This window comes from Nelumbo nucifera, chromosome 8 (genome assembly GCF_055504915.1).
Source record: "Nelumbo nucifera cultivar China Antique chromosome 8, China Antique-T2T, whole genome shotgun sequence".
NCBI classification, from domain to species: Eukaryota; Viridiplantae; Streptophyta; class Magnoliopsida; order Proteales; family Nelumbonaceae; genus Nelumbo; species Nelumbo nucifera.
In genome coordinates this window covers 43,421,202-43,565,380 of record NC_142656.1, presented here as the reverse complement: position 1 = coordinate 43,565,380, position 144,179 = coordinate 43,421,202, and the positions used below count along the sequence as shown (strand labels likewise).

Here is a 144,179-nt window from a genome sequence, read left to right as displayed (position 1 = left end):
TTTGTGGAGAGATATTCACCTCCCCAATTTGATCGAATGGCATTGATTTGTCTCCCCAACTGTTTCTCGACTTCTTGTTTGAACTCCTTGAACTTTGCAAAGGATTCGAACTTATGTCTCATTAGGTACACGTAACCATATTGAGAGTAATCATCAGTGAAAATTATAAAATTATAGTGTTGATTGCGTGTCCTAACATTCATGGGACCACATACATTTGTATGTATCAGGTCAAGTGTGCATGTAGATTTTTCAGGCTCTCTTGCAAATGGCTATTTTGTCATCTTACCCTAAAGGCAAGGTTTACAAGTTGGAAGGTCTTTATAGTTAGAAAATCAAAAGGACCATCATATACCAATCTTGTGATACATTCTATGTTGATATGGCTAAGTCTATAATGCCACAGACACGTGGGACTAACCGCTTCACGTGTTCTTTTCATGGGGATAGTTTTTGATGTAGTTTCTATTATGTTTGTTTCTAGTGAAGGACAGAGGACATAGAGACCATTCTCAAGTTCCCCGTGAGTAAGGAATTTATTATTTAATTTAATAGTAATCGTATCACTAAATAGAATAGAGTAACCATCCTATGTTTTGAAACAGAAATCAAATTTCTTCTTAGTGAGGATATATAAAGAAAATCTTTAAGTCTCACAATGAGTTCTCTGAAAACTAAATCTACAATTCCTATGGTTGTAGCGGCAATAGTTGCAGAAGTCCCAAGTAAAGGATCACCTCGTCATCACTCAACCTTTTGCTGTCTTTGAACCCCTACAATGTGCTACATGGATGAGTATAAGCCCCATAGTCAATACACCAAGATGCAGAAGTGACCAACATATTGGTCTCTATGACAAGAGATTTGAAATTACTTTCTTTATTCTTGGATTCCAGATATTGAGGATAGTTCCTCTTTCATTGTCTGGTCTATTTGCAAAAGTGACATGCATCCGATGTTTTGTCTTTCTTCTGCTTTTTTAGCTTGCTTGCTTTTCTTTTGATGCCTCTTCTTGCCCTTCCTTTTTCTTGTGTCAAATTTTCCACCTTTAATAAGCATAGCTATCAACTTGTCCTTCTTAATCCGTTCTTCGGCCCTCTACAACATATTGCTAAGTTCCTGAAGGCTAACCTTTAGCTTGTTTATGTTGTAATTCATAACAAACTTACTGAAGGAGGGAGGCAGAAAGTTTAGGATGGCATTAGTTTTTATGTCTTCATTGAGATGAGATCAAAGAGCCTCCAGTTTGTTAATATACCCCATCATTTTCATGGTGTGGTCATGGTCCTGTTGACTCTCGGTCATCTGTGTGGTCATCGACAACTTGAGGACCTTTTTGGGGGCAGAATGATTCTACTCTTCATACATTGTCTTCAGACTATCCAGAATGTCTTTTGAGACTTTGATCTTATTGAATTGTCTATAGATTTGGTTGTCTAAAGATGCTACGGTGTAACACTAGGCAGGAGAATTCTTCTCCTCCCATTCCTGATATTCCCTCTTGCGAGCTTCGGAAACCCTGTCACCCGAACGTTCCGGAGCAAGGTTCTTAGCAACCTTGTCCAATTTCTCAGACGTCAGAACCAAATTAAGGTTATAATACCATTCAACATAGTTGCATCTGTTAAGTTTATTATCATCCAACAATTTGGTGAATTTTCCATTCGCCATTTCTAATAAAACGCAATAGATATTAGTCCTTGACCTAAAAAGATTCTTGTTATCTTACATAGAACGGTCTTTTATCTATGTTCCATCTCCATTTATTCACCTCTAAGATTTCCCTTCGATCTCAGTGACGGAAATACTATGCATGTCTCTGGAAATGTGGGAAATCACATAGGTGCATGGAACCAACTACTTCAACTACAAAATGCCACCACTTTATTAGAAGGATCATATCCACCCATCTAATGAGCTTTCCCTTTGGCCTCTATCAGACAAGGTTCATTGCCATTTTAGGTTAAACCTTTTTGTCTAGTAAGTGCTGACCCGTCATATCATGGACCCTAAGGTACCATGAACGAGTCTTCCATTTTAGGATAGGCCCCTCCCACATCGGTCTATGACACCCTTATCATCTCATTAAGCAATCCAATCAACTGGACCAGCAAATGGATAACCCAATTTTATGGTGCATCTCCACCGACCAATTCAGCTTGCCTTCATGCTAATGATGGAAGGCCTTTAGAATTCATAATATGATATTCCCTATCACTTGCACTTGAAGGGATGGGAGATTCATCATATGCATAGCCGAACCCTGTAGGAAGGTTGGGTGAAATTTCAAAAATTTCTTTACTCCTACCTGGGAATCCTATTCCCAATTTAGAAAACTGCATTTTCAAGGTTCGTTCTTGTAACCAATCTAGACCAAATCTGAAACCAAATTAAGGGAGGGATATACCTAATATGGAATCCATGCAAGAATGCTCCTCCCAACGTAGGTGTTCACGCTCAAAGAGAGTACCAAATCCTCCCTCCACTGAACATGACATAACTTAGGGTGAGGCAGGATCAACAAGTAGTTCTTCATCAAGAACTAGAGATTCTTCAGCAAGAATCGAAAAGGACAGTGAGCACAACTTCTACACTGTTTCTTCTAGCAAGAAACAATATCAAGATCCAATCTTGATCCAATACAAGAACTGGAGATCGAATAGGGTGGGGCGGCAAGTGCAGGAATAAATAGAGTAGAAGGCAAGAGCAGTCTAATTGTGTTGTCTTCTCTCTGTATTCAGGGAATGTGTCTTTTGAGGTTTGGCCTGCTCTTTTATTTTTATCCTTAAAGAGACAACTTCCTAATCCCATTAGGAGTTTCCTAATCCAAATCTTTTATTTGGATCTTGACTCTTTAAGTGATAAGGATAATCCCTTATCTTATCTGCAGATAAAGATCAACCTTCCTAATCAAATTAGGAGTTCCCTTGATCCAAATCGTTATTTGGATCTAGACTCTTTAAGTGGATAAAAATAATCCCCTATCTTATCTGCTGATCCAAATCCCAGATCCGCCCCTATTTAATTAATCTAATTAACCCAGTTTGAAATGGGCTTTTAGGCCCATTAAGCTTTCAGGCTGACTTCCACTTTAATACTGGCTAGCTTGGCTCTCTTTGTATGGCGTGAGACCCTATCATTGATCTACACATCAGCCACATGGGTTCAGCCTAGCCTCTATTAAGGCTTGGCTGAATTCACTACTGAACACAATGAATCCCTGAGTCCATCACTATGTTCTCATAATGGGCCCAACATTTACACTAAATGGTTCTTGGGTCCAGCCATTTTATGAAGGCCCAAGGACTGTGGGCAGATGCAAGATTAGCCCATCAGGTATAACCCACAATAGTCTTACACTTAACCTCTCAACCCATAATGATCAAATACTACCCGACAAGAGAGGACCTCTCCCTTAGCTGCAAGGTACAGTGCTGCATTCTCTACTAATATGGATCCCAGGAATTAAAACCTTTTGCAAACATGTTGAAACCATAATATATATATGTATATCTCTATATAAATATATTTTGCAAAACAAATTTCAACAGTTGAAATCGAGTGTCAGCAGTTTAGGTTTACATTAGAGAGAGTGCATCCCTGATCATTCACTTTGTTCGACAAAGGGGCTGATCTTGTCACAATGATCACCCACTCAGATGAATTCATGGACTATCCCAACATACCTAGGTTTTGACCCCCTCTAAGGATCTCACTGATTGGCATATTAAAGATAAACCAATCTGAAACCTAGTGCAGTATCATAATCGAGTGTAGGGGTTAGGTGTAACATTTCAGTTTTGCCCATCTATCTCCAAGGTCCAGGGAAATACTGGAATTTTGGTTCGGTACAGGGTTTCAAGAAAACCCACACTATATGTACCTCAGGTCAACCTTGGTAGCTGAGACAAACCACCCCAACCAACTTTGCGATACATCAGTGTCAACCTTGGCAGGATTAATCTCCCCAGATCTATCCAATGGATGTGAAGATTCTAAACTAACACGAGTCTCATATGTGTCCAATTTAAGGGTATTAAATAGAAACACACCATAATAGCATGAATCAAATATGTACTTTATTCATTTACAATAAATATCATAGAGTAAATCATACTAATTGGAGGTAAGGGCATACGCTGTCTAACAACACTTATATTAATCTAGAGGGAACAAGTAAAACAATCCCTAGGTCTGATTTAGGTCATACCAAAGTGGCTCTCACTGTCTTTCATAAAGTCATATTCAAATGGGCCCAAAACGAGCTAGGGTTTCACAGCATTCCTCTTAGGGTGGAATCTGATCAGGGGGCCAATTGAGAAGGGAGATCATCCAATGATCTATGGACATCATGGCAATGTTGTGCATTTAGTCAAGGTGATCGTAGAGTGCCACATACGAATCACATTCAGCACATCACAAGCATTCATATAAACGCAAATTGATACAGTCAAACAGAAGCTTGTAAAACCCTAACTAATTTATGTTAACACACAATCAGCCCACTAAGAATCATGAATTATCAAATAATATCATCTAGGTATATGGGCTAAACTGCAAAAAGTAGTTCGGCCCATATAGCAGTTTTGTTGAAATTGGGCTATGATAACTCTACATTTTGATGCCTTAAGGGCATCATTTCAGGGGTATTTTCGGCCTTAGAGAAATCAAATTGTGTCATTTTCCCAGTTAATTTCAATGTTGTGACCTTTGAGGGTCTCTGTGCAAATTCTGTCCAAAACTAGGAAGGTTTCATAGCTGAATTGTGGTTTTTGGGAAGCTGGAGTGAAGTCCAGCTGAGAGAGGGGGTGTTTTTGTGAAAAACTGAGAACAGGAGGGCATCTCCTATCTGCTAAACCTAGTTTGGCACCCCTCCTACTGTATTAACATGCTCCCCTCTCCTTAGCAAACTCTAGGGCGCCTTTTAACCCATTCTTTTCATCCTTAGCAAACCCTAGCCACCCCCAGTTGTTTAATCTCCACCCTTCACTCCTAGTCTCCACCACTCATTCTAGGGCACTCTTTTTGTAGGTTTTAAACCTTAGGGCACCACCTAAATGCTAATGCTCACCATTCAACTCCTAACCATTAGATCTCAGTCCTCCGTTCCATCTTCTATCTCAGCCATCCACTCTAGGACGCCACCCACCTCTTTTAATCTCCACCTTTCAACCCTAGGCACCTCAATCTCCTCCATTCATTTTTGGGCACCCAAATCTCTGCCCTTCATAATATTGGGTGCCCTCTCCTTTTCTTCTCAGACCTAGGATCACCCCAGAACCATCCTAACCCTCCATTAGAAACCCTAGAGTGCCCATATCTTTGCTAAAACCCAGCTGCCGCCCCCCTCTTTCTCTCTAATCGCAATTGTATCCACCCTTCTCTATAAAAATGACCCAAAGGCTCCTAAGAAAGGGCTGGATTTTGCCCCAGGTAAGACGGAAAGCTGATCTTGAGAAGTTCAAGGGTAGAGGAAGAGGAGGACACCTAGGCAAGAGGAGGGGTTCCTACTTGCAGTTTGCCAACACCACTACTGCCACATTTGGATTCAGATTCCAACCATTAGTCTTAGATTTAATTTCTGTTCTTTCAATTCTAGTTTCGTTATTTCCTTTTTGCAATTTACTTTCATTATGTTTGATCTTTGTTTTCTTTTCTGCAGATCTAGAATTCGGCAGGTAAGACGAAAGGCCTTGCTCGAGAAGTTTAAGGAAGGAGAGATCCGAAGATTGCTACCTCTGATCGGATTACAGATTTTTTTCATTTCGTTTCCTCCATTTTTTTATTTTTGTATTTATTTGTTTTTTGCACTTTTAATTTCTACAATGATCGAATTCTATCTTTTTTAGTTTAATTAATTAATTTTTATATTTCTGCACTTCCCTCTTGTGTTCTCTTGTCCGAATTAGAGTAAGTATTAATTTTTCCCTCGCTTCCTTGTGGATACAATTCGTTCTCACATTTTACTACGTTTGAAATTGTTTGAAAATCGGAAAAATTTTATAAATGTTTAAACTAGTGTTCCGAAGTGTTTAACGACACACTTCCAAACACACCAAGTTTTTGGCGCCGTTGACAGGGAAGCACGGAGAAAATTTTTTATTTGCTTTATTCAAATTTGTTTCATTATTTCTTATTTTCATTTTATTACATGATTCATTATCTCATTTTAATTCTTACTTCTCTTTGATTTTGCAGGACGAAATAGCGAAAGGTGGGGTACCGGAGCATTATGGGACTGTGAGAGAGAAGAGAAGAGAAGATTAACTGGATCGCGTTGCAAGTGTAGTCGTCCCATTTTATTTTTGATTTTTTATTTATATTTTTGAACACTTTTTTTGGTAGAATAGTGATTTTTGAATTTTTAATTAACTTTTTCTAGATCCGATTTATTTTTTTAGTATTATTTCTCTTCCGTTTTGTTTCTAGATCTATTTTTTCTTTCTTTATTTTAATTTCTTATTTGAATTTCTATCATATTAGATTTGTGTTTTTTTCTTTTATTTCAAATAAAAAAACAGAAAAAAATTTTGTTTATTTTGTTTTATTTTATTTATTGCCGCATAATTTTCTTTTGTTTTTTTTTATTTTCGCTTTCATTTTTTGAATAGCAATTTTCTGTTTGTTATAATTATTTGTTGCCTTATTTAATTTCCATTTTTAGTTATTTAATTAAATAATTAATTGTTAACTAGGAAATTGTCCAAATTTTTTAATTTGAATTTAAATTCCAAATCTGAATTTAAATTTAAATTTTAATTCAAATCTGAATTTGAATTTAAATTTGAATTTAAATTTAAAATTTTGAGTTTCAAAAAGAAATAATAAATAATAAATAAAAAATAAAAAACAAAAAAAAAATTAAAAAAAACAAATTAATTAATATTTTAAAAGTTTTGCATTTGCATTCCAACATTTAGGGTTTCATCTTCTAGAGCATGCATCATATAGCTTTATTTAATTGTTGTAATTTTCTTGTTGTGAATGTGTTAGGTTTTCTTTCTTTTTACTATTGTAATTCCTTCTTTTGTTTAGCTTATTTTATTCTTTTATGTTATATTGCTGAATCACATATTAGAAATAATTTTTCATGCCTTGTAATTAGTTGCATTCATTTTGTTTGATTGTTTTTGTTTCGTTAATCCATTTAAGGACACCCAACTTAAATAAGACAAGGTGGGGATTTCATCACCCTTCCTTGGCCCAAAAATCACCACCCTTCACGTGTAGTTTACCCTAAACCCTAATTTAAAATTTGGATAGCAAGATCCTTTAGGGAAGCCTCACACTTGGTTCAAAGGTGTGCTGAATTTTAGGAATGCTTGTAATTACTTTCCATAACTGGCGGTTGGTATCTAAAGAAAGAGGTTAAACAGCTGTGCCAAAGCGGGTTTTATGGTTACTTAATTAGGTCCTTGCGAGAGCAAGGGGAGTCTCCCACATCCCCACCTCTTACTTGGCTAACCAAAGGAAGTGGTGTAATTCCAAGTGAACCTAAAAGGATTCACACTGGTTGAACCACTAGTTTAGGAAACCCTAGGTTGTGTGGTTGATTTGCTTGCATATAAAAAAAAAAGAAAAAAAATTAAAAATTGAAATTTGAATTTAAATTTCAATATCTGAATTTGAATTTAAAATTTTAAAAATTTAAATTTCAAATTTAAAAAATAAATAAAAATAAAAAAATAAAAATTCGAATTTGAGTTTAAATTTCATAATTTAAATTTCAAAATCTCACTTTGAAATTAAAATAGAAAATTTAAATTTCAAATTTCATCAAGAAGAAAAAGGGACACTTCTGAGTTGTATGTCAGAAAGGAGATGAGAAATTGTAGAACCCATACCTGAAATAGAGAGATACCTCCATCACCAACAACGCGACCAAATGGCTGGAATCAATGATGTCGAACCTAGAAAGTTGAAGGAATACTTTACTGCAACCCAATATAACCCTTCATCCCGCATATAGTTATCAGATACCCAGGCCTTATAGTATGAAATTAAGTCAAGTACAATCCAGATGCTCCCCTCTTTCTATGGGAACCAGAGTGAGGACCCATACAAGAACATAGACAAGTTCCTGGAAATTTGTTCCATTGTAAGGATCCAGAATTTCAATGATGATGCCCCTAGATTGACTCTTTTCCCCTTATCCTTGAAAGATAAGGCCAAACACTGGTTAGGGACTATAGGGAGACCCATTAGAACTTAGGCAGAAATGCAACAAGAGTTCCTTAGAAAGTTCTACCCTTTAGTACGAACCAATACCATGAGAAAAGCCATCATTGGATTCACCCAAACACTGGGTGAACAACTTCATGAAGCTTGGGAGAGAATGAAGGAGTTAATGAGAAAATGCCCACACCATGGTCTGTCCCAGTGGCAAATTGTCCAAGCCTTCTATGATGGTTTGATGGATCAATACAAGCAAAAGGTAGATGCATCCTGTGTGGGGGAATTTATGAGCAAAAGTGAGGATGAATTGTATGCTCTTTTCGAGACCCTGAGTGATAATTCCATTAACAATGCATCCTTGTATTCCTATAAATGGTTGGTGGGACCCTTAAAGAGGGCAGGGCTCTATGAGGTCAGGAATAATATAGAGCTTGAGGCAAAAATGGACTTGAATGCCATCTCTAGAAAGTTGGACAGGGTAGATCTTCTAGCCTAGAATCTTGACCAGTTTTTCACCTTTAACTAGCCATTGGGCCCATCTACACCCTATCTCGAAGTGTGCTCCATTTGTGCCAGCCTATCCCACCAGGTTGATGACTGTCCCATGGTGGCCCAGTATCCCCCATTTATCCAAGAATAGGTTCAAGCAGCCTAGAGTTTCCCAAGGCCCAACAATGATCCATACTTTAATACTTACAACCTGAAGGGATGGGATATCCATTATATGGATGCCCAAATATTGCGGAATGGACCGGGTGAATTTCAAAAATTTCTCCCATCTCTATTGGGAATCGAATTCCCTATTTTAGAAAAACATATTTTTCAAGGATCAATCTTGAACCAAGAACCAAACCAGATCTGAACCAAAAGAAGTAGGAGAGAGGCATACCTGATACAAAGAAATACTATCTCTCAATGGAGGTGTTCATGCCCAAGGGAGGATCCAAAGACTGCTCCCACTGAAAATGGCACAGTGCAGGATGGAGCAGAATCAGCAGCGTTCTCCAAGAACCTGATCCTTCGCAAGAATAACTGGATGGCACGTGAGCACTGCTTCCAATCAGCCCTTTCATAAAGAACTGATGTCAAGATCGAATCTAGATTTCTCCCACAGAGTTGGAGATCGAACTGGAGGTTTGGCGGCTGCAGGAAGGAGGTGGCAAGAAAGATTTTGCAGGTTTGCAGAATTCTTTCTCCTGTGATTTCAGCTCTGAAGAGAATTGAACATCAAAAAAAATCTCTAAAGGCTGCCGCCCCCTCCTCCTTTTATAACCCTAAAGAGATCAGCTCCTAATCCTATTAGGAGTTGTTGATCCAAATCATATTTGGATCTGAAGTCCCTTTAGGTGATAAGGATAAACCCTTATCTTATCTGCAGATTAAATCAGCCTTCTCCTAATCCCATTTGGAGGCTTCCAGATCTAAATCTTATATAGATCTTGGACTCTCTAAGTGGATAGGGTCAAGGCCGAACCCTATCAGCTAATCCAATCCCAGAATTTGCTCCTATTGAACTGATCAAATCAGCCCAGTTCAAAATGGGATTTAGGCCCATTAAGGTTAATGTGCTCACTTAGCCTTCCAAACTGCTACCCAGTTGGGCTTCCTTGTATGGCGTGGGACCCAAACATTGATCTACACATCAGCCACATGGGTTCAGCCCAGCCTTTGTTACAAGGCCTGACCGAATACACTGTTATGGACAGTGCACCCCCTGAAACCCATCTCATGGGCTCTATGGGCCCAACACTTAGCCTAAGTGGTCCCTGGGCCAAGCCACCTTGTAACACCCAGGGACTGTGGGCAGATGCAAGATTAGCCCATCAGGTATTATCCTCAATGGTCTTACACTTAACCTCTCAGCCCATAATGATCAAGCATTGCCCGACAAGAGAGGACCTCTCCCTCGGCTGCAAGGAACAGTGTTGCACTCTCCACTCACATGGATCCCGGGAATTAAAACCTTTTGCAAATCATCTGAAACCATAACATATATATATATATATATATATATATATATATCTGTAAATAAATATATTTTGCAATAGTTTGGTTTCTATCAGAGAGAGTGCGTCCTCGATCATTACCTTTGTCTGACAAAGGGGTTGATCCTGTCACTATGATCACCCACTCAGATGAATTCTCGAACTGTCCCAACATACCCAGGTTTTGACCCCCACTAAGGATCTCATTGATTGGCACATCAAAGACAGCCTAATCCAACATCTAGTGCAGTATCATAATCGAGTCTAGGGGTCAGGTGTAACTTTCTAGTTTTGCCCATCAAAGGTTCTATTAATCCTACACTGCATGTACTTTGGGTCTCACCCTGGTGGCTGAGACAAGCCACCCCAACAGTTGGCAGCACACCAGTGTCAGCCTTGGCAGGATAAATCTCCCCAGACTTACCCAATGGCTGTGAACATTCTAAACTAACACGAGTCTCATTAAGTGTCCAGTTTAAGGGTATTACATAGAAACACACCACGGGAACATGAATCAAATATGTACTCTATTCATAAATTCATAAGATATATCATTCTGATTGAAGCTAAGGGCATACAACTGTCTAGCACAATCCTGGGTGGAGAAATCACCCTAACTTTTCTTGGAGAACACATCAACCTAATTCACAATCCTAGTAGTATCATCATCCATCTAACTTTACGGGCCAATAGTTTTAGAGGCCACTAGTACAAAGTCAATTCCAACAGGTGTACCCTTGGAACCAACCAGCCCAACCGTATTAGGGTTACCCACAACCTCCGCAATCCCGTTCAGTAGATGATCAATTCATGCAGCTTTAGTAGCTGATCCTAAATCAGCAATAGTCCATTTCTAGGTTAGAAAGCTAGATAAGACAGCTAGCTGAAGCCAATGGAAGGAGAGAAGCGGGACAATTACCATGTCACCGGTTGCAAACCCTAGGAATCAGCCACCGGGTTTTCCTCAACAAATTCAACCACCTCCTAAAAACCCCCAGTTTGAAAATGGTAAAGCCGTTACAACTTTAAGGACTGGGAGAATTTTAGAAGACCCATATGAGAATAATAAAATTAAAGAAGAAGAAAAGGAGCAGGAAGACCGTAAATTAGGGAGGGGGAGGAAAAGAAGGAAAGGAAAACCTAGAAGAAGAGCCTAAAGCGAACCAACCTAAGGTCCTCTTTCCTACTGCACTCATAGTTTGAAAATGCTAAAACTATTACAACTTTAAGGACTGGGAGAATTTTAGAAGACCCATATGAGAATAAGAAAATTAAAGAAGAAGAAAAGGAGCAGGAAGACCGTAAGTTGGAGGGGAGGAGAAGAAGGAATGGAAAACCTAGAAGAAGAGCCTAAAGTGAACCAACCTGAGGTCCCCTTTCCTACTGCACTCATAGTTTGAAAATGCTAAAACTGTTACAACTTTAAGGACTGGGAGAATTTTAGAAGACCCATATGAGAATAAGAAAATTAAAGAAGAAGAAAAGGAGTAGGAAGACCCTAAGTTGGGGTGGGCAGGAGAAGAAGGAAAGGAAAACCTAGAAGAAGAGCCTAAAGTGAACCAACCTATGGTCCCCTTTCCTACCGCACTCACAGTTAGGTCATTGCGGAAAAAGAAAGAGATTCATAACGAGGAGATCAGGGAACTCTTCAAACAAGTTCATATTAACATCCCTCTCCTCGATGCGATTCAACATGTCCCGGCGTATGCCAAGTTTCTAAAAGATCTATGCACTCAAAAGAGGGAGCCATGATCGGCTCCACAAAAAGTGATGCTCTTGGTGGATGCTAGTGTAGTCCTCCTAAATCAACTTTCCTAGTAGATGAAAGACCCGGGTGCTCCTCTCATCAGCTTTATCATCTCTGGAACCACCTTTGAGCAGGCCTTATTGGATCTTGGGGCTAGTGTAAATTTGCTTTTGTCTTTCATCTATGAAAGGTTCAAGATTAGAGAGTTGAAACCTATCTTGGTAATTCTCTAACTCACTGATCCGTCAATCAAGACTCCTCAATGTGTTATTGAGGATGTCATGATTAGGATAGAGAATTGTTATTTCTCTGAAGACTTTGTTGTCCTAGACATGACTCCAATCGAGGAACTGAGCCATAACCTGATAATTTGAGGATGGCCGTTTCTAGTAATGGCCAATGCAAACATTAAGTATAAATTGGGGGAAATAGAAATTTCATTTAGGGAGCAGAAGGTCTAGTTGAATGTTTTTAGTGCCTCTAAGTATCCAAACCTAGGGGAAGATGAGTGCAATGTGGATATAGCAGATAATCTTGTGGATGACTTGTTTACCCCGTGGTTAGCCCAGTCTAAGCTCTGTTGGTATGAAGAAAAAAGTGAGTCTGAGAGTCTGGATGGAAGAATTGAGTAAATACATCTGGCTGAAGACGTTAAACATAGTGCTGGTTGGAAGGCAACCCAACGTAGTTTTTAATGCTTCTGCTATTAGGGTTTGAGATTTTTTTTTCTTTTGATTTGAGACCAAGTGGTAGACCTTGAACCCCTAAGGAAAACCCTATTGATTGTTCCCTTTGGCCCAAGTCCTTTTTGCATCAATCTAGTTATGTCATTAGGGACAATGGCATTTAAGTTGGGGGTGAGGAAAGAGAGAGAAAAAAAACTAAAAAGTTAAGCCTTTAAATGTGTAGAAAATGGCCTTATTTGAATATTGAATTTTGTAGAAATTGGTAACAAGAGATAGGAGTTAAAATTGGTCTTATTTGAATATTGTCGGAATCACTTAGAAATTGGAAAATACTCCTAAGTTTGCCCCTATAAAGATAAGAAGAGAAAGATTGAGAAATTAGACAAAAATTCTTCAAATTGTTAGAAACAATGGACTACCCTGAATAGTATTTCAAAAAAAGAAAAGAAGAGAAAAAAAAAGAATAAAAGGTCAATGGACACCCTAGACTTAGTAACTGGATTTCATCACCTAGGTCAAGTGTCGAAATTTGTGTCAAACAGAAAAGGAAATGCCAAAGACAATCACCTAACACTTAGTAACCATGTCTTTTCACAAAAGGCAAGTGTCGAGATTCGCGTTAAACAGTGGAAGGTAACAATAAAAATAAGTGTCATATCAAGTTCAGGGGTACAAATCCATTGTCAAAAATGATAAGAAAAATATTTGCCTGATTTTAAAATTAATCTCAGCTTATCAACACAGTCCACAAATGGAAGGGTATATAAGACTTTTAAGCCAAGTTTTTGTAATATTCAGAACAAGAAGGTTGATGAGACTTAGAAGAACCTTATTTTTGTCCCCTTAATTTCATATTTTTACACTACTTTAGCACTTAAATGCACTCATTACTCTTGTATTTCGATTAAGGGCAACAAAGAAGGCAATTGGAAGGAAACAGGCCAATTCGGGTGATTTTGCACAGTTTCGGCGACAGTCAGTGATCTGGGCCTAACTCTCAATTGCAGACTCCGAATAGGACAATTCAAGAGGAATCAGAAAGAAGAATGAAAGGTCCACAACTTTTATGTTTTGGGCTTTGACAGATTCGATCCGCATCGAATAGGAAGCCGAGGCCGAAGTCGAAGCAAGTTCGCAGCCAGGCCCATTTAACAGCTGAAGCCCAACTCGCAGAAGAACCAGGGAGCAGCCCATGTCAACAGAGAAGCCCAACTCGGATGCAAGAGTCTAGAGTCCTAATTCGAATGTAACCTCCCAAAGAGGGAGAGGGTCTTATTAGATCTAAACTTTGAATGTAATCCTATAAGGATAAGAAGGTTGGGGATTAGATAAGAGATAAGATAGGATTAGTTCAAGAAAGATCAAGACTCCCTAAAGATAGGATGATCTCCTAGAAGGAGTTGGAAAACAGCCCTCTCCTTTGGCTATATAAAGAGGGGGCGGCCAGCTCTAGGCATCCATCAACACAACAAGATCTCATTCCAAGATCCAAGAGATCATCAAGAAAGTCAAGAAACTCAAGAAAGCAGTTCGGCCATGGAGAAGCAGAGCATGGAGATTGCGCAGATCATGAGCAGCTAAGCTTCTTTTTCTGGTTCAAGGAGGGAGGTTCGATTGTGTCATTGTGAGGTTCTGTAGTTAATTTATTTTCTTGCTTTCTAATTCAAGTATTCATTGATTCTTGTGCATATTTTTATTGGATGTTAATGTTAATTAGTCTGACAAACTGATTTAATATTAATGTTCCTACTACTATCCATGATTTCGGTGATCCGTAATTGTCACGAATAATGGTACACGTAGCAATTAGGTTAATTTCATTTTGGGTCAATTGTTCGTGACAGCCTTTGACCAATGTATTGACATGGTTTAACCTAAAGGGAATCGATGGAACAAGATTCAGTAATTGCAGCTATCTCAATTATTGTTATTTTGGTTTAACTGTTTTCACAAATCTTAATTCTATCACTGGTTAATATGGAATGCTATCATACCCAGTTGAGTGGTGATAAGTGTTGATTGAATGCTGGGTTTGGTCAACTGAGTTAGGAAAACACAAGGTTTATTATGGCTATCCTAATAAATCTAAGGTTAAATGCTTGAATTGCAAGATTACCAGAGATACCTATGATTGATGGCCAATCGGCCAAACCGAACCCCTGAGCCAGAATTTGGTAAGACTGGTTTCTTTTGTTTAAGTTGCTATTTATATTTCTTTTCTTTTAATTTCAGAATTTAAATTCCCTCACTCAATTACATTATCCATTTGGCTAAGAGATTATCGATTTGCTCCCTCTGGCATTCGACCTAGAACCACTTTTACTGCAAATATTTTATTGTGGGAATAGTACTAATTTTGAGGGCTTTGACAACCCATCAAAATTTTGATGTCATTGCCAGGGAGCAACTTTAATTTCTTATCTATTACCTTCCTTTTGTTAACCTTCTCATTTTATGACTCGTGCTTCTCAACGAGGTGAACTCGAGTACAACCCCGAAATTGAGAGGACCACCCGTCGTTTAAGGAAGGAGGCGAAACAAAGGAAGGATCGTTCACCAAAAAGGGTGAACTCAAATTGCAAATTGCCCACTTGTGATTTTCCCATCTTCGAAGAAGGAGAAAGAATGGCTGACAGAGAGAGGACATTAAGGGAGTTGGCTGCACCGATTATGAACCAACAGCCCTTATGCATCATGTACCCCACTCTTGAGGGAGCTTTTGAATTGAAATCTGGTTTGATACAATTTTTGCCTATATTTCATGGTTTTCCAGGAGAGGACCATCATAAGCATCTGAAGGAATTCCATGTCGTCTGTGCAAGCATGAAGCCCCAAGGTATGACCGAGGACCAGGTAAAACTCATAGCCTTTCCATTTACTTTAAGAGATAAAGCAAAGGCTTGGTTGTATATTCTTCCTCCCGGTTCAGTACGCACATGGGATGAGATGAATAGGATATTCTTGGACAAATATTTTTCTGCATCCCGGGCTGCAAATATAAGAAAAGAAATATGTGGAGTTCGGCAATTTGGTGGTGAGACGCTATATGAATATAGGGAAAGGTTTAAACAACTTGTTGCTACCTGTCCACACCACCAAATACCCGAACAATTGTTAATCCAATACTTCTACGAAGGGCTGCAGCCCATGGATAGAAGTATGGTCGATGCAGCCAGTGGAGGAGCCTTAGTGAATAAGACACCCGAAGTGGCCAAGGAGTTAATCTCCAACATGGCCGAAAATTCACAACATTTCGGTGCAAGGACAGACAATACCATTAGACGGGTTAATGAGGTAAGCCATGTAAATTTAGAAAATCAGAATTCTGACTTAACTGCTTTGGTAAGACAACTCGCTGCAAGACAATTACAAACTGCCAGGGTGTGTGGTATCTGTTCGATTCCTAGCCATCCTACGGACATGTGTCCATCATTACAAGATGGATTGATGCAGCATGTGAGTGCCGTAGGAGGATTCCCGGGCCAGCCCCAACAAAAGTATGATCCCTACTCCAATTACTACAATCCGGGGTGGAGGGATCATCCAAATCTAAGCTACGGGAACCAAGGAGGACAGCAGCAATATCAGCCCCATTTTTTCAGTCGACAGCCCCAGTATTCAGCACCCATCACAGCGCAAGGCCAACCCCTGAATTCAGGTACGTCATTAGAAGATATAGTTAAGGCTCTAGCTACTAATACTCAGCAATTTCAACAGGAAACGAGAGCCAGCATTCAGAATTTGGGGAACCAAATCAGCCAACTTGCCACTGCCGTTAGCAAGTTGGAGGCACAAAGCTCTGGGAAACTATCATCACAAATGGTAGTCAACCCCAAGTAGAATGTAAGTGCAGTGGTGCTGAGAAGCGGGAAGGAACTACAGCTAGAACCTACCTCACCAAGGAAGGCAGATAAAGGATAGGAAGAAGAGGAGGTACAAGACTCAAGAGTTAGAGAGAATGTTTCAGCCGTGATCAAGAGGACCTTACCAAAAAAACATGCTGATCCAGGTATGTTCACCCTACCTTGTGTGATTGGCAATAAGCGAATCGAGCATGCCATGCTAGACTTAGGTGCATCTATCAATGTCATGCCATACTTGATTTACTATGCTTTGAGATTAGGTCCTTTAAAGGAAACTAAAGTTGTTATCCAATTAGCTGATCGTTCTAACGCCTACCCAAAAGGGATTGTTGAGAATGTAATGGTGCAGGTTAACGATTTAATTTTCCCAGCTGATTTTTACATTCTGAAGATGGAGGAGGACACGATCGAAAGTTCAGCCCCACTTCTATTCAGTAGGCCATTCATGAAAACGGCCAAGACCAAAATAGATGTGGATGAGGGTACCCTCTCCGTCGAATTTTGACAGAGAGACTGTTAAATTTAATATTTTTTAAACTGCGAAGTACCCAAATGAAGACTATTCGATTGACACTATTGATCCAACTGTGCAGGAAATTTTTGAAAAAGATATGAATGAGGAGTTAGAATCGAGTGCACAATTGGATACCAAGGCCCCTATTCCAGATTTGAACCCACCCATGATGGATGGAAGGGGAGAACACCGGAAGCTGCAACCACGAGAGTTAAAGTAGCAAAAGAGGACGTCAAGCATAACGGCGTTAAACAATTGCGCTTGTGGGAGGCAACCCATTGTGTTTAGTTAATTTTGTTATTTTGTTTGGTTTTGATTTTTGTGTTTAGTAGGAACCTCACAAGACAAACATGGAAGTACCCCCAAATTCTTGTACTTTATGCATAATCACATACATTGGGGACAATGTATAATTTAAGTGTAGGGGGATTAGGAAAATCTGATGGAAATTTGGGATACCTTACCTTCTTGAAATCTCTGCTCCCGGGAAACTTATCCTTGAATGATTTCAACTTATCAGGAATCATGTGCTTAGGCTGAATAGATAAGATAGGATGCAACCATGACTAACTGAATCTCTCTTGGCTGCATATGGTACCTCATGATTTTAATCGATCAATAAGCAAGATGCAAAAATTGATTTTCACATAATTATCTGTCAAACATGGGTTGATTATTCTAGAACTTGCTGTGTTAGGCATATTGAGACCACGGTCAATGAATTCATGGATCAGGCGGCGAGACCCTGTGATTCTTGTGCAAAAAAAAAAAAAAATCGTGACTAATGTGAGATGGAGCATAAAATGCACTCACATATGGAAACGAAAGCAAGTGTGAGATGGAGGATAAAATGCACTCACATCTTGAAAAAGAAAGCAAGGGGGAGATGGAGCATAAAATGCACTCACCCTAGAACCCCTACCCCTTTTCTCACCTTCAAATCCTTGGAATTTATACTAAGTGGTGGAAATATGATACATAGCAAGCTTATGACAATAAGCACACCTTGTTTGGCTTAAGAAACAAAGAAAGGTAATTGAATTTGGTTCACTTGGTTTGTTAAAAGCAATGAGTACCCATTCAGCCAAGGAGTTTCAGCCGGGAAGGCTTGCCTCTTTGATTGTCGATTTAACCTGGGACCATGAGGAATGGTGATTTACGATCACTCTTGGACGAGAAGAAGGGGAGACAGAGACATAAAGAGGGAAGGTTACCAAATCATGCAATAAACCAAGCTTCATGTACAGAAAAAGAAAGATTGAAAATCAATAGTTAGTTTCTCTTGTGTTACTTGAGTTTTTGCCTTGCCCGAGGACGGGCAAAGTTTAAGTGTAGGGGGATTTGATGAGACTTAAAAGAACCCTATTTTTGTCCCCTTAATTTCATCTTTAGCACTTAAATGCACTCATTACTCTTGTATTTCGATTAAGGGCAACAAAGAAGGCAATTGGAAGGAAACAGGCCAATTCGGGTGATTTTGCACAGTTTCGGCGACAGTCAGTGATCTAGGCCTAACTCTCAATTGCAGACTCCGAATAGGACAATTCAAGAGGAATCAGAAAGAATAATGAAAGGTCCACAACTTTTATGTTTTGGGCTTTGACAGATTCGATCCGCATCGAATAGGAAGCCAAGGCCGAAGTCGAAGCAAGTTCGCAGCCAGGCCCATTTAACAGTTGAAGCCCAACTCGCAGAAGAACCTGGGAGCAGCCCATGTCAGCAGAGAAGCCCAACTCGGATGCAAGAGTCTAGAGTCCTAATTCGAATGTAACCTCCCAAAGAGGGAGAAGGTCTTATTAGATCTAAACTTTGAATGTAATCCTATAAGGATAAGAAGGTTGGGGATTAGATAAGAGATAGGATAGGATTAGTTCAAGAAAGATCAAGACTCCCTAAAGATAGGATGATCTCCTAGAAGGAGTTGGAAAACAGTCCTCTCCTTTGGCTATATAAAGAGGGGGGCGGCCAGCTCTAGGCATCCATCAACACAACAAGATCACATTCCAAGATCCAAGAAATCATCAAGAAAGTCAAGAAACTCAAGAAAGCAGTTCGGCCATGGAGAAGCAGAGCATGGAGATTGCACAGATCATGAGCAGCTAAGCTTCTTTTTCTAGTTCAAGGGGGGAGGTTCGATTGTGTCATTGTGAGGTTCTGTAGTTAATTTATTTTCTTGCTTTCTAATTCAAGTATTCATTGATTCTTGTGCATATTTTTATTGGATGTTAATGTTAATTAGTTTGACAAACTGATTTAATATTAATGTTCCTACCGCTATCCATGATTTCGGTGATCCGTAATTGTCACGAATAATGGTACAAGTAGCAATTAGGTTAATATCATTTTGGGTCAATTATTCGTGACAGCCTTTGACCAATGTATTGACATGGTTTAACCTAAAAGGAATCGATGGAACAAGATTCAGTAATTGCAGCTATCTCAATTATTCTTATTTTGGTTTAACTATTTTCACAAATCTTAATGCTATCTCTGGTTATTATGGAACGCTATCGTACCTAGTTGAGTGGTGATAAGTGCTGATCGAATGATGGGTTTGGTCAACTAAATTAGGAAAACACAAGGTTTATTATGGCTATCCTAATAAATCTAAGGTTAAATGCTTGAATTGCAAGATTACCAGAGATACCTATGATCGATGGCCAATCGGCCAAACCGAACCCCTGAACCAGAATTTGGTAATACTGATTTCTTTTGTTTAAGTTGTTGTTTATATTTCTTTTCCTTTAATTTCAGAATTTAAATTCCCTCACTCAATTACATTATCCATTCAGCTAAGAGATTCTCGATTTGCTCCCTATGGGATTCGACCTAGAACCACTTTTACTGCAAATATTTTATTGTGGGACTAGTACTAATTTTGAGGTATTCGACAATCCGTTAATGGTTTTAACCCTTAAACCCAATACTGATCTATACAAAGTTTGAGAATTCTAGAATCAGGATACTTGGCTAATTTTGTGAGGAATGATCTTGTGATTGGAAGAATCTCTATGCTCAGTATAATTTTAAGGCTGCATTGCTAAGGGAACTAGCAATGGTTAAATTGGGGGTGTGATAACTCTGCATTTTGATGCCTTAAGGGCATCATTTTAGGGGTATTTTTGGCCTTTGGGTAGTCAAATTGTGTCCTATTCCCAATTAATTTCAATTTTGTGACCTTTGAGGGTCTCTGTGCATGTTTTGTGCAAAAATGGGACGGTTTCATGGCTGAAATGCAGTTTTTGGGAAACTAGTGTGAAGTCCAATTGAGAGAGGGGGTGTTTTTTTGTGAAAAGCTGAGAACAAGAGGGCGCCTCCTATCTGCTAAACCCAGTTTGACGCTCCTTTGACTGTATTAATATGCTCTCCTCTCCTTAGCAAACCTTACGGTGCCTTTTAACCCATTCTTTTCATCCTTAGCAATCCCTAGCCACCCTTGGTTGTTTAATCTCCATCCTCCACTCCATCTAATCTCCACCACTCATTCTAGGGCACTCTTTTTGTAGCTTTTAAACCCTAGGGCACCACCTAACTGCTAATCCTCACCATTCATTTTTTAACCACTAGATCTCAGCCCTCCATTCCATCTTCTATCTCAGTTGTCCACTCTAGGGTGCCACGCACCTCTTTTAATCTCCACCTTTCAACCCTAGGCACCTTAATCTCCTCCATTCATTTTTGGGCACCCAAATCTCAGCCCTACATAATATTGGGTGCCCTCTCCTTTTCTTTTCATCCCTAGGATCACCCTAAAACCATCCTAAACCTCCATTAGAAACCCTAGGGCACCCATATCTTTGCTAAAACCTAGTTGTCGCCCCCCTCTTTCTCTGTAATCCCAATTGTATCCACCCTTCTCTATAAAAAGGATCCAAAGGCTCCTAAGAAAGGGTTGGATTCTACCCCCTGGTAAGACAGAAACCTAATATTGAGAAGTTCAAGGGTAGAGGATGAGGAGGACGCCCAGGCAAGAGGAGGGGTTCCTATTTGCAGTTCGCCAACACCACTACTGCCACCTCTGGATTCGAATCCCAACCATTAGTCTTAAATTTAATTTCTGTTCTTTCAATTCTAGTTTCATTATTTACTTTCTGCAATTTATTTTCATTCTATTTGATCTTTGTTTTCTTTTTTGCAGATCTGGAATTCGGCCAGGTAAGACGGAAGGCCTAGCTCGAGAAGTTCAAGGGTCAAAGGAGAGATCCGGAGACTACTACCTCTGATCGGTCTACAGATTTTTTTTTATTTCATTTCCTTCATTTGTTTTTTTTTATATTTATTTATTTTTCTACACTTTTAATTTATGTATTGTTTGAATTTTATCTTTTTCACTTTAATTAATTAATTTTTATATTTCTACACTTCCCTCTTGTGTTCTCTTGTCCGGATTTGAGTATGTATTAATTTTTCCTCGCTTCCCTATGGATACAATTTATTCTCACATTTTACTACGTTTGAAATTGTTTGAGAATTGAAAAAATTTTATAAATGTTTTAATTGGTGTTCTGAAGTGCAAAAATGTTTATCTTTTTTATTTTAATTAATTAATTAATTTTTACTATGTTCTCAAATTCCCAAATGGCACGATCCTCAAGCTCATCAATTACCTTTGCTCCAATAGGGATTTCCACCTTACTCCAATTGATTGGACAACAAGGCATGTAGATCACCTCAGTCTCCTTTTCCTCTTTTGTCTTTGATGATGAGTCGATGTCCTTTTGATCTTCTTGGTTTTCAAGAAAAAGCGGTGAAATGTTTGGGATGTTATGGGGGGTTTCAGGGCTGGCTTGAGGGGTTGGTGTTGGCTTAGGCATGGTTGTTGGGCTATTGGATTTGACAAAATGCAGTGGTGTTGAAAGATGTACACCTTTCTTCTTCTTGCCTCGTGGGCCAAAAATAGGTCATGTTCATTAGGTTTATAGCCCACTCCAAATCTAGGGAGAGATCTCTTAGCCTTAATAGGATTCAATCTCCCTTGTTGCTTGATACCTAACCCTTTTCTAGGAACGAACTTCATATGAGCCATCATTTGAACGGGTGGTGCTATCCTTCGTTGAACTTTCTTTGTCTCTTGGACCTTCTCGATGGAATTCACTTCTTCAAACTGGTGAGAGAAGAAGTCTATACCTTCCTCTAAGTGTTGAACTAATGATTTTGTAGCTAGTGCAATCTGACTGTCCCCCAGGATTGTAATGAATTCATTATCATGAAACAACTTTAGTCTCTGGTGGAGGGAAGATGGAATGACTCTAGTAGAATGAAGCCAAGGTCTCCCCAGTTGTTAGACAATGTATGCCCTTAGCTCCAATCATATTGAAGTACTTCTTGTCATTTATTGTAAATGAATAAAAGTGCATAATTGATTCATGCTATTTATGGTGTGTTTCTGTGTAATATCCTAAAACTGGATATTTATGAGACTGATGTTAATTTAGAATCTTCACAGCAATTGGATAGATCTAAGGAGATTTATCTTGCCAAGGCTCACACTAATGTGCTGCCAAGTTGGTTAGGGTGGCTTGACTTAGCTGCTGGGGTGAGACCTGAGGTACATGCAGTGTGGGTTTTCTTGAAACCCTGAATCAGACCAAATTCTAGTATTGCCTTGGAGGGGGTCAAAGCCTGGGTATGTTGAGACAGTCCAAGAATTCATTTGAGTGGGTGATCATAGTGACAGGATCAGCCCCTTTGTTGGACAAAGTGAATAATTGGGGAATGCACTCTCTCTGATGGAAACCTAAAACTGTTGGCAATGGATTTCAAATGTGTTTGAAATTTGTTTTTGCAAAACATATTTATAGAGATATACTTATATATTATGGTTTCAAAATGTTTGCAAAAGGTTTTAAATCCTGAGATCCATGTGAGTAGAGAGTGCAGCAATGTACCTTGCAGCCGAGGGAGAGGTCCTCTCTTGTTGGGTAGTGTATGATCATTAAGGGATAAGGGGTTAAGTGTAAGACCATTTAGAGATAATAAACCTGATTGGCTAATCTCACATCTGTCCACAGTCCTTGGGCCTTCATAAGATGGCTAGACCCAAGGACCATTTAATGTAAATGTTAGGCCCATTAAGAGCCCATATTAATGGACTCAGGCATTCACTGTATTTAGTATTGAAATCGGCTAGGCCTTGTAATAAAGGCTGGACTAAATCCATGTGGCTGATGTAGAGATCAATGATAGGGTCCCACACCATACAAAGAGAACCAAGTTAGCCAATAGTTAAAAGAAGTGGGCCTGAAAGCTTAATGGGCCTTAAAAGCCCACATCGAATTAGGTATTTAATTAGATTAAATAAAAGGTGGCGAGTTGGATTTATAATCAGAATAGGATTAGCTGATGGATAAGACAAGTCTTATCCATTTCGGAGTCCAGATTCAAATATAGATTTGAATCAAAGGAATTCTTTCCTAATCAGATTAGGAAGCCAATCCAAAAGAGGATTATAAATAGGAGAGCAAATTCTCTTCACAGAGAACTCAATTCTCAGTTCTGTTTTCTCCCTCTATTCTTGCCGCCACCTACCCTATTCGATCTCCATCTTTGATTGATCAAGATTTGATCTTGATATTATTTTTTGCTACAAGAAATAATTTGAACCTGTGCTCACATCCTTAGCATAATTCTTGCTGAAGAATTAGGGTTCTTGCTGAAGAATCTCCTTGTTGATCCTGCCTCATCCTAAGCTATGTCATCTTTAGTGGAGGACAAATTTACCACTCTCTTTGGGCATGAACACCTACATCAGGAGAAGGATTTGCATGGATTTCATATTAGGTATCTCTCTCCCTAATCTTTGGTTCAGATCTAGTCCGTTTTGTTTCAAGAACGATCCTTGAAAAATGCAGTTTTTTCAAAACTAGGAATAGGATTCCTAGAATGGAGAAATAAATTTTTGAAATTTCGCTCAGCCTTCCTACATGGTTCGGCCATCCATTTGATGGATCTCCCTTCCCTTCACTAGTAATAGGATAAAAGATGCTTGAATGTCTAGAACTTGAAATTGAATCTCATAGGTAACCTTGCCATTAGTCACATTGAGTGTTACATCCCCCAAGTTTAGCCTAACTGAATTATCAAAGGCCCTTACCGCAATGGGTCTCGTCTTCACATCATGTATACCCATTCTAAGTGCTTGTATTGTTCCTAGAGTGCAAACATTTAAATCGGACCTATTAACCACCAAGACAGTAGGGGCCCTCATTCCTCTACAAGTCACTGTGATATACAACGAAAAATTGTGAGTGACACCATCTACTGGAATCTCATCATCTGATAAGGTTATGATTCGAGGAGCCAAAATCTTGCCAACCAGCTATGCTAGCCTTTTCGGTTCTATACTTGGGAAGACAAGAGCCCTCTTGAAAACTTTCAAAACCTGATTTCTATGATTCTCTGAGGACAATAACAGCCCAAGTATTGAAATTTGTGCCAGTATTTTTGCTAGCTGATCCACTACGTTGTATTGGGACTTTTCAATGGCTCTGAGTAAATCATCCTTCTCCTTATTCTTGATCTTTTCATCTGGCTCCTTCCCTACCTTAGCTTTTCCTTTATCCACTACCTCAATCACTTGTCTTAGGGGCAAAAATACTCTAAATCTTAATAAGGCTCCACGTTCTGGGTCAGTTTGACCAACATGCACCACCAGTAGCTCAGTATAATAGTTCCAATGGACTTTGGATGAATTTTCTCCAAAAAGTTCTATGTAGAGAATGACAAAGGGTTTTCATAGAAGGTTATCATTGGATACAGTGGAAGGGGTGAAAGGGGTATGGGTAGACTGTGTAGAAGGGACTAGGATGTAGAAGGGAGGTCTTATAGTGCAAATGGTATTAAAAGGTGGTTGAATGCAAGGCACTACTATAGTAGGTAGGGTCCTTATCGGAACAATCAACATTGTGGGGTGCATGAACTACCTATCTTCTTTGATGTAATGAATGCTATTGCTTGGTCCTACTCCGTGTAGTGGCATGGGATTTCTAGTGATCCCCATTGGTTGCTGCTTTGGCTGCTTCGCCTGAAAGGTAATGTGTCTATCATCAATCAACCTCTAAACACCTATCAGTTACATGCCCTGGGCCTTGGTGGTAGGTGTAGTAGGCATTCTCATCATACCCTCTTGGCTTGGGTTCTGATGGTGGTTTCCATGTCAACAAACTCAAGTACTCTTCTTTAACCAACATAGGCAATAATTGAGAGTGAGGGTATGGCAGGGGGTAAACTCTATCCTCTTCTCTTTCTAGATACGATGGTTTTGGCCGGCTACCATTGGTGGCTACTGGGAGTGGGTGGCTGGTATGGTCGTAGAGCTAGCATTGGGCGAAATGGTTTGGGTGTGATAGGTACTGGCGGTGATGGTGTAGGTAAGTAAAATGGTGGTCGGGGTTGCTAGAGTAAGTGACTACAATAAAGTTAGGCCAAATTTGTTGGTGAGAAGATAAGGAAATAGCATGCACTTCATGTTCTAACTTCTACTTGATGGTGAGATTTCTAACAAAGATTTGGGAAGGGCTGATAACCCCAATTGAGGGATTGATGTTAGATAGTTATGCCCTTAGCTCCAATCAGATTAATGTATCTTTTGACATTTATTGTAAATGAATAAAGTTCATAATTGATTCATGTCATTGTGGTATGCTCCTGTGTAATACCCTTAAACTAGACACTTACGAGACTCGTGTTAGTTTAGAATCTTCATAGCCGTTGGATAGATTTAGGGAGATTTATCCTGCCAAGGCTGACACTAATGTGCTACCAAGTTGGTTGGTGTGGCTTATCTCAACTACTAGGGTGAGACCTGAGGTACATGCAGTGTGGGTTTTCTTGAAACCCTGAACCGGACCATATTCCAATATTGCCTTGGACCTTGGAGATAGATAGGCAAAACTGAAATGCTACACCTAACCCCTAGACTCAAATATGGTACTACACTAGGTGTCGGATTGGGCTGTCTTTGATATGCTAATCAGTGAGATCCTTAGAGGGGCCAAAACCTGGGTATGTTGGGACAGTTTGAGAATTCACCTGAGTGGGTGATCATAGTGACAGGATCAGCCCCTTTGTAGGACAAAGTGAATGGTCGGGGAATGCACTCTCTCTAATGGAAACCTAAACTACCAGTTGTTGATTTCAAACGTTGAAATTTGTTTTTGCAAAGTATATTTATATAGAGATATACATATATATTATGGTTTCAAAATGTTTGCAAAAGGTTTTAATTCCCGGGATCCATGTGAATAGAGAGTCCAGAACTGTACCTTGCAGCCGAGGGGAGGTCCTCTCTTGTCAGGTAGTGTTTGATTATTATGGGCTGAGAGGATAAGTGTAAGACCATTGAGGGTAATACCTGAAGGGCTAATCTTGCATCTACCCATAGTTCTTGGGTTTTCATAAGGTGGTTCGGTCCAAGTACCATTTAGTGTAAATGTTGGGCCCATTAAAAGCACATGGTGATGGACTCAGGGGTTCACTATCTCCTACATTGAATCTGGCCAGGCCTAGTAACAAAGGCTGGGCTAAACCCATGTGGCTGATGTGTAGATCGATGCAAGGGTCCCATGCCATACAAAGAAAGTCAACTAGGCAGCAGTTTAAGGAGTAAGTAAGCACATAAGCTTAATAGGCCTAAAGCCCAATTCGAACTGGGCTTATGTTAGTTAATTAGAAGGGGCAAGATCTGATTTATAATCTGATCAGGATTAGCTGAAGGATAAGATAAGTCTTATCCATTTAAGAGTCCAGATCCAAATATTAGATTTGGATGAAGAAACTCTCTCCTAATTAGTTTAGGAGGCTAATCCAAAGAAGACTATAAATAGGGGCGAATTCCTCAATTTTATACACAACAATCTATAGTGTTCTCGTCTATTCTTGCCATCCCTACCCAGTTCAATCTCCACTTGTGGATCTGATCAAGAAAGGTTCTTGATATTGTTTCTTGGCTGAAGAAACAATCTAAAGTCATGCTCACCGGCTCGTTTCATTCTTGCTGAAGAATTTTGGTTCTTGCTGAAGAATCATCCTACTGATCCTACTTCACCACACACTGTGTCATTTTCAGTGGAGGCGGGTTTTGGTCTTCTCCTTGGGCGTGAACACCTTCATTGGGAGTTATTGTTACTTCATATTAGGTATATCCTTTTCCTCCCTTTTGGTTTGAAATGTTGTCTATTTTTTGATTCAAGAACGGACATTGAAAATGCAGTTTTCTAAATTAGGGAATGTGATTCCCGGTTGGGAGAAAAGAAATTTTTGAAATTTTGCCCAACCTTCCTGTAGGGTTTGGCGATCCATATGATGAATCTCCCATCCCTTCAGTGGTATAAGTGCCAGGTTTGAATTTTGAACTGAAATTGAGCCAGATTTGATCTCCATAAATCGATAGAAACTGTTCTACCCGATTTGTGCATTTTGTAGTTTTCCTGGGAAATCAGTTCACAGTTTTGGGCGATTGATTTGAAAATTAAATCTTTATTATTCTGTTATATATTTAGAATTGATCTATTTATATTTCTTGAATTTTGGGCTGTTCATATGGAGGAGATCGAAATCTTTCTACAGTGCAAGAAATCTGCGCATCTGCATTTCTATTCATTCTTGGTCTGTAATTAGTTTTTTTTTAATTTTAGAGGGAATGTATAGGATTTGATTATGATGTAATATTAATAGAAAATTTTTGTTTTTCTATTTTATTTCATTGAAGATGAAGTTGGTTCGCGTGAAGGAGAAGATTTGCGTAGATAAGAAATCTACGATTTGCGATTTGCAAAAATTGAATCTACAAGGTACGACTAACTTTTTCCTTGCAGGTTTATATCCACACGAACAGCCCACTGATGTGTTTGTTTGCTGATTTTGATTGTTATTTATCAACTATATTTAATTATCAGATCATCTTCTTCAATTGGATCTTGAATTAAACATAAAACCCTAAACCCATTCAAACCAGATTGGACCAAACTAGTTGGACCGAATTTGTGGGTCGATGGGGGATGTTCTCATTCCTAAAATTTCCTTCATGGGCCAAGGGATTGTTGGTTAATTGCAAGATGCAATTCAGCCCACATCTGTAAAACTCAATTTTGATTTGTTAAAACTGCATTAGCCCATTTCAGCATAAATGCTATATGGGACGAACTGGTCTTTGCAATTCAGCCCATACGCGTAGATAATATTATTTGATAATATTATAGGATTTAAATGGGCTGAAAAGGTTTTTAAATTTTAATTATGGGTTTTACAGTTATTTAATTGATTGAATCAATTATGAATTTCTTGCATGCGATGTATGTGATGTGATGTGGTGTGTACAAGGGCCATAAGTGCTTGGCCCATGTTAATTCGATAGTGGCTCTTTCGAACACCATGACTGAATGCACATCATTTCCATGGTGCCCTTAAGATCATTGGATGATCTCCCTTTCTCAGTAGGACCCATTTCAGTTTCTCCCCAAGAGGAACACCCCAAAACCCTAGCTGTTTTGGGCCCACTTTGAATCTGGCTTGATGAAAGTTAGTGGGAGCTACTTTGGTTTGACCTAAATCAGATCTAGGGAGTTATCCTTTTCGTTCCCTCTAGTAAATATAACTGCATGTGATAGAGAATTTCATATGATGAATTCTCTAAAGGCCTTCCATCATTAGTATTTGGTTTTATTGGTGGGTGGAGATGCACCATGAAATTGGACTATCCATCTGCTAATGCAATCGGTTATATTGCTTCATAAGATGATAGGGGCGTCATATACCAATGTGGGAGGGGCCTATCCTAACATGGAAGACTCTCTCACGGTACCTTGGTGTTCATGAACATGATGGGTCAAGAGATACAGCATGGAGAACTCCAAGAAAGGAAATGTTCCTTTCAGGCATGGAGTCAATCTCTCCAAGAAGATGTCTCCCAAGACCACTGAGGAGATTGATAGCATGAAGGACGTTCCCTATGCCTCAGCCGTAGGGAGTATCATATATGCCATGTTGTGCACTCGTCTTGACATTGCTCAGGCAATGAGTGTGGTAAGCAGATTCCAGGCCAACCCAGGGTAGGAGCACTGGACTACTGTGAAATGCATACTTAAGTACCTTCGAAGGACAAAAGAGTTTTTGTCTTGTATTCGATGGTGCTCACTACAGATCTAGGGGTATACTGATGCCGACTTCCAGTCGGATTCAGATGATAGAAAGTCTACATCTGGGTATGTTTTCACGATAGGATCGTGTGCTGTTTGCTGGAAAAGCAGCAAATAGGGGTCCATGGAAAACTCCACAACCGAGGCCGAATACATTGCTGCAAGTGAAGCTGCCAAGGAAGCCATGTGGATGAAGAAGTTCGTTCATGAATTGAGAGTAGTTTCGTCTAGCACATCACCCATCCCGTTGTTGTGTGACAACAATGGAGCGATTGCTCAAGCTAAGGAGCCATGAGCCCACTCGAAGTCGAAGCACATCGAGAGGAAGTACTACATACTCGGGGAGATTGTTGGTAGAGGAGACATCTTGATTCAGAAGGTAGCATCAGTAGAGAATGTAGCAGACCCATTGAATAAGCCACTGACACAGAAAGTGTTTGAGAAACATGTGGAAAGTATGGGACTCCGGCTTATACCAGATTGGACCTAAGTGCAAGTGGGAGCTGTTAGACAGTTGTATGCCCTTAGCTTCAATCAGAATGATGTACCTTATGAATTTATGGTAAATTAATAAAGTATATATTTGATTCATATTCTTGTGGTGTTTTTTTGTGTAAATACCCTTAAACTGGACACTTAATGAGACTCGTGTTAGTTTAGAATGTTCACAGCCGTTGGGCAAGTCTGGGGAGATTTATCCTGCCAAGGCTGACACTGGTGTGCTGCCAACTGTTGGGGTGGCCTGTCTCAGCCACCAGGGTGAGACCCGAAGCCCATGCAGTGTAGGATTAATAGAACCTTTGAACCGGACCAGATTTTCAGTATTGCCCTGGACCTTGGAGATCGATGGGCAAAACTGGAAAGTTACACCTGACCCCTAGACTCGATTATGATACTACAGTAGGTGTCGGATTGGGCTATCTTTGATATGCCAAATAGTGAGATCCTTAGCGGGGGTCAAAACTTGGGTATGTTGGGTTAGTCCGATAATTCATTTGAGTGGGTGATCATAGTGACAGGATCAGCCCCTTTGTCGGACAAAGGTAATGATCGAGGATGCACTCTCTTTGATGGAAACCAAACTGTCGGCAGTTGATTTCAACCGTTGAAATTTGTTTTGCAAAATATATATATATATATATGTTATGGTTTCAAATGATTTGCAAAAGGTTTTAATTCCCGGGATTCATGTGAGTAGAGGGTGCAACACTGTTCCTTGCAGCCGAGGAAGAGGTCCTCTCTTGTTGGGCAATGTTTGATCATTATGGGCTGTGAGATTAAGTGTAAGACGATTGTGGGTAATACCTGATGGGCTAATCTTACATCTGCTCACAGTCCCTGGGTGTTACAAGGTAGATTGGCCCAGGGACCACTTAGGGTAAGTGTTGGGCCCATAGAGCCCATGAGATGGATTTCAGGGGGTGTACTATCCATAACAGTGTATTCGGCCAGGACTTGTAACAGAGGCTGGGCTAAACCCATGTGGCTGATGTGAAGATCAATGTTTGGGTCCCACACCATACAAGAAAGCCTAGCTGGGCAGCAGTTTGGAAGGCTAAGTGAGCACATAACCTAGATGAGCCTAAAGCCCATTTCGAACTGGGCTGATTTGATCAGTAAATTAAGGGGCGAATTCTGGGATTGGATCAGCTAATAGGATTGGGCCTTGACCCTATCCACATAGAGAGTCTAAGATCTAAATAAGATTTAGATCTGTAAGCCTCCTAATGGGATTAGGAGAAGGCTAATCTAATCTGCAGATAAGATAAGGGTTCTTCCTTATCACTTAAAGGGACTTCTGATCCAAATATGATTTGGATCAGCAACTCCTAATGGGATTAGGAGCTGATCTTTTTAAGCCTATAAAAGGAGGAAGGGGCGGCAGCCTTTAGACATGCAACACAACACCCTAGTCTTCAGAGCTGAAATCACAGAAGAAAGATTTCAGAAATCCCTGCGATAATCTTTCTTGCCGCCTCCTTCCTGCAGCCGCCAGACATCCAGTTCGATCTCCAACTCTGTGGGAGAAAGCAAGATTCGATCTTGACATCAGTCCTTTGTGAAAGGGCTGATTGGAAGCAGTGCTCACATTACATCCAACTATTCTTGCGAAGGATCAGGTTCTTGGAGAACGCTACTGATTCTGCTTCATCCTGCACTGCGCCATCTTCAGTGGGAGCAGTCTTTGGATCCTTCCTTGGGCGTTAATACCTCCATTGAGAGAAAGTATTTCTTTGTATCAGGTATACCTCTCTCCTACTCCTTTTGGTTCAGATCTGGTTTGGTTCTTGGTTCAAGATTGATCATTGAAAAATATGTTTTTCTAAAATAGGGAATTCGATTCCCAGCAGAGATGGGAGAAAGTTTTGAAATTCGCCCAGTTCATTCCGCAAGATTTAGGTGTCCATATGATGGATATCCCATCCCTTCAACGAATAGCCCAAAACCCAAGAAAAATATATAGAACAATTCTAAATATAAATCAGATTAACAAAGATTTAATTTCAGATCATTCACCAAAAACTAGCAACCAATTCCTAGAAAAACATTAACTGCGCAAATTGGGTAGAATGCCTTCTGCCCATTTACACAAATGTAGATTTGGTTTAATTCGGTTAAAGATTTGAACCATGGCTCTGATACCACTGAAGGGATGAGAGATCCATCACATGGATGGCCGAACCCTACAGGAAGGTAGGGCAAAATTTCAAAAATTTCTCTCTTTCCCATCTAGGAATCGCATTCCCTATTTTAGGAAACTGCATTTTCAAAGATCAATCTTGAACCAAACCAGACCAGATCTGAAACCCAAAGGGAAGAGAGGAATATACCTGATACGAAGTAGCAATAACTCTCAATGAAGGTGTTCACGCCCAAGGAGAAAACCAAAACCACTTCCACTGAAGATGACACATCAATATGGTTGGAGCTAAGGACATACATTGTCTTACAACTTTGGCTTCTTGGAGGCCGGCCCCGGATGTTCAGTTGCCTAAGGTAGGCCTTGTGGGTAGAGGCCGAGGCCGAGCCCTCGACTATGACGTCAATGACACTGACTAGTTGTTGGTGCTACTACTACTGATGGGAAGACGAGGCCCTGGCTTCGCCTCTGATGTACTGCTTGAGATGGCCATGGCGGATGAGGGACTCTATCTCGTTTTTCAACTCGTAGCAGTCCTCGGTATCGTAATCAATGTCGCGATGGTACTTGCAGTACTTTTTTGGGTTTCCCCTCTTGTGGTTCCTCTTCATTTTCTCTGGCCACTTCATGTATTCCTCCTTCCTGACTTGCATTAGGATCTGTGTTTGGGTAGATTTAAGTGGTGCGTACTAATTGTAAGCCAAGGCCGAGGCAGGTGGCTTCTTATTTTCCTTGTTGTTGTTGTTGCAGTGGTTCCCATTCTTCCTTTTCTTCTTTGGGCCTCCATGCTAGCGGTTGACCTCTCCCTCCTGGCTGTTACTAGCCAAGGCCTCCTCGGCCACGATGTACTTCTGAGCTTTCTTGAGAAATACTGCCTTAAACTTTGGCGAGGTTGCTGGCCTTGAATTCCTCTTTCTTGAAGCAGACAATGTAGGACCGCAGGCTCTCATTGCGCTTCTGCTTGATGGACATTAAGGCAATGACACTCTTCTGGCACCATTTGCTGCTGATGAAGTGGGTGACGAAGAGACTGGCTAATTGCTCCCATGAATTGATGGAGTAAGGTGGGAGTTCGGAGAACCAATGCCGGGCCACCCCCTTGAAGGTTGCTTGGAAAAGTCTGGCATGTTAGGGCTTTAGAGTATTCATAAAGAGCATGAGTTCCTTGAAACTTTCTAGGTGATCATTAGGGTCGATCGTCCCATCGTACATCTCCAACACTGGTGGTTTAAAGTGTGGGGGGAGAGGCTTGGTGATGATGTCCGAGGTGAAGGCATCCATCCTTCTGATTGAATGGCTCTAGCTAGCCAAGGCTTCAGCTTGGCTTTTTCTGAATTGACAGAGCTCGACCTTGATGGCTTTGAGCTGGGCTTGTGGTCCATGATTTGTTGGTCGAGGGGCACCTGTGCTCCATTTTGGTCTTCGTGGACTCGGTGGGGATCAGCCCGGACCCCTGAATACTTAGATGCAGGGTTGTGTCCGTTCTTTCTGGCCTGTCAGTTGTTTAGGAGGTCTTAGAGGTCCAAGACCTGTGAGGGAGAGGCATGGCATCAGCCCTCAGCTCTCGAGAGGGGGCTATGATGGCCGGAGCACCTGCCTTTGTCCCGGGTGATGTTGTTCGGAGTCTTGGCGATTGTCGTGAAACTGTGCCAATTCTTCCCATCTTTTATTGGGGGGTCTTGAGGTTCTCGGCGGCTGGCTGGTGCATCGGTTGCTATCGAATTCTGAAGGATCTGCTCAATAGGAATTGGCCAAGCCGAGGGCTAGTGGGTCCACAGACTCGCATTCACCCTAGTGGCCCAAACTCTTGGCGGGGAGGCCACCCTAGGGACAGCCTGCTACCTGGAGGTATGCCTCGTCAACCTGTCAGAAGAGGTGGTCTAGTCGGTCGAGGACTGCTTGGAATTCTTCTATTATGACCAGGTTTTGTGCGTTCCTAGTGTTCCTCACCATGTTGGCAGAGGCTTAGGAGTTGATTCTTTTAATTTTAATTTGGGTAGAGGAAAGTCTTGGCGACGTTCCCACAGATGGTACCAATTGTTGATGCTCGGAATGGCCAAGGACAACACTATCAACTTACCCCCAAGCCGAGGTGGGGAGTCAAGGTGCAAGGTGTCCGAGGCTCGAGGGGTCTGAGGTGGCCAAGGGCGGGTAGATCGATCCTGTAAAGGGAGAGAACACGTCAAAGGTCCTGAGTTGGCACCCGAGGTGAAGGTTCCAATGGTAAAATTAATACGTTGGTGCGAAGTGACCGAGGTCTGAGGTACGAGGGGCTCAGACGAGGTCACAAGGGAAGATAAGAAATCTCAAGGAGAGTTCGAGAGTCTTCAGTTCTTGATGCCTTACCTTTGTGGGAGGCACCTCATACTTGAGGCCGCCGGATCATGACAGAGCTCGGGCGGTCGATATGGAGTCTATACACCGGGAGCACGACCATCTAAGGCCGCTAGGTGACCCCGGGCAATTGGTTCTCCAAGGCCCGCCGAGCTCGGCTCTGCATGAGCCATCATTGGTTCTGCCTTGGGTCGCACTGACTGGCACGTGTAGGCCCGCCAATGGACGAGCCGAATGTGCCTACATCAAGTTGGTATTATAGCTGTGGCAAAACAAAAATTGTTGCTAATGACGTCTCTAAGTTAACTACTAGACTTGGTTGCGGTGGTTTATCCATTAATGAATCTGATCTGGTTAAACTAGCTATTTTCTGGCATGATTCATTTTCTGTGGAAAAAATATCATCAACAGATATTTGGATGTGATGTTATACTGAAATCCCTAGTGTTCATAGTTTTTTTCTCTTTACCGTTCCTCGCTAAATGCACCGTTGCAGAGTCGTATGATATTTGGAATCATTTGTCTGTAGCTCTAACACAGATTTCAATACCTTGTCTAGTTTTGGGGGACTCTAATGCTATTCTTGACCCTTCAAAGAAGCTTGGGGCAAATCGGACCATCCCCTATTCTAGTTCAGTTGGTAGATAACTCTCAAAGGGGTCCTTCGATGTCTAACTTTCAACTCATGTGGCTTAATCACCATACTTTCTATAGTATGGTCAGTGCAAATTGGCAACAACCTGTTCATGGTGCCCCTACCCAGCGGCTGATGTTCAAACTTAAGCGGCTATGAGCTTGCTTACAGGAGTGGAACAAGAATACTTTTGGAGACTTATTTCAGAATATTAAAAATGCTGAAGATGAGGTGCTCCTGAAAGAGTGAACATACCCAGTTAAATGATGAAGACTCTCTTAGCCAATTCAACAATGCCAAATCCTATCTTCATCACTTTCTTTTGCAAGAGCATATTAAATTTATTGGCGGCAAAAGTCCATAATTACTTAGCTTGCAGAAGGGGACAGCAATACCTAAATTTTTCATGTGACAATTCAAGCCAACGAACATGCATCTAAGATCACAAAAATTCTGCTTGAAAACGGGAACTCCATCACGCAGCCACAAGACATCAAGAGGGAAGCCATTAACTTTTTTTTTATATGCTTACAGTTACAGTTGACCATTGTGATTTTAATAATGACTTATTGAATCGTATTATCATCATATACAATTTTGTTGACTGCGGTCTTCTCTTTTTCTATGGTCATTGATAATGATATCATCATTTCTGGTATTATCATCAGGAGATGTTATTAATACATGGTGGGGATGTTGTGGGGGCTGATTTGATCTCCCGGACTAGATGGATTGATGGATTATTTTTACACGCATTGCCGGGATATAATACAGTTGGACCTTGTTGAAGTGGTTCAATACTTTTTCTGGGGTGGTGAGCTTCCTCGAAGCTTCACTTTGGCATACATGATGGAGGCCCATCACAAGAAAGCCCATCTCACCCCTAGGGGCGGCAGCTCTAGGATAAGGATAAGGCAAAAAGTCAAGATAGAGAATGAGCCAAGAACCCAAGATTATCAAGATTAGTCCAAAAAAGATAAGCAAGAACAACTCAAGACTCCCAAGACTATCAAGGTTAACAAGACTCCAAGCATCATCAAGATTTCCAAAGACTTCCTAGATTTAAACATAGAGGACTACCAAGGAGATCGGATGGTAGAAGATCAAACCCAAGAATTCTAAGAGGGTTCGACCTTATCAAGACAGCTCAAGAGGATCAAGATCAAGATCAAGATCCATGTTCTTTCCTAATTATTTTACAATTTATCAATGTATTATAAATACCGCTATTTCCTATAATTATTCATCAATTCATACTTCAGATTTTCTAAGATTCTTCTAGTTCTCTTCTTTGAGTTTTGCCACCTTTTCTCTCTCCTAGAGAATTCGGTGTTCTTTGCTAGAAGCTAGCGATTGCCCGGTGCTTGCATAGCCAGCTCCGGTTTCCATTGCTTCCACGCTGCATCAGGTGGTATCAGAGCAGGGAATTCGCCCAGTCATGTCCAACCCAGACGGTAGCAGTCGCAACCCACCCCATGACGGAGATCAGGGGTTTCTAGTTGTTTGGAGAGCAATCGAAGAGCAGCGTACAGCCACACGTAACATCGAACGGCAGTTGGCAGAGGTGACTGAGCAACTGCACCTTGTTACGGGAGGTTGTCCCACATAACCGGGAAAATTCACAGCAGATCGAAGGAGAAAACCACGACAGACCACCCGTCGCTACTGCGTCCCGACGTCCAGTTCTTGACGACGACAGTGATGATGATTTCGAATTTGGTGGTGCTCCAATTCTTCCCGGCAACGATAGAAACGGTAGAAATTGGCACAATCAAGGTAATTTCAATCCCCGTAGGAATAATGATGAATTTAAACTCAAAGTAGATATTCCTACTTTTAATGGAGATCTTGGTATAGAGGGACTTCTGGATTGGATCACAGAAGTCGATAGGTTCTTTGATTACATGGAGATACCAGAGGAACAAAGGGTAAAACTAGTAGCTTTTCGATTAAAGGGAGGTGCATCTGTTTGGAGGGAATGGATGAGAGAGACCCGAATGAGAGAAGGAAGGGGTCCTGTTCGAACCTAGAGGCGCATGAAACAATTAATCAGAGGTAGATTTTTACCTCCTGACTATGAACAATATATGTTCGAATCTTATCAAAGGTGTGCACAGGGCTCTCGTAGTGTTAATGAATATACATCTAAATTTTTGAGATTAGCTGAGAGAAATCAATTATCTGAAAGTGATAACCAGTAGGCAGCCCGTTATCTAAGTGGTTTGAGACCATCCATCAGAGATAAAATTGGTGTACAGATGGTTCCCAGTGTGCAGGAAGCAAGGAACCTGGCATTGAAAGCAGAACTAATGTTCCAAGACAAGGCACGCAATGATAATTACCGCCGGTATAGCGGAAGCGACAACAGACCAGCAACGGTCGACAGGAACAAATCAGTTCCGGCAGTACAACCTTCCCACCTAGCAAGCACAAGTAACGCCGGTAAGGCTACTACGGGAGGACATACTCGAGGTAGTCCTTCCAACCCTCCTAAACCAGTAATCCTTATGCAAGGCCTGCCCCTATTAAATGTTTTAAATGTAATGAGGTGGGACATAGATCCAATGACTGTCCCAGGAGGAAGGCAGTTAATATGGTAGAAAGGGAGGAGGAAGAAGATATTGAGGAGGAAGTATATTGTGGACCTGATGGGGAGGATGAAGAGGGTCCATATGAACATGAGGAATATACTTGTGTGGTAAGAAAATTAATATTGTCCTAAAAAAATAAGGATACTTCTCAAAGGCACAGATTATTTCGTACCAGATGTATTGTCAAGGGAAAATTATTTAATTTAATTATTGACAGTGGTAGTCAGGAAAATATTATTTGCAGGGATGTCATCCAACAATTACAGCTGATTCCTAAAAAACATCCCAACCCATACACAATGGATCAAGGAAGGAGGCGGCATACGAGTGGAAGAACGCTACAAGGTACATTTTTCAATTGGTAAGTACCATGATGAAGCATATTGTGATATTGTAGATATGGATGCTTGCCTTATTTTGTTAGGGAGGCCTTGGCAATTTGATATAGATGCAAGGCACATGGGTAGGAAGAATACCTACCAACTTGAAAAGGAAGGTACATGTTATACTTTGTTACCCATAGCAAAAAAAATATTACAAATGTTCCAAAAACACATGAGAAGAATTTCCTTACCATCACCCATCATCATGCTGAATTTGTTAAAGAATGTAAGGATACTCATGAAATACATTTGCTAGTAGTAAAAGGAGAAGATGTTAATGATGAAAGTAAAATCCCAGCAGAAGTACAGGGACTACTGGATGAATTCAATGATGTAGTTCCAAAGGAGTTACCAAATGAACTCTCTCCCATGAGAGACATACAGCACCATATTGATTTTGTTCCAGGTGCCAGTCTACCTAACCTCCCACATTATAGGATGAGTCCTAAGGAGAATGAAATCTTACGGGAAAAGGTAGAAGAATTATTGAAAAAGGGACACATTCAAATCAGCATGAGTCCTTGCGTAGTACCTGCCTTATTAACACCTAAAAAGGATGGCAGTTGGAGAATGTGTGTCGACAGCAGAGCCATTAACAAAATCACCATTGGGTACAAATTTCCTATTCCCAGGCTGGATGACATACTGGACCAGCTTAATGGAGCTGTAGTTTTCTCAAAGATTGATCTCAGGAGTGGTTATCATCAGATCAGGATCCGTCCCGGAGATGAATGAAAGACAGCCTTCAAGACTAGAGATGGCTTGTTCGAGTGGTTAATCATGCCCTTTGGACTAACCAACGCACCCAGCACTTTCATGAGACTGATGAACTAGGTATTGCGCCCTTTCATTGGTAAATTTGTGGTAGTCTATTTTGATGATATTTTGATATACAGCAAATCTATTACGGAGCATGTGGAACATATTAGGGAAGTCCTGAAGACATTGAGGGAAAATAATTATATGCTAATTTGAAGAAATGCATCTTCATGAATGATAATTTATTATTCCTATGGTTTATCATAAGCAAGGATGGTGTGAAAGTAGATGAAGAAAAAGTGAAAGCCATTAGGGAGTGGCCAACCCCGTCCACTGTCATAGATGTCAGGCAATTTCATGGGTTGGCAACTTTCTATAGGCGCTTTATTAAGAATTTTAGTAGTATCATGGCTCCCATTACTGAATGTTTGAAAAAGGGTAAATTTCAATGGGGAGAAGAACAAGAGCAAAGTTTTGCTCTCATAAAAGAAAAATTATGTTCTGCTCCTGTTCTTGCCTTGCTAGATTTTAATAAACTATTTGAAATTGAATGTGATGCTAGTGGAGTTGGCATAGGGGCTGTATTGTCCCAAGAAAAGAGGCCCAATGCTTTCTTTAGTGAAAAATTATGTGAATCTAGAAGAAAGTGGTCCACCTATGACAAAGAATTTTATGCTGTGATTAGAGCCCTAAAGACTTGGGAACACTATTTAATTGCAAAAGAATTTATTCTCTACACTGACCACCAGGCCCTAAAATATCTTAGTGGGCAAAAGCAATTAAGAAGTGATTTGCATGCTAGATGGTCTGCCTTTCTAGACAAGTTCCCATATAAAATTGTGTACAAGGCAGGACAGCAAAACAAAATGGCTGATGCACTTAGCAGGTGTGTATCTCTCATCAAGACCCTCAGTGTTGAGGTAGTGGGTTTTGAGTGTCAGAAAGACTTATATGCCTAGGATGAAGACTTCCAACAGGTATGGGAGAAATGCGTGAATAAGCAGCCAATAGAGGATTTCTTTATTTATGAGGGGCTTCTTATGAAAGGAGAACAACTATGTATCCCTTGCACCTCCCTCCACGAAAAGATCATCAGAGATTTGCATGGGGGTGGATTAGCAGGACACTTGGGAAGGGATAAAACAATAAAAGCAGTAAAGGGGCGATATTACTGTCTGAAATTAAGAAGGGACGTGTTTACCATTGTAAGCAGGTGCTATGTTTATCAGACAACTAAGGGACAAACCCAGAACACATGTCTCTACATGCCCCTACCCATTCCTACTGCTATATGGGAAGACTTGTCCATGGATTTTGTCCTAGGCTTGCCAAAAACCCAGAGGAACATGGACTCCGTCTTCGTGGTGGTTGATAGATTCTCAAAAATGGCTCACTTCCTCCCATTCAATAAAACGGCAGATGCGTCCGCAATAGCCAAATTATTTTTCAGGGAGATTGTCCGCTTACATGGGGTACCCAAGACCATCACTTCAGATCGTGACACACGGTTCCTCAGTCACTTTTGGATGACCCTGTGGAGGTTGTTTGATTCATCACTTAATTTCAGCAGTACAGCCCATCCGCAGACAGATGGACAGACAGAAGTGGTAAACCAGACCTTAGGGAATCTAATTCGCAGCATATGCCGGGAGAGGCCAAAACAATGGGACTTCGCCATAGCCCAGGCTGAGTTCGCCTATAACAATGCAGTGCACAATTCTACAGGTAGATCACCATTTTCCATCGTGTACATGAAGGTCCCTAACCATGCACTGGACTTAGTAAAGCTTCCCAAAGTACCAAACGCCAGTATCTCAGCAAAACAGATGGCATAATAGATCCAGTCCGTCCAAGAGGCCGTGAAGCAGAAGCTAGAGCAATCCAATGCCAAATACAAAATGGCCTTAGACAAGCACCGCCGGTCTCAAGTGTTTGATGTAGGTGATGAGGTTATGGTCTTCTTATGGAAGGAAAGAATTCCCGTGGGTACTTACAACAAGTTGAAGCCCTAGAAGTATGGGCCATACAAGATTGTGAAGAAGATCAATGATAATGCCTATGTAGTGGACCTACCAGGTCATATGGGAATATCCAAGACCTTCAACGTTGTTGACCTTCACCGGTATTTGCCAGAAATCACACTTGCCTATCCTAATCACGACTCGAGGTCGAGTTCTCTCGAAGTGGGGGAGAATGATGGAGGCCCATCACAAGAAAGCCCATCTCACCCCTAGGGGCGGCAGCTCTAGGATAAGGATAAGGCAAGAAGTCAAGATAGAGAAGGAGCCAAGAACCCAAGATTATCAAGATTAGTCCAAGAAAGATAAGCAAGAACAACTCAAGACTCCCAAGACTATCAAGATTAACAAGACTCCAAGCATCATCAAGATTTCCAAAGACTTCCTAGATTTAAACATAGAGGACTACCAAGGAGATCGGACGGTGGAAGATCAAACCCAAGAATTCTAAGAGGGTTCGACCTTATCAAGACAGCTCAAGAGGATCAAGATCAAGATCAAGATCCATGTTCTTTCCTAATTATTTTACAATTTCTCAATGTATTATAAATACTACTATTTCCTAGAATTATTCATCAATTCATACTTCAGACTTTCTATGTTTCTTCTAGTTCTCTTCTTTGAGTTTCGCCACCTTTTCTCTCTCCTAGAGAATTCGGTGTTTTTCGCTAGAAGCTAGCGATCGCTCGGTGCTTGCATAGCCAACTCCGGTTTCCATTGCTTCCACACTGCGTCAATACATTTCTCTTATTCCCAAAGTGTTGGCGTCTTTCTCCTTTTTAGACTTCAGGCCGATTAGTGTATGTAATTTCTCCTACAAGATTATTGTCAAAATCATTGTTTAGAGACTTGCAACTCTTCTTCATAAAGTTATTTCTCCTCAACAAGCGGCTTTTGTCAAGAACAAAAATATACTTGATAATGTTGATCTGGTGCAAGAGGCCTTCTAGGAACTGGATAAACCAGTCAGGTGTCATAATGTGTCTATCAAACTTGATATGTTAAAAGCCTATGACAGACTCAATTGGCATTTTCTCTTTTTTGTTTTAAATCGCTTTGGCTTCTCTCCAGTGTGGATTAATATGATTAAAAAAATGGTGTGCAACTATTGGAAGATGGAAGGCTGCATCCATGGCTATTTCAAATCAACTAGGGGTTACAGTAATGGGATCCCATCTCGCCTTACCTTTTCATTATAGCCGAAGAAGTTTTTAGTAGAGGACTCACTCAATTGTTCAAAGACCCTCGCTCTCTGCTTTACCAGGTACCCAGGGGATACCCACAAAGTCTTTATGCAAATGACACTATTATTTTCAGGGGTTTTTACTGTTCAGTCCACCCCAGAAATCCTAGCTCCACTGAACAGTTAGGGGTAGGTGTCAGTTCAAAATTGATGCCAATTCACAGACGGATATGGGAGATATAGGTGGAGCTATTTATAATTTTGAATTGTTGTAGGTCTGCAGTTTAAATCAGAATTCTGAGGTGGAGTGCAGTCTAAAAATTCCTTATTTTTATTAATGGCACTAAGAGCTCACTAGAAAAATTAATGGTTTTTCTAATTAGACACTATGAACAGAGCTCTAAGCAGAAGATAATAGACATGTGGAAGAGTGCTTTTTATATTTTCTCTAAGGCCTTGATCACTCACTGTAATCTGATGAAGAAAACTTTCTCTTCCTGTAAGTACCTTGGGTGCCAATCCATAAATGTAAGGCTAGACCATATATGTTTGAGGAGCTGTTTTCAAGGATTCAAAATAATCAATCAACAAGCACTATAAAAGTAAAAGTAGTAACCAATCAGGTGAGCTTTGATTGATCAAAATCTTTTCATGGCGTCATAGAATTTTCCATGTTTCTATCTATTAAATCTTATTGACAAATTAAGAGCAAATTATTAGTACAAATTAACAATTAACAATAATTAATTATCAATACAAATTATTAATATTTTTTGAGAGAGATAAAGACTTGAAAACATACTTTTCTGTGCCGTTCAAGTAGAACAAATGGAGCAGCTTTTACCTTCGATCACAACCCAATTTATTCTCAAAAGAATCAAAATCCTAAACCTCTGGGATTAAGGGGAAACTCAAACTTTGTGCTTGTACCCAACTAGAAGAGGAAGGGGAGAGACGAACTCGAAAAGTGTAAACCTAAACTTTGAGATTAAGGGAAAACTCCAAATCGAAGAAGAAGTGACACTCCAAGTCAAAGACCGACAAAGGGGAGACTCAAACTCAATAAGGAAAGGGAAGACTCCATGTTGAAGAAGAAAACACGAGAACTATACGTCTAGGAAGTCACAAAGACGATATTAACAATGCCACTTTTCAAAGTTTGTGTAATTTAGAACTGGTTCGGTATTGGTTTATGACCGGTTTAATTTAGAAACTGTCATTTTAATTTATAAAACCGCTGGTCCATTTTGGCTTTTTGCTTAATTTAGCTCACAATCAATAGTGTTGTTAAAACTGCCATCCTAGACACATCTAGACCGGTGCTTTTTTGAACCGCCGGCTTAATTCAATTAATTTCTTCCTCTATAAAGGTACGAATTAACAAATAGAAATACCTCAAATCATTGATGAAAAAAATAAAAACAATTAAGCCCGAGAAGAGATTACTACTCTCCTAAAACATGCTACATAAACATTAAAGTTCAACGATGCACAATAATTACTAGATCGATTAACAAAATAAATGGATATGGCTTTCTTGATTTGAGAATAACTAAAAAGCATAAATTTGCAATAATCCATGATCATTGACTATTCAAGATATGAATAAAATAGATAATTATATGAATATTCACGACAACAATATCAAAATATCACAATTTTAACACAAGAACTATTTATCTTCCCCTAGATTATGAAGGGGATCCATTTCTCATTTAACTCCCTTTGTTTTGAATCTATATCTACATCAAAACACCCCCTGAATCATGTGTGGGGAATACTTTTATTTATCTCCGATCCCCTTGAGGCATACAAATAAAGGATTTTTGCAAACATAATGGGAGTTAAAACTCCCCCTTTTCATTTGAGAGATAGAACTTCCCCTGTTTATGTTGAAAGATACATTCTCTTTATTGGTATCTTTTCCCATATTTCCTAAAAAAATCATTTTCAGTTCAAGCCAAAACTTCTCCCCCTTTTGTCATGAACAAAAAGGGAGGGAGCAGAGGGCTAAACAATATATCATGCATCAAACTGTAAATAACAAGATTTAAGAGCATATGATGAGAAGGGAACTTCAACATCATGGATTAACAAGATTTAAGGAGTTGAAACACCTTCTCTTTGCCTTGAACGAATAAAATGATTGGACCAATGATGAAACTGTTTGACCCCTGAACCAATAACCAAAATAGTATTGTGACACCGGTGAAAGAGAGATGATCATGGCCTGGCATGTTCCAACGCTCTTCACACTAACCTCACAGAGCGGAATACTTGTATGTTATTATTCATGGGAGATGTTACGTGGTTGTGACCGTGGTGCAAAAAGTGCTCTGAAAGGAGAAAATCATATTTAGGCAAATCATCCATGAGATTGGATTTTCTGCCAACATGACCTCAGTGGAAGAAGCGCTCTGAGAGGAACAGATTCACATCTGGCTCATCTTTCACACTTGTATGTTATTATTCATGAGAGATGTTCTCAATGTACCATGGGATGTGACCTGTGTGCAAGATGTTGCTGTGACCTGGGTGCAAGAAGCACTCTAGAGGAGCAGATGACATCTGTGCTCATCATCCATGAGATTGGAGTTCCTGCCAACGTGGGGGAAGGGAATCCATGACTGGTGTAAAAAGGGTCCATGCTGGGCCAGCATGGCACGATCCGCGTGAAGCCCACACAAAGTGCAGGTCGGGTTTTTCCAGACTGCGGGCCATGCCTCCCTCCCTTGGGAAATTTTTGGGGATCAGCCCGGCAAGGCCCATGGCCCATGGCCCAAGCCCATGTGAGCCCATGCCAGGCTGGTCTGGGCTGGTCTGTGGACCGAGCCATGGGCCAGGCCAAAGTTATTTATTTAAAAAATTGACAAAAAATATAAAATTTTAATTTATATGAATTTTGATGTATAAAATTGCTTATATATACAATAATTAAATAAAACAGTATAATAAAATTGAAAAAATTGTTAATTTTATCAATATATTATATACTATATATTATTATATAATTATAATATATAAAATATATAAATATATATGGGTTGTGCCGGGCCACGGGCCACGGGGGGCATGGCATGATAGTGCAGGCCATGCCAACTTGGCCCGCTGACCTGAAACCCTAAGCCCGGCACGGCCCACGGGCCCATACAAGTCGTGTTGGGCCACGGCACGGCCCGTGGACCATCAAGCCGGGCCGGCTCAAAAACGTGTAATATGCAGTATTTGGAAGAGAAGATAAAACATCACATGAACTAGTATTTGGTAGGTTTAAAAGACTGGCATGTTCAGATTTCTTTGGGGTTGCATGCGACAGCGGTCGCAGAAAATCTTCTTGTGATGAACTCCATTTGATTCAGTTTTTCGGTTTTAACCAAATAATGCTAACCCCTAATGGAGAGAGTTGCATTCCTATTATTGATTCAGAAATGGATACAACTCATAGATAAACCTGTGAAAATTTCCCTTTCTGAGCCAATATAATATTCAAATCCTTTGTTTTTAATTTGGAAAAATCTATCATAATGAAAAACATGATATCGAAAAGTTTTGACCAATCAAAACTCCTTGTGAATTTTGACAAAGATCCACCTAATAATTGGTTGTCACTTTTATGATGATATAAGATTTTTTTGGTTGCTTCCATTTATAATTGGATTTGGACCGTACAAAGGTAATCGATCTCATCTCTATCCCATCTCTGTCGCATATCATATGTGACCCCAGATGCCACTGAACTCATTTTCAAAATAATAAACCAAAACAAACAAAAAACACAAGAAGAGAGACAATTCATCAAATAAAAACAAGACTATGAAAGTTTCCTATTCAACTGGAGCTGGCTACTCCTCGTCCTCTCTCAATACAACCGCCCCACGCTGTGACCTTGCGTCCCCTTGCCCATGGGCCACAGCGCCAAAGCACATGCCGAGCTGTTGAGCCTCCACTGTTTTGTTACTTTTATCACAACTTTGTTCTGTTCTCTTTTATCGTTAAAGTTTCTTGGGATTCATACAGCTAGCAGAGCATTGAAAAGGAGACAAGGAAATTATTCAGGGTCATCGAATAGGAATATGGTCTGCGTAGAGAAGCTCGCTCTAAACATACCAAGAGAAAATCTGAAGCTCGTGTGGTTGTTATTGCCTGTTGGGACCAGAGATCACACTTTAAAAATTATGGTGGGCATGGTTTTCAAAACCGGACAGGACCGGATGGGATGGAAAAACCGGGAACCAATCACCTGACTGGTTTTGTTTTACCCTAGAATTGTTATTTCATCAAAAGCCGTTGATCCAGGTAGTCAAACCATTTAACAGTTTGACCGTTTTTTTTTTAAATCTTTTTTTTTTGTCAAAACAGACCATTGATTCAGTTTGAATGATCAGAACGTTCGACCCAGGAACCGGACCCTGACCGGTTCAATTTTAAAAACCTTGATGGTGAGCCTTTTCCTGATCTTTGGACCAGTTCGGTACCCAGCGTAGACTGGAGCACAATAAACTTTTCTTTTTTGTCGTAGCGAAGACTTGTTTCTTTCAATGCAAGTAAGCAACACAAAAATAGTTCATCTAATCGTTCCTAATTTGGAGAGTTTATCTTTCCACATTTACCGGGTGGAATTGTAAACAATTGTTGTTTCTTCAATTCTAGTTTAAAATAGGCCCATTGATGTGATATTTTGTCTTTCTTTATAACGTTGCAGGTTTTTGTGTTCTACTGGACTCACTCCAAATATAAAACACCTGAGATGTAAGTATAATTATTTTGTTTAAAATAGGCCCATTCATGTGAGGCCAAAATGCATGGCTGGGTTCATAAAAATGAGATGTACGTACAATTATTTTGTTTAGAACGTCCACTACTACGCACATGTAGGTGTGTCAATTTGACTGAATTTGGTCTAATCCGATCCAGTCCAATGTGAGTCCACTAGAAATGGATTTGATCCAATCCAGTCTAATAAATTTTTAATTTGGACCATTTTAGATGGGTTCAGAGACTGTTTAATATATTCAAATTCTTGTTAATTTAGATTGAATTTAAATCAAACCTGGTCCATTGACACCTATGTTTTTATCTTCTATCAATGCACTAGATATTAGCTCAATCCAATATAAATTCGTTATAGAGGAACCAGATGAAGGGATGAAGGATCCATCATATGGATGAAATTGATCAACTCCGCATGATCCCCAATGTTAGGGTGTGGTTACAGGGGAGGTTTTGGAATTGAGTATGAATATACTAGTAACGAACAACGCTAATTAAATCAGTCGTTTTCTCACACTTTGTCCTCATCGATGAGAGTTTTGAAACAACGCTAATTATTTCTGATGTTTTGAGGACAGCGGTTCTCGTTCTCTTCAATATATAGATAGGGAGAGGGAGATTCTGCTCCTTGTAGGTTGCAATTTAGTTAGTGGCCACAGAATTGTTGGAAATGGGTAGAAGGCCGTGCTGTGTAGAAGAGGGGCTGAATAGAGGATCATGGTCTGCTATCGAAGATATGATACTCACTAGCTACATTAATCTCCATGGAGAAGGGAAATGGAGAGAGCTCCCTAAGAGAGCAGGTAAATTAATTAGCGACTGAAATTATTTGTTGGTTACATTATTTCTTCACCCAACACACTTATGCATATTTCATTGCATAGCCTGATGTCTTTTCTTGCAGACGATCGATAACGGTGGTTTCTGTTACTCTGTAGGTTTGAAACGTTGCGGAAAGAGTTGCAGGCTCCGATGGTTGAATTATTTGAGGCCAGATATCAAGAGAGGAAATATTTCCAAGGATGAAGAGGATCTCATCATCAAGCTTCATAGGCTTCTTGGTAACAGGTCTCTCTCTCTCTCTCTCTCTCAATATTGGGTAATTATATCTGAAACTTTTGGTGTTTCAAGAGGCATGAGGCTTCATATGGTACTTCCTAATATTTCAATTCATTTGCAAGAAATTATGAGATTTATTGCTTAAATCATTTATCCCTTGGTGCATCTCTGAAGTGCATTCTCAGAATATAATAATGGACTTCTGCTTTTGCAGATGGTCCCTCATAGCCGGAAGGCTACCTGGACGAACGGATAACGAAATCAAAAACTACTGGAACACCAAACTGAGCAAAAAAATTCAAGGCCAGACGCCAAAGATACGGATTAACGGATCTGTCGAGAAGAAGGGTGCAAGCGAATCCTCCATTAGCTCAGAAACTCCTCCTGTAATCAGAACGAAAGCCTCGAGATGCACTAGGGTTTTTCTCCCACGGAAAGAAGGAAACGAGATAACGAAGAAGAATGGGGAGTCTTCTCGGGACTGCAGCAGGCCATCCTCTTCATTCCAACAAGTGGATGATGATTCTTTGGATATGCTGGTGGGTTTTGACATGAACGAGCTGCTTTTTATGTCGGATGATCTGAACTCCAATTGCTTACAGATTTGCAGCGATGGGATTCGGGGAAGCAGTAATTTGGTCACTGGAGAGGATGGTTGGAATATCTCTTCTTGGTATTTAGATGATCCCTTCTCAACTGATACTGATGTAATGCTTCAGGGTGGTTCTGGTAATGAAGCAATACTTGAAAATTGCAGTATTGACACTCTTCAACCTGATGAAGCTTTTGAGCTCAAGATGCTGGCTTCTTTTCTCAGTTGATTGCATGGATAGAGCAATAATATCTTCCTACGAAACTGGAAATAAATTTCTTGGAACTGAATTCTATTAGGCTGTGTTTTGCTTGATGGAAAATAAGACAAACAGAAAGTTGAGCCGTTGAGGGAATGTTCTTAAACAAAACTTCATCTCAATTTTCTGTTTCTCTCCTATTTTAGTCTTAACTAGTCTGTCGTTCTATTTCTTTCCGGCAAGATAAAAGTTGTTCTTGTCGGCATGGAAAGTCCCTAGTGTTGTCTTCTAAATGCTGAACCCTAAAAATTTCTGCAAGAGATTTCATTCGTTGAGTTGTTCAATGTAATTCTTTTACTTCCTTTTTAATAAACTCTTCAATTGAATCGTTTCATCAACCTAAAATAATTGTCAACCAGTTGTTATCAATATGGTTATTGTTTTTCGTCATAAAGTGTTGAAAATTGCTAATAAATGATAATGGAGTTAGATATCCCTCAATGGAGTCCAAAATCAATATAATGGAGTTCATGCATTTTGCAACATTAATTAGTTATAAATCGAAACTAACTTAATAACTTAAATTAAATAATTCTATAAATGAATCCATCCTAATGCTAGCGCTAGACGATTCATGTGGGAAGGGGTGTCAATGGACCGATTTTGGGTTGGACTCCGTCCAAATCAAAATCCATTTAGATGGATTGGACGGACCAATAAGACATATATATTGAATCTGGACGGATTGAACGGACCAATATGATATATTGGATTGGACTTGGTGTAGACAGTGTATGTTCTTATCACTAATCAGATTGATGTACTTAATGATATTTATTGTAAATGAATAAAAGTACATAATTGATTCATGTGTTATGGTATATTTCTGCGTAATACCCTTAAATTGGACATGTATGTGTTAGTTTAGAATCTTCATAGCCGTTGGATAGATCTGAGGAGATTTATCCTGTCAAGGCTGACACTGATGTGCCGCCATGTTGGTTGGGGTGGGGTGGCTTGTCTCAAATGCCAAGGTGAGACATGAGGTACATACAGTGTGGGTTTTCTTGAAACCCTAAACCAGACCAAAATTCTAGTATTGCCCTGCACTTTGGAGATAGATGAGTAAAACTAGAATGTTACACCTGACCCTTAGACTCAATTATGGTACTACACAATGTGTCGGATTGGGCTGTCTTTGATATGCCAATCTGTGAGATTCTTAAAGGGGGTCAAAACCTGGGTATGTTGGGACAGTCCGAGAATTTATCTGAGTGGGTGATCATAGATCATATGGTGTCGGTTAGCACTTGTTCTTTTAACATGCGCTAGACAACCCCAAATCTTCAAATGTCTCACACTTGGTTTCTTACTGGTCCATAGCTCATATGGAGTCTTAGTAACGGATTTAGTTGGAACTCGATTTAGCACGTAAATCGCAATCTCTAATGCAAAACCCCAAAAGGATGTGGGTAACTTTGAGTGGACGAGAAGTGATCAGACTATATCTAATAGAGTCCGATTTCTCCTTTCTGACACACCGTTTAATTGTGGTGTAACAGAAGGAGCTAGTTGTGATACTATCCTATTGTCCTTTAAGTAGTCCCATAATTCATCAGAGAGATACTCGTCGCCTCGATCTAATCGAAGGGTCTTAATTTCTCTCCCTAACTGTTTCTCGACTTCTTGTCTGAATTCTTTGAACTTTTCAAAAGATTCAAACTTATCTCATTAGGTACATGTAACCATACCGTGAGTGATCACCGATAAAGGTTATAAAATAAATGTGCTGGTTACGTGTCCTAACATTCAGGGGACCACAAACATTAGTATGTATAAGGTTAAGTGTGCCTGTAGATCTTTCAGGCTTACCGGTAAATGATCGCTTCATCATCTTACCCTGAAGGCAAGGTTCACAGGTTGGAAGATCTACAATTAGAAAATTCAAATGACCATCCTTTACCAACCTTGTGATACAATTTATATTTATGTGGCCAAGTCGGTAATGCCACAGGCATGTGGGATTAACTGTATCACGAGTCCTCTTTTTGGGGATTATTTCCAACATAGTTTAGGTAATATTTATTTCAAGAGAAGGATAAAGAACATAGAGACCGTTCTTAAGTTCTCCGTATGCGAGGAATTTGTTATTCCGTTTAATAGTAACCACATTACTGAATAAGATAGAATAACCATCCATGCACAATTTTGAGACAAAAATCAAATTTCTTCTTAAATTAGGTACGAAAAGACAATCTTTAAGTACAATTATTCCTTCTCTAAAAACTAGTTCTACAGTTCCTATGGCTGTAGTTGCAACTGTTATAGAAGTCCCCAAGTAGAGCATCACTTCTCCATTACTCAGATTTCTACTTATCTTAAACCCCTACAGTGAGTTACACTCATGAGTTGAAGCCACAGAGTCAATGCACCAGGAAGCAGAAGTGACCAACAAATTGGTCTCTATGATAAAAGATTTAAAATTACCTTGCTTCTTAGTTTCCAAATATTGAGGACAATTTCTCTTCTAGTGGTCGGTCTATTTGCAGAAGTGACAAGTATCCGATACATTATCTTTCTTCTGCTTTATAGTTTTGCTACTCTTCTTCTGAGCCTTCCTTTTAGCCTTCCGCTTTTTCTTGCCTTATTTTCCACCTTCAACAAGCATGGCTATCGGCTTATCCTTATTAATCAATTCTTCAGCCCTCTACAACATATTACTGAATTCCTGAAGACTAACGTTTAGTTTATTCATGTTGTGATTCATGATAAACTGATTGAAGGAGGGAGGTAAGGAATTGAGGACAGCGTCAATTTTGGTGTCATGATCTAGCCCTGACCCGAGAGCCTCCAGTTCATTAATATAATCCATCATCTCTAGACAATGGTCATGAACCTGTTGGTTCTCGGTCATCTGTGCGGTCATAAACAATTTTCAGACCTTTTGTCGAGTAGAACGGTTCTGCTCTTCATACATAGTCTTCAAACAATCCAATATAATCTTGGACACTTCGATCTTATCGAATTGTCACTGTATCGGATTGTCCAAAGAGGCTATAATATAACACTGGGCAAGAGAGTTTTTCTCTTCCCATTCTTGATACTCGCTTCTTCGAGCCTCCGAAGCCCTGTCACCCAGACAATCCGAAGCAGGGCTCTTAGCAATTTTGTCCAATTTCTCGGACGTCAGAACCACCATAAGGTTTTGAAACCAATCAGCATAATTAGGGCCTTTGAGTTTGTTATCATCCAACATTTTGGTGAAGTTTTCGTTTGCCATTTCTAGTAAAGGCAAGGCAGATTTGTAAGTCCACAACCAAATTGATTTATGTCATCACATAGAAAGGGCTTTTAATCTATGTTCCATTTCCACTTTGGGCATCTCTGAGATTCCTTCCAATCTTAGTGTTAGAGACAGTTGTATCTTTGGAAATGTGGGAAACCACAAGGGGTGTATGGAGCCAACTATTTCAGCTGCAAAACCCCACCACCTTTTGTGAAGGTTCTCTTCCACTCATCTTATGAACTTTCCCTTTGGCCTTTGTCAGACAAGGTTTATAGCCATTTTAAGATAGGCCCCTTCCACATCGGTCTATGATACCCCTATCATTTCATGAAGTAATCCAGCCAACTGCATTAGCAGATGGATAGCCCAATTTTATGGTGCATCTCTACCCGTCAATATAGTCAACCTTCATACTAATGATGGAAGACCTTTAGAGAATTCATCATATGAAGTTCCTTATCACATGCACTTATATTTAATGGAGAGAACGGAAACTCCCTAGATCTGATTTAGGTCAAACCAAAGTGGCTCCCACTAGCTTTCGTAAAGACAGATTTAGATGGGCCCTAAACGACTAGGGTTCCGCACGGTTCCTCTTGGGGAGGAAGCTGGTGTGGGACCCACCAGGCAAGGAGATCATTTAATGATCTTAAGGACACCATGGTAATGATGTGCATTCATCTATGGTGTGCGAAAGAGCCACTATCGAATTAGCATGGGCCAAGTGCTTATGGCCCATGAACGTAGCACATCACACATCCATACATCACATGCATGAAATCCATAATTGATCTAATCAATTAAATAACTATAAAACCCATAAATAAAGCCCATTTAATTTCATAATATTACCAATTAATATTATCTAGGTATATGGGTTGAACTGCAAAGAGCAATTCGGACCATATAGCTTTTATGTTGAATTGGGCTAAAGCAATTTTAACAAATTAAAACTAAGTTTTACAGATGTGGGCCAAATTGTATCTTGCAATTAACCATCAATCCCTCGGCCCATGAAGGAAATTTTAGAGCTAAGAACAGCCCGCATCGAACCACAGATTCATTCAAAACAGTTTGGTCCAATCTGGTTTGAATGGGTCTAGGGTTTGATGTTTAATTCAAGATTCAATTCAAGCAGATGATCTGAAATTAAACAACTGATACATGACATTTAAGAATCAGTAAAAGGGATGTTCGTAAGACTGCTACCCTACAAAACAAAGATCAGTTCGTAGTGTGTAGTCTCGAAAACTGCAAATCGCAGATCGTTGAACCTGAATCTGCGAAATTCTCTCCTTTGCGCTTTCTGCTTCATCTTCGAATGAAATAAAAATTGAAAACCTAATTTTTCTGTTAATATTACATCAGATTCAAATTTTTATACATTCTGTCTAAAAATTAAAAAAATAAATTAATTACAAACCAAGAATGAATAGAATCAATCAGTAGGTGCGCAAATTTCTTGTGCCAATAAAAGAATTTGATCTCCACCATACGAACAACCAAAAATCCAAGAAAAATATATAGAACAGTTCTAAATATAAATCAGATTAATAAAGATTTAATTTCAGATTATTCACCCAAAAACTGGGAACTAATTTTCCAAAAAACGTTAACTGTGCAATTCGAGTAGAACGCCTTTTGCCCATTTCTCTCTCTCCCATCTAGGAATCACATTCCCTATTTTAGAAAACTACATTTCCAATGATCAATCTTGAACCAAATCGGACCAAATCTGAAACCAAAAGGGAGGAGAGGGATATACCTGATATGGAGTAGCAGTAACTCCCAAGGAGAAAACCAAAACTTGCTTCCACTAAAGATGACACAGTGTGCGGTGAAACAGGATTAGTAAGATGACTCTTCAACAAGAACTGGATTCTTTAGCAAGAATGGAGTAAAGGGTTAGTGAGCACGACTTCAGATTGCTTCATGTACCAAGAAACGATATTAAGAACAATTCTTGATCACTCGCACAAGTGGAGATCGAACTGGGTAGGGGCTGCAAGAACAGGGAAGAACTCTGCAGATTGTCGTGTCTTGTCTGGTATGTTTTGCATGTTTGCCCTGCTCTCTTATTTATAACCTTAAAGAGACAACCTCCTAATCTGATTATGAGTTTCTTGATCCAAATCTTTATTTGGATCTGGACTCTTTAATTGATAAGGATAATCATTTATCTTATCTATAGTTTAAGATCAGCTTAATCCTAATTAAATTAGGAATTTCTTGATCCAAATCTTTATTTGGATCTAGACTCTTTAAGTGGATAAGACTTGTCCTCTTATCGTTATCTACAGATCCAAACCCAGATTTGCCCCTATTTAATTAATCTAATTAACCCAATTCGAAATTGGGCTTTAGGTCCATTAAGTTTATATGCTCACTTAACCTCTTAACCTACTGCCTAGTTGGCTCTCCCTGTATGGCGTGGAACCCAAACATTGACTTGTCCTCTTATCCTTATCTACAGATCCAAACCCAAATTTGCCCCTATTTAATTAATCTAATTAACCCAGTTCGAAATTGGGTTTTAGGCTCATTAAGTTTATATGCTCACTTAACCTCTTAACCTGATGCCCAATTGGCTCTCCCTATATGGCGTGGAACCCAAACATTGATCTACACATCAGCCACATGGGTTCAGTCCAGCCTTTGTTACAAGGCCTGGCTGAATTCACTATAGGAAATAGTGAACCCCTGAGTCCATCACTATGGACTTTTAATGGGCCCAACACTTACACTAAATGGTCATTGGGTCCAGTCACCTTATGAAAACCCAAGGACTGTGAGCAGATGCAAGATTAGCCCATCAGGTATTACCCACAATCGTCTTACACTTAACATCGCAGCCCATAATGATCAAACATTGCCCGACAAGAGAGGACCTCTTCCTCGGCTGCAAGGAACAGTGTTACACCCTCTACTCACATGGATCCCGGGAATTAAAACCTTTTTGCAAACATTTTGAAACCATAATTATATGTATATGTATATGTATATGTATATATATATGTATATGTATATATATGTATATGTATATGTATATGTATATATGTGTATATGTATAATTATATGTATATGTATATGTATATGTATATGTATATATATATATGTATGTATACCTATATATAAATATATTTTGCAAAAACAAATTCCAACGGTCGAAATCAAATGCTAGCAGTTTAGGTTTCCATTAGAGATTATGCATCCCCGATCATTCACTTTGTCCGACAAGAGAGCTGATCCTATCACTATGATCACCCACTCAGATGAATTCTCGGACTGTCCCAACCTACCCAGGTTTTGACCCCCTCTAAAAATCTCACAGATTGACATATCAAAGACAGCCCAGTCCGACACGTTGTGTAGTACCATAATCGAGTCTAGGGGTCAAGTATAACATTCTATTTTTGCCCATCTATCTCCAAGGTGCAGGGCAATACTGGAATTTTGGTTCGGTTCAGGGTTTCAAGAAAACCCACACTGCATGTACCTCAGGTCCCACCCTAGCATCTAAGACAAACCACCCCAACCAACTTGACGGCACATCAGTATCAGCCTTGCCAGGATAAATCTCCCCAGATCTATCCAATGGCTATGAAGACTCTAAACTAACACGAGTCTCATAGGTGTCCAGTTTAAGGGTATAAAAGAGAAACATACCAAAACACATGAATCAATTATGTATTTTTATTCCTTTACAATAAATATCATCAAGTACATCAATCTGATTGGAGATAAGGGCATACACTGTCTTACACCAAGTCCAATCCAATATATCATATTGGTCCGTTCAATCCATCCAGATTCAATATATATGTCTTATTGGTCCATCCAATCCATCTAAATGGATTTTGATTTGGACGGAGTCCAACCCAAAATCGGTCCATTGACACCCCTTCCCACATGAATCGTCTAGCGCTAGCATTAGGATGGATTCATTTATAGAATTATTTAATTTAAGTTATTAAATTAGTTTCGATTTATAACTAATTAATGTTGCAAAATGCATGAACTCCATTATATTGATTTTGGACTCCATTGAGGGATATCTAACTCCATTATCATTTATTAGCAATTTTCAACACTTTATGACAAAAAATAATAACCATATTGATAACTACTGGTTGACAATTATTTTAGGTTGATGAAACGATTCAATTGAAGAGTTTATTAAAAAAGAAGTTAAAGAATTACATTGAACAACTCAACGAATGAAATCTCTTGCTGAAATTTTTAGGGTTCAGCATTTAGAAGACAACACTAGGGACTTTCCATGCCGACAAGAACAACTTTTATCTTGCCGGAAAGAAATAGAACGACAGACTAGTTAAGACTAAAATAGGAGAGAAACAGAAAGTTGAGATGAAGTTTTGTTTAAGAACATTCCCTCATCAGCTCAACTTTCAGTTTATCTTATTTTCTATCAAGCAAAACACAGCCTAATAGAGTTCAGTTCCGAGAAATTTATTTCCAGTTCAGTTCCGAGAAAGAAGCCAGCATCTTGAGCTCAAAAGCTTCATCAGGTTGAAGAGTGTCAATACTGCAATTTTCAAGTATTGCTTCATTACCAGAACCACCCTGAAGCATTACATCAGTATCAGTTGAGAAGGGATCATCTAAATACCAAGAAGAGATATTCCAACCATCCTCTCCAGTGACCAAATTACTGCTTCCCCGAATCCCATCGCTGCAAATCTGTAAGCAATTGGAGTTCAGATCATCCGACATAAAAAGCAGCTCGTTCATGTCAAAACCCACCAGCATATCCAAAGAATCATCATCCACTTGTTGGAATGAAGAGGATGGCCTGCTGCAGTCCCGAGAAGACTCCCCATTCTTCTTCGTTATCTCGTTTCCTTCTTTCCGTGGGAGAAAAACCCTAGTGCATCTCGAGGCTTTCGTTCTGATTACAGGAGGAGTTTCTGAGCTAATGGAGGATTCGCTTGCACCCTTCTTCTCGACAGATCCGTTAATCCGTATCTTTGGCGTCTGGCCTTGAATTTTTTTGCTCAGTTTGGTGTTCCAGTAGTTTTTGATTTCGTTATCCGTTCGTCCAGGTAGCCTTCCGGCTATGAGGGACCATCTGCAAAAGCAGAAGTCCATTATTATATTCTGAGAATGCACTTCAGAGATGCACCAAGGGATAAATGATTTAAGCAATAAATCTCATAATTTCTTGCAAATGAATTGAAATATTAGGAAGTACCATATGAAGCCTCATGCCTCTTGAAACACCAAAAGTTTCAGATATAATTACCCAATATTGAGAGAGAGAGAGAGAGAGAGACCTGTTACCAAGAAGCCTATGAAGCTTGATGATGAGATCCTCTTCATCCTTGGAAATATTTCCTCTCTTGATATCTGGCCTCAAATAATTCAACCATCGGAGCCTGCAACTCTTTCCGCAACGTTTCAAACCTACAGAGTAACAGAAACCACCGTTATCGATCGTCTGCAAGAAAAGACATCAGGCTATGCAATGAAATATGCATAAGTGTGTTGGGTGAAGAAATAATGTAACCAACAAATAATTTCAGTCGCTAATTAATTTACCTGCTCTCTTAGGGAGCTCTCTCCATTTCCCTTCTCCATGGAGATTAATGTAGCTAGTGAGTATCATATCTTCGATAGCAGACCATGATCCTCTATTCAGCCCCTCTTCTACACAGCACGGCCTTCTACCCATTTCCAACAATTCTGTGGCCACTAACTAAATTGCAACCTACAAGGAGCAGAATCTCCCTCTCCCTATCTATATATTGAAGAGAACGAGAACCGCTGTCCTCAAAACATCAGAAATAATTAGCGTTGTTTCAAAACTCTCATCGATGAGGACAAAGTGTGAGAAAACGACTGATTTAATTAGCGTTGTTCCGTTACTAGTATATTCATACTCAATTCCAAAACCTCCCCTGTAACCACACCCTAACATTGGGGATCATGCGGAGTTGATCAATTTCATCCATATGATGGATCCTTCATCCCTTCATCTGGTTCCTCTATAACGAATTTATATTGGATTGAGCTAATATCTAGTGCATTGATAGAAGATAAAAACATAGGTGTCAATGGACCAGGTTTGATTTAAATTCAATCTAAATTAACAAGAATTTGAATATATTAAACAGTCTCTGAACCCATATAAAATGGTCCAAATTAAAAATTTATTAGACTGGATTGGATCAAATCCATTTCTAGTGGACTCACATTGGACTGGATCGGATTAGACCAAATTCAGTCAAATTGACACACCTACATGTGCGTAGTAGTGGACGTTCTAAACAAAATAATTGTACGTACATCTCATTTTTATGAACCCAGCCATGCATTTTGGCCTCACATGAATGGGCCTATTTTAAACAAAATAATTATACTTACATCTCAGGTGTTTTATATTTGGAGTGAGTCCAGTAGAACACAAAAACCTGCAACGTTATAAAGAAAGACAAAATATCACATCAATGGGCCTATTTTAAACTAGAATTGAAGAAACAACAATTGTTTACAATTCCACCCGGTAAATGTGGAAAGATAAACTCTCCAAATTAGGAACGATTAGATGAATTATTTTTGTGATGCTTACATGCATTGAAAGAAACAAGTCTTCTACGCTACTGGGTACCGAACTGGTCCAAAGATCAGGAAAAGGCCCACCATCAAGGTTTTTAAATTGAACTGGTTAGGGTCCGGTTCCTGGGTCGAACGTTCTAACCATTCAAACCGAATGAATAGCCTGTTTTGACAAAAAAAAATATTTAAAAAAAAATGGCCAAACCGTTAAATGATTTAACCACCCAAATCAATGGTTTTTGATAGAATAACAATTCTGGGGTAAAACAGAACCGATCAAGTGACCGGTTCCCGGTTTTTCCATCCCATCCGATTCTGTCCAGTTTTAAAAACCATGCCCACCATTATTTTTAAAATGTGATATCTGATCCCAACAGGTAATAACAACCACACGAGCTTCAGATTTTCTCTTGGTATGTTTAGAGCGAGCTTCTCTGCTTAGACCATATTCCTATTCCTGGACCCTAAATAATTTCCTTGTCTCCTCTTCAATGCTCTGCTAGCTGTATGAATCCCAAGAAACTTTAACGATAAAAGAGAACAGAACAAAGTTGTGATAAAAGTAATAAAACACTGGAGGCTCAACAGCTCGGCCTTTCTATGTGCTTTGGCGCTGTGGCCCATGGGCAAGGGGACGCAAGGTCACAGCGTGGGGCGGTTGTATTGAAAGAGGACGAGGAGTAGCCAGCTCCAGTTGAATAGGAAACTTTCATAGTCTTGTTTTTATTTGATGAATTGTCTCTCTTCTTGTGTTTTTGTTTGTTTTGGTTTATTATTTTGAAAATGAGTTCAGTGGCATCTGGGGTCACATATGAGATGGGACAGAGATGGGATAGAGATGAGATCGATTACCTTTGTACGGTCCAAATCCAATTATAAATGGAAGCAAAGGTAAATTATGATGCCTCAAAGACCTGATGCAAGAAAACTTATATATATATATATATATATATATATATATATCAAATGGAAGTAAACTATGATGACTGAAAGACACGATACCAAAAAAATCTTATATCATCATAAAAGTGGCAACCAATTATTAGGTGGATCCTTGTCAAAATTCACAAGGAGTTTTGATTGGTCAAAACTTTTCGATATCATGTTTTTCATTATGATAGATTTTTCCAAATTAAAAACAAAGGATTTGAGTATTTTATTGGCTCAGAAGGGGAAATTTTCACAGGTTTGTCTATGAGTTGTATCCATTTCTGAATCAATAATAGGAATGCACCTCTCTCCACTAGGGGTGAGCATTATTTGGTTAAAACTGAAAAACTGAATCAAACATTTCGGTTTTGGTTCTTTAAATATTTTGGTTTTCAGAATTAGAAATTCAGTTAATCGAAAAATCAAATTAATCCAACTATGCTATATAGCATGTAATATATAATATATAGTATATAACATATCATATTTAATATATAATATATTTATATATATTAATATATAATATAATAAAATTTGATTTCATAATATATATTTATATATTACATGTTATGATATATATAATATATAATATCGTATATATATTTTTGAAATATGGTTTTAACTGAAAACCAAACCGAAAATTTCAGTTTAGGTTATTTTGGTTTTCCTTTAATTTGGTTTTGGCTCGGTTTTAAATTTTTTAATTCATTTTCTAAAATTTTGGTTCATTCGGTTCGGTTTTTAACTGAATAAACCGAATGCTTACCCCTACTCTCCACTCCCCTAAACCCATATATTTTTTTTGTATTTTTTAAATTTTAAAAGATAAAAGTAATTAAGAGAAAAACTCAAATGCCACTAATTGAAATTTTTATTAAATATCCCTTCAGTTAATTCAGTATTAATTCATTACTCAATTATATTAGAAATTTTATTTAATATACAAAACTAAACTCAAACATTAATATAATATTAAATGCCTAATAATATTAAAAATAAATAAATCAATTAATTTTACTAGCTCCTTAATGAAAATATTCTTTATTATAGTAATTCTCTTCAAATTTTAATTTTTTATTAATCTAATAGTATAAAGTATGAAGTACTCTATGTTTTTTGAATTTTAATATTACATATACAAAAACAATAATTCAAAGAAATGATTAGTATAACATTAATCTATATTTCATATGATAAGGGTTTGGGTCTATATTACCAATTTAACTATCTTGGCCCATGGTAGGCCTTCAATGTCTACGCCCATGACATCATTAATCATATAATGAAAATATAAAAAGAGATAAGTATGCAACATAGAAAAATTACAGAAAATTGGCCATGTCTTTAGGGTTGTAATTGGGTTGGAGTCGGATGGGATTCAGCCACATCGGAATCCAAAGCCAATAGTCATATTATGGAAACTTCATTGTTTATAAAATTAAAAAATAAAAAAGTTTTAAAACTTTAATTATTTTTTTAACTTATAGGTAATAAATTTATATAAAGATGAAGTGTTAAATTTTTTATTTATAAAATTTGCATGTGTGTTGTGTGTCTACATAAAAATTGACAATGTTTATTGTTATCACCCAATTTTTGCTCGGCCCCTTCACCTTACCTCTTTGGTACACCTCTCTTAGACCCTCAAAAAACATAGAAACATAACCAGATCAACTTGACACTTTCCAAAGCCCAAAATACCCTCATTTGATACAATCCACAGGAAAAATAAGAACCTTAATCAGACGTCATCCCCAAACTTGGAAAACCACAACTTAGTTACACATTAATTTTCATGACTAAACTACAAAGATCCACCGTTCATCATGCCAATCCCCCTTCTAACGGCCCCGATTTATGTGATATTCAAACTCTAACTCCTTAAAATCAAATCCAACACACCCATCACACCAAGATCACTAGGAAACAATCAACTAGTGAATCCCACCACAAATTTACGATGATCAACCTGAAAAACATCAAGATCTCATTCTGATGGCCTAGAATGATCATATTTTTCCCATAGTAGAACAATCCACCTGCCTCTTCCCCTTAATCCATGCCTACCCACCAAATTGTAGCTCAAAATTCCCCCGTTTGGACTATCGTCAAACAAAGATTTCATTTCAACAAATCTCATTGATCCGAACTTGTCAGCCATAGATCTCTATCATTCCGACCATATTTGACTAATCAGACACCACCACAATTTCTAGAGACCCGAAAAACCCTAACACATCAAATTTCACGACTAGATTCATCCGTTTGATTGTTAAACTAGAAATATACCATTTCAACACACAAAATTAAATTACCATGTCATTCATTCCAACCTGAAGTCCCAAAAGGGTGATGGCTGATGTCAAACCCATTCTTAGCCCATTAGAACACTCGGACCAATGAAATAAAATTTAATAGACCAAAAAGCCCAAAAACCCAAATATACCTCCACTTAAAACCAATAAGAGACAAAATAACATTTAAAAGTTCATCAAATTTATGTTTTTTGCCACTATTAGCCCCAAATACGGGGCTGCAACGTCTTGCACGCCCCAAGCTCCCATTAGACGCACAAAACCCATGAAATCCACCCTCAAAATAAAGAAAATGTTTCCAAATAGGTAGCCTTGACTAGGCATCTATTTCTTTGAAGGATCTTTACCTATTTTTGTGAAAAATCTCTGTTAAATCCCAAGCACTGTAGTTGAGCGAATTCAGACCAGACCCCCTCCCTTTCTCTATAAATATTGATCTAATTTGAGCTTAAAGAGAGGAAGGAAACCCAAGAGAGGCCCCCAGAGAGAGAGGAAAAAATAAAGGGAGAATCCTAAAGGAGAAGAAGAAGAGAAAATAGAATTTTTCCAACCTCTGTAATCCCAAAGTCCTTGAAGATCAAACTTCCAATCTGCCCATCTGTTTTTAGCTATACAAATTGAAACCAAAAATTACACCATCCATCCCAATATCTCATTCAAACTCGTCTCAGTTGTTGGAAAACTTTTAACAAGGTACATACGAAAGGTAAGTCATTTTTTAGCTTTTTCTGGATTACTTGAGGTTCTGAAATATTAGATAACCATTGTTTACAATATCTTCTTGGTTGAGAATAGAGGTAGAGAGGCAAGGGTCTTAGGGAAATCAGTACCTAAGATCCGATAGCATCACCTCAAAATCGGTCTTAGGAGAAGTTAAAAGCATGTTCCTTTGGATTTAAGAAATTCTTGCAACCATTTCTATTTTGCTCCAAAGGAAAGCCTGAGCAACTCACATATTAGGCTGCTACAATAGCTTGGAGAGAGGGGTGCCTAATACCTTCCCTCTCCCAATCCTTGTGACCCAAAATCTCTCGGTTGTGTGCCTTTTCCATGGAAGATGGAGTCACTATCGAGGCAAGTAAATCATTTTTCGAATTTGAAAATGAGGATCCATTTCCTCTAAAAAATGGGTGGCGACTCCATGTCATTGAACTGGCCATGAGCTTCTCAGAGCTCACATCTATTATATTTTATATTCATTATGTTAAACAAAAATAATTATAGTAAATGAGGCTTTTGTTATTAATGATGGAAAATGACTAAAAGATAAAAATACAAAAAAAGGGGATCAAATGTCCAACTTGCAACCCATTGATTATTTCAAAAGATTTAATGGTTCAACCAGATGGATCATTAGGGTGATGCTTGGTAACGTTTATGTTTATTCAGTAAACATTTCTTGACGGTGCCACATAGGTGCCATATCAGCATTTTCTCTCTCACTCTTTTGCATACATCGAAAATGTAAAAAGTGAACTTTGGTTTATGTGCATGCCAGCCGTTTGTAGAAGTTATTTTTTTAAGCTTCCACAAACGGCCAGGCGTTTATTCACCGTTACACTGAAGTGGCGCCCAGTTGTCATAAATGATTGCAATTATTGCACTTCTCGATTTTACCAGTAAATAAAGTACAAACGTTTATTCAATAAACATAAACGGTACCAAACACATACTAGGTCATTGGCTAAATTCATTTTCAAGTTTAATTTAAGGGAAAAGACATGGTTGTTCACATCTATCTCTCACACTCAATAGGTAAAATGAGATTAGGCCACAATGGTAGAGTGATAGAAACTTCTACAACCTCTATGTACATCCAAGAAAGAAATAAAATTTTATTATTAGGGTGGTTGACATAAATTTCATAGGAATACATATCCTCAATTGAAAAAATATATCAAACCCATTGGAAATTCTAAGAGACATATGTCATGTAATTAATAAAATTTAATTTTTAAAATAATTATTATATTTATATTTTATTTCTGTAAATTACTTAAAAAATTTGAAAAGACATTTTTTACAGGAACTTTTGATGGATTAATGGATTTTATTTAGATCATTCATAGATCCATCTTTTCCTTACTTTTCTCCTATCAAAACCATTTTAAAATATAAAAGTAAATTACTTTTATATATTTGTTAAATCCTATTTTTACAGAAAATCCATAATATCTACTAATATACAAAAAAGGAAACACCACATGTCCAACAACAAATCAACATATCCTTGCATTTCAACGATGAAATATGTGTGGCTTGTTTGGTATGTTAGCTGGTTCGCTACAGCATTGACATGAAATCGATTCCAGCAGCCACTGATTTGGGAAAAAGAGGGGTTATTAGTTGTGCGTGGCTCCAAATACAAAAAAAAAAAAAAAAAAAAATGAAATATGTAGATCTACTGAATATTTAAGCATTAAATGAATTTTGCAAAAAAGAAAACAATAAAATATGTACATCTACAGAACATTCAAGGATTGAATGAAATTTTGCAAAAAACAAAAATCCTTTTTTCTTCTTGATTTCAGTGATGAGTTATCATTTTCTAATGCAAGAACTCTACCACAGGCTTCTAAGATGAAGAAAATAATAGGAAACCTCAGACTGAGATGTAAGATTAAGTGATTACGGGTTCCATAGAAATAACAAAGAAAAGCTAACGTAAAGCCAAATGGTTCACGAATAATGATGCAAAATGCATGAACTCTATTATATTGATTTTGGACTCCATAGAGGGATGTCTAACTACTTGGAATTATCATTTATTAGCAATTTTCAATACTTTATGACAAAAAATAATAACCATATTGAGAACTACTGGTTGACAATTATTTTAGGTTGATGAAACGATTCAATTGAAGAGTTTATGAAAAAAGAAGTTAAGAATTACATTGAACAACTCAACGAATGAAATCTCTTGCTGAAATTTTTAGGGTTCATTTTAGAAGACAACACTAGGGACTTTCCATGCCGACAAGAACAGCTTTTATCTTGCCGGAAAGAAATAAAACGACAGACTAGTTAAGACTAAAATAGGAGAGAAACAGAAAGTTGAGATGAAGTTTTGTTTAAGAACATTCCCTCATCAGCTCAACTTTCAGTTTATCTTATTTTCTATCAAGCAAAACACAGCCTAATAGAGTTCAGTTCCGAGAAATTTATTTCCAGTTTTGTACGTAGGAAGATATTAGTGCTCTATCGATGCAATCAGCTGAGAAAAGAAGCCAGCATCTTGAGCTCCAAAGCTTCATCAGGTTGAAGAGTATCAATACTGCAATTTTCAAGTATTGCTTCATTACCAGAACCACCCTGAAGCATTACATCAGTACCAGTTGAGAAGGGATCATCTGAACACCAAGAAGAGTTATTCCAACCATCCTCTCCAGTGACCAAATTACTGCTTCCCCGAATCCCATCGCTACAAATCTGTAAGCAATTGGAGTTCAGATCATCCGACATGAAAAGCAGCTCGTTCATGTCAAAACCCACCAGCATATCCAAAGAATCATCATCCACTTGTTGGAATGAAGAGGATGGCCTGCTGCAGTCCCGAGAAGACTCTCCATTCTTCTTCGTTATCTCGTTTCCTTCTTGCCGTGGGAGAAAAACCCTAGTGCATCTCGAGGCTTTCGTTTGATTACAGGAGGAGTTTCTGAGCTAACGAAGGATTCGCTTGCAGCCTTCTTCTCTACAGATCCGTTAATCCGTATCTTTGGCGTCTGGCCTTGAATTTTCTTGCTCAGTTTGGTGTTCCAGTAGTTTTTTATTTCGTTATCCGTTCGTCCAGGTAGCCTTCCGGCTATGAGGGACCATCTGCAAAAGCAGAAGTCCATTATTATATTCTGAGAATGCACTTCAGAGTTGCACGAAGGGATAAATGATTTAAGCAATAAATCTCATAATTTCTTGCAAATGAATGGAAATATTAGGAAGTACCATATGAAGCCTCAAGCCTCTTGAAACACCAAAAGTTTCAGGTATAATTACCCAATATTGCCTTCTGTTCAACTGAGATCGAGAGAGAGAGAGAGAGAGACCTGTTACCAAGAAGCCTATGAAGCTTGATGATGAGATCCTCTTCATCCTTGGAAATATTTCCTCTCTTGATATCTGGCCTCAAATAATTCAACCATCGGAGCCTGCAACTCTTTCCGCAACGTTTCAAACCTACAGAGTAACAGAAACCACCGTTATCGATCGTCTGCAAGAAAAGACATCAGGCTATGCAATGAAATATGCATAAGTGTGTTGGGTGAAGAAATAATGTAACCAACAAATAATTTCAGTTGCTAATTAATTTACCTGCTCTCTTAGGGAGCTCTCTCCATTTCCCTTCTCCATGGAGATTAATGTAGCTAGTGAGTATCATATCTTCGATAGCAGACCATGATCCTCTATTCAGCCCCTCTTCTACACAGCACGGCCTTCTACCCATTTCCAACAATTCTGTGGCCACTAACTAAATTGCAACCTACAAGGAGCAGAATCTCCCTCTCCCTGTCTATATATTGAAGAGAACGAGAACCACTGTCCTCAAAACATCAGAAATAATTAGCGTTGTTTGAAAACTCTCATCGATGAGGACAAAGTGTGAGAAAACGACTGATTTAATTAGCGTTGTTTGTTACTAGTATATTCATACTCAATTCCAAAACCTCCGCTGTAACCACACCCTAACATTGGGGACCATGCCTACGGAGTTGATCACAAGAAGATTTACTGCGACCGCTGTCGCATGCAACCCCAAAGAAATCTGAACATGTCAGTCTTTTAAACCTACCAAATACTAGTTCATGTGATGTTTTATATTCTCTTCCAAATACTGCATATTACACGTTTTTGAGCCGGCCCGGCTCGATGGTCCACGGGCCGTGCCGTGGCCCAACACGATTTGTATGGGTCCGTGGGCTGTGCCGGGCTTGGGGTTTCAGGTCAGCGGGCCAAGCTGGCATGGGCTGCACTATCATGCCGTGCCCCCCTGTGGCCCGTGGCTCAGCATGGCCCATATATATTTATATATTTTATATATTATAATTATATAATAATATATATTATATAATATATTAATAAAATAAATAATATTTTCAATTTTATTATACTATTTTATTTAATTATTGTATATGTAAGAAATTGTAGACATCAAAATTCATGTAAATTAAAATTTTAAATTTTTTGTCAATTTTTTAAATGAATAACTTTGGACTGGCCCATGGCTCGGCCCACAGACCAGCCAGATCAGCTGGGCATGGGCCCGCATGGGCTTGGGCCATGGGCCATGCCAGGCTGACCCCCAAAAATTTTCCAAGGGAGGGAGGCATGGCCCGCGGATCATGCCATGCTGGCCCAGTATGGACCATTTTTACACCAGTCATGGATTCTCTTCCCCCACGTTGGCAGGAACTCCAATCTCGTGCATGATGAGCACAGATGTCATCTGCTCCTCTAGAGTGCTTCTTGCACCCAGGTTACAGCAACATCTTGCACGCCAGTCACATCCCACGGTGTATTGAGAACATCTCTCATGAATAATAGTATACGTGTGAAAGATGAGCCAGATGTGAATCTGTTCCTCTCAGAGCGCTTCTTCCACTGAGGTCATGTTGGCAGGAAATCCAATCTCAATGATGATTTGCCTAAATGTGATTTTCTCCTCTCAAAGCACTTCTTGCACCCAGGTCACAACCACATAACATCATCCTAGTTCGAAGATCATCTCTCTTTCACTGGTGTCACAATACTATTTTGGTTATTGGTTCAGGGGTCAAACAGTTTATCATTGGTCCAATCATTTTATTCGTTCAAAGCAAAGAGAAGGTGTTTTAACTCTTTAAATTTTGTTAATCCATGATGTTGAAGTTCCCTTCTCATCATATGCTCTTAAATCTTGTTATTTACAGTTTGATGCATGATATATTGTTTAGCCCTCTGCTCCCTCCCTTTTTGTTCATGACAAAAGGGGGAGAAGTTTTAGCTTGAATTGAAAATGATTTTTGTAGGGAATATGGGAAAAGATACCAATAAAGAGAATGTATCTTTCAACATAAACAGGGGAAGTTCTATCTCTCAAATGAAAAGGAGGAGTTTTAACTCCCATTATGTTTGCAAAAATCCTCTATTTGTATGCATCAAGGGGATCGGAGATAAATAAATGTATTCCCCACACATGATTCAGGGGGAGTTTTGATGTAGATATAGATTCAAAACAAAGGGAGTTAAATGAGAAATGGATCCCCTTCATAATCTAGGGGAAGATAAATAGTTCTTGTGTTAAAATTGTGATATGCATTATAATTGAAAAACCATTAAGATAATTGAGCTTAAATTGTTATATATTTTGATATTGTTGTCGTGAATATTTATATGATTATCTATTTTATTCATATCTTGAATAGTCAATGATCGTGGATTATCTATTTTGTTTCGTTTTTTTTCATCAATGATTTGAGGTATTTCTATTTGTTAACAACACTATTGATTGTGAGCTAAATTAAGCAAAAAGCCAAAATGGACCAGCGATTTTATAAATTAAAAATGACAGTTTTTAAATTAAACCGGTCATAAACCAATACCGAACCAGTTCAAAATTACAAAAACTTTGAAAAGTGGCTCTGTTATTATTGTCTTTGTAACTTGCTAGACGTAGAGTTCCTGCGTTTTCTTCTTCAACATGGAGTCTCCCCTTTCCTTATTGAGTTTGAGTCTCCCCTTTGTCGGTCTTTGACTTGGAGTATCACTTGTTCCTCGATTTGGAGTTTCCCCTTAAATCTCAAAGTTTAGGTTTACACTTTCCGAGTTCGTCTCTCCCCTTCCTCTTCTAATTGGGTACAAGCACAAAGTTTGAGTTTCCCCTTAATCCCAAAGGTTTAGGGTTTTGATTCTTTTGAGAATAAATTGGGTTCTGATCGAAGAAAGACGAGAAAGGGGTTCAGCATCATCCTCAATCATTTGCTCGATTGATATACTTCAACCAATTGGAAGATAAGTTCATTGAAGGGAACAACCGATTGGATGTGAATTTCATTGAAGGAAAAAGCTGCTCCATTTGTTCTACTTGAACGACACAGAAAAGTATGTTTTCAAGTCTTTATCTCTCTCAAAAAATGTCTGAAAACCTCATCTTTCAAAATTGAGTGCATTCATTCTTTTATTTATTTTTGTTGTTTGTTTCATAATGTCATATATTTTTTTCTGTTTTTATTTTCTTTGTTTGTCTCTCCAAATGGATTTTATGTTTGAAAAACTCCCAAAATACAGCAAACCATCTCATTAATCAAATAAACCCAGACTTTATTTTGACCCTGTTCCTCTAGTTAGTTTAATGCAAAAGAATTCTAAGGCTTCCATCTATGTTGAAATATGGAATTTGATTGATTATCGAATATGGCTAAGGAAATATAAATATTATATCATTTGCCTTGAGAAAAAATATTGGATAAAATATTAATAATTTGTATTGATAATTAATTATTGTTAATTGTTAATTTGTACTAATAATTTGCTCTTAATTTGTCAATAAGACTAAATAGATAGAAACATGGAAAATTCTATGACGCCATGAAAAGATTTTGATCAATCAAATCCCACCTGATTGGTTACTACTTTTATAGTGCTTGTTGATTGATTATAATTTTTTCTGGTATCATGTCTTTTTGGGGGATGGTAGTCGAATTCCAAAAACATAGGTGGGTTGTATTTGTTAAATTAAAGAAACTTAAGATTCATAGTTCGATGGCTCCCTCATTTAACTTAGAAGCTTCAAATCTTATAAGAGGCTCATAATAAGAGGGCATTCATTGACCTATTTACATAGGTAAGTTAATAAAAAAAAGTACAAAATTGCGTATGAGCTATCAACATTTGTTATTATGTAAAAGTGGCTTATCAATACTTTGTAGAATGGTGTTGATTACTCCCTGGCATCTACAAAAATGTGTTGCTCTATGAATTTTCGTATTGATGACCAGGCTTTCTTAAGTCCATAATGACTACATAAAACTCAACTTTTCTTGGTTTGTTGGAAATTTGGCATGGAAAAGTTCTCCCTCTACTACAGCAAAACAATTTGATGGATATTATAATAGGTAACTATTGTTTTTGACACCTTATCAAACGATCCGCTTACAAATACTTTGTTATACTAAATTTCTTCAAACCCTTTTCATAATCAAAATCCCAATCTCTTAATAAATTATGGCCCCAAAAATATGAGAAAAGGAAACTGATGACATTAAACAAAAAGAGTCTTAAAACATAGGAAAAAAACTGCCATCCTGAAATTTTGTTTTTCAAGTGATAATTACCTATGAAGTGTTTTATTGAGGTGTTAGATTAAGAAAACAATAACACAGGTGGATCAAGAAAGGAAGACATTACCTTATGGAGAAGCTTGACATAATCCTTGGTAATAGAGATAGGCTTGACATCTTGGCCCAAAAACCATCTCCTTTAAAGATCTAAAACCCTTGAAAAGGAAATATACCTAAAATAGAACACCACCTAAAACTGTGTGTTGGAACAAAGGAGATAAATTATTTAAAAACCAAAAATACACTTTATTATCTTCATCAATCAAAATAAACAAACAATGACCATCAATCCCTCTGCCTTTTTATCAATAAGCTAATTAATCTCCTTAGGGAGAAAGAAACAATGCCTTTTTGAAAACAGATCTATGTCCTTCAAATATTTGCTTTCTTATATTTCTTTCTCGGGTAACTTGTGTGTGAGCTCCAGGAAGTTAATGGCAGGCTCAAAAAATGGAGTTGCCACCCATTTCTTAGAGGAAATGGGATCTCATTTTCAGATTCGAAAATTTAATTTATGTCTTTAATAGTAACTCCACTCTTCCTGGAAAAAGCATACAATTGAGAGATTGTAAATCCGAAAGGATTGGGAGAGGAAAGGTGTTAGTCACACCTCTCTCGAAGCTGATGTAACAACCTAAAAAGAGAGTTATTCAGGTTTAATTTCTATCGAAACACCACTAAAAATAGTTGCTCAGAGCTCCTGAAATCAGGTAAAAATACTCCCAACTTTACCCAAGATTGATTTGAGGAGATGCTATCGGGTCTTAAGTATTGATTTCCCTAAGACCCTCACCTCCCTACATCTTTTTCTCAATCTGAATGCAACTGGAAATGAAAGTTTCCCATGGTTTTTGGACCTCAAGCAATGCAGATATAAACTAAAAACAGACTACAAATTCAGGTTTAAATGTTAAAATGAGAGACTTACTTCTCATGTACAACCTTGACGGAAGTTTTCTAGCAGTGGGAACAAGTTCAAAGAAGCTTGAATGAGATACTAGGATGGATGGTGTGCTTTTTGGTTTCAAATCTTGAAGCTGACAATAAAGGGGCAAATTTGAAGATTAAGCTTCGGATGCTTTGGGATTTCAAGTAACCGAGGTCATCTCAAAGATTAGGGAATGCTCTTTTGGGTCTCTTGTCCCCTTTTAGTTCTTTCTTCTCTTTCTAATTTTTCCCCCAAAGTTCTCCCTCCTCAAGCCCTCTCTGGTTTTCCCCCTCTTTTAAAGCAAGAATTGGGTTTGTATTTATAGAGAAAAAGAGGGAAAGAGTTCTAAAATTCACCCAATCAAAGAGCTTGGACTTGAAGACAACTTTTACATAAAATGGGTAAAGTTTTTTAAAGGAAATGGTCACTAATCAAGCTTTCTTCTTTGGTGAAAGGTTTTCTTCGATTTGGGGAGGGGGGGTTTCATGGGTTTTGTGCATCCATTAGTAGCTTGGGGCGTGCTTTCCATGGTAGTCTCGTATTTAGGGCTGTCAGTGGCAAAAAATGTAAATTTGATGAACTTTTAAAAATGGTTTTATCTTTTTCTTAGTTTTAAGTGTTAGTATCTTTGGGTTTTTGGGCTTTTATTTGATGTGATGGGGTTTTAGGGTCTCCGAACATAGTAGTGAGGTCTAATTGGCCAAAATGGGTCAGGATGATGCAGATCTATGGTTGACAAGTTCGGATCAATAAGATTTATTGAAATAGAATCTTTATTTTATTAAGGGTTAAACAGGGGAATTTTGGGCTGAAATTTGGTGGATAGGCACTTTTGAACATTCTAAATCTAATGGAAGTGTAGATTGACAGATTTAGTTTGGGTCAATGGTTTATTAATTAATGAGACTACCCGAAATGGAATCTTACTTTTTAACGATCAAATGGAGGAGTTTGGTCATGAAATTTGATGTGCTAGGGTTTTTTGGGTTTTTGAACGCAGTGGTGAAGTCTGATCAGCCAAATGAAGCTAGGATGACAATTGATAAACTATACTAGATGAGATTTGCTAAAATTGGATTTAGGCTTGATAACAGGTCAAACGAGGGAATTTTGTGATGAAATTTGGTGGGTAGGCATGAATTAAGTTGCAGAGTCAAATGGACAATTCTAATCTAAGAAGGAAATGGTTAATCTAGGTTTTATAATTCTAGTTATATAGGGATGTCAGAATGAAATCTTAACACTTTTAATATTGGTTGTTGTAGACTTGCAATGGTATTGTATCCTAGTGATCTTGAGGTGATGAATGTATTGGATTAGGGCCATTATAAAGGAAGTTGGCGTGATGTGCAGTGGATGTGTGACTAATTTATAATTTCCTAAGTCTATAAGCCATATTTGATTGGATGTCAATGTTGATCTCGATTATTTTTTTAATTCATAAATTCCATAAGGAATCCAAAGCTTGTCTCTTCTATAAAATATGACCTATAATCAAGGTTCAAATTATCAATATGCCTAATACGCCGGTTGAGGCATATCGGGCAGTATCGGTAGTTTTTTTTAGTTTTTCTCAAATCTAGTTCAAAGAGGTTGGTTTAAGGTCCATACACCCCCTAAATCGATCAAAACCGGTTTATCAGGAAGCTCCCGATATGATATGTATCGACTAATGCGGACCGATACATATCGATACTTTGAACTTTGCTTGCAATTTTATCTTTCTAAAGGCATAATTTTCCTTTTAGATTTTGAGACTCATGCTAGGATATATTGATATGATAGACAATGGGGTTAATTTTGTTGCATGCTTTGTGTGAGATATTAGAGAAGGTTTATATAATTGTAGTGCTAGAATGTAGTAGTTACACCATATTTATAGACTAAAACAAATCAAACCTATTCAAACTCAAACTCTTAAACTCTAAGACTCTATATAGTCTATTTCAATCCATCTCAAACTCTATCATAACATAACAAACTCAACCATATCATTATCCCTAATACTTTGGACTTGTTAATTAATTTAAGCATTCTATTATTGGGAGTCAAAAAACTTACTAATGAATAAAGGGTATTGTGACATCTGAACTTCAAAATCAAGAAATATGTTTATGATTTTTTCTAATTCAATATATCATACTAGTTGAAGAGACTAGAAGTGATCAGTTACAAGTCCAAACAATGACAAGTTCTTTAGGGTATGTTTCCTACTCCAAATTAGAGTTTGTAAAGAAAAATTCTAGTTCACATAGTGTGTCTATAAATAAAAAACATTCTTGCTTATTTCTTCTAAGCAACCCATCTCGTTGTTGTATTTTATAACAGTATGAATCTTCCCCTTTCTATTTGAATTACTCTTTCTTTGGTGGACAAAAAGCTGTCTAGTTGCATCTCTATCCCTGTTATTCATCATTTTTATCACCCAAATCTCCCTTTATCACCCCACAAAGACCATACCTAGATTTGAAATCTGTAGGACTCCTACCTTGTCCACCCAACCACCACAACCTCTCCAAGAATATAGAGAAATGATGATAACAAGGATTTGGACCCTAAATCTAAACTTTATTCGATTTTCAGCTCAATTGAGAGTTAACTGTACATGTACGTATACACCAATAAAACGAATTGTTCTAGAGAACCTAGAACTCCTTTGTAACAAACCAGATTGCTTGGAAACTCTTGAATGCCATGATTCTTGAATAGGTTAATAGGGATTGAGTGCACTAATCTAATTGTTAATTGGCTTTGACTATCTTGAGTCTTATGAGTCCTTAAGTTATTTTTCTTAGTTGGAACAATGAGGTATGTAGTCTAACATATGCTCTTTCTTGAGAAGGAACTTTTTCCCATTTTTCCATGGGTAGGTTCAAAATCTCTGCTGGAACGAAGCTGAAACATACCATCCTTCTACTCAACAGCCTCCAAGGTTTGGGTGTACATACAATTAGTTTAGGAGTTGAAGTCTGGAACAGCAACTAAAGGTCAAAATAAGCATAAATATTTTAAAGTACTTAAATAATAAAACCCAACTTCAGATTCAGATATTAAGGAGATGATAACCTCCTTAAAAACTTATTCAGTACTAAAAGTCAAAGTAATAAATCATAGTTAAGCCACATCATCTGTTACCAAACAGGCCCTTGATTGAGTCACTTCAGCTGTTATCAAATGGCCTCAAAGTTTTGAGATATAAAATATTTTCCCCTAGATGCTGATTTAGGTTATAAACAAAAGATCTGGCTGAATTGTATAATTGAGATGTCTTGTTTAAGGGAAAAGATTTGAGATCTTTTTTTATGGTTCACATTGTTTGCACATGTAAAGCTCAAAGCATGTCTTTGCAATGGGTTCATAGGCTACAATCCACTATTATGAAGAGCTATTCAAAGATACATGGGTTCATAGCCATATGCCAAAGTTGGAAGGAGTTCAGTTCAATGGGCTATCTAATATATATATTATTAGTAACTCATAAGAAAAATCTATTAATTTTAAAAGAAAGCAAAGAAGCAAGACATTGTGGAAAACACAACAAACACCAAGTGTCTAGACACCCCAAACATATTACAGCTGAGCCCAAAACATACTCTGTCTCTAAACCCCTTGCTCAGCTAGAGTATCTGGTAAGGTTGTTGGTAATTCAATATATTGAATATAACTAGTGAAAGAAAAAAAATTCTTTAATATCCTGTTCAAATGCAAGTAGTAAAATATTGCTCACCTTAACTGTTCTTATCTATAATATAAAATAGTAAGCATGATGAAAATTCAAATGATGCCATCAAGCTTTTTTTCACCATCCTTATAAAAAAACTCTAAGACATAACAACAAAAAAAATTAAAATGAAAAAAATAGTTTTATTGACATCAATAGATGCTTATGACATATCGCTTAAAGTGTAAACTGAAGCAGCAGACAATGCCAATAACAAAATCAACTAATTTGATTTTATATAGTATCTTCTCTCTTTGTGCATCAAAGCAAAGACTTCATAAGTAATTGTAGGTGTAAAAGTATCACCCTTTGTATTGAAGGATGGCAAACAGATTCTGTTGCATCACTAGTAAAAACCCAGCATGATCATGAATAGAAAGGTATAGTAATGTGCACCAACTAATAGAATTCCAAATAAGCTTTATCCTCACATTTGAAACATTGATTGTCCAATTTGATAGTGGGAGATCTGTTCCCATTCTTGGATCATGATGATCCACTGGGACCTGCAAATTGGTAAACACTAGTCAACTTTCTAGATTTGTTCTTCGATTTGTTCCCATTCTACTATTTACAGGTGCTAGACAAGGATTGCAATAAGTCATCACTTTAGTATCGTCTGAACCAAGATCCTTTAGAAGTTGTTTCCATTCCCTAGATTATTTTGTGTTAACTTCTCAATTCCACCAGAGTTGAGACCCAATTATAGTCTTTCTATGTCCCACCCAATCCTACATTCCATCCACCACATCTTCATTTAGATAAAATTTGACTTAGATATGCATCTATGTGAATGTGGAGGTGTATGTCTATGCTTGTATGTAGGTAAGAAAACTACATGAAACCAGAATGCTGAAATGGGAAAATCATAACCCTTTAGTTTATCCTAAACCTTGCGTACTATATCTATTCCACCTTGCATTCTAACCACCACTCCAAAAGTGATCTAGTTAGCAAGTTCAAGGGGTTGTCCAATGGCCTCTATAAGTTGTTCAACAAGGTCAGTTGGTGGGTTCCCATAGAGTATTCTACCTTGCAACTAATCGCCATGTATCTATAAGCAATAACAAAAAACTCTAAAACTTTGAGAAATCATTACCTTTAGGAAATTCTGATATGTATTAACTTCACAAAATACCTTTATCTGAACTCTATCCGGTTTTGTTGGATAAAAAATAGAGTAGTTGTATCCTTCAAGGTAAAGAGACCTCATCTTTCATGTCATATAGAATGGAGAAGGTGCATAGGTAGTACTCTAGTCACCTCCAGCTCTATAAAAGTAGAAGTTTACAATTGAACAAAAGTAAAATTAATTGATTAGGGGCTCAGGATCTCTTAGATATACATGTAGCTAATCAGATTAGCTGCAAGAGTGATGGGTTGATATCGTCTTCCAATGCCCTCCTCTTGAGCAAAAGTGGATACTCTTCTACTTTGAACTCCATCCAAGAGAAATGCTCTCCAAAACCGTAAAGCTTCTCCTTAGTTTCACTTGAATATATCAGAAAAATTCTATTTAACCCAAGAAACTCCCTAGACTTCTCTTCTTCTCTTTCATCACCTGAAGAATTAATTGCAATAAAACCTCTTGGCCTTTGGCAACTTCCATCTTAAACCACTGAAGCTTCTAGGGGCCTTTGGCAAGGCTCTCCGGTGCAAATTAGAATTATATTGGGTATTCCAAGCTTCTCTTAGAAATCAATTTGATTACTAGTTTTCTATTCAAACAAAACCCAATATCTTGTGGTAGAGATGGAATGTTTGTCGGTCTCTGAATCTAACCTTCCGTTGGGCTCCAATTTTCTCAAAACAAAACTGCTTTTGTTTCTTCCTCCTCTTCTTAGAGAAAATCCAACCTGTCATGAGTAAAATATGGAAATAGGTATCCTTGAAATCCAGTTTTTGAAGACTTAATTCTCCTTTTAGCTTTTGAGATAATTGCTAAGATATGTTGATATGATACACAATGCGGTTAATTTTGTTAAATACTGTGTGAGATATTAGAGAAGGTTTATATAATTGTGTGAATATAGTATTTACACCATATTTATAGGCTAAGACAAATAAGACATATTGAAACTCAAACTCATAGACTCTAAGACTCTATGTAGTCTATCTCAATCCATTTCAAACTCTATCATAACATAAAAAACCCAACCATATCATTATCCCTAATACTTTAGACATGCTAATTAATTTAAGCATCCTCTTCCATGGGAGTCAAAACTTTAATAATGAATAAATGGTATTGTAACAAACTCAACCAATCAAGAAATATGTTTATGTCTTTTGGTAAATCAATATATCATACTAGTTGAAGAGACTAGAAGAAGTGATCAGTTACAAGGGTCTAGAAGAGCCAACAACAGACCACAAAGGACATAGGTTAAAGCAGTAGGAAATGATTCAAGGGACTATGATCTAACAATGGATATATGGTATTGAAAGAACAGAACGATGGAACAAGATTCATGTATACAACCCCATATACTTGGGACAAGATTGATGTGGACAATTTGGGACATTGTATACCTAGAGAGAAGACAATATTTATTCATGTGAAGCAAGGAATTTGGTTTTCTAACAACTCCTCTCTTCTTTGTAATTGTGCTTAGGTACAAATTTTTTATTCTTGATCTCATCAGAAGCATTCCTTTTATGTTTGAGTTTTTGGTTGAAATGCTTGTCTCAATCAGACTAAACATTATCTTACAAAGATAAAACACATTTTAGTGATATAACCATTACCAGTTAAACTATCAAGTTTTCATTGCATTGGTCGTCTTTGGAGCAATCAGTCATATTAAATGGATAGAAGTTGGAATACTCTTCAAAGGTACCCCTCATAGTACATAGCCTCTCTTCTAGGAATAGGTTTCATTATATAATATTTAGTTTAGTAATATGTTCTTTGGGATTTAATGCATTGTATAGGGATGATCCAGCATATATTAAAGGAGTGCAGAAATTTATTGAATTTGTTATTGTTAATGGATCTCATGGTGGTAGAATATTGTGTTGATGCCAAAAATGTGTCAATACTTCATTAGAAGATAAAGATGAAGTCTTGGACCATTTATTGTGGAATGGGATTATGCCAAGTTATACTAATTGGATTGATCATGGGGTAAAGAAAAAGAATCTTGTTGGCAATAATGCACCAAATGTGGATATTAAAATGCATGGACTATTGTAGGATGCATTTAGAATATCAGACCAAGTGTATGAACAAGTGAATGAAGAAACCGATGGACCAAATGTATATGTAGGGATTGGGTTTAATACATCAATTGAAGATTATTACAAATTGCTAGGTGATGTTAAACAAAATCTATACTTGAGATATAAAAAATTCACAAAATTATCATTTATAGTGAGGCTATTTCAGATTAAGTGCCTTTGTGGGTGGTCTAACAAACAATTTACCATGTTACTTGATCTATTAAATGAGACTCTACTAGAAGGTGAGGTGTTTCCGAGTTCATACTATGAAACAAGGAAGACCATAAGGTAATTGGATTTTGACTATACTAAGATTCATGCATGCCCTAATGATTACATTTTATATTGGAAGGAAGATTAACATAGAGATACTTGTAAGGTTTGTGGTTGTTCTCGATGTGATAATTCTTCCAACACAAACAATGACAATGAGGCATCTTTATTTAAACGTAAGGGCAAGATTCTATCTAAGGTTTTACACTACTTTCCATTACAACAAAGGCTATAGAGGTTATTTATGTCATCCAAAATGACTTCATCAATGAGATGGCATGAATAGGAACGTATAAAGATGGAAGATTAAGGCATCCTACTGATTCTCCAACTTGGATTGGCAAGTGATGGTTTTTGTCCATTTGAAATAATGTCTACTTCTTATAACACTTGGCATATTGTATTGGTCATTTATACTCTACCCCCTTGGATGTGTATGAAACAACTATATATGATGTTGTCCTTATTGATTCCTGGACTACGTGCACCAGGTAATGATATTAATATATACTTGTAGCCATTGGTGGGAGATCTTATTGATTTATGAGAAAATGGTGTACTGACATATGATGCATCAAAGAAAGTTATTTCTATTACATGCAACTATCTTTTGGACAATCAATGACTTCTTATACTAATTTTTTAGGGTGGTTTACCAAAGGTAAACTGGCATACCTTGTGCGTCGGAGGGATAATTGTTCACTAAAATTGAAAAGTTGGTACAAGTTTTGTTATATGGGTCATCCTAGAATATTAGATGGAAATGAAGAGTGGAGATTAGCACCTATAAGATTAACATGAAAAAAAGTGATAGATAATGTACAAGGATTAGAGTACACATTTGGAAAGAGAAATGAATCCAATTGTAGAAGAAAGAGGAAATGTGGGGACAACTCTAAGAATGATAATCATGATGATGATAAGCATAATTGGAAGAAAAGCATATTTTTTAATTTGCCTTATTGGGAAGATCTCCTATTGTGAAATAATTTGGACGTGATGCACATAGAGAATAATATATGTGATAATTTATTAGGGACATTATTGAACATTGAAGAGAAGACAAAAGACAACTTAAAAACTAATCAAGACTTACAACATATAAGCATAAGAGAAGAACTTCAACCCCAAGCCTCATTCCCAACCTGATAGAACCTATCTACATGCGACATGCTACACATTGAATAAAAAGGATAAAACTATTTTTTGTCAAGTGCTTGGTAATGTAAATGTCCTAGATGGGTATGCATCCAATATTTTGCGCTTAGTGCAAGTGTTTAATTACAAGCTTAAGGGGATAAAGAGTTACGATTGTCATATACTAATGCAATAATTGCTTCTCATAGCCATACAGAGGATGTTATCAAAGAATGTGAGTTATATTTTGGTTGAATTATGTAAGTTCTTTAGGGACTTATGTAAAGAAAGGTGAAATTCATCATATGGATGGCTGAACCATACTAGATGGTTGTGCAAATTTTCAAAAATTTTTTTTCAACCTTCCGGGAGTCGCATTCCCAATTTAAAAAAAAAAAAAAAAAAACTGCATTTTTCAATGGTCGTTCTTGAACCAAAACGGATCAAATCTGAAACCAAAAGGATGGGAGAAGAATACCTTATACGACTTCCACAAATGTAGCTCATAAAGTGGTAGTTCACGCCCAAACTGAATCCCAAAACCAGTCTCCATTGAAGATGGCACAGCTTGAGATGAAGCTGGTTCGATAACGCATTTTTCAGCAAAACTGCAATCCAACACATTGGATCGAACAAGGGAGGTGAGCATGAAATCATTCTGATGTTTTCTTGTAAAAACCAGAATTAAAGACTAATCAAGATAAATCACAATGATGGAGAATTAATTAGGGTTTCTAGGGCGGCAAGAGCAAAGAGATAACTGAGAGCACATGTGTAACTAGAGCAGTTCACCCTCTCCCTTTTATAAGCCTTAAGAGAAAACATCTCCTAATCGAATTAGGAGATTTGTTATCTAAATCTTTATTTGGATCTGGACTCTATCATCAGATAAGTCTTATCCTCTTATGAGAATGGGTGCTCCAAACCCAAATTCGCCCAAGTTACATGACTGCTTAAGCTGTCACGTGACTTCTTGATTAATCCAATTAATCATGGGTTTTAGGCCCATTAAGCAAGTGGTTCACATCCCTAGGTTGCTTGCCCATTTAGGTTAATTTTGCATGGCGTGAGACCCCAATAATGACCTTACATAAGCCCACATGGGTTCGGCTCAGCCTTCGTGAAAAGGCCTGGCCGAATTCACTATCAAGAATAGTGAACCCTTGAGTCTATCAGTATGCACTCTTAATGGGCCCAACATTTACATTAAATGATCATTGAGTCCAACCATCCTATGAAAGCCCAAGGACAATGGACTTAAGTAAGATAAAGCCCATCAGGTAAAACAACCATCAATAGTCTCTTACACTTAACCTCTCAGCCCACAATGATCAACCACTGCCTAATAGGGAAGGACCTCTCCCCTGGCTGTAAGGTGCAGTGTTGCACTCCCTACTCAGATGGATCCCTAGAATTAAAACCTTTTTGCAAACACTTTTATATATATATATATAAATATTTTGCAAAACAAGTCTCAAACAAATTTGAAATCGAATACTAACAGTTTTGGTTTCCATTAGAGAAAGTGTAGTCTTAATCATTCACTTTGTCCAACAAAGGGGTTGATCCTATCACTATGATCATCCACTCGAGTGAATTCCCAAACTGCCCCAACATACCCAGGTTTTGACCTCCAAAGGATCTCATTGTTTGGCATATCAAAAACAGACCAATTCAACACCCAAGTACAATACCATAATCGACTCTAGGGGTTATGTGTAACTTTCTAGTTTTGCCCATCAGTCTCCAAGGTCCATGGCATAAGTAGAAATTGGTCTGGATTCAGTGCTTCAATCAAACACACACTATATGTGCTTTAGGTCTAACCCTAGCAACTAAGATAGACTACTCCAACCTCCTTGGTAGCACATTAGTGTCAGTCTTGGCAGGATAAACTCCCCAAGTCTATCTAATAGCTAAGAACATTCTAAACTAACATGAGTCTCTTAAGTGTCCAATTTAAGAGGTAATTACACAGAAACACACAAATCATAACATGAAACAATTATCTACATTTATTCATTTACAATAAATGTATTTGTACATCAATCTGATTGGAGGTAAGGGCATACACTATCTAACATTATATTCAGTGGTTGCGAATTGTTATGATTTTGCTAGCCTAGAATCCAATATTACAATAGTACTTTGTCAATTAGAAATGATTTCCCACTTTCATTCTTTGACATTATGGTACATTTGCCCATCCATCTAATAGAAGAGGCTAGGCTAACTAGATCTGTTCGATATCGTTGGGTGTACCCAATACAAAGGTATGTCAATTATGTCAATTATATTCAATTTTGAACACTATCTATTTTATTGATATATTAATTTAACCATTTTTATCCATTCCATTTTCATGGATAGGTAACTTCGTACGTTGAAGCCATATGTACGAAATAAAAGTATGCCAAAAGGATGTATAGTCGAAGGGTACATAGTGGATGAGTGCACGACCTTCTATTCTAAATACTTTCAAGGTGTCGAAACTAGGATAAATAGGCTAATAAAAAATAAAGATGATGGGTTTTGTGAACTTGACAAAAGATTTGTACTCTCAGGCATATGCCATGGAATTGGAAGCCCCTCTCATGTTCAATTGGGCAAGGGAACACTGATGAAAACACACGTATATGTGTTAGGCAATTATGGTGGTGTTGGCCCATATTGAGTAAGTTGATTAGGTTGTTTTATATTTAAGGTTTCTGGTTGAATAATTCTCCATTTATAACTAAGACTCAAGCTTACAATTCTATGCAATTGTAGGAAACACCTTGGAAATATTTGTGAAGAAAACCCTAGATCACTGATAAGAATAAAAATTATTATATTTTTATCCCTAAATATTCAGTCTTTTATACTTGTACTTAATTTGACTCATTATGCTTGTATTTCGATTCAGAGCATGGAAGAAGGCGTTAGGAGAAAAACAAGGCTAATCAGGTAATTCTGCACAGTTTCGGCGCCGCATAGTAATCTGGGCATAACTCTCCCATCCGGACTCCGATTAAGATATTTCAAGATGCATTGGAAAAATAAGGAAAAATTATACAATTTTCATGTTTTGAGTTTTGATAGATTCAGACTGCATCAAAGTCAAAGTCGGGACCGAAGTTTGAGCAAATTCGTAGAGAAACCTAATTCATAGTAGAAGCCCAATACGAATACAAGAATAAGCAAACTGCAAAGAGTCCTATCAGATTTAATTTTCTGATGTAATTCTACAAAGATAAAGGAGATTGAGATTACCAGATAAGAGATAGGATAGGGTTAGATCTAAACTAATCATTAGGAATTAGGACTTTCTATTTTAGAGAAAGAACCCCAAAAGGGAGTTGGAAACAACCCCTCCTCCTAAAGCTATATAAAGAAGGGAGGGGGGGCGGGACTAGCACCAGGCATCAATCAATTTGGGGAGCAATCAAAAGTCCTCCAAGAGAGCTTCATCTTTCAAGGAAGCAGTCAACAACCTAGGAGGAGAAGAAGGCGATAGCAAGGAGAAGACAAACTCATCGATCTCAACTTCAAGGGCGACATCATGAGTTCTTTCTTATACCTTGTTTGTTTAATCTTTTTTATCATGAACTAGTTTATTTATAGTTGGGGCTATGGAAAGCCTAATCACGACCATTGATTGATTTTTATTTAATTCAACAAAGTTGTTTTTATTTTCATATTGTCTAGGAGTTATTATGCGTAATGCAATTAGGAGCTTGGCCACCTCTTAGTTGATTTGGTTTATGTGAATGAACCGGAAGGGGAATTCATATAATAGACTAAATAACTCATAGTGTGAATTGAATGGTATATAGGAATATATATACATGATTCATCTGATAATACAGGTTTTTCATAGAACTTAACGCACTTTCTATCTCGAGAACTCTAATCGAAGAATCGAGGGGTTACTTGATAGAAGTAAGTTTGATATATCCTAGAAGGGAATATTAAATAAATTAGGAAAAACTTCAGCTTATGAAAATAATAAATTATCTTGGTTAATTTAATAAATTGATATTCATTGGAAATGTTAGGTGGACCAATAGTCCTAGCACTTTCAGTTAAATCGTTGCAAGTTCAGCCATTGATTGCCTTTGTTTTTATCTCTTTTCTTTTTCTATCTTTAATTTTCAGTAATTCCTATTGTTAGATTCAAAATTCGGTTGTCCAAATAATTGAGGGAAGTTATAGTTCTAATACTTATTTTGTTAAATCCTCGTGGGAATGATATCTTTATACTACTTGATAACTGGTGTACTTGCTAGGGTTATACAATTATAACTATTAATCACGGCCACATTGTGTACAGAATCCACAATATAGAATTTTCTAATTGATTTATGAACCATGTTAGTAATGCATATTTTAAGTTTCTTTTTGAAAAATATTTGATGTTAATCCACTATCATGTTTTTGATAAGACATCTTTTAATTTTTATATAGATAATGACATTGCATATTGAGCGTAAGGAACAAATTTTGAACTTTTTGAAATAGTTGACTAGTGGCCCATGCATAGCTACAAAGAGATATAAAGGAGTTAACATAAATGGGTTTAGGTTTTATACAAAGAAACAAATAGTTTTTCCAATATACGAGATATGAATTGAGTTTCAAGTGGCATTGCATATTATGGCGTGCTCACTAATATCATAGACTTGAATTATTATGAGCATTTGAAGGTAATGTTGTTCAAGTTGATTGGGTTGATGTTGCTCAAGGTAGGGGATGAAGGTTGACAAATTTAGATTTATTCTTGTGAATTTGGTAGACAATAGTGTGCAATGTCACTTGAAACTTGGTAGACAATAGTGTGCAATGTCACCTGAAACTTTGTAAACAGTAGTGAGCCTCATAGTGTGCAAAATTTGGCCGACGATATCTCATTAAGTGATGATGATGTTAATTGAGATAGCACAGATGCACCCAGTATAAGATTAAGCAAGCATATGATTTTATACAACTAATTGGATTGGGTAAAGAAGATGAAGATTATATTAAGTCTGGTGATGCTAATAATAATGATGGGGATATTGATAGTGATGCCATTAATTTTGAAGAGAATGATGAAGATGATGTAGACTAAAGTTAGAATCAATGTGAATTTTATTGTATCACTAGAAAACAATTAAATAATATTTTAAGTTGCATAATGCCTTACAAACTTCCAAGTATGCCCTTTTTGTTCTATGTATGGTCGCTCATTGGTTATTTTGATATGTAGATGTTAGAGTTATCTTTTTGGAGATGTAGTTCTGTTTCTTTCTATCTTAAGCAACTGGTGGTCACCTTCATTTGTATTTCTTTCTTTTTCCATTTTAGTAAATTAAAATAAGTATAAACTACTCATATTGAAAACAGGTGAAAATGAGTTTGTATTGGCTAATTAGAAGAAAGGGAACAAGGTCACAAGCAAGCCAACCAATTCCTTAGTCAACTATTAGACCAAGACATAAGACTGAGGATGATTCAACCCAACCCTCGACACTTGACTTAGACATGCAAGAAGAATCCACTATAGGCCAGCCTACTGGAGAGTCATCTTATACTAACACGCGTAAGTTGAGAGGTCCAACCATGGCATTAGATGTTTGGAACATGCCAGAAGGGCAACGTATTAAGGTTGAGATAAGTGAACATAACCAACCAAGCGGTGAAGGAGCAAAGTAAATGGTTAAGCTTTTGGGTTCTATTGCATAGATGCCATATAACTTGTTATTTTTCAATAACCTTGCTGACAGTTTGGGTCCAGGGGTATTTTCATCATTTTATAATTCAGATTCTAGTCAAGGGCAGTTGGGCGCACATCTGTTGGATTTTGGTCTCTTAGGTCTTTTGTAACAAAAATTATCTTTTGGGGATTTGTTTGAAGTTAGTTTTGTTCTTAACGAGTAGTTTGTGAAAGAAAAGTATTCTAGGGGTTTATGTGTAAATATTTTAAGTGGCTTCTCCAACAAAGTCATTGAATCTTATAAAAGAAAATGGGGTTTGTTTCTATGGGGGTCTTTTCTTGCTTTTTCTCTCTTGTTTGAGTTGTATATCAGCTGCAGCTAGGGTTTTCAAGTATTGGGAGCTTGGATTTTGAGGAGTCAACCAATTTTGGCACTTTCCAATCCCTCTATCGCTGCGGGAGGTCAACTTGATGCCATTGTTTCTATAGTAGAACTGTTCTAGGAGGAGTTCTACCTCAGCTTTAGGTCTAAAATCCCTAAAAATCCAACTTCTTTTATAGTTTTTTGCTTGGTATTTCTTGTAATTATTACTATACACTTTAAGTGTTGCATGTAATTTGTTTTTCTGTCCACACCAAGTGGTATCAGAGCAAGTTCTTTCCTTGGGTTTGATTCAAAGTTCATCTCCTTATTGTGTATTGTTATATTATTATTGTTGTAAGGGGTAGAGTGGTAGACATGGTAGGGGTGATAGAAGACCATAACATGTCACTGTAAAGGTTTTTCAAGAGGCTATAAGAGGGTTGCAAGAAGAGATTGAGCATCTTGTTCTACTTGTAGCTCAAAATGTTGCTAGGGATGGTGGCATAATAAGTGATTTGGGGCTAGGAGGAAGAAGGCACATGATGCGTTAAGACTACACTAGCCGACCAAGTAATATATTGATGAGTAGAGTATCGTTTCCACGAGGATTAATTCAACAACTACTAGTACTAAATCTGCCTTATATTATCTGACAATCCGAAAATTGAAGACTTACTTCTTAATTAACGAACTATCCTAGGTATTCTCGAATTAAACCACCTTAATCAATTAGAGAAAGTGCTTCATGAAGGGCTTGCAGAATCGGTTCAGCAGTTATATCATTAAGCTATCCAACTGAAGTTTATTTCAGTTGTGGGTTGGCGATTTCCTAATTATTATGAACAGCCTCTTTCGAGCACATGCCAATCTATCTGTTAGACAGTTTTGAATGCCCTTAGCTTCAATGAAGAATGACGTACTTTATGAATTTATTGTAAATGAATAAAAGTACATATTTGATTCATGTTCCCTTGGTATGTTTCTGTGTAATACCCTTAAACTGGACACTTAATCAGACTCGTGTTAGTTTAGAATGTTCACAGCCAGTGGATCAGTCTGGGGAGACCTATCCTGACAAGGCTGACACTGTAGTGCCACCAAGTCGGTTGGGGTGGCCTGTCTCAGCTACCAGGGTGAGACCCTAGGCACATACAGTGTAGGATTAATAGAACCTTTGAACCGGACCAGATTTCCAGTATTGCCCTGGACCTTGGAGATAGATGGGCAAAACAGGAAAATTACACCTAACCCCTATACTCGATTATGATACTACACTAGATGTCGGATTGGGCTGTCTTTGATGTACCAATCAGTGAGATCCTTAGCAAGGGTCAAAACCTGGGTATGTTGGGACAATCCGAGAATTCATCTGAGTGGGTGATCATAGTGAAAGGATCAGCCCCTTTGTCGGACAAAGGTAATGATCGGGGATGCACTCTCTCTGATGGAAACCAAGACTGCCGGCAGCCAATTTCAGCCATTGAGATTTGTTTTTGCAAAGTATATTTTATATGAGATATAAAAGTATATATTATGGTTTCTAAAATGTTTGCAAAAGGTTTTAATTCCCGGGATCCATATAAGTAAAGAGTGCAACACTGTTCCTTGCAGCCGAGGGAGAGGTCTTCTCTTGTCGGGCAGTGTATGATCATTATGGGCTGAGAGGTTAAGTGTAAGACCATTGAGGATAATACCTGATGGGCTAATCTTGCATCTGCCCACAGTCCCTGGGTGTTACAAGGTGGCTTGTCCCAATGACCACTTAGGGTAAGTGTTGGGCCCATAGAGCCCAGAAGATGGGATTCAGGGGGTGCACTGTCCATAACAGTGTATCCGGCCAGGCCTTGAAACAAATACTGGGCCGAACCCATGTGGCTGATGTGTAGATCAATGTTTGGGTCCCACGCCATACAAGGAAGCCCAACTGGGCAGCAGTTTGGAAGGCTAATTGAGTACATAAGCTTAATGGGCCTAAAGCCCATTTCGAACTGGGCTGATTTGATCAGTCAATTATATGGGGCGAATTCTGAGATAGATTAGCAGATAGGATTAACAGATAGGATAGGGTCTTAATCCTATCCACTCAGAGAGTCCAGATCTGAATGTGATTCAGATTTAGAAACCTCCTAATGAGATTAGGAGAAAGTTAATCTAATCTGCAGATAAGATAAGGGTTTATCCATATCACCTAAAGAGAGATCTTATCCAAATATGATTTGGATAAGCAGCTCCTAATTGGATTAGGAGCTGATCTTTTAGGTTAACAAAAGAAGGGGGCAGCAGCCTAAGAAAGACACGCATCTAATTCTCTTCAGAGCTGAGAAAAATCACAGAAAGAGAGATTTATGCACCCTACGAATTATCTCCTGCCGCCTCCTTCCTGCCGCCGCCATTGCCTTTAGTTCGATCTCCAGTTCTTGGGAGAAATCAAGATCTGATCTTGATTCCAATCTTTTAGGAAAAGATTGGTTGGAACTGTACTCACAAGCCATCTAGTTGATTCTTGCGAAGGGTCAAGTTCTGTTGGAAGAACATTGTTGATTCTGCTCCATCCTGCACTGCGCCATCTTCAGTGGGAGCAGATTTTGGATCCTTTCTTGGGCGTGAACACCTCCATTGGGAGATATTGATTCTCTGTATCAGATATATCCTCCCTTCTTCTGCTTTTGGTTCAGATCTGATTTAGTTCTTGATTCAAGATTGATCCTTGAAAATATGTTTTCTGAAATAGGGAATTCGATTCCCTGCAAAGATGGGAGAAATTTTTTGAAATTCACCATATCAATTCCACAAGATTTGGGCGTCCATGAGATGGATATCCCATCCCTTCACTATCTACGAGTAACAACCCTTATATCTCTATCAAGAATTTAATTACTGTAGATGCATTAAAGACAAGAAAATCGAAGGAAATCAATTCTTGTTGAATGGATGCCAAACGAATCGTGCAAATTATCTCTAAGATACATTCAATTTGTTTTCTTGATCAGTTGGTCCGATTACCTAAACCCTTTTTCAAGCAATATATGTAATCCAAGAAACAAGAACAAATCGGCTGAATCTACTCTTACTATCGAAAACCCTAATCAAGAAATCCCAATACTGAATCACTATCAATTGGATTAGCTTAAAAGATTAATCACAGATCTGAAATAACATTAATCATGGTTTGCATGGTAGAAAGAATGAAATATTCGAACAAAAGAAAACCCTAATTGAACCTGGGTTATCGAATTTGCTGAAAGAAAAAAGACAACATAAAACCTCTTCATGAATTTTCAATCTCCTCTCCAATTCTCCTTCGGCAGCCTTGTGATCCTTCTCCCAGCACTTCTCCTTTGGTTCTTGTGTCAAGGGGTCAAACCCTAGAATTTTTTTTTCTTTTCCTTTTATACTCTTTCTTGCAATTTTAGGGTGAGAGTCCTACTTCCCTTCGAACTCTGCTAAAGTTAGCCGCCTCCTAGAGCCTCCCAACAAGCTGCGGTTGTGCCTCTATTCTCATGGGCCAAATTGCTCCTTTGCAGCAATATCACCATGTCTTCATGCTATATTAACCCCAAACTGTTCAAAACTTCTATTTTCCTGAAATTCAACTCAATTAGGGCAAGAACCATTAAGATTTATCATAAAAACCATGTATGAGACAATAAAAACAATGTATAGCATGCACACACATCAGCACACTCCTAGAATTGATGAATAACCCACTGGCATTATTAGTGAAGAATCAAATGAAAATATTGAGCAATGTGAAGGTGATTAAAGGAATAACAACTAGCGATAGGAAGACCAAATAGTGCAAGCTTTACAATCCAATCAAGGTCATGGTGTTCAACTTCATATTAACGAGATTGATGGTGAGTTGGAACCTAAAGAGTTTCTAGATTGGCTAAACAGAATTGAAAATTATTTTGACAGGAAAGAAATGAATAAAGAAAAGTGAAGCTTGTAATAGCAAAGATGTGTGGGACAGTCTTTGATTGGTGGAAAAATTACCAAAGGAAGAAAGAAATGAAGGGGAAAAGAAAAGTTAAATCTTGGGGAAGAATGAAAGAGAAGCTAAAATCACAATTCTTACCACTAGATTATGAGAAAAATCTTTACCAAAAGGTACAAAATTTAAGGCAACGAGAAAAGAGTGTAAAAGAGTACACAAAAGAGTTTAATAGATTAATTCGGAGTAATATGACAAAAACTGAACAACAAAAAGTTAGTAGATATATCAGTGGCTTGATGTTGATGATTTGAGGTTGTCAATACAAGATCAAGTCAACCTACATTGCCCTATAAGGTAAAGGATGCATGTCAGTTAGCTATAAAGGTTGAAGCTCAATTGAGTTGGAGCTCAGAGTGGAAAATAAATGTGGTCCAAGGTACATCTTCATTAATAAGTCAAAGTGTTGGGGTTGGTAGAGAACATGTAATCAATTAAACACGAAATACAATCCGAGGGACCTTAAATGCAATAAAGAATAATCAAGGGTAACCTACTATTAGATGTTTCAAGTGTATGGAGTTGGGACATCGTTCCAATGAATGTCCTAAGATAAGGATTGATGAGTAAATACATCTGGTTGATGAAGCCATTGATGAACAACAAGATGATATAAGCCATGTTGAAGATGGACAAGTGGCTGAAAGTACTAAAGTTAATGCTTTAGAGGAAGAAAACTTGGATGGGGACATTGAGGGTGAAGCTCTACAAATATGGCACTTCATGGTTGCACCTCAAGAACCACTACCAGGAAACTGATTGAGAAAGAGTATCTTTAAAACACATTGTACAACTGGTGGGAAGTTGTGTAACTTGATTTACAATAGGAGTAGTGAGAATGTTGTTTCTTAAGAAATGGTGGATAAATTGCACCTCAAAACTATTCAACACCCCCAACCATATCGCATTTTTTTTGTTTAACAAAGGAAATGAGGTAAGAGTTTTTTCTAAATGTTTTGTTAACTTCTCTATTGGTAAATACATTTAAAGAATCGATGTGGTGTGATGATGTCCCAATGGATGCATTTAGGATGCCGATGATAATATGACCATAAGACCATTCATTATGGGGAGAAAAACAAATACAACTTTGTAAAAAACAATAAAAAGATAACTCTTAAACCGATGCAACTTGATTCATTTCCAAAGAACTAAACCAAGCACTACCCTCTTCACTTCAAATAAATTGGCTCAAGAATATGGGAATTTGGATGTTGTTTATGTGTTGGTGAAAAAAGAAATTAACAAAGAAACATCTATTCTAGAGATGGTGAAGAAGCTACTTCATGAGTATGTTGATGTGATGCCTAAAGAATTATCTAATGACCTTCTTCTTGTAAAAGGTGTACAAACATCATATAGATTTAATGTTGGAAGAAGTATTGCCAACTTACCCCACTATAGAATGAGTCCTAAAGAGCATGAGGAGCCCTAAAGACAAGTAATAGAGTTGTTAAAGAAGGGAGTGATCTATTTGAGCTCAAGATCATGTGTTGTACCAACTTTGCTCATGCTAAAGAAAGATGGTAATTTGCAAATCTGTGTTGACAGTCATGCTATCAATAAGAGTATAGTTAAATTTAGGTTTTCCATACCTCACCTTGATGACCTATTAGACAATTTAGCTGGCTCACAAGTATTTTCCAAGATAAATTTGAAAAGTTGATAGTGGGTACCATCAAATTCGTATCCGAGAGAGGGATGAGTGGAAGACTACATTCAAGACTAAGGAAGGCCTTTATGAATGGTTGGTTATGCCATTTGGACTGTCTAATGCTCCTAGTACCATTATGAGGTTTATGAGCTAGGTCCTAAAACCGTTTATGGGGAAGTTCATGGTACTTTATTTTGATGACATAATCATCCACAACAAAGATCATAACAACCACTTAGAACACTTGAAAGCAATCTTACAAGTCTTGAGATAAAACCAGCTATATATAAATTTGAAAAAGTGTAATTTTATGACAGACCGGTTGGTGTTTTGGGGGTATGTTGTTTCATCGAAGGGGATTGAAGTGGACCAAGAAAAGGTCCATGCTATTCAAGAGTAAAAAACACCAAAAACCTTAATTGAAATTCGGAGTTTCCATGGGTTAGCAACATTTTATCGTCAATTTATAAAGAATTTCAACACTATTGTGGCACCCATTACTAAATACTTGAAAGGAAGTGAGTTTACTTGGATTCCCACAACTAAGAAAAGCGTCCAAGGATTAAAGATGAGGATGGCCAAGGCTTTAGTACTGACCTTACCTGATTTTAACAAGTTCTTTGAAGTTGAATGTGATGCATCACATGTCGGAATTGGACCTATTCTTTGTTAAGAAGACCATCTAGTTACTTACTTTAGTAAGAAACTTAATGATACTAGGAGGAGGTATTCCATATATGATGTTAAGTTTTATGCCATTGTACAAGCCTTGGAGTTTTTGGAGGCATTACCTTATCCAATAGGAGTTTGTATTGTATTTAGACCATGAAGCATTGAAGCACCTTAACTCCTAGACTCCTAACAGAAGATAAAGGGAAGACATGCTAAATGGGTTGATTTTCTACAAGAATATAATTTTCTTTTGAAGTATAAGGTTGGACAACAAAACTGGGTAACCGATGCACTTAATAGGAGAGTTTACTTGGTGATCAAAATGTTTACTAATGTTGTGCGATTCAACTCCATCAAAAACTAATACCAAGATTACCCTTATTTTAGCCCTATTTCTAGAAGCCATACAGCAAGTGATAAAGATATTTGAGCCAAGTTTGTGTGGAATGATGGTTACTTATTCATGGGAAATAGGTTATGTACTCCATCAAGATCTTTGAGGGTGTTACTCATTGCTAATTTGCATCATAAGGGACATTTTGGTCACAAAAAGACACTTGAAATAATCTCCAAAAGATACTTTTGGTTGTAGATACAAAAAAATGTATTCTACTATGTTGATAGGTGTCGCAAGTGCCAAATATTTAAGGGGCAGCATCAAAATACAGGTTTGTATATTCCTTTACCCATACCAAAAGCACCATGGACTGATACTACTATGGATTTTGTGTTGGAGTTGCCAAGAACAAGTAGGGGTAATGACTCTACTTTTGTTATGGTTGATTGTTTCTCATGTAGCTAACTCATGGTTTAAAATCTTACGACATTTCCCCAATATCACTCGACATATGCTGGTGTTGAAACATACCAACATGAATTCTCACGTGAATTTAAATATATATATATAATGTCGGTTGATATTTCAACCATTTCAATAAATACTGCCTATGATGTTTAATAAAACAAAAAAATACAATATTTTGAAATATTTCATCCAAATGTTGACAAATCAGCATATATTCAAAGTGAAGACAATCAAATTTCATCATAAACAAAAAGAAAAAAAAAAAAGAGACATTAAACAGGAAAAAATAAGTTTAGTTTACTTACCTGAAGCTGGAAGAACTTCAACTTCAGGCTTAAATAGGCACAAGAGAGGCTTCTACCTTTAGTCTTGCGCTGAAATACCTTATTGGAACAAGACTCATGACACTGGACATCTAAAACTCCAAAAGAAATTGCTTTCATCTCACTCTCAAGTCTCATCTTGATCCACATATGCAATACTATCCTTATTTCCCTCTCACAGTGAATAACCATGAAAAATAAGGGGAAAAAAGAAAAAAAAATAGAAGATGAGGAATTGAGGAGAATGCTTGTCTTCATCTTCCTCTTCTATTTCTTCGTCTTCATCTATAGATTCCTAAAATCCTCGCATAGTTGCACTATGTCTTTGCATCTTTGTAAAGTCTTCAAAATTTTAGGTTGAGGGTTTAAATCAATGATTTAAACATTGACACAATATGCCTGATATGGGGCATACCGTATCAGTATCGGCCCTACTTGACGCACAATAAACTACACTGGAGGGGTATCCTACTAGTCATAGGTATCGAAGCGTATTGGGTCGATACGAGCACATATCACCTTGTATCAATCCGATATCATGCAGTATGAACCGATATATGTGAGCTTGTTCATTAAAAATTAAAGATAAACACGCTAGGGCAACTCGAACCTAGGTCTCCCAATATGCCACACGCTTTTATCTTAGCACAACACGTAAACCATTAAGCCAACTTAGTTCTTGTATAAATAATTGAAATAAAATAAGTTTTCTTACATATAGCATCTACATATTACATGTACTCCAAATAAATAATATATTTATGTTCAACAATTTTAACTAAAATATATAAGAACAATATTCAAAATTAATATTTTATAAACCAACAAAATAAATAATCTATCATTTCTACATTAAAATCAAAAGATGATTTTAATCTCAAGAAATTTATGCAAATAAAATATTAATAGTAAAATAATTATTTTAATACTTAAAATTAACATATATTTAAATTATTAATTAATATTTTAATTTACAATACATTAAATAACAACGTATCAAATATTTACAAAAAATAAAAAATGTTTAGAAAATATTTAAGAATACAATATTAAATAGAATCTATAAACTCTACTAATCAACATTTATACCAAGAATGGCTTTTAATTTTAGAAAAACTATAGAAACAAAACTATCAATAATGTAATAACTATATATATATATATATATTATATATATATATTATGAATTATTAATTGATATTTTAATTTACAATTAAAAATTTAATATTTGGTTGACTTTTTTGTTAATGTAAAAAACTAAAAATAGTAAAGTAAAAAATAATTGATATAACAATTAAAATATAATATGTGCACATTTTATGTCTTGGACTCTTGATTGATGCATTATCAATAAAATTGTGTGATATTTATACATCATGCTATATTAATTGTAACATTTTATCATGAATACCATTAAAATGTAGATTTCTTATGTATTTATACATTATTTGTGACTATTTGATTTTAAATTTATTGTTTTTAATATATTTAATATATTAATTTATATGTACTTCCCCAACGTATCTAAGCGCTTTCATTTTTTTCATCTGTATCCATGTATTTCTAGCATATTCGTATCTAAATTGTCCGATATGATACTCAATACTGATACTTTGATCCTTTATTCAAATGACTAATGAACCATTGTGCCTAAACATTTAAATTTATATTATAAAAGACATGCTAGAATAATGATGGTCTATTTAAGTCTATAAACCATCACAGAAGCAAGCCTTTAAATGGAATTTTTAAAACATAATTACAAGTATGTTACAGTGCAATAAGGTCTATTGTAATACTATAAAACTCCTAATAGAAAACTTATAAAAAGAATCTTTAATATATTCTTATAGTCTTATTACAAGTATATGAAGGTCTATAGTAATTTTGTAGACCCTAATTATAAAATCCAACAAAAATGAATAAATAATAAGAAAATTAATATTTAAGATAAAATATAAAATATTCATAAAAATAAATGATTAAACTAACTACTTATTAAAATAAAATAAAATGTTTTTATAATAATAAAATATTAAATGGTTTGTGTAATTTATATGATTTAATAAATAGTTTATATAGTGATATTCTATACCCTCATTATAAAAGTAAAAAAATGAAATAACAATAAGAAAGCTTATATTTGAGATATATATTTATAAAAACCAAAAATAGTGAGATATTTTATATTATAATAAAATTATTACTTAAACTAGTTACTTTATTAGAATAAAATAAAATAATTTTCTTAATAATAAAAATATTAAATGGTTTGTATTGTTTATATAATTTAATTATAATTATTTATTAAAACAAAAAGATATGCATCATGAAAGATAATAATCTAGAAAGGTGCACTAATGTTTCTTTTATCATTTTACATAATATCATTGCATATTTTCACATATTTCATAATATTTTTACAATGCTTATAATTTTTACAATATTTTCATCCGACATTTCCAACATTACCGACATATGTCCTATATTTGGGTAAGTGACATTCCCATCAACATTGACATTTTAAACCTTAAGCTAACTTGTTTTTTAAATAAGTTGTTTGGTTGCATGGATTGCCAAGATCTATCACATCAGATTGTGACACAATATTCCTTAGCCACTTTTGAAGAACTTTATGGAAACGTATGATACTACCCTATAATATAATAATACATTTCACCCACAAATAGATGGGTAAACTGAAGTTGTTAACTGAAACTTGGTCAAATTGTTGAGGAGTTTAGTTGGAGATTACTTAAGTTGTGAGATCTTATCATACCACAAGTTGAGTTGGACTACAATGATTCAATTAATAGATTTACAAGGAAGACTCCTTTTGAGGTTGTGTATGGTCAGTCACCTAAAGGTGTTATTTATCTAATTCCTATAATAGGGTTGCAATGAATGAGTGATGACGTCGAGGCTTTAGTTAAATCATTCGAGAGATTCAAGAAAATGTATGATATAAGCTAAAAGAAAGCAACCAGATGTATAAAGAAGCTAAGGATAAGCATTTTCAGATGAAAGAATAACATGAAGGCTATCTAGTAATGGTTTATTTGTGGCTTGAGAGGTCTCTTGTTGGGACTTGCCACAAGTTGAAATAAGAAAAGACTAGGCCATGTCAAGTGCTGAGACGGTTTGGAGACAATGCATATGAAATTGAACTATCAACTGATTTATCCATTTCACCCATTTATTTGCAGCTTGAGAGGTCTCTTGTTGGGACTTGCCACAAGTTGAAATAAGAAAAGACTATAGGCCATGTCAAGTGCTGAGACGGTTTGGAGACAATGCATATGAAATTGAACTATCAATTGATTTATCCATTTCACCCATTTTTAATGTAGCGAGCCTCATATATTACCATAGAGATCTAGAACCCATAACAAAGGTTGAGCAAAGATAAGCACAAAGGGCCAACAGTTCTAATGAATTTGAATAAGTATGTGTAGAAGATGTTCGAGTCATCAGCACTCGAAATGGGGATTATTTTAGGTTCTTGGTCAAGTGGAAAAGGAAACCAACAATTGAAAACTCTTGGATTAATAAAGAAGAATTTATGAAGCTAGATGGAGACATGTGCAAGGCTGTATAAATTATTTCTCGCATGGGGTCAATGGGAATGATGAGGCAAAAAAATAAAAAATAAATAAAAACCAGTTTGGGTCCAAATTGTTTTCTATATTATGAAGCTAACTGGAATGACGAGGCAAAAAAAAATAGAAAAAAAAAAAGAAAAATGTGAATGTATTCTATATTCGTATGTTTTTGTAGTAGGAATGTAGGATTCCAAATTATTGTTTTTGAGTAGCTTTGTGGACAGTTTGGGCCTAGGGGTACTTTTATCAATTTATAATTCAAATTCTAGTTAGAGGAAATTGGATGCACATCTATTGGGTTTTGGTCTCTTGGGTCTTTTTGTAATAAAAGTTATCTTTTCGGGATTTTTTAAAATTAGTTTTGTTCTTAAGGAATTGTTTATGAAAGGGAAACATTCTAGGGATTTATGTGTAAATATTTTAAATGGCTTCTCCAAGAAGAAATTGAGTCTTATAAATGAAACAAAGATTTGTTTTTGTGAGGGTCTTTTGTGTTTTTTCTCTCTTGTTTGAGTTATAACTTAGTCGCAGCTAGGATTTTCAAGTATTGGGAACTTGGATTTTGAGAAATCAACCCATTTTGGCACCTTCCAATCCCTTTATCGCTATGAATCCACATGGGAGGTCAGCTTGATGCAATTGTTATTGTAGTGGAACTATTCCAAGAGTTCAACTAGTTTTATTGTTCTCAATTTGGTATTTCTTATTATTATTGTACACTTTAAGTGTTGCGGGTAATTTGTTTTCTATCCACATCACTAAAGGTGTAAATCGGGCCATGCTGAGCCAATACGACATGACCCATGCTTTTGGTGGGTTGTCATTTTGTATCGGCCTACGGGTTGAGACAGGTCGTGCTTCCCTCCCTTGGGATACTTCAGGGGGTTGGCATGACACAACCCATGGCCTAAGCCCACATGGGCCCATGTCATGTCATGTCATGCCATAGGCTAGGTTGGTCCATGGGCCGAGCCTTGGGCCAAGCCGAGCCATGACCCAAGCCAAGCCATGAGTGGTATATTTAAAAAAATAAAAATAAATTAACAAAATAGACAATTTAAAAGTTAAATTTTTATTTTATATGAATTTTGATGCATACAATTATTTATTATATAATTATTATATATGCATACCCCACGTTCCATCATACCAGGCCAGCCCAAAGTCATGTCGGGCCACGGGCGGCATGGCCCGACTTACAACTTTACACATCACTTTGCTTCTCTAGTCACAGACTGGCCATCAAAGTCATTCAGTAGCAGGGGGAAGGAAACTTTGGCAGTTAGTTCCTGCCTTATCTTAAACCATATGGTTGGAGCATAACAATAGAGTTTTTTTTTTTTTCAAGCATAGTTTGACCGGCTGGCCCTAATAGGTAGATTGGAAGATTGAGAGAAATTTGGTTGAATGGGCTTCTGTTTTGAAGGAGTTCAAAGACATGAATAAGAAGCAATTTTTATATCACTAGGAGAGGATACTTTTTGTGGATTTTGTGTTATAAAAATGAAACCAAGAGATTCAAGTGGTTAACAAGGGGAAGATTGTAAAAGTACAGTGGGTTGGGAGGTGAGACAATGCTATGGCTGATTGTTGTTGCCTTGGAGAGTATGCAACTCGTGCCTTACTAAGAATTCTTGTATCATTTCCGTTCTATAAATTAATATAATGAATTACTTATCAAAAACAAGTGAACAATGATCACACTATACACATTTTGTATACCTTTTGTAATTTGTATAAGCTGTATAGTCCCATACACGATCAGATCTTGTATCTTTTGAGGGAAGCTCTCCCTCCTTTTAAGCAATACAATACTATCTATACTTTTTCATTTCAACAAAAAAGAAAAAAAAAAAAAAGAATCAAACAGGAAAAACATATGGAGTCCATAGACAACTGGTCTAGCTAAATGATTATAATTAATATATAGAAATCGCTCATTTAGTAAGGTTCTCATACAACAGACGATGAAAATGGTGCATAGCCTTCTCAACAGTAGGAGCATACCTGCCTCTGTAATATGCTGGTGATTCAAGGCCCTTCTGAACACCTTCACACAAAGCAATATCTTCCATCTACAGTATCCGATACTTGCATCTGATTCAAACTTTCTAATTATATATATGCATTAAAAGGAAGAAGTTTTACTTTCATACCTGCACTCTTTCACTTTCTTCAAGACTTCTCTCAATGAAAGCTTCATCGTCCTAAGGAATTAGAAGATTTTTAGCTAGAAGAATTGAAATTATAAATATCTAAGGAAACATAATGGAAAAAATGAAGACTTCAAACTGTGAAATTCACTATATAATAAGAACATTGACTAGGAAAAAGATAAGGTGAAACGGAAAACTATCCAAAATAATACCTATTTCTAGTGATGGCAATTGGGCGGATTGGGTTGGGTTTGGTTTGGGGTTGAGTTTCAACCCAATCCATTTAACCCGCCAACCTGTTAATGACTCAATTATATAAAATTAAATGGGTTGGGTTCAACCCAAACCCGCTTTAATCCAATCCAATCCGTCCAAACCCCTTAATCTTATATTTATGTACTTAAAACAAAAAATTAACTCCTTTTTAACAAATAAGTTGGTCATAGCTTGGTGGTAATAGCAATTGCTATTTACACAAGTGGTGAAGGTTCAAATTACATTACATGCATGTTATTTTTATACAAGCACCAAAGCCATTTAACTACGTTCGGGTTTCGGATTTGACGAACCACATAGGTTCATACCAATCAGACCAATTTGAACTATCTAATTGGATTGCCTTCGAGGTAATCACATCAAGTTCAAGAGTGGTTGAACCGTTTAGATCCGAGTCAGTCCGGTCATACTAGACCCCGCCCGAACTGGTTCAGTCCGATCGGACCGGTTCGATCTGATCGAACCAGACCCCGACTAGGCTGGTTCGATCCGATTGGACCGGACTGGACCGATTCATCCAAATGGTGGATTGACTTGGGTCAGCTCATATCAGGTTTGTGCACGGGTTTGGGGCCGAACCGATTGGCCCAAAGCGGGTCAAAAGAAGTAAATTGGATCGGGCCAGATTCGGATCGGGTTGTGCAGATATGAACCAAATTGGACGATCCAAATCGAGCAAAGCAAGCGGGGCGGTTTAGGGTTCGGACTCCACCTGGTCTAACCCATTTTGGATTCAGGTCGAGCCGGATCAGCTTATATCGGGTTGAGCCAGGCTGTGTGAATAATGGCTGGACCAGACGACCCAAACCGGGCAAAGCAAGCGGTGCCGAGCCATCCCGTCCAAGGTCTATTTTGAATTCAGGTCAACCCGGATCGGTATATGTTGGATCGGGCCAGACTGCGTTGAACTAGTTTGGACTTGGGTCAAATTGATTTGGATTTATGTTGGGTGAAGTGTGTTGATTCAAGACAACTAAATTTAATCAATAATTAATAGAAAATTAATGCATTAATTATAAATTATTTAATTCAAATGAAGAAAATAAAAAAAAAAAAGGCTAAGGAATTAATACTAATGTCTGTAATGGTTAACCCAATGGTTATCCACAACCCAACCCATTTAAATGGGCGGGTTGGGTGACAGGTTGATCACACAACCCGCCAAGTAAATGGGCAGGTTAGGCAGGTTAGATTCTGGGTGGGTTGGGTGGGTTCAGCAGGTTGGGTGAAAATTTGCCACCCCTACCTATTTCACATAAAAGCAGATCTGAGAGTGATGTAGGTATGGAACAAATGAAAGAAACCATGGAAAAAGTCTAGATTTGTAAACCAATAGTAATTTCATAAGTTTTGGGTGATCTATTTCGGTTCAATTTGAGCTTTTATGAGTTATTTTCCAGGAATAGGGTTGATTATCTTGAGGGCCTGATAATTGGAAGTTGTGGTGTTGAATAATGCATATGGTATTTTTTCTTAATAATTGAATTATATTTTTTTTATCAAAAGATATAAACTGATACATGCATCCCAAGGGGGGCACGAGATGCAGCCACACCCTTATATAATTAAATCTGAAAATTGACAATTACAACACAGCCCAAAAAAGAGAATCCCTAGCAGCCCCTTGTTTGGCTAAAGGTCTGCCATTGCATTAGCCAAACTGCTCACCCATTGTATCCTAGTTGTCACATGCCCTGTTGTCGACTTCACTTTCTTTAGTAGATCCTTATCAGAGTTTTCAAGGCACCAAGGCGAGACTAGGCAACAGGGGGGTGCCTTGTCGCCTAGTCACCTAGGTAATGGATTTTTTATGTAGAAAACATAGATCCTAGTGTAGTTACCCGGATACCATAACCATATTTCCTAAATAATTATTCATGATTTTTCATAAGAAAAGTATAGAGTTCACGTTAAAGTATAAAAAATCAACATATTCATGAAAAGAAAATTTAAAAATATAGGGGCTGAACCCTTATTTTTGTTATAGGAAAAGAAGAAAAGTAGTAGTAGTAGTAGTAGTAGTAGAAGAAGAAGAAGAAGAAAATGTGTTGATTAGACGAAATTTTAAGTTCTTCCTTACTGGTTCAAGTTTTGATGTCCTTGAGGGTTCAATACAGCATTTAGCAATGTTTGTGTTGATTAAACCCTAACAAATAATAAAATAATAAAAGGAAATTAGTATATAAATACACAATGAATATTTTAGTTTAATAATGTCTATTTTATAATTATAATGCCAAAAAATAAAGAATAAAAAAAAGTATTTTATAATAGAAAGTACAAAACTGCTTGACAATTAGGCGAGGCAAGCCTCAAAGGCACCTTGTTGCCTAGGCATCACCTTGACAACTATGATCCCTATACCTCCAAGTAACAGAATCCAAATCCGGCAACCGCTCCACCACCACCACCTTAGAGTTGCCCTCTATGACTAGACTATTCATACCAAGTTGATTTGCAATCTGAACGTCTTGTACAACAGCTAGCAACTCAGCCCTAGTAGAATCTACTGTACCCATAGGCCCTGGAAAAAAGGATATGATAAAGCCGCCTTCATTTCTCAGGAGCCCACGTACTCCTGACAAGCCAGGATTACCCTAACTACTCCCATCAAAATTCAATGGTGGAGATCAATCTACAAGGGACCTATTTCTTCAGTAGAGCTATTGGCCACTACAAGCAATTCCTCCAAAGGTCATCAAATGTAAAAAGTTAAAAGGAGTTTACGGTTTTTAGCCAATGAATTACCCTTGTTAGAATGCATTCCTTTAGTTCCAATAAACTTCTCTTGAAAAATTCTAGTGTTCCTCTCTTCCCAAATTGTCCATAAAAAAACTGCTCTAATACACTTCCACATGATTCTTCCCCTTTTTGTGGACCAAACAAAGGTTCCAAATCAAACAACAGATTAACTTTGTGGCAAGTTCCTCCTACCCCCAAACAAAGCAAAAATCTAATTCCAAATAGCTACAGCAACCAAGCAGGAAATTAACAAGGGGTAGCAGCCCTCACTGTTTGCTTTGCAAAGAAAGCACTAATTAGGGGACAAACACAACAAAGGTACCTCTTTTGCAGGTTGTCCAAAGTATAATCTTCCCATAAAAGACTTCCCAGCAAAAAAAAAAAAAAAAAAAAAACAATTTTTGGGGGAGTTGACCTAACCCAGACTTCATTAACAGGGAAAACCCTAAGAGTAGGATGAGAATAGAGGATAATAAGATAAGGAGATGGCTGATCTGATCTGCAAATAAGATAAAGATTATCCCTTATCACTTAAAGGGACTTCTAATCCAAATATGATTTGGATTAGCAACTCCTAATGAGATTAGGAGCTGATCCCTTTAAGATTATGAAAGAAAGAAAGGGGCGATACAGTTAGTGATTGATGTTCAATTCTCTTCAGAGCTGAAAATCACAAGAAGAGAGATTTCTGCACCCTGCGAATTCTCTCTTGCCGCCTCCTTCCTATCGCCGCCATCACCTTCAGTTCGATCTCCAGTTCTTGGGAGAAATCGAGATCTGATCTTGATTCCAATCTTTTGGGAAAAGATTGGTTGGAGCTGTACTCACCAGCCATTCAGTTGATTCTTGCGAAGGGTCAAGTTCTTTTGGAAGAACATTGTTGATTCTGCTCCATCCTGCACTGCGCCATTTTCAGTGGGAGCAGATTTTGGATCCTTCCTTGGGCGTGAACACCTCCATTGGGAGATATTGTTTCTCCGTATCAGGTACATCCTCCCTCCTACTCCTTTTGGTTCAGATCTGATTTGGTTCATGGTTCAAGATTGATCCTTGAAAATTTGTTTTCTAAAATAGGGAATTCGATTCCCTACAAAGAGGGGAGAAATTTTTTTTTGAAATTCGCCCAGTCCATTCCGCAAGACTTGGGCGTCCATGTGATGGATATCCCATCCCTTCAGTGGTATCAGAGCCAGGTTCAAATCTTGAATCAATTTAATTCAGATCTGAACCTGCGCAAATGGTCAGAAGGTGTTCTACCCGATTTGCGTAGATATGGGTTTTGGGAAATTTGTTCCCAAAATTAATGGGCGAATAATCTGAAATTAATTTTATATAAATCTGATTATTGTTTATAATAGTTCTTTATGATTTTCTTGATTTATGGGTTGTTCGTACAAGAGGAGATCAAATTCTTGGTTTCCGTAGGGAACCTGCAAGATTTGCATTTTCTTGATTTATTCATTACATTTGGTCTATAAATAATTTTTTTTTTCATTTTTAGACTCAATGTATTAGGTATTCGATCTGATGTAAATATAATAAAAATTAGGTTTTCTATTTATTTTATTTTTGGATCGAAGATGGCGACGCAAGGAAGGAGATTTTGCAGATGGGATATTCGCTACCTGCGATTTGCAGTTTGTGAAACTGCATTCTGTGATCTAACCTCTGTTTTGCAGAATGGATTGTACGAACAGCCCTGGATTGACTGATTCTTGTTTTCTTTTATCAGTTCTTTAATTTCAGATTATTTTCTTGAATTAAAGATTTAATTAAAAATCAGACCCTAGACCCATTTGAACCAAGATTGGTTCAAATTGTTTGGACCGAATCTAGGGTTCGATTAAGGCTGTATATCAGCCCTAATTTTTGTTCAAATGGGCCTAAGGATTGATAATTAATTGGATATTTAATTCGGCCCAACCTATAAGGCCCAGTTTTAAATTGTTAAAACTGCCAGAAGCCCACTTCAAAAGAACAAGCTATATGGGCCGAACTGGGTAACCCTAATTCAGCCCATATACCTAGATGATATTAATTGTTAATATTATGGATTAAAATGGGCTTCAAATGGGCTTTTACAGATAATTAATTAATTGGATCAATTCCTCCCTGCATGTGATGTATGGATGTGTGATGTGCTACGTTCATGGGCCATAAGTGCTTGGCCCACGCAGATTCGATAGTGGCTCTTGCGCACACCATGGCTGAATGCACATCATTGCCATTGTGTCCCTCTTGGTCATTGGATGACCTCCCTCAATGGTGGGCCCCACACCTCCTGAAGAGGTTACGTACGGAACCCTAGCCGATTTAGGCCCACCGAAATCTGGTTTTATGAAAGTCAGTGGGAGCCACTTTGGTTTGACCTAAAATAAACTAGGGCGTAATTCTTGTTCCCTCTAGTAAATATGAGTGCACGTGATAGGGAGATTCATGTGATGAACTCTCTAAAGGCCTTCCATCATTAGCATGAGGATGGGTCCTTCAGTAATGAGGAAATGCACCAGAAAATGGGCTATCCATTTGCTATTGGGCTTGTCTAAGTGTTTCATAAGATGATAGGGGGCGTCATAGACCGATGTGGGAGGGGCTTCACCAGAAAATGGGAACTCTCTCACGGTACCTTGGCGTTCACGAATATGATGGGTGAGCACTCACTGAACAGAAAGGTTTACCTGGAAACAGCTCTGAACCTTGTCTGACAGAGGCTAAAGGGAAAACTCATATGATGAGTGGATATGATCCTTCACAGAAAGGTGGTGGGGTTTTGTAGTTGAAACAGTTGGCTCCATGCACCCTACGTGGTTTCCCACATTTCTAGAGACAAGTCGCTGTCTCCGTCCCTGAGTAGGAGGGAAAACTCAAAGATGAACAAATGGGAATGGAACATAGATTAAAATCCATGTCTATGATTTGAACATGAATCAAATAAGGTTGTGGACTGATATTTGTTGTTTTATCAAAAAATGGCAAATGGACAATTTGCAAAGCTTCTTGACGACAACAAGCTTAACGGCCCAAACTATGCCGACTGGTACTGTAACCTAATGCTGGTTTTAACATCTGAAAAATTGGACAAAGTAGTCAAGTCTCCTACCCCGGAACGTCCGGGTGATAGGGCTTCTGAAGCCCGTAGGAGAGAATTCCAAGATTGGGAAGATAAAAACTCCTTAGCCCGCTGCTATGTCGTTGCTTCTTTGGACAACTCAATACAGAGGCAGTTCGATCAGATCGAACTCGCTAAGGACATATTGGACAGTCTGAAAACAATGTACGAAGAGCAGAACCGTTCTACTCAGCAGAAGGTCTTCAAAATGTTCATGACCGCTCAGATGTCCAAGGGGCAGAAAGTTCACGACCATTGTCTTCGGATGATGGGATACATTAACGAGCTGGAAGCCCTTGGATCTGGGCTAGATCTTGGCAATCAAGTAGATGCCATTCTGAACTCCTTGCCCTCTTCCTTCAATGGGTTCATATTAAACTACAATATGAACAAGCTGAATGTCAGCATCCAAGAGCTGAGCAATATGTTGCAAAGGGCCGAGGACTTACTTAAGAAGGATGAACCTGTGGTGATGCTTGTTGAAACTAACAAAACGGGCAAGAAAAAGAGGAAGGCAAAGAAGCCTCAGAAGAAGACTACCAAGCCCAAGAAGCAGAAGAAGGACAGGACAGCAGATGCATGTCACTTCTGCAAACAAACCGGCCACTGGAAGAGAAACTGTCCTTAGTACCTGGAATCCAAGAAAGGTAATTTCGAATCTTGTGTCATAGAAACTAACTTATTGGTGGCTTCTGCGTCCTGGTGTATTGACTCTGGGGCTTCAACTCATGCGTGTAACTCACTGCAGGGGTTCAAGGTAAGCAGAAGGCTAAATGATGGAGAAGTGATACTCTACTTGGGGACTTCTGCAAGCGTTGCAGCTACGGCAATAGGCACCGTAGAATTAAAATTTAAAGGAAATATTGTACTTAAAGATTGTCTTTTTGTGCAAAATCTAAGAAGAAATTTGATTTCTGTCTCAAAACTGTGTGCGGATGGATATTCTGTCTTTTTCAGTAATACGATTACTATTAAAAGAAACAATAAATTCATCGCATATGGGGAACTAGAGAACGGTCTCTATGTTCTACATCCTTCTCTAGAAACTAACATAGCCGAAACTACGTCGGCCGAAATCCCCAAGAAAAGAGCACGTGATACAGTTAATCCCACGTGCATGTGGCATTACCGACTTGGCCATATCGGTATTGACCGAATCACAAGACTGGTAAAAGATGGTCCTTTGGATTTTCTAACTGTAGAAGATCTTCCCACTTGTGAGCCTTGCCTTCAGGGTAAGATGACAAAGAGGCCATTTATCGGTAAGCCTGAAAGATGTACAGGCACGCTTGACCTTATACATACTGATGTATGTGGTCCCCTGAGTGATAGGACCCGTAACCAACACGTGTATTTCATTACATTCACCGATGACTATTCTCGGTATGGTTACGTGTACCTAATGAGACATAAGTCTGAATCCTTTGAAAAGTTCAAAGAGTTCAGACAAGAGGTCGAGAAACAATTAGGGAGAGAAATTAAGTCCCTTCGATCAGATCGAGGCGACGAATATCTCTCTGACGAATTCAGGGACTACTTGAAGGTAAACGGGATAGTATCACACTTAGCACCTCCTGCTACACCACAACTTAACGGTGTTTCAGAGAAGAGGAATAGGACCCTATTAGATATGGTCCGGTCACTTCTCATCCATTCAAAGTTACCCACATCCTTTTGGGGATACGCATTAGAGACTGCGTTATACGTGCTGAACCGGGTTCCAACCAAATCGGTTCCTAAGACTCCCTATGAGCTTTGGACTGGAAAGAAATCAAGTGTACGACACTTGAAGATTTGGGGTTGTCCGGCTCACGTTAAAAGAACTAATCCGGACAAATTGGAATCCAAGACCAGCCGTTGCCTATTCGTAGGCTACCCAAAGGGCTCAGTGGGCTACCTATTCTATGATCCAAGTGAGCAGAAGGTGTTCTGCAGTCGGAATGCACAATTCTTGGAAAATGACTACATCCTGGACAATCTTCGTCAGGAAATTGTTCTTGATGAGGAGAGCTCAGATGTAGTGGGAGGTGTTCCACAAGTTCCAAGTAGTGACCAACCTAGAAGATCTACCCGGGTGTCCAGGCCACCAATCCGTTTTGGTTACGATCAGGATAGTTACCTAGTCGAAATCTTGACTAGTGAAGAAGATCCCGTAACTTATACGGAAGCTATGTTGGACATAGACTCCCTTAAATGGGTAGATGCCATGAAAGTTGAGATGGACTCAATGGAGACCAATGGAGTCTGGACTCTAGTGGATCCACCCTCCGGGGTAAAAGCAATTGGTTGCAAATGGATCTACAAGAGGAAGAAGGGCCCTGATGGCAGGGTTGAGACCTACAAAGCTCGTCTAGTGACGAAAGGATACCCTCAGAAAGAATGCATCGATTATGAGGAAACCTTTTCGCCCGTGGCCATGCTTAAATCCAATAGGATCCTGCTAGCTGTAGCAGCTTACTATGACTATGAGATTTGGCAGATGGATGTCAAAACTACGTTCCTGAATGGAGATCTTACTGAAGATATCTATATGCAGCAACCGCAAGGTTTTGTAGCTGCGGGTCAGGAACACATGGTTTGTAAGTTGAATAAATCCATATATAGACTCAAGCAAGCTTCTAGAAGTTGGAACACCCGATTTAACTCTACGGTCAAAATGCTTGATTTTGAGCAAAATCCGGATAAACCCTGTGTTTACAGGAAGACCAGTGGTGACAAGGTTACGTTTCTGGTTCTGTATGTAGATAACATTCTGCTCATTGGGAATGATGTAGGAATGTTAATTACGATAAAAGTATGCCTATCACAGTAATTCTCCATGAAAGACCTTGGAGAAGCCTCCTATATACTGGGTCTTCGACTCTATAGAGATAGATCGAAGCGGATAATAGGATTATCCCAATCTGCTTATATTGACAAAATAGTCGAGATACAGCATGGAAAACTCTAATAAAGGAAATGTTCCTTTTAGGCATGGAGTCAATCTCTCCAAGAAGATGCCTCCAAAGACCTCTGAGGAGATTGAGAGGTCTCCTCAGCTACCAGGGTGAGACTCGAAGCACATGCAGTGTAGGATTAATAGAACCTCTGAACCGGACCAAATTTCCAGTATTGCCCTGGACCATGGAGATAAATGGGCAAAATTGAAAAGTTACACCTGACCCCTAGACTCGATTATGATACTACACTAGGTGTTGGATTGGGCTGTCTTTGATGTACCAATCAGTGAGATCCTTAACGGGAGTCAAAACCCGGGTATGTTGGGACAGTCCGAGAATTCATCTGAGTGGGTGATCATAGTGACAGGATCAGCCCCTTTGTCGGACAAAGGTAATGATCGGGGATGCACTCTCTCTAATGGAAACCAAGACTGCCGGCAGCCGATTTCAATTGTTGAGATTTTGTTTTGCAAAATATATTTATATATAAAGATATATATATGTTATGGTTTCGAAATGATTTGCAAAATGTTTTAATTCCCAGGATCCATGTAAGCGGAGAGTGCAACACTGTTCCTTGCAGTCGAGGGAGAGGTCATCCCTTGTCGGACAGTGTTTGATCATTATGGGCTGAGAGGTTAAGTGTAAGACCATTGAGGATAATACTTGATGGGCTAATCTTGCATCTGCCCACAGTCCCTGGGTGTTACAAGGTGGCTTGGCCCAGGGACCACTTAGGGTAAGTGTTGGGCCCATAGAGCCTATAAGATGGGTTTCAGGGGGTGCACTGTCCATAACAGTGTATTCGGCCATGCCTTGTAACAAAGGCTGGGCTGAACCCATGTGGCTGATGTGTAGATCAATGTTTGGGTCCCACGCCATACAAGGAAGCCCAACTGGGCAGCACTTTGGAAGGCTAAGTGAGTACATAACCTTTAATGGGCCTTAAGCCCATTTCGAACTGGGCTGATTCGATCAATCAATTAAAAGGGGCGAATTCTAATATGGATCAGCTGATAGGATTGAGCCTAGACCCTATCCACTTAGAGAGTCCAAGATCTAAATAGAAGCCTCCTAATTAGATTAGGAGATGGCTGATCTGATCTGCAGATAAGATAAGGGTTATCCCTTATCACTTAAAGGGACTTCTAATCCAAATATGATTTGGATTAGCAACTCCTAATGGGATTAGGAGTTGATCCCTTTAAGATTATGAAAGAAAGAAAGGGGCGATACAGTTAGTGATTGATGTTCAATTTTCTTCAGAGCTGAAAATCACAAGAAGAGAGATTTCTGCACCCTGCGAATTCTCTCTTGCCGCACCCTTCCTGCCGCCGCCATCACCTTCAGTTCGATCTCCAGTTCTTGGGAGAAATCGAGATCTGATCTTGATTCCAATCTTTTGGGAAAATATTGGTTGGAGCTGTACTCACCAGCCATCCAGTTGATTCTTGCGAAGGGTCAAGTTCTTTTGGAAGAACATTGTTGATTCTGCTCCATCCTGCACTACGCCATCTTCAGTGGGAGCAGATTTTGGATCCTTCCTTGGGCGTGAACACCTCCATTGGGAGATATTGTTTCTCCGTATCAGGTACATCCTCCCTCCTACTCCTTTTGGTTCAGATCGGATTTGGTTCATGGTTCAAGATTGATCCTTGAAAATTTGTTTTCTAAAATAGGAAATTCGATTCCCTAGAAAGAGGGGAGAAATTTTTTTTTGAAATTCGCCCAGTCCATTCCGCAAGACTTGGGCGTCCATGTGATGGATATCCCATCCCTTCAGGTTACACACCCAAGTGCAAAAAAAAAAAAAAAAGCGGAACAAACTGTTAGATAGTTTTGTATGCCCTTAGCTTCAATCAAGAATGATGTACTTTATGAATTTATTGTAAATGAATAAAAGTACATATTTGATTCATGTTCCCTTGGTATGTTTCTGTGTAATACCCTTAAACTGGACACTTAATGAGACTCGTGTTAGTTTAGAATGTTCACAGCCAGTGGATCGGTCTGGGGAGACCTATCCTGACAAGGCTGACACTGTAGTGCCACCAAGTCGGTTGGGGTGGCCTGTCTCAGCTACCAAGGTGAGACCCTAGGCACATACAGTGTAGGATTAATAGAACCTTTGAACCGGACCAGATTTCCAGTATTGCCCTGGACCTTGGAGATAGATGGGTAAAACTGGAAAGTTACACCTAACCCCTATACTCGATTATTATACTACACTAGATGTCGGATTGGGCCGTCTTTGATGTACCAATCAGTGAGATCCTTAGCAAGGGTCAAAACCTGGGTATGTTGGGACAATCTGAGAATTCATCTAAGTGGGTGATCATAGTGAAAGGATCAACCCCTTTGTCGGACAAAGGTAATGATCGGGGATGCACTCTCTCTGATGGAAACCAAGACTACCGGCAGCCGATTTCAACCGTTGAGATTTGTTTTTGCAAAGTATATTTTATATGAGATATAAAAGTATATATTATGGTTTCTAAAATGTTTGCAAAAGGTTTTAATTCCCGAGATCCATATAAGTAGAGAGTGCAACACTGTTCCTTGCAGCTGAGGGAGAGGTCCTCTCTTGTCGGACAGTGTATGATCATTATGGGCTGAGAGGTTAAGTGTAAGACCATTGAGGATAATACCTGATGGGCTAATCTTGCATCTGCCCACAGTCCCTGGGTGTTACAAGGTGGCTTGGCCCAGGGACCACTTAAGGTAAGTATTGGGCCCATAGAGCCCATAAGATGGGTTTTCAGGGGGTGTACTGTCTTGAACAGTGTATTCGGCCAAGCCTTGTAACAAAGGTTGGGCCGAACCCATGTGGCTGATGTATAGATCAATGTTTGGGTCCCACGCCTAACAAGGAAGCCCAACTGGGCAGCAATTTAGAAGGTTAAATGAGTACATAAGCTTAATGGGCCTAAAGCCCATTTCAAACTAGGCTGTTTATTTTATTATTTATGGGGCGAATTCTGAGATAGATTAGCAGATAGGATAGGGTCTTAATCCTATCCACTCAAAGAGTCCAGATCTGAATGTGATTCAGATTTAGAAACCTCCTAATGAGATTAGGAGAAAGCTAATCTAATCTGCAGATAAGATAAGGGTTTATCCATAACACCTAAAGAGAGATCTTATCCAAATATGATTTGGATAAGCAGCTCCTAATTGGATTAGGAACTGATCTTTTAGGTTAACAAAAGAAGGGGGCGGCAGCCTAAGAAAGACACGCATCTGATTCTCTTCAGAGCTGAGAAAAATCACAGAAAGAGAGATTTCTGCACCCTGCGAATTCTCTCCTGCCGCCTCCTTCCTGCCGCCGCCATTGCCTTTAGTTCGATCTCCAGTTCTTGGGAGAAATCAAGATCTGATCTTGATTCCAATCTTTTAGGAAAAGATTGGTTGAAGCTGTACTCACAAGCCATCCAGTTGATTCTTGCGAAGGGTCAAGTTCTTTTGGAAGAACATTGCTGATTCTGCTCCATCCTGCACTGCGCCATCTTCAGTGGGAGTAGATTTTGGATCCTTCCTTAGGCATGAACACCTCCATTGGGAGATATTGATTCTTTGTATCAGGTATATCCTCCCTTCTACTTCTTTTGGTTCAGATCTAATTTGGTTCTTGATTCAAGATTGATCCTTGAAAATATGTTTTCTGAAATAGGGAATTCGATCCCTGCAAAGATGGGAGAAATTTTTGAAATTCGCCATATCCATTCCGCAAGATTTGGGTGTCCATGAGATGGATATCCCATCCCTTCACAAACATCATACTTCACAAAATTGAGGAATTGACGAAGGATTCCATGAATTTCTTTCCGGAGTGGGCAAATTATTCCAACAAGAAAAACCAACATCCCAACCATTTTCCAACACATCATGAATGCTTGCCACTACCTCATGCCAAAGCCTTTCTCTCTCTAGCAGCCATATCCATGACCACTTCCCTAATATGGCTATATTCCTATGGACTAAGTTCGCTAAGCCCAAACCACCTTCCTTACTCCGACACACTAAATCCCACCTAATTAAATGGTCCATTTCCTCCTCTGCCAATTCTCATAAAAATTCCCGCATCAACTTTTCTATCTTCTTAGGCTCCCTAGAAGGAACCCTAAAGACCAAAAGGAAGTATATTGGGAAGTTAGCTAGAGTAGCTTTTATCAATGTGCCTCTACCCCCCAGGAAATATAATTCTTCTTCCACAATGCCAGCCTTTTTCCAAATCTTTCTACTACAGGATCCCAAAAACAGCTCTCAACCTTGGGCTAGCACCTAGTGGAAGACCTAAGTCAAAGGCCAAGAGGAAGTGGAACAACCTAAGCACTCTACAATGGAGTCAATAACTTGGCCATCCAAATGAACACCCGCCACACAACTCTTTTCAAAATCAATCTTTAGGTTAGAAATTTTTTCAAAGTACACTATTTACCTCTTTAAGATTTCTCACCTTCCTTGAATCACTCCCTTTACAAAAAATTATAATATCATCAGAAAATTGGCAATGGGTCACTGGCACACCAATCCTACCTACTCTCTACCCTCTTATTGCTTCATTCCTATACGTTTTGTAAGCAATCTACTAAGAAAATCAGCCACAAGAGTGAACAAGAAACGTGAAAGGGGATCACCTTGCCTAAAACCTCTACAAACTAGGAAGAAATCCTTGACCACCCCCCGTTAACTAAAACTGAATAATGGCATGACATAAGACATCCACCTACACACTAACACCATCTTTCCCCAAAACCACAATTCCACAACACTTGTAGCAAAAAGTTCCAATCCACCAAATCATAAGCCTTTCCAATGTTCAATTTACAAACAAAATCTCGATGGTTAGACCTCCTCAAATCATCCACTCACTCATTGGCTATTAAGATCTGGTCAATTATTTGTCTAACGAGGTAAAGAACCTTAGCCAAGATTTTGTAAATACTAGTCACCAAAGTTATTGGTCTAAAACCCTTAGGTTGATTAGCTCCTAACTTTTTGGGGATTAAGGACAAAAAGGTAGCATTGACTCCAAGACTGATTATACGCTTATTTGTGAACTCTCTGAAAACCTCATACAGGTCTTCTTTAAGCACCTCCTAACAATCCTGGTAAAAAGCCAAGTAAATCCATTTGGTCCTAGAGCCTTTGATCTATCCATTGAGAATACTACATGTTTAATTTCCTCTTCCTCAAAATTCCTTTCTATCCATCTTAACTTATCCTCAAGCGAACATGGTCAGTCCACTCCTTGCACCCTTGACCTATCATTCAAAGGTCTTCTAAAGATTGACCTTTTATTATATTCATTAAGGGTACAAAGTCAAATATAACCCTACTTAAGTATGGGACAAGAAACTTAAAATAAAACAGTATTGCCAAGTCATCACTTAAAGTAAAATGAAAAAGACTAAGTTACCCCTACTCAGTGTTTTAAAAGCACAAAGCGCAAAAAAAGCGCAAGGGCCAATTTGTGCCTGAGGCGCAAGGCGCAAGGCGAGGCGTGCACCTTTTTAAGAAAGGCACAAAGTTACAAAAAAAAAGCTAAAAAATAAAAAAAAACGTCAGAAAATTCCAAAAAAAAAATATTAAAGGCAAAAAAATTAAAAAATATTAAACATAATGTTAATAAAAATACAAACTTAAATTTTGAAATAAATGATTTAAAAAACCTATTACCTAAAATTAAAATAGATAAACATAACATGTAAAGTGTATTCAAATGAAAATTTAAAAATAAAAGCAAACATATAGAGCATTTTCAAGCATGTAAAACCCACAATCTCTTTTTTTCCTTAATTGCATTGCTTCAAGTAATTAACGTGACGTAAAACATATTGCATTATTGATTCTATGAGTCGCCTTTGTAGCACACCCCTCAAGGCAAGCCCGAACAAGTCTATGTTAGGGTCTGAAATTCTTATTTCTCACATAAAAAATAATGATTTTACAACTTCCATTACCTTTTAAGAAGATATTTTATTGCAATGAATGAATGAACAACATAAGCAAATAGGGGGTTCTCAAAGCTTCAATGAGCAAGCGAAGCAAGTGAACCAGAGCTCTGAGAACCCCCTATTTGCTTATGTTGTTCATTCATTCATTGCAATAAAATATTTTCTTAAAAGGTAATGAAAGTTGTAAAATCATTATTTTTTATGTGAGAAATAAGAATTTCAGACCCTAACATAGACTTGTTCGGGCTTGCCTCGAGGGGCGTGGTCGGGGGTCCAAGGGCAGAGCCCCCGACCCAGCCATTAGACTCAAAAAAAAAGCAAAAAGCGCAAAATTTTAAAAAGGTGCACGCCTGGGCTGAGGCGCAAGGCACATCAGGCACACACCTAGGTGCACCAGGTGCATGCCTTTTGAAAGAGGGGCGCCTAGGACCTGGGCGAGGCGCATACCCCAAAATGTGCCTCGCCTATGCGCCTAAGTAGAGCCTTTTAAATCACTGCCCCTACTCGACCAACTCTAACACTACCCCTCAAGTTGGAGAATATATGTCATATAATCCCAGCTTGTTACATATATAGTTCACTCTCCCCGAACTCAAACCTTTTGTGAACAAGTCTGGCCATTGATCACCCGAACTAACGTGCTCTGTGCTTCTCTCTCTAGTAAGGACTTTCTCCCTTACAAAATGGCAATCAACCTCTATATGTTTTGTCCTCTCATGAAAAACTAGATTAGATGAGATGTGGATTGCAGCTCTGATATCACAGTACAATCTCAGCTTTGCTCATTGAGAATCCAACTACTTGAAGATTTTTCAACCATACTGGTTCACATGTAGTATGTGCCATGGCCCTGTATTCAGCTTCAGCACTACTCCTCGCCACAACAATTTGCTTCTTACTTTTCATGTCACCAAATTTCCTCCAAGAAACATGCAATACCCTGTAGTGGATCTCCTGCCAGATACCGAGCCTGCCCAATCTGCATCTATATACCCGACTATCTCAAGACTTCCTCCTAGCTTGTACAATAACCCACGACCTAGAGCTCCCTTCAAGTACCATACAATTCTAAGAACTGCATCCCAGTGTGGTACTCGGGGATTTTGCATAAATTGGTACACCACATTGACGGAAAAGGAGATGTCTGGCGTAGTAATGGTTAGGTAGTTCAGCTTCCTCACTAATCGTTTATATCTTACAAGATCATCAAACATTTCACCTTCATCACAACTCAACTTATCATTTGGTTCCATGGGCGTTTCAGCTAGTTTAGTACCTAACAACCCTGTTTCTACCAACAGATCGAAAACATATTTTCTTTTGCACAAATGTATACCTTGTTTCGACCTAGCAACTTCTATACCCAAGAAACACTTCAACTTCTCATGATCTTTTATTTGGAAATGGTCTTGCAAGAAGGCCTTTAGCCTATCAATCCCTAGTCTGCGACTACCAGTTATAACTATATCATCCACATAAACCACTAATAAAATCTTTCTGGCTTCAAAATCATAGTTGAACACTGACTGAGTGATCGACCTGACATTGTTACCTCCTCCAAAAGATCACCATGCAGGAAATCGAGACAAAAGGACAATCATACATAACTGCCAAGGAAATCGAGACACGAACTAAACCAATCTTAGCAACAGGAGAGAAGGTCTCCATATAATCCACCCCATACAATTGAGAGCAACCCTTAGCAACCAGTCAGGCTTTCAACCGTTCCACACTACCATCTGGTAAATATTTAACAGTATACATCCATTTACAACCTACAACATGCTTACTTGGAGGAAGTGTGGCAAGCTCCCACATGTGATTGTGTTAAAGAGCATAGAGTTCCTCCTCCACTGCTTAACGCCACCCTGTTGAAGTAAGAGCCCTTTGACATCCTTGGGTGTAGATATAGAGGACAATAAAGAAACAAACTGGCAATGTAAAGTGGAAAGATGAGAAACAGAAACATAATTGGATACGGGATGTAAGGTACAACTAGGTTTACCCTTCTACAATGCAATGGGAAGATCTAGGTCAAAAGAGGTAAGCAGCTCTAGGATAGGAGCAACTACAGGATCTGTAGATGAGGTAGAAGCCGGAGGAGGTACCGGTGTCTGTCGATGAGTATACACATGCTGGATTGGTGGTCATTTAGTAGGAATTTGCACTAGAGGAGGTGAAGGCTCAGGCATAAAAGGAACAATTGGAATGGGATCACCAATGGGAGGAGGAAGAGGAATCAATGGTGAAGAGGCTGGGACATCAGGACCTGAGAAGAATGACACAGACTCAAAAAAAAGTGACATCAGGACAAACAAATGACTTATGAGTGATAGTATTGTAACACTTATACCCTTTCTGGGTTTGAGAATAGCCAAGAAAGATACACTTAATAGAACGTTCATCCAACTTGTTTAAACCAATGCCCAGATTATGAACAAAGCATACACGCCCAAAGACCTAGGGAGTTGATGGAAATGGAGATAAAGTGGGGAACAAAATAGAAAAGGGATACCGACCATGATGGATGGATGATGGCATCCGATTAATGAGGAAACAAGATGTGAGAATTGCATCACTCCAAAAACGCTTAGGAACATTCATATGATGAAGGATAGACTAAGCAGTCTCATGAAGATGATGATTCTTTCGTTCAGCCACCCTATTTTGTTGAGGAGTGGATGCACACGAAGCCTGATGAATGATGCCATGTTGTTCCAAATATTGTTGAAAGGAAGTAAGAAAGTATTCTCTATCGTTATCTGAATGAAGAATTTTTATTAGAACACCAAATTGCATACGTATTTCAGCATGGAATTTTTGAAAAATAGAAAACAGTTCACTTCTTTCTTTCATTAAATAAATCCATGTCATCCTTGAACAATCACCAATGAAAATGACAAAATACTTGTAACCACTATAGGACTCAATTCCAATTAGACCCGAAACATCTGAATGGACTAAAGCAAAAGGAGACAACATACGGCTATCAACCCTAGGACTAAAGGAAACACGGTGGTGTTTCCCATACTGACATGACTCACACTACAAAGAAGACAAATGACTCAAAGAAGGAACTGGTAGCTTCAGAGCTTTGAGAGATGGATGTCCCAGCCGGTAGTGTCATTGGAGAGGAGTCAGGGAAGTCTGAAGCGCAACTAAAGATCCACCACCGTCAAGATAATACAATCCACTAGCTTCATGCCCTCCACCAATTTTCTTCCCCATCTTGAGATCCTGAAAAACACAAGATGAAGGGTAAAAAGTAAAAGAACAATGAAGGGCCTTAGTTAATTTACTAATAGACATAAGGCTGAATGGAAATTTAGGCACATATAGAACAAAGGATAAAGAAAGTGATGCAGTATCAACATTACCAACACTACAAATGGGAGAAGAAGAACCATTGGCTAGGGTAATTATTTGGGATGTGGAAGTTTCAAAGAAGGAAGAGAACACACCTGAAGTCCCGGTCATGTGATCAGAGGCTCTAGAATCAATGATCCAATGAGAAGGTTTGGATGCCAAACAAGCCATACCTGAATGAGCAAGGGTAGCAGTGTTCTGTTGTGAAGCGGCCTGAAGGAACCTCTCATACTCATCTCGTGGTACACTCATCATCTCCTTCCCAGAAGCACGTGTAGATGTAGAATGTGTTTGATCTGTCTATTGATTATCACTCACATCAGCACTACAAGCTACTACATGGTTATCCCATTTGGAAGGTGGGCCATGTAGATCATAGTAGAAATTAATTGAATGTTCTTCCCTACCACAATGTGTACACTTCCTAGTAGTGTGCCCTCTTCCTCTACCACAGCCTCCCCTTGAGTCATGACCTCCACCACGACCAAACATAGGACTACCATGGCCTTCTTGAAATGCATGTCCTCCCCCTCTACTTTCACATTCACCTCCTCTAGCTACAACATTGACTTGGCAAAAGTTGTGGTACTCTATGGGTCCCAGGGAAATCCTATGGACCCAAGCAAATACTTCCTCAAGTGTAGGAAGAGCATAACCTCCCAATATTTGTGCTCTAACTGGTTCATATTCTGATTTCAGCCCTACCAAAAACCTGGTTACATCAAGTTGCTCCCATTGTTGTTGAATTTTGACATCTGAAGTGAGGGGGTGATAGACATTAAGTTCATTCCTGAGGTCCCTCATACTAGCATAGTACTCTTCAAGGGTTTGATTTCCTTGTTGTAAATAATAGTACTCCTGATAAAGCTAATATACTCTCGTAGTATTGTCCTGTCCAAAATAAAGTTTCTTTGCATGTTCCCATATTTCCTTGGCTGCATCTAAGAACATAAAGTTTGCACTCATCTTGGATTCCATATTGTTCCATAACCATGTCATGATTTGGGCATCCTCTTGTTCCCAATCATCAAACCTTGGAGATTTAACTAATGGTTTATCCTCCTTCACATGTTTCACCTTCCTCTTGGCCTTGAGAAAAACCTCTACCGACTTGGCCCAGGGCACATAATTTTCACCATTAAGTTTAATTAATGTCATTTGCACACCTAAGTAGTCTAAGGGGATCATGACACTAGATTTCTGATCATTACCTCCATCTCCAGTTGCTGCCATGGTGTTCTCAATACAAGTAACTATCAATTGCTCTTCCTACTTTTGAATTATCAACCAACCAAAGAAAATTATCTGCTGCAGTCTACACATCACCTTACGGCACTCTTTCAGCCAGCCACTAAAAAAATACTACCACCATCAGACATTCAGACCCATTCGGCCATCTTCAAAAAAAAAAATTCATCACACCATTATTGATAGCCAACCACCATAACTGCAACAAACAAGGAAGAAAACCCTCTTGAAACTGCTCAGTAGAGGGTCTGAACCACCATACACATGACCACACAAACACTAGGGCTGTCACTCATGGTGACAGAAATCTTAGAATCACCAACCTAGAGCTGTTGCACCTTCCTAACACCTGTGTAATGGAGATTGCGGCAGTCCTGGAATCACCAAAAAGGTTGCCGCAGCCTTCTACTTGGTGTAACCCAGATCGTAGCCCAGAAAAAAGGAGAAAAAAAGAAGAGAGATCGCAGGTCCAGAAACTTTGAGATGGCCTTCCTTTTTTCGTATTTATTGCTCTGATACCATGTTTTGATGGTTCAAACAAGTTCTGTTCAGAGATAGAGAGAAGAAGAAGAAGAAGAAGAAGAAGAAGAGAGGAGGAGAAAGGAGAAATTTGTCGAACTAGCGAGACTAAACCCCCCTAGTCGAACATAACATTTTATTATATTCATTAAGGGTACAAAGTCAGATATGCTCCTACTTAAGTATGGTACAAGAAATTTAAATTAAAACAGTATTGCCAAGTCACCACTTAAAGTAAAATGAAAAAGACTAAGTTACCCCTACTTGGCCAACTCTAATAACCTCCTTGTAGGAAATACCCTCACACAACCATCATACAAGACCCTCCACCACTGCCATTTTTGGCCTGCCTTATATAGAACACTATTCTCATTCTAATTAACTACCTTTTAAACCCCATAAAACTGCTGCTTTCTTTTTTCAGAAGTTGTACAAAACAAGAGAAACTTTAACAGTATCCACCTTGGTTTGTTTTCAAGCCACCTTAAAGGTCTTTCCTTATCATTCATTAATCATCTCCACTTGTCTATTAACCCACAAACAATCCAGTAGCCTTGATACGCTACCACAAGCTACAGATAACCAAATCACCTTCTCTTGACCATACTTGATTCTATAAACCGGGCCCATGCAGAAGCGTGGCTGACCTAAGATAACCCAAATAGTAAACTCCATAGAGGGACTTTGATCCCCTCCCCTAGTAGGAATTACCATTTACACCCAATTTCCAAGCATTGAGATAGTGGGAATCACAATACTCCCAACAAGATAATGCAAACCTCCATACTCTTCTCCTTTAATTAGAACCTTAAAATTGCATTTGATTTTCATGGCTCCACCTAGTGTTGAATATTTTCGACCTTTGGAGTCCAACTTACTAAAAGATATCTTATTCCCATGTCCATGTCCATGTAACACTGGGACCCACACAATTTGATGGGTCCCTAGCTACAGACTCAGTCCTGCTTTTTCACACAACTTTGTGGAAAAATGAGGTTCAATAGGTTAGAAACACTAGAAGATATGTAGGAGAATAGTTGTCAAGGAAATGCCTAAGGTGTTTTGCCAGGACCTTGCTGTTTCCATATAGAAGGTGTACTAGTTTTAGGTATCGTGCAGCTAAACCAATATTAATATCGTATAATGAGATAAAATGGTGTAGAAGGGCATCATAAATGACCAAATTTCAACTTAAAGACCTAAAAAATAGGTTTTGCCCCTTCTTCTAAACCCTCTGTAATCAGTCCACTCTAATGGTTAGCAGAACAAGGGATTAGCCCTTTCATTTTGCTCACGTTTCAAAATAGCAAGGGCCCCATCCCCTGATATACTTATTTTCTTCTGTCTTTTTATTGAAAACAGTAACACACGCATATACACATCCTCACTATATGTATTAGTGGAATAGAGATCGGTTCACTGGTTTCTCATAGGCTAGATGGCGTTGTCTCAATATAGCAGACACCCAAATTTTTATGTGAAAAAAAAAAAAAATCGCCGCTTATGACTGGGCATGCTCTAAGTGACAAGGAGGTCAGCTGTTGCTTGCCTCAACTTAGCACATTGAAAACGTTGTCTTGAACTGCACCAGAGAGGCCATAAACAGGTTGCAATACCTAACAAACACTTAAACTCTGAAAGTTTTGATTCAAGATTATTTCTGAATGCAGCTTATAGGAAAACAATAGAATCATTTTCACCAAATATGCATGATATAAAAGCTCTTTCAGATTACAGAAAGCACCACAAGTAGAGTCATTTAAAGTACAAAAATGTATTGCAATAAACTACAAAACTAATATACATGTATTTCCATTTACATTAATATGAAATTATGCACATACTTTTTGCTGTAATAGTTGCATGAAGTGGAGACATAATTTGAAACAACAGTGACATGACTTCTAGATGTATTCCAATTCTAATGATTTTTAGAAGCAGAGAGAAGCAAATTACCTTCAGAGAAGATTCAAGGAAATAATCAAATATCACTTGACATTTACGATATCCCAATGGAAGTACTAGGTTTGTATCCATCCAAGGGCCATACCTTACAATAAAAAAGTTCTTAAGTAAATTAGGGACAAAAATTGTCATGATTGGTTTACAGAAACAACAAATAAACCAAGTGTACCACATGAAACAATCACCTGTTGATCATGAAATTTGGGTAAATGAAAGCATATAGGGCTTTTGATCCAAGCCGGTCAAAATCATCTCCTCCTTCTACACAACTTTCACATTGTTGGATGCTAGCCTTCTCAAGTATCTATTTTACCACAAGTTATTTGTCAGATATCGGGACCTCAAAAGTTATAGATACAAAAGATTGAAGTAGTTCATATAACAGGAAACCTACTATAGAGAATATCCACAATTTCTAGATATCTAAGAAATTGTCCTTGTTTCTATAATAGAAAATAAAGCTAAACAACAACAAGCACAATCATGTTTATGACCATGCAAGATCTTTGTCTACACCTGAAGGCATATAAAAATAGTGTAGTGAACCACTTTTACTTCTGGTTTTGGATATGTAAGAAACTGTTCAGGTTTCTTTAACAGAAAAGAAATCTAAATAGTGAACATACTGTGGTAGAATAGGACTCGAGCTTAAGACCAGATGCAAGATCCTTGTGTGCATATGGCACATGATAACCACCATCTAAGTAGTTGTCACAGAATACCTGCATAAAGAAATGAATGAACATTATGATGTTCAGAAATGTAGACACATGAAGAGAACCATATAATAAAGAAACAGTTGGACTGAATATTCCAATTAAAAGAAACTTGTACATGCATTTCATATGAAATTCATATATTATAGGACCAAACCTTCCAGTTACATTCAATGATATATTCACGCCTACAGACATAACTTAGTGAAGAATCAACTCCATTGGTACTCAATATGTCTGAACAGCTACCAAGCCATTCATTTTCCACCATCTTGCTGTCAGCTTCCTGTTGAGGTTGTATCTCCTTGTCCAGATTGATAAGCACAAAAGGCCCCCACGTTGTTACTTTCAATGGAATAAGCCCAAACTCCTACTCTCAATGGCGCAGGAAAGGAAAAGAAAAGGCATCAAAGACTATCCCCATTCAGAACATGTTTTAGGATAAAGCTAATCGCAATTCATTGGCTACCAAGAGATCCAAGACAAACTACCATACATTTATGGCAAAGTTCTTTAATCCTGATATTCTTGTAGCCTTCAAAAGTACTCCATTTAAAGCATAGGTCCATCCCTGCATATGATAAGAAAATACCATTTCAACTCTTACATGGGAAAAAATAATCAGAACATACACAATAGAGAGATATTCAAACTCTGGTGCAATAATTCCCTTGTAACTGCATTTTTTTCCTGAACGCATCCCCGCAGTCAGTAAGACTATTACAATTTTGAGGTGAGACTCTAGATCAATTAGTTGATACGCTCACAACAACCATGAGCACCCAGTTTGAATCCCACCATGAAACAAATAGAAATCTCAAAATTTTGAGAAAGTTATGATATTTAGGGAATTCAAACCATATAAAAACCTAATTCAAACCCATAATTTGATATGCTGGTCAAATTCTTGATGCAGTCTAGCTAGAAGAGTGGAAATCTGAACTCCTCCTTGTTTCAAGCCTTCTATGTTGAATCAAAGCTTAGGGATATATAGTTAGACACTTGCATACGTAGTGCCAATAATAAGTATGTATTAAATGATTTTCTTATATAATCTAGCCACTATAGGAATCTTTGCAAGTTAGAGGGTAAATATTGGATTTGATCCAATATTGTTTCATATATTTGTACTTAAAATATAGAAATTAAAAAAATGAATTAAATACCTATCAAAAAAACCCTTTTAATTCTTAAAAAATAATTCATGGAATGAATTAGATAGAAATGAAGATTAGTGACTAAAAAGTGAAATAAAATAGTAAAATTAAAATATTTTTTGAAGAGTAAAGAAGAAAAATTTTATTAAAAATAAGTGAAATGATGTTATGCATCAATGATGCTTCCGATATTACCAAAGTCTGTCCTATTCCAACAGCAGTCTCCATCCATGGATCGGCAGACAATGGTTGAAATGTAGGTCTCGACCCTAGGGCTTCTCCTTGTTCTCCCTAGAAAGTTACTCATAGTCTATTACCCATTATGCTTCCTTTTATCAAATATGATGTCTGTGCAGGTAACAAAGTGTTGCTCTAGGAAGACACTTGGGTTGGAGAGAGTTCCCTTAGATATAGGTTCCCTTCCATTTACTCCATCTCAAGAGAACAAAAAGAAAAGAAAAGTGACCTCTTTGGTTTTCACTAATAACTCGTGGGATTTGGGGTTGAGGAGAGGGTTAAGGGAGTCAGAAATGGGGATGGTTGATGAACTTGTTGCTCTGTTGGGGACTGCCTACCTAGACCCATCTAGCTTGGACAGCAGAATTTGGAAACCTTCGCCTTTTGGTTTTTTCACCTGTTCATCTTTCTTTAATGTCCTTCAATCATCTTACCTTACTAGGAATTTAACAACAAAGGAGGTTCGGTATAGCCCCATGCCTTCAAAAATTAAGGCTTTCTGCTGGGAGGTGGCACTCCAAAAAATCAATACCCAGGATTTGCTACAAAGAAAAAGGCCAAACATGTGCCTTTCACCCCATGTTTGTAGTCTTTGCTTGGGATCATAGTTGTTAAGGTGAAGCCTAGGCAACAAGGCGTCCTTGGAGGCTTGCCTCACCTAATCGCCAAGCAGTTTTGTGTGTTGTGTTATAAAATACTTTTATATTCATAATTTTTTGAGATTATACAATTATAAAATAGAAATAGAATTATTAAACTTAAATATTCATTTTGTTTGTTTCTATACTAATTTCTTTTTATTATTTTCTTATTTGTTGGGATTTAATCAACACAAACATTGTTAACTGTTGTATTCAACCCTCAAAGGCTTCAAGACCTAAACCAGTAAGGAAGGAAGAACTTGAAATTTTGTCTTCTTTTCTTCTTTTCCTATAACAAAAATAGGGGTTCAACCCCTATGTTTTTTGAAGTTTCTTTTCTTTCTTCTTTTTATTCTCATGAATATTTGATTTCTATACTTAAGCCTGAAGTTTATACTTTTCTTATGAAAATTATGGATAATTATTAAGGAAATATGGTTATGGAACCTAAGGAACTACCCTAGGATATATGTTTTTTACTTGAAAAAAAAATCCACCGCCTAGGCAACCAGGCAACAAGGCACCACCTGTTGCCTAGCCTCGCCTTGCCGCCTTGAAAACTATGCTTGGGATCTAGTGAGAAAATTACACATCTATTAATCCCCTGTCCTTTTGTGTCCTTCATTTAGTCTTGGTTCTCTCCTCTCTTTGGTTGCAAGTGGACCCCTCCCCTGGATGTGGTAGGCCTCTTTGACCCAACATTTTTCAGGCAATTGAAGAAGCGAGGAAGAATTATGTGGAGAGCTACAAGAGCAGTGGTGCTTTAGTCAGTTTGGGAGGAAAGAAACAGCAGGATTTTTAAGCGTGGTTAGACCCAAGGAGGAAGTTGTAGGAGTGATACTAGTTGAAAACAATTGATGTGTTTAAAGACACCCCAGCTGAAGATATTTATAGAAATTGGGGTATTGTAGCAAATATGACTTCTCACAAGCATGTGGTACAAGAACTTTGGTCCCCGCCAATACAACATAGGGTGAAGTTGAACTTTGATGGTATAGGACCCTCAGGTATAGGGGGTGTATTCAGAGATGGAGAAGGCAGAATACTTGCATTGTTCTCAGGCCCAATAGGAGTGGGAAATTCTTTGAGAGCAGAGGTCATGGCATTACTTCAAAGTGTAAGATACACCAAGCAATTGGGACTACAACAAATCAAAATAGAAGGGGATTCAAAATTGGTATTTGGATGGATGCAGTCAGGAAGTTTGGGAGCCTGGACATATAGACAGTTGATAAGGGAAATTATCAGCCTGACAAGAGAGATTGATGCATGCTTTAAGTGGACAAGAAGATCAGCAAATGGACTAGTGGATACCTTGGCAAAACAACGGACTATTAGGGCGGAATATGTTTTGGGAAGTGTTGTAATTCAGCTGCATTTTTGTTTCAACTCGCTATACTAGGGGTTGACAGCTGTAATCTGAATTTTCATTAATGAAGTTGCCATTTCCAATTAAAAAACAAAATGCTTCCAGTATTACCAAATACCAAATACAGAACTTTTAAGTTGATAACAAGAACTAAACTATTACATCAAGGAGATATAAAGCAATATATGCTATGAAATGATGGCACCAAAATAGTTTGAGCATAGGCACTCACATGATAAGGGCACACAAAGCATGATCTTTGCCCACTGCCAGACACAAGAAGAGATGCATGATGCCGACAGACATTGTGAAAAGCATGAAGTTTCCCATTACCATCTCGACAGATCACAAATTCAATACTTCCTAATCTGCAGGTGTCATTATCTTAGCTGTGGTAGTAGTAACAAAGCATTCATGAAAAGGTAACTTAAAAAATTAACAGTCTCCAGTAATTGAGCATGGAAGTGGTACAACAGATCAGAGGTAAGTGGAAAGATAAACGTACCTTCCAGTAAAAAAGTCATGTGGATTTTTAATTTGTTCAGTGACTCCTGACAATCATAGAAAAGACCAAGGAAACGTACCACCATTAATTTTCAAGAAACATACCATCTCTGTAAAAGGTAAAATCTGTACTACTGTGGAGATAAAATCAAAATCACAGGCTCCTTATCAGAAACTATAAAATCTTAACCCAAATCCAATCCATTAGCCACTTATCCCCACCAATTGGATATAATTAAAAGTTATATTATTTACTGTCAGAAAACCCATCAACTAAATGAAAACTCTGACACTGGCAACATTCATTACAAAGATCCCTTCCAATTTGTCAAACGGTATTAAACTCTTATAGTGGACAACATTTAACAAGCAACTATCCTCAACTATCAACACCAGTTTGCTTCCACAGAGAGTTTCGAGTTCAAGAATTAAATTCATGAAATGTTATCTTAATATATGCAATTGTAACACTGAAAAGCGATGAGGGAATTTTTTAAGCAATGAGAAACACATCAATCCAAACAGAGAAGATATATCAATTACCTACAGCCTGCCAACCTCGATAAAATACACGATCAAGTTCCAATTCAAGGAACGAGGGATCCGTATACCACGAACTAGGAGGAGTAACAGCTTCTTCTAGGGGAATCTTCGGGTTGAATTCATGTACCAGTCTTAGAGCTCCAACTGAAGCTTCAGAAGAAGGTAAATTGGACTTATTGCAAGAATACGAATTGCAGACTAGTTTGAAAAGTCCACCTTGAGATGGGTCGTCAGGGTTCCTCCTTCCGGTTCTCTTGGAACTGATGGTGAAAGAGATGGGTTTGAGCATCGCCATTGCTGGTACTATTCCGAGCTTCTTCTTATTACTAGAAGTCTTGAACTGAAAGATAGGAAGCACTCAGATCGAGTTCAAGCATATGAGAGCTGTCAGACGAAGAAATCCGTATCCTTTTTGACATTCATAGCCTACATGTACTGGCTTCTGTGGAAACCCAGAAATGAGATGCCCTTTAGCAACACGCAAGCCAGCCCGTATCACATTGTGCAGAAGTGCAATAGGTTAGTAGAAGAATTCAGAGCCGGTGAACCGCAGCTTTCTTCAGGAAGGGGTCCGGAGTAATTTAGCAGTTTCCCAACCTAATCCGCCTTTCTTCTCAAAGGCATCTATCTTCTGGTTTTTTTGACCACATTTCTCTGACTCTCTTCACTTTCATATTAACTCTTTTAATAATCTCTCTCCTTCGATAACTTATGCCAAATCTCTTTAAATCTCCCTTACTCCATTTAAATAGAATAAAATACATTAGCTTTATCTATATATACATTTCAATTTATTTATAAATAAAACTAAGGATGGATATGACATTTCCAATTAAGTACCCATCTAAGTTAAATTCTAGTACTACTTTTTGGGTTAATGTCTAGTTTAACCAATAGTAATCTAATTTGTGCTTTTGTGGGAGTGGCCAATTTCCTATTTTCTAGATAAATTTTTATTATTTTTTATTTTAATGATATTTTTAATTAATTTTTTTGAATATATTTTTTATTAGTTTTTATTGGTTTATTATTACTTTTGTATTATTATTAGGTAAAATTATATAAAACATCTAATAACATATTTATAAACCACCTTTGTGTTTTGACCTTGACAATCGCCTCCCCTATAGTTTTGAAAAAAAAAAGTACCAAAATCACCTTTCCCTTGGCTTTTTGGCAACAAAGAGATTGTAATTACCAAAATAGCCTTATCATTGTTAATGCATTATCATATACAATTTAAAGTTTCAACTTTACTCTTCACTAATTTATTTTGTTAGACAATTTTCAAAGAATAATTCTCCTTACTCTTCTTAAACAAAGCAAGTCAAAACGGCTGAAGTGAAGTAAAATTAATGCATTACATCAACATATTTTATTTGGAATGATGAAGAAAGGAAGGTATTTTCAACTTTTTTCAAAATAATAAGGGAGGTTTTTGTTAAGATCAAGACATCGGAAGTTTCATAGGATTGTTAGAAAACCCAATCAAGTTTTTTTATAAATTTCCTTATTTTTAAATGGAATTTAAATTAATTTAAAATGATTAAACTATATTTAACATCAATATTTTATATTAATTTTCGAAATTAGTAAAAATTCAATTTAATTAAGTATATTAAGTTTTTATTAAATTTAAATTCCTTACAAAATTTAATTAATAATATTAAACTTTTATTTTTTAGCGGAACTTAAGTTGGTTTTAAATTAGTAAAAGTTAATTACAAAACTAATAATTGTTAGATATTTTTGTATTAGTTTTATATTAATTTTTAATTTATCATTTTATTATATTAATAAAAATATTTTTATCAATAACAATAATTAATAATTATTTTTATTTTATTTAAGTATCTTACTGAATTATTTTTATTATGGTTAATTAAATTTTATTATTTTCAAATGGAATATAATGGATTATAATTTTAAATGATAGTAGATTATTTAGCATAATAATATATCATTGAATATCTCAATTTCAATATAATTAATCTTTACTAATAATTACAGTTTAATGTAAATATATCTAATATATATTATTCTAGTTAAATTGAAAAAGATATAGATATAGATAAAGTTAATGAATTTTGTGAAATTTAATGGAGTAATGGAGATGAGAGAGAATTAGTGGTATTAGTTATTGAAGGAGAGAGTTAATGGCATAATTAATGATGAGAGATTATTAAAAGAGTTAATAGGGAGAAAGATAGAGTTAATGCTGAGTTAATGAGGAGTGTTAAAAAGCTTAAAGGTGATTGGTTATTGTTCAATTTTAAAGTTATAAAATTCAAAAAAGAAAAAAGGTAAATGCTTTTGAGAGAAAAAATAGAAAAAATAAATGACTTTGAAAAGAAACTAGAAACCACGAAAGTGCCAACTTGGCACATTCCATTTTAATATATAGATAGTGATTTTATATATTAGACAGGTTTGCATTAATTTTAAATATCTTTTTGTTATTTTAAAATCAATTTAAATTCCATTTAAAAATAAAGAAAATTATAAAAAGCTCCTTGGGTTTTCTAACAATCCTATGAAACTCCCAAGTGTTTTGACCTTAACAAAAAACCTCCCCTATTGTTTTGAGGAATGGTACAAATACCTCCCTTTAGTTAACATTCCAAAAAAAAATGTTGATGTAATGCATTAATTTTACTTCGCTTCAGCCTTTTTACCTTACTTTGGTCAAGAGTAAAGAGAATTGTTCTTTGACAATTGTCTAGCAAAATAAATCAGTAGATGGTAAAGTTGAAACTTTAAATTATGTATGATAATGCCTTAACAATTATAAGGGTATTTTGGTATCTTTAAGGTCTTTGTTACTAGAAAGCCAGGGGAAAGGAGGTATTGCACTTCTTTTCTCAAAACTATAGGGGAGGTCACTGTTAGGGTCAAAACATAAAGGTGTTTTATAGAATTGTTATAAGAGGATGTGTTTTTCATAATTTTACCTAAGATTAAGACAAAATTAATAATAAACCAATAAAAACTAATAAAATATTATTTTTTTCAAAAAATAATAAGAATTAGCATTAAGATACAACAAAGATAATACAAATTTATCTAGAGATAGGAAATTGGCCACTCTCACTAAAGTGCAACTTAGATTGTGATTGGATAACTAGACATAACCCCAAAAAATAATACTTGAATTGAACTTAGATGGACACCATTTAATTGGAAATGTCATGAGCTCCATCTTCAATTTTTCTTATAAATAAAGCCCATGCATTGCACCAATCATGACTAGTTAAAGCCTTAAAGGTGAGAAAATCAATGGGTTATTTATTAGAATACCCCCTATAGTTTAATGGATTTACTTAAATCTACTTTATAGTTTTTATTTTACCAAAATACCCCTATAGTTTGTAACCTATTGTCGACCTTTCCAAGTGTTTGTGGCATCTCTAAAAAAAATAACATGATCACCTAGCTGAGTGAAAAATTGACCAAATAGGGCCTAATAGTGTGGTTTCCCATGTCATATTAGGGAAAAAATGGCATTTTCATTTTTATTTTCTTTTGATTAAACAATTGATAGTGTGCATAATTTCCATATTATTTGTATTTTTTCTTATTTAATTAGTAAGTTAATTAATGAATTTTGTTGTGTTTTAATTAGAAAATCACAATTTGGGAAGAGAGCTGAAAGGAGCCTACAACATAGCCTCAACACGTGGGAGAAGACCAATCCGAATTCAGCATACAAGAAGTGGGCCCCATCAACCCTAGTAGTACGATTTCAGCATGCAAGAAGTGCGTCCCATCAATCCTAGTAGGGTTCGGCTGAGGTGGAGGCGTGAGTCACCAAGAGTTCTTGATAAGAGTTTATATTTCTTGTTGTACTCCTAAAAAGAAAGAGAGTCAAAGTCTATCTTAGTTAGGATTTCTAATTAGAAAGATAAGGATAAGATTAGATCTGAGTTAAGCCTTATCCCATTAGGAGATAAGACTTTCTATTTTTGAGAAGGAACTCCTAAGAGGTGTTGGAAACAGCCCCTCCCCCTAAGGCTATATAAAGGGGGTTCGACTAGCACTCAAGGCACTCAATCTTGGAGACAAGAGTTCAGCAAGCAAGGGAGGAAGAAAGCAGAATACGCCCTCCTCATCTGGAAGCTGCGATTTCCCCATGAAGTGTGTGTAAGCTTTTATTTTCTGGTTGAAGGTTAGGGAAGCTTGATTCTATAAACATTGTGAGATCTAATTGATTTTTATTTCAGTTCATTGTTTATGAGTATTCATATGTTTTTTGCGATTTCCTATGAAGATTATTTTTATTGATTAAGCAAGAATGATCCCTTGCTCAGTCAATGAAAATAATCTATGGCCGATTAAACCATCAATTTCGTATATGATTGTTCAGTTTAATCATTGTAGCAACTAACATAAATTGATTATGGACAAGTTTTCGATTTATGTTAGAAGGATATATGATCTGGTTTAAACGATCCGAGCTTGTGTGTTTGCTGACCAGAATTGGGTCTCTCCCCTCTTAATGCTATTAATAGATTAAATCTTAAGAGTTTGTTTAAGACTATCTATTAATAAGAGAAGCAATCAAAGAGCTTGTTTTGGTTGCCAAAAATTCGAGTAGAGATTGGCTGTTAGAGTTTGTTAATGGCTATAATCAATTTATTCATAAGTAGATGAATTCACCCTTGCATCGATGATCAATGGTAAGAATCAAAACTAAACTTATCTCTTCAACCAAAAGTTGCCTCCCATCGATTTAATCTTTATTTTATTTCATTTTATTTTCCTTATCTTTACAACAACCCTCTACTTTATTTTCTTGGAAATAAATCAAACCCAATCCCTGAGGAGACGACCTTGCTCATCACAATCTATAAAAATATTTAATTCGAGTAGGACTTTTATCTTTGGTTGGATTCGACACCCACCAACAATTTATTCAAATGGAATTTACGGTCAAAACTGTCACTTTTTCACTGTAATCTAATGGTAGGTCGAATAAATAAATTGATTACAAACTATAGGGATGTTTTAGTAAATGACCTAAAATCAATTTCTCTTATTGGGAATCAAGGTGGCCATCCTTCAAAGGTTAGATAAGGTGATTATTCAGATTTTAGATGAATGCTAAGCAAGATATCTCCTTTGAATGCTTATCATCCAAGACATTGATAATATGAGCCCTGGTTTCCAGGATATATCCTTTGAGTAATTCAATTCATCCCTAGATTTCTCATAGATGCTAAGTAGGGGTGCAACTTGGCCCCAACCAACCCAACCCACAATTTTGCATGGACTAGGCTTCAATTAATTTTCAGTGTAGCAAAAAAAATGACTTTTTTTAATTTTTTAGGCTAGATTCGAGTCTTAACCCTTAGGTAGCCAGGATCTAATTTGAGACTACTCGACTTTATTCTAATTTGAGTTTAGACTAATTAAATACATGTATATATATATATATGTATATATGTATATATCAATTTCTAATGTGGGCTAATAGACTAGCTTGAGTCCGGCCCAAGCCCAAGCCCAACCCAAGTGCATCAAATTTTAGTGTAGGTTAGGCTTAAGTTGGATGTCTCAAGCTTGACCTAAAGCCCAGGCTATGCTTGGACTTTAGGTGCAATTCCTAAGGTTGGGCTTGGGTTGTGCTAAAATCCGACCCATCCTGCCCAATTTCCACCCCTAAGCCTAAGAAGTGTTGTGCATCCTCTTTTTGAGACTAACTAAGAAGTACTCTTTCCTCCTTATGGTTGTACCATTTGGGCCTTGTCAACCTTATGGCCTTTTCAATAAAGCCCTCTTCCTACATCCCACCTAGAGGTGTAAATCGGGTTGTGTTGGGCCAACATGACAGGCCCGCATGCGACCTGTGTCGTGCCAGCCCACGGGCTGAGTCAGGCCGTGCTTCCCTCCCCTAGGATACTTTGGGGGGTCAGCACGATACGACCCACAACCTGAGCCCGTGTTGGCCCGAGCCACGGGCGTAGGCCAGACGGGTTGCAGGCCATGTTGTGGGCTTGGCCCATGTCAGGCTGGGCTATGGGCCAAGCCTTGGGCATGGACCGAACCAGGCCAAACTTTTTTTTTTTTTTATAAGTAAACACTAAAACTAAAATACTTCACTTTCCTTTGAGCTTTGGGATCAAATTAGAAAAAAAAATCAAACAAAGAAATGAAAAAAAAAAACTTAAGTACTTAACAAAATATAAAATGGACAACAAATTAGAAAAAATAGGAATTTTATTTCCTGAATTTGAACAATACAATGGTCAATGAATAAATTAAATATAGACAATGGAATAAAATACAAACAAATATAATGTAATTATAAATTAAAAATAAAAAATTATGTTGTTGAAAAAATCAACTAATTTAAATAAATTTGAAAAATGACAATAATTTTAAAATTAAAAAATTTACAATAATTGAAATATTGAGTATACAAAAGAATAAAAAATATTGACTTCATTTTCCTTCAAGTTCCCTCTACATCTTCATCTCCTTGATTTTTATCATTAGCTTCAGGTGAAACATTAAGTGTAATTTCATGCCCTCTTTTGTCTTGTAATCTATCCTCAACATCCAACCAATCTTTAAGGCAGATGCACATCTCCAGACTTTCATCATTAATGTCGCTTCTCTGGTTGTCCAACACCCTAGTATCTGCACTAAAACAAGATTTTGATGGAACTATAGACAACAAAGGGGTTAGTAGTCATGTTCCATGGCGGCAAGGACTGGATAGTTTTTTTCATGTCCTCTCTATAAGGCTAAAATATCAAAATTATCACGTTCCTCCGAATCGAAGGAATCAACTAAAGTAGAAAACCTTGTTTTTAAATAAAAATTAAGTTCAATATATGAACTTGTTAATGAAGTGGTAGTAGATTTCTACCTCTTACTAATTAGAGACCAAATTATGTCTTTTCCACTATTGGAATTAGCTATTTCAAAAGTGGAACTTGCACTTGTACTAGATTTCCTATGCCCTACCACTTGAGATTCATGTAAACTATATATTTCAAATAATAAACTATTAACTTATTTTTTTATTTCCAATTTCAATATTCATATTTTCACAATATGATTCAAGTAAAACTTCTAAACCATCTTTCCTAATCCTAGGATCTAATAATGTAGCTAAGCAATAAAAGGGAGAAATATTCACATAATATTTTTTAATTTATTTTTCATTATTTTAATAATATTTTGACATTGTGGATTTTTTTATATTTTGCAAAATATTCAAAAGTCATAAATAATTGATTAACTAAAAGATAGCTAGTTGAGTAATATATAAACACCAAAAAATTCATTAATTGCATCATAAAAAATGTAGAAATTCTTTTATACAAATTGCCATTCCTAGTCTTCCTCAACTATAATTGGCATTTTTGCATTATAAAAATCATTAAGAATTCGTTTATAAGAAATACAACTTTCTAACATAGAATAGGTAGAATTCCATCTTGTTGAACTGAAAGAATGGTAGGATCCATCTAATGGACGCCAAAAAGGTTGCGGAATGGGTGGGTGAATTTCAAAAATTTTCCTACCTTCTTCCAACTGGGAATCACATTTCCTAAATTAGAATACAATATTCAAGGATCCTACTTGAACCATAATTGAACCAGATCTGAACCAAAATGAAAGGGAGGAATTCTACCTGATCCAGAGAAGCAGTATCTCCCAAAGTTGGTGTTCACGCCCAAAGAGAACACCAAGATCCGCTCCTGCTGAAGATGACACAGCTGTATGTGGAATAGAACCAGCAGAGTGTGTCCTACACACTGGATCCTTCGCAAGAATCCTCTGGAAACTCTGAGCACCAAATCTTTTTCAGTCTTTTCTGCAAAACTGATGTCAAGAACTGATTTCTTGATTTCTTTCTTCTTCAAAGATCGAATCTTGTCAGAAAGAGTGGGGCGGCTGGAGGAGATCTCTTGAAACGAAGATGGATGAATTGCTTCTCTTCTCTCTGGAGTGTGTATGAGATCCAATCTCAATTCGTAGGATGTATTCTTCCAAATATCCTTAGGTTCGAAATCCTTTTCAATCACTTAGGGTTTCTCCTCCTTTCTTCTTGATTAAGAAACCTCCTAATTAGGAGTTATCCCAATCCAAATCAGTATTTGGATAGGGGATGATCTTAATCCTATCTGTAGATTAAGTTAGTTTACTCTTGATCTTATCAGGAGGTTACCAGATTCAAATCTGATTTGAATTTGGTCTCCCAGAGTGGATAAGGTTAAAGGCCCAATCCTTTTGCTAACTTTAATCCTAGATTCGCCCTATAGATGGGTGATCATATTAGCCTAGCTCGAAATGGGCTTTTGGCCCATTAAGTATTCAGTGCTTAACTAGTCTCCAATCTGCTGCCCAGTTGGGCTTCTTTGTATGGCGTGGGACCCAAGCATTGATCTACACACCAGCCAGACGGGTTCGGCCCAGCCTTTATTACAAGGCCTAGCCGAATTCACTAAAAGAGCTCAGTGAATCCCTGAGCCCATCACATGGACCCTATGGGCCCAACACTTACATTAAGTGGTCATTGGGCCAAGCCATCTTATAAAAACCCAGGGACTGTGGGCAGGTGCAAGATTAGCCCATCAGGTACTATCTTAAATGGTCTTACACTTAACCTCTTAGCCCTTAAGGATCAAGCACTACCCGACAAGAGAGGACCTCTCCCTCGGCTGCAAGGAACAGTGCCGCACTCTCTACTCACATGGATCTCGGGAATTAAATCATTTTGCAAACACTTTGAAACCGTACATATATATATATATCATATATAAATTTTGCAAAACAAAATTCCAACAATTGAAATCAACTGCCGACAGTTTGGTTTCCATCAGAGAGAGTGCATTCCCGATCATTACCTTTGTCCGACAAAGGGGCTGATCCTGTCACTATGATCACCCACTCAGATGAATTCTCAAACTGTCCCAACATGCCCAGGTTTTGACCCCTGTTAAGGATCTCACTGATTGGCATATCAAAGACAACCCGATCCGACACCTAGTGAAGTGTCATAATCGAGTCTAGGGGTCAGGTGTAACTTTCCAGTTTTGCCCATTTGTCTCCAAGGTCTAGGGCAATACTGGAAATCTGGTCCAGTTCAAGGATTCAAGTAATCCCATACTGCATGTGCCTTGGGTCTTACCCTAGTGGCCGAGACAGGCCATTCCAACACTTGGTGGCACACCAGTATCAGCTTTGACAGGATAAATCTCCCCAGACTTATCCAATGGCTGTGAACATTTAAAACTAACACGAGTCTCTATAAGTGTCTAGTTTTAGGGTCTTACACACAATTATATCAAACAACATGAATTAAACTTGCACTTTATTTATTTACACCAAATGTCAAAAGTACATCAAATCGGATTGAAGCTAAGGGCATACAAAACTGTCTAACATGAACATCTAATATGAAATGTTTATATTTTAAACCATAGTTTTGACATAAATATTTAAATTCTTGTTTTCTTGCTTCAGAATTTTTAATATATATTATACAATTTCTAATTTTAGAAATATGATGAGAAATAATATTTAAAACATCTTCAATACATAAATTTAAGATGTGACATGCATAATAATTTATTAAACATTGTTTTAATTGAGATTTTAAAATATTTATTATTGAATCATTATTACTAGCATTATCAAAACTAATAGAAAAATATTTATTTTCAATTCCATAAATATGTAAAGTATTAATTAAAATACTTGTAGCAATAATTGGGCCAGCATGTGGCCATTCAAGCCTAGTAAAACTTAAAATTCTTTTATGTAAAAATCATTTTCCATCAATAAAATGACTAGTAACACAAATATAACTTATATTAAATCTAGATGTCCAAATATCAGAAGTAATTGCAACTTTAGAATTAAGATTTGATAACATAGAAATTAAATTTTGTTTATATGAATTAAAAGTTTTAAATCAATTGTTCTAATAGTAGTAATTGTTCATGTTGTAATTCATGATGAATGGATTAAAGGACGGAGGCAGAGAGTTGAGAATAGCATCGATTTGTTTTACCAGATCCAGCTCGGATCCAAGAGCCTCCAGTTCATTGATATAGCCTATCATCCGGAGACAATGGTCATGAACCTGTTGGCCCTTGGACATCTGCGCGGTCATGAATTATTTCAAGACCTTCTGCCGAGTAGAATGATTCTGTTCTTCGTACATTGTCTTGAGACTGTCCAATACGTCCTTAGCAAGTTCGATCTGATCGAAATGCCTCTAAATTGGGTTGTCCAAGGAAGCAATGATATAGCAGTGGGCAAGGGAGTTTTTCTCCTCCCATTCTTGGTATTCTCTTCTTCGGGCCTCAGAAGCCCTATCTCCCGAACGATCTGGAGCAGGATTCTTGGCTACCTTATCCAATTTCTTAGAGGTTAAGACCAACATAAGGTTCTTGTACCAGTCGGCATAGTTTGGCCCTTTCAACTTGTTGTCATCAAGCAACTTTGCAAATTATCTGTTTGTCATTTTCTGATGAAAGAGAAAACATCAGTCCACAACCTAATTTGATTCATGTTCATTACATATATATGGATTTTAATCTACGTTCCATTTCCATTTATTCATCTCTGAGATTTCCCTCCTTTCTCAGTGATGGAGACTACGGGTTGTCTCTGGAAATGTGTGAAATCACATAGAGTGCATGGAGCCAACTGTTTCAGCTGCATAACCCCACCACCTTTCTGTGAAGGATCATATCCACTCATCATATGAATTTTCCCTTTGGCCTCTGTCAGACAAGATTCAGAGCCGTTTTCAGGTAAACCTTTCTGTCCAGTGAGTGCTTACCCATCATATTCGTGAACGCCAAGGTACCGTGAGAGAGTTCCCATTTTCTGGTGAAGCCCCTCCCACATCGGTCTATGACGCCCCTATCTTCTTATGAAACACTTAGACAAGCCCCAACAGCAAATGGATAGTCCATTTTCTAGTGCGTTTCCTCATTACTGAAGGACCCATCCTCATGCTAATGATGGAAGGCCTTTAGAGAGTTCATCATATGAATCTCCCTATCACATGCACTCATATTAGCTGGAGGGAACAGTTAATTACGCTCTAGTTTGATTTAGGTCAAACCAAAGTGGATCCCACTGACTTTCATAAAGCCAGATTTCGGTGGGCCTAAATCGGCTAGGGTTCCGCACGTAACCTCTTGATGAGGTGTGGGGCCCACCACTGAGGGAGGTCATCCAATGACCAAAAGAGACACCATGGCAATGATGTGCATTCAGCCATGGTGTAAACAAGAGCCATTGTCGATTGAGCATGAACGAAGTACTTATGGCCCATGTACGTAGCACATCACACATCCATACATCACATGCAAGGATAAATTGATCCAATCAATTAATTATCTGTAAAGCCCATTTTGAATCCATAATATTAACCATTTAATATTATCTAGGTATATGGGCCGAATTAGGGTTGATGGGTTCGGCCCATATAGCTTTATTCGCAGAGTGGGCTTTTAGCAGTTTTAACCAATTAAAACTAGGCCTTTACAGGTTGGGCCGAATTAACCATTTAATTAAATATCAATCGTCAGGCCCATTAGTGGGAAAAATTAGGGCTGACTTTCAACCTTGATCGAACCCTAGATTTGGTCCAAACAATTTGAACCAATCTTGGTTCGAATGGGTCTAGGGCTTGATCTTTAATTAAATCTTTAATTCAAGAAAATAATCTGAAACTAAATACTGATAATAGAAAAACAATAATCAGTCAAACAGGGTTGTTCGCACAATCCATCCTACAAAACAGAGGTTAGATCATAGTTTGCAGTTTCATAAACTGCAAATCGCAGATTGTGATTCTCCCATCTGTGAAATCTCCTTCCTTGCGCCGCCATCTTCGATCCAAAATAAAATAAATAGAAATCCTAATTTCTATTAATAATTACATCAGGTCGAATACCTATACATTTAGTCTAAAAATAAATAAAAAAAATTATTTTACAAACCAAATGTAATAAAATAATCCATAATCTACAAAAACGTAGGTTCCCTACGCAAATCAAGATTTCAATCTCCTCTTGTACGAACAACCCATAAATCAAGAAAATCACAAAGAACAATTCTAAATAATAATCAGATTTTTATAAAATTTAATTTCAGATTATTCGCCCATAATTTTGGGAACAAATTTCCCAAAACCCATATCTGTGCAAATTGGGTAGAACGCCTTCTGCCCATTTGCGCAGGTTCAGATCTAAAACAAATTGGTTCAAGATTTGAACCATGGCTCTGATACCACTGAAGGGGTGAGAGATCCATCCTATGGACGCCCAAATCTTGCGGAATAAAGGGGCGAATTTCAAAAATTTTTCTCTCCCTTCAACTGGGAATCGCATTCCTTATTTAGAAAATCATATTTTCAAGCATCAATCTTGAACCATAAACTGAACCAGATCTGAACCAAAAGGAGTAGGAGAGGGTTATACCTAATACGGAGAAACAATATCTCCCAACGAAGGTGTTCACGCTCAAGGAAGGACCCAAAGGCTGCTCCCACTGAAGATGGCGCAGTGCAGGATGGAGCAGAATCAACAGTATTCTTCTCCAAGAATTCTGTCCTTCGCAAGAAACAGCAGGATGGCATGTGAGCACAGCTTCCTATCAATTCTTTCTCAAGGAACTGATGTCAAGATCGAATCTTGATTTCTCCCACCACTGGAGATCAAACTGGATGTCTGGCGGCTGCAGGATGGAGGCGGCAAGAAAGATCTTTACAGGGATTACAAAAATCTTTCTTCTGTGATTTCAGCTCTGAAGAGGATGTGAGTATATCTTCTCTAAAGGCTGTCGCCCCCTTCCTTATTTGTAACCCCAAAGGATCAGCTCCTAATCCAATTAGGAGTTGCTGATCCAAATCTTATTTGGATCAACCTTCTCCTAATCTTATTAGGAGGTTTCCAAATCCAAATCACATTTAGATTTGTACTCTCTGAGTGGATAGGGTTAAGTCCCTATCCTATCTGCTTGATCCATCTCATAATTCAGCCATATTTAACTTATTAAATAAGTCCAGTTCGAAATGGGCTTTAGGCCCATTAAGCTTATGTGCTCACTTAACCTTCCTAACTGCTGCCCAATTGGGCTTCCTTGTATGGCGTGGGACCCAAGCATTGATCTACACATCAGCCACATAGGTTCAGCCCAACCTTTGTCACAAGGCCTGGCCGAATACACTGCTATGGACAGTGCACCCCTTGAAACCCAACAAATGGGCTTTATGGGCCCAACACTTACCCTAAGTGGTCCCTGGGCCAAGCCACCTTGTAACACCCAGGGACTGTGGGCAGATGCAAGATTAGCCCATCAGGTATTACCCTCAACGGTCTTACACTTAACCTCTCAGCCCATAATGATCAAACACTGCCCGACAAGAGAGGACCTCTCCCTCGGCTGCAAGGAACAATGTTGCACTCTCTACTTATATGGATCCTGGGAATTAAAACATTTTGCAAATATTTCAGAAACCATAATATATATACTTTTATATCTCATATAAAATATATTTTGCAAAACAAATCTCAACGTTTGAAATCGGCTGCCGGCAGTCTTGGTTTCTATCAGTGAGAGTGCATCCCCGATCATTACCTTTGTCCGACAAAGGGGCTGATCCTGTCACTATGATCACCCACTCAGATGAATTCTCAGACTGTCCCAACATACCCAGGTTTTGACCCCCGCTAAGGATCTCACTGATTGGTACATCAAAGCTAGCCCAATTCGACACCTAGTGCAGTATCATAATCGAGTCTAGGGGTCGGGTGTAACTTTCCAGTTTTGCCCATTAATCTCCAAGGTCCAGGGCAATACTGGAAATCTGGTCCAGTTCAAAGATTCAATTAATCCTACACTGTATGTGCTTAGGGTCTCACCCTGGCAGCTGAGATAGGCCACCCCAACGACTTGGTGGCACAACAGTGTCAGCCTTATCATGATAGATCTCCCCAGACCGATCCACTGGCTGTGAACATTCTAAGCTAACACGAGTTTCATTAAGTGTCCAGTTTAAGGGTATTACACAAAAACATACCAAGGGAACAAGAATCAAATATGTACTTTTATTCATTTACAATAAACTCATAATGTACATCATTCTGATTGAAGCTAAGGGCATACAAAACTGTCCAACAATGAGAGATTATGATTTGAGGGAGTAAGAATTAGTGTGATGAGAATGGTGGAGGATATGTCTATTTATAGGAATTGAAAATAATTTAATTCCCCAAAATACCCTAAAAAGTAGCTATATTTTAGTTGTTGGGAGGGGTATTCTGGTCATTATAAGTCATTAATCACTTTACCTAAATACCCCCTAAACTAGTTGCTATATAGTTGTTGGGGGGGGGCATTATTGCCATTTTATCTCCCTTTAAAGCCAAAATACATAAACACCCTCTATATAGTTGTTTATAACTATTTGGGGGTATTTCTGTAAAAAACACTCCCCAAAAAGTTGAAACTAGTCATTGGAGGGGTCTCTAACGGCTAGTTCTTTGGGCGAGCCATGCTCAGCCCGCTAGGGTCAATGAGTTGTTCTAGCCTGCGAGCTACAAGCGGCATGGCCAGCAATGTCGTGTCATCAGCTCGGCCCGTGGACCTAAAACCCCAAGCCCGACACGACCCATACAATCATGTCGTTCCTAGCATGGCCTGTGAACCATCGTGCTAGGCTGGGCCGACTCAAAATCGTGCTAGGATGCAAGCGGCACAGCTGATTTATACATCTAATCCCACCAAAAAAAAATAGAAAAACAAAGAGTAATTGTCCAAAACTCACTATCACTTTTTATGAATTCTCTTAAACTCACCATCACTTTTTATGAATTCTCTTAAACTCACCATCACTTTTTATGAATTCTCTTAAACTCACCATAACTTTTCAAAATGTCAAAAACTCACCCTGTCAATGTGATAACGGTAACTTGATTAATATGCATTGGTAATTTACTACTTTACCCTTTATGAGTGTGAATATTAAAATATTAGGACAGACGTGTTGGCATCATTCTTGTGAGTCTGAATTCTTCCCCAATGTGATTTTTTTCTTTTTTATCTTTCTTTTAAATTCATTCAAGTTTTCTATTCTTTCCGGTCTGAAGAGTAGTGCAGGAGGTCTCATCGACGGTTGAGATTCGGCTTTTGAAGAAAGCAAGAGCAAGAGATGCAAATTATCAGCATATTAAATAGAGGTGACGATGACACCGATGATGAGTACAATGGTGAAATGACCAGAAAGTGAGAGCATGTTGTGTGTTCTTTGCCAATTGGAATTGTCTCACGTTAGTTATCTTTACTTAAGTGGGAGCCCAAGGAGCCTAACAATGGGTCCAAGTGTAGGTTTGTGTCGTCGAAGGTTGAAGAAAAGAGGATGAAACCAGATCTGAGCTACATTGAGAACTCTATCCATCCGATGGAAGATAACCGGAGAATGAGTTGTACTGCAAGAAGATGGTGCAAAAACGGGAGCATCGTTCTTGTGTCAAGAACGAAATTAGACACCCGTTCTTGTACAAGTAAAATTTAGACACCTGTACAAGAACCGGAGAAGGAGGGCACGAAGATGGGAGCATACATTCTTCTTTTTTCTTCAGTCCCCAGAGAAGGAGGGTGCGAAGATGGGAGCATTGATAGCTCTGTAATTTGATGCCTTAAGGGCATTATTTTAGGGGTATTTTAGACCTTAGATTGGCAAAATGTGCCCATTTCCCAGTTAAATTCAATATTGTGACCTTTGAGGGTCCTTGTGCAAATCCTAGGAAAACTAGGGAAGTTTCAGGGCTGAAATGCAGTTTTTGGGAAGCTGGTGTGAATTCCAGCTGAGAGAATGGGCGTTTCTATGAAAAACTAATCACAGGAGGGCGCCTCCTATCTGCAAAACCCAAAATGGCGCCCCTCCTACTGTATTAGCATACTCCCCTCTGCTTAGCAAACCCTAGGGTGCCTCCCCACTCATTCTTTTCACCTTTAACAAACCCTAGCCGCCCCTAACTGCTAAATCCTCACCTTCCATTCCTTTTAATCTCCACCTTGCATTATAGGGTGCCCTCTCTTTAGCATTCTAATCCTAGGGTGCCACCTAACTTCAGCCATCCTTTTCTTTTTCTTTATTATCTTTTATGTTATTTTTATTCAAGCAATCTTTTAGATATAATTTCTGTTCGCTTATGTGTTTTGTAGATCTGAATTCGCCCAGTTCAAGGCTAAGGTGTCTCAAGGGGTTCAAGGGCTGAACAGAGGGAGAAGGCTTGTATTTCATCTTCCCGAACAGCTACCACCACTGGATCCGAATTTTGGATCACTTTTATTTGTTTCTTTTGTTGATTTCAATGTTCTTTAATTTCTGAACATTGATTATTGTCTTGTTTAATTCCAAACCTTTAATTTCAGCATTAATAAATTTTATTTTCTTATTTTCTGCAAATCCTAGATCCATTTTCCTTTTATTTTTCTGGAACAAAAAAATAATAATTTTTATTCTTGCTTCCCTATGGGTTCGACAAAGGGGCTGCCGACAGTCTTGGTTTCCGGGAATTAAAACCTTTTGCAAACATTTTGAAACCATAATATATATATATATATATATGTATGTATGTATGTATATAAATATATTTGGCAAAACAAATTTCAACGATTGAAATCGGTTGCCGACAGTCTTGGTTTCCATCAGAGAGAGTGCATCCTCGATCATTACCTTTGTTCGACAAAGGGGCTGATCCTGTCCCTATGATCACCCACTCAGATGAATTCTTAGACTGTCCCAACATACCCAGGTTTTGACCCCCGCTAAGGATCTCACTAATTGGCATATCAAAGACAGCCCAATCCGACACCTAGTGCAGTATCATAGTCGAGTCTAGGGGTCAGGTGTAACTTTCCAGTTTTGCCCACTAATCACCAAGGTCCAGGGCAATACTGGAAATCTGGTCCAATTTAGGGTTTCAAGTAAACCTACACCGCATGTACCTCGGGTCTCACCTTGACAGCTGAGACAGGCCACCCCAACACTTGGCGGCACATCAGTGTCAGCCTTAGCAGGATAAATCTCCCCAAACTTATCCAACGGCTGTGAACATTCTAAACTAACACGAGTCTTATAAGTGTCCAGTTTAAGAGTATTACATAGAAACACACCACTATAACACGAATCAAATATGTACTTTATTCATTTACAATAAATGTCATAATGTACATCAATCTGATTAGAGCTAAGGTAATACACTGTCTAACAGCTCCCACTTGCACTTAGGTCCAATCTGGTATAAGCCGGAGTCCCAGACTTTCCATGTGTTTCTCAAACACTTTCTATGTGAGTGGCTTAGTCAATGGGTCTGCTACATTCTCCATTGACGCTACCTTCTGAATCAGGACGTCCCCTCTACCAATAATCTCCCACAGTACGTGGTACTTCCTCTCGATGTGCTTCGACTTCGAGTGGGCTCGTGGCTCCTTAGCATGAGCGATAGCTCCATTGTTGTCACACAACAACGGGATGGGTGATGTGCTGGATGGAACTACTCCCAATTCGTGAACGAACTTTTTCATCCACACAGCTTCTTTGGCAGCTTCACTTTTGGCAATGAATTCGGCTTCAGTTGTGGAATCTGTCGTAGACCCCTGTTTGCTGCTTTTCCAGCAAACAACACATGATCCTATCGTGAAAACATACCCAGATGTAGACTTTCTATCATCTGGATCCGACTGGAAATCAGCATCAGTATACCCTTGGATCTGTAGTGAGCTACCATCGAATACCAGACAAAACTCTTTTGTCCTTCGAAGGTACTTAAGTATATTTTTCACAACAGTCCAATGCTCCTGCCCTAGGTTGGCCTGGAATCTGCTTACCACACTCACTGCCTGAGCAATGTCAGGACGAGTGCACAGCATGGCATAGTTGATGCTCCCTACGGCTGAGGCATAGGAAACGTCCTTCATGCCCTCAATCTCCTCGGAAGTCTTGGGAGACATCTTCTTGGAGAGAGTGACTCTGTGACTGAAAGGAACATTTCCCTTCTTGGAGTTCTCCATGTTGTATCTCTTGACAATTTTGTCAATGTAAGCAGATTGGGATAATCCTATTATCCGCTTCGATCTATCTCTATAGAGTAGAAGACCTAGTATATAGGAGGCTTTTCCAAGATCTTTCATGGAGAATTGCTATGAAAGCCATACTTTCACCGTAGTCAACATTCCTACATCATTCCCAATGAGTAGAATATCGTCTACATACAGAACCAAGAATGTAACATTATCCCCACTAGACTTTCTGTAAACACAGGGTTCATCCAAATTCTACTCAAAGTCAAACTTTTTGATAATAGAGTCAAACCGGATGTTCCAACTCCTAGAAGCTTGCTTAAGTCCATATATGGATCTATTTAATTTACATACCATGTGTTCTTAACCCACAGCTACGAAACCTTGCGGTTGTTGCATATAGATATCTTCAGTAAGATCTCCATTTAGGAACGCAGTTTTGACATCCATTTGCCAAATCTCATAGTCATGGTATGCTGCTTCAGCTAGCAGGATCCGAATGGATTTAAGCATGGCCACGGGCGAAAATGTTTCCTCATAATCGATGCCCTCTTTCTAAGTATACCCTTTCGCCACTAGACGAGATTTGTTGGTCTCAACCTTACCATTGGGGCCCTTCT

General features: G+C 37.9%; 3 protein-coding genes, 1 long non-coding RNA gene, 1 other non-coding gene and 1 pseudogene across 10 annotated transcripts; 2 read left to right on the top strand and 4 right to left on the bottom strand.

Moving 5' to 3' along the window:
* Window positions 1-8,266: 8,266 nt before the first annotated feature.
* LOC148789954 (small nucleolar RNA R71) lies at window positions 8,267-8,373 on the bottom strand. Its single transcript, XR_016079928.1, has one exon. It is a non-coding gene; the product is annotated as a small nucleolar RNA R71 (small nucleolar RNA).
* Window positions 8,374-47,027: 38,654 nt separating this feature from the next.
* LOC148789953 (transcription factor MYB1-like) lies at window positions 47,028-48,672 on the top strand. Its single transcript, XM_088893654.1, has 3 exons — window positions 47,028-47,220; window positions 47,356-47,485; window positions 47,691-48,672. Exons 1-3 carry the CDS (start codon window positions 47,088-47,090, stop codon window positions 48,295-48,297), a joined length of 870 nt encoding a protein of 289 aa, XP_088749780.1. The 5' UTR covers window positions 47,028-47,087; the 3' UTR covers window positions 48,298-48,672.
* A 7,021-nt stretch (window positions 48,673-55,693) lies between these two features.
* On the bottom strand, window positions 55,694-57,304 carry LOC104611394 (transcription factor MYB1-like). Its single transcript, XM_010278417.2, has 3 exons — window positions 57,113-57,304; window positions 56,848-56,977; window positions 55,694-56,642 (listed from the first exon to the last, which is right to left on the bottom strand). Exons 1-3 carry the CDS (start codon window positions 57,243-57,245, stop codon window positions 56,024-56,026), a joined length of 882 nt encoding a protein of 293 aa, XP_010276719.2. The 5' UTR covers window positions 57,246-57,304; the 3' UTR covers window positions 55,694-56,023.
* A 6,894-nt stretch (window positions 57,305-64,198) lies between these two features.
* On the bottom strand, window positions 64,199-65,883 carry LOC104611395 (transcription factor MYB1-like; annotated as a pseudogene). The gene is made up of 3 exons (XR_016079870.1): window positions 65,680-65,883; window positions 65,415-65,544; window positions 64,199-65,190 (listed from the first exon to the last, which is right to left on the bottom strand). The product of XR_016079870.1 is annotated as a transcription factor MYB1-like (transcript).
* A 1,107-nt stretch (window positions 65,884-66,990) lies between these two features.
* On the top strand, window positions 66,991-82,680 carry LOC148789952 (uncharacterized). 4 transcript variants are annotated; one of them, XR_016079872.1, is made up of 5 exons: window positions 66,991-68,445; window positions 81,183-81,237; window positions 81,335-81,447; window positions 81,529-81,638; window positions 81,870-82,680. It is a non-coding gene; the product is annotated as an uncharacterized LOC148789952 (long non-coding RNA). The 4 variants fall into 4 exon arrangements; XR_016079874.1 differs by lacking the exon at window positions 81,183-81,237; XR_016079871.1 differs by having other exon boundaries at window positions 81,335-81,638.
* A 15,084-nt stretch (window positions 82,681-97,764) lies between these two features.
* Window positions 97,765-126,217, bottom strand: LOC104611397 (choline monooxygenase, putative (CMO-like)). Of its 2 annotated transcripts, XM_010278419.3 has the most exons (10): window positions 125,497-126,217; window positions 124,955-125,000; window positions 124,682-124,817; window positions 121,542-121,616; window positions 121,203-121,415; window positions 120,956-121,051; window positions 120,515-120,633; window positions 120,321-120,414; window positions 98,209-98,259; window positions 97,765-98,127 (listed from the first exon to the last, which is right to left on the bottom strand). In XM_010278419.3, exons 1-10 carry the CDS (start codon window positions 125,789-125,791, stop codon window positions 97,990-97,992), a joined length of 1,263 nt encoding a protein of 420 aa, XP_010276721.1. In that variant the 5' UTR covers window positions 125,792-126,217; the 3' UTR covers window positions 97,765-97,989. The 2 variants fall into 2 exon arrangements, with proteins under 2 accessions (XP_010276721.1, XP_010276722.1); XM_010278420.3 differs by lacking the exons at window positions 97,765-98,127; window positions 98,209-98,259 and adding an exon at window positions 116,049-116,468 and having other exon boundaries at window positions 125,497-126,211.
* Between the last annotated feature and the right edge of the window lie 17,962 nt (window positions 126,218-144,179).

Bases quoted from the DNA above. Each gene is read 5' to 3' on its own strand.
- LOC148789953 (XM_088893654.1), top strand. From the start codon at position 47,088: ATGGGTAGAAGGCCGTGCTGTGTAGAAGAGGGGCTGAATAGAGGATCA. The intron at 47,221-47,355 runs GTAAATTAATTA...GTTACTCTGTAG, and splicing joins AGAGCTCCCTAAGAGAGCAG to GTTTGAAACGTTGCGGAAAG. The intron at 47,486-47,690 runs GTCTCTCTCTCT...CTGCTTTTGCAG, and splicing joins CATAGGCTTCTTGGTAACAG to ATGGTCCCTCATAGCCGGAA.
- LOC104611394 (XM_010278417.2), bottom strand. From the start codon at position 57,245: ATGGGTAGAAGGCCGTGCTGTGTAGAAGAGGGGCTGAATAGAGGATCA. The intron at 56,978-57,112 runs GTAAATTAATTA...GTTACTCTGTAG, and splicing joins AGAGCTCCCTAAGAGAGCAG to GTTTGAAACGTTGCGGAAAG. The intron at 56,643-56,847 runs GTCTCTCTCTCT...CTGCTTTTGCAG, and splicing joins CATAGGCTTCTTGGTAACAG to ATGGTCCCTCATAGCCGGAA.
- LOC104611397 (XM_010278419.3), bottom strand. From the start codon at position 125,791: ATGGCGATGCTCAAACCCATCTCTTTCACCATCAGTTCCAAGAGAACC. The intron at 124,818-124,954 runs GTACGTTTATCT...TGACACCTGCAG, and splicing joins CATGACTTTTTTACTGGAAG to ATTAGGAAGTATTGAATTTG. The intron at 121,052-121,202 runs GTTTGGTCCTAT...TTCTTTATGCAG, and splicing joins TCATTGAATGTAACTGGAAG to GTATTCTGTGACAACTACTT.